Source organism: Amaranthus tricolor, chromosome 7 (assembly GCF_026212465.1).
Source record: "Amaranthus tricolor cultivar Red isolate AtriRed21 chromosome 7, ASM2621246v1, whole genome shotgun sequence".
Classification (NCBI taxonomy): domain Eukaryota; kingdom Viridiplantae; phylum Streptophyta; class Magnoliopsida; order Caryophyllales; family Amaranthaceae; genus Amaranthus; species Amaranthus tricolor.
In genome coordinates this window covers 24,886,579-25,019,078 of record NC_080053.1, presented here as the reverse complement: position 1 = coordinate 25,019,078, position 132,500 = coordinate 24,886,579, and the positions used below count along the sequence as shown (strand labels likewise).

Sequence of the window (132,500 nt, the reverse complement as noted above, 5' to 3'; positions counted from 1 at the left end):
AGAAAGTTGTTATTTGGAGAATACTTGGCATTGTGATTTATGAGAAAAGGGACAATTTTTTATGTGGGGTTTTGATTTTTAGTCTATTGGATTTTTGTTTGCATTGGACTTGGGTATGAATCATCACATGTATTTATAGTGGAATTAGGAAGGCCATGTGATATAAAAGTATAATAAAGTATGATTATGTAGTTATGTTTGACCGTGTCAATAAAATTGATACTCCCACCACCCCATTTAATTTACATCACTTTTTATATTTACTAATTCTTTATTGAGGCTATTTTAGTATAAGACGACTTCAATTGAGTCAGCTCAAATAATCTTTAAAAAATAACTGCTTTCTATACAAGTGGCAATTCAGTTTTCATTGTTTTTTTTGGTTTTTTTTACTAATGAACCTTTTGTATGCATCTCTCTCACGGTAAAATAGTCTTATACAAGACGTGTTGTTTTATACTTCATTAGTTTGTCTCATTTATTTTGAACTCTTACCTTATTTGGTAATTGACTCACTTTTTTTCTTTCAATCTCATTTACAAATTTATTATCTCTATTCATCTTAACCACTCATTTTTATCACCCACTTTTTTTTTGTCTTATTCTCCAACTCAATTTCCCTTTCCTCTAAATTTCATCCAAAAAACTTTTGAGTGCATTATCATAGGGACCCAGAGAGTATCATGTTGCTTTGTTTATTTTCTTTGTCAATGAATTTTTTTGGTCAAAGTAAGAATAAAAAACAGATAGAGTAGTATGCATTATCGTTATTGTCAAATTAAAAGGTTTTATTTGTATTAAATGATGCTAATGAAAATGGTTTGTAGCATAAATTTTCATGAAATCTACCATGTCATCTTCATGACAATTTTCTTTTATCATAAAAACGAATTGAAATTTTATCTTCCACTTATTAACATCTCTCCAAATGACAGACAAATAATTTTTACGCAAAAAATAAATGGATTAAAATAAAACAAGCATGTAAATTATTGAATTAGTTTTCCAAGGTTTTATTTCTTATTTTTATTTCTAAAAAGGTCAATAAATAATTAAATATCTTTCTCCAAACCAAAAAGTCTCCCATATTTTAATGCCCTACAAGTTTTGTCCATTGCTTGGAATTTAATATACTTCCTCCATCCTTCTCTTAATCTACTTTACTTTTTCACAATTTTCAAAAGAATTTAATTTTCTAAATATATTTCATAAAAAAAACTATAAAAGTATAACAATAAACTATTTATCTAATAAGATTAAATATATTCTATTGTAGAAGTATATATATCCTTTATTTCACGAAATTTACTTTACTTTTCTTTTTAGTCAACCATATTAAATTTATCTTATTTTTATTGTTGACCATGACTCATAGTTTTTATAATTCTCATCCACACAATTGATTTAAATTTCTCTAACAATTATCATTAGGGAAAAATTGATAGAGAGATATCTCACCGACATATTTCATCTCATCCACACATTCCGTCTCTTTAAAATGAAACATGTTAAATGAAAATAATAGGAAAAATAATCCAAATTAATCCAAATTTTTACTGGTTTTCCTATAATAATCATAACTTCTGATTAAACATAAATAATTCCAACTATAAGGGATGCTTACTAAGAATGCACGCAAGTAACCTCTTATCTATACAAGTCATTTTGCTTAAGAAATAAAAAATAAATACAAAATTGAATTTTAAAAAATTGAAAAAAAAAATAAAAAACAAAAATTGAATAAGTTTATTTTATATTTTAAGTTTTAATTTTTAATATTTTTGATTTTTGATTTGATTTTATTTTTTTGTTGTAATTAACCTGTAAAAATCGATCATTATTTGTGCAATAATGTTCTTGGGTATATGACCCTGAAATCATGATTATTTATGGTTAATTAAAATTGAGATTATTATAGAATAATCAATAAAAAATCAAATTACTCTGTGTATTTTTTAAAGAAAAAGTAATAGCCAACCAACTCACTAAGTAAAAGTAGGAATATGTACAAATACGCGATCCTACCCAACTTAACCATAGCTCCTTGCTAACATTTTTTTACAAGGAAGATTCTGATAATGTTCAATATATTTGACTATATAGGGCCTTCAAAAAATTAAAAGCCTTAATATTAAATTACACAATGTGTATTAAATGTTTTAAGATACAAAATTATTAGAAAAATATCATAATTTTTACCCGCCCTATTTTGTGATTCCCCCACCCACCCACCCAAAAATCCATGACTCCACCCACCCAATACTTGGCTATATTGTCAACACATATAATACTAATTTCTCTTCTTCTGACTAATTTAACATTCTCCATAAAAATGTTCGAGTTACCACTTTATCAATTTTATATTTATAAGTATTCTTCACTTCTCATGGGGCAACTTAATGGAAATGAATTGAATCATCATACATTTTATGTTACTATATAATAGCAAAAAAAAATTTGATTGTAAGTATGGTATTTGTCTTTTTTTTATTATTTAGTATTAATGGAATTTGTCTAATTTGCATTTTTTTACACATATCATATTTACATATTTATATTTTCGAAAAAACTCATACATTAATGGATGCAATAAATCACAATTATTCCAATCGCACAGTTGTATATAAACGCACTGTTTAAAAAATTATAATGGGAAATATATAATGTACCGTGTAGAACATTATATATTGTCTGATAAAATTTTGGAATTACACCGCGTAGAAAATTATAATACGGAATAAATTATATTTATTCCAGTGCAATTGGAATTACACAATTTAGAAAATTATACTATAAAATTGCAGTATGTATAAAATTATACAGCATTTAGGAAATTACTTGAAGTACAAATAATAGCCCATTTTTCAATCAATTGTTATTTAAAACTAAAATGACACAAAATTCAATTAATTGATCATTAAAATCAATAATTTATAATGCTAGAATACCATAATTACAATTTTGAATTTTAGCAAAAATGTGAAATGTGGTTTAAAATTTAAATTTTTATTAAAATATTAACGTATTTAAAAATCCGTGCATTGTATGAGTTTCTAAACCAGTTACCTATAAAGATGGAGTCAAGTAAAGGCACCTGAAATTAATATACTAATGTATCTAATATAAAATGTTAAAGATAAAGCCAAATGAAAATATCAATGACATGTTTACACATTTCAACACAAAGCCAAAATAAAAGCCGTAAACACTAATTTTTTATTGAGATCGTGACAATGAAATGACTTCAACCCAAATTCTGTAAAAAATAATTCACATATCATTGTTTTTTTAAATTTTTTTTTGTTAGTGAGCTGTTTGTATGGGTTCGTCTCACAGTGAGACGGTCTCATACAAGACTTGCTGGTTAGTAAAAGATTAAAAGCTACACCAACACCATGATTGTACCCTTATTTTTGGTGCTTTATATGCTTCATTCTAAAGATTCAACTCGTGCACTGGTTATATGGACCCTAATTAGTAGTAGTAATTATGAATATTGGAGTATTTTTTAAGGGTACCGATAAAAGTTTGAGTTAGGATCCTTTTTATTACTTAAAATATAATGGAGGGTCAATAATTCAAATCTAATAGTTAGAATTGCTTAATACGGAAAAATAGAAGAATTTTGAGATTTTATTTTTTATTTTAAAATAAGTGTTAAAATCTTAAAATGGATAATTGAGAAAAGTAAAAGAGAGAATCCTAATACATAAAGTTTTGCTTCTCCTCTTTTGTCTACTTTACCTACCCCAGTACAGCCTTGCAAGAGTAAATTTTTTTCTTGATCAAATTCATTAAAAAAAAAAAGGTGTTTTAATCAAAGAAGAATAGAACAAGAACACACAAATTTAATGTTAAAATATATAACATATCTTGATACATTAACAATCAGCTTAAGTTTTTTGTTGAATTGATTATTTGACATTGTATTAGAAACCAACGTGACAAAAGGTCACAAGTTCGAACTTCAACCACTCCTCATTTAAATATTTAGCGCCAGGTATGAGAAGGGTCTGTGCCACATCCACACTTTTAATCTAAAGGGCTCTTGTGTGAAGGAGCGTGTTAGAGTATATTAACATATTCTAAAGCCTTTATCATAAGTTTACATTTTTGATTGATTTGATTCCTTTACATTTAATATGGATCAATAACAATATGTTAACTACATGCACAAACAAAAATACAATAAATTATATATATATATATATATATATATATATATATATATATATATATATATATATATATATATATATATATATATATATATATATATATATATATATATATATATATATATATATATATACACGTATATATATATATACATATATATATATATATATATATATATATATATATATATATATATATATATATATATATATATATATATATATATATATATATATATATATATATATATATATATATATATATATATAACCTTAAAACGCTAATCAGAATAAGATTCTAAAAACCTTATTAGAAAAATGACTGAAGTTAATGCATAAAAATATAACTCATAATAACACAAATACTAATATTAAAAAAACTCTATTGCCTTTAATTTTACTATATGTTGGTAAAAGAGTTCTCATTTTAATAAATGAAGATCTTAACAAAATAGTAGAACAATGATGAGTTGCTAATAACTCTCAATATTTATAATCTAAGAAAAATATAAATGTAATATTCAGAAGATCAAGTGATCAAATCATACTCTTTATTTTCTAATATTCTTATCTAGAATATTTTATTTTAAATAAAGAGAATTTTAATTAACATTTTTGAGATATATTTATATAGAAAATAAAATATATACAAATATGTGATCGAGATCTTGGTAGAATTGTCTTATTTAGAGATGTTATTGCTTAAAAATTGCTTTAAAAATAAACGAAAAAAGCAAAAAACAACAACAAAATAATAATTTGTAATAATAATATTATAAAAGTATAGGCAATCGAATGATCTTCGACTACAATTCTTGACACAAATTAAGGTAATAATAAGTGTACTAAAGACATAATAGGCTGAAGAAAAAGAATAACTAGAAAAGGAAAATCAAAATTCAACTCACGACCTTTTTAAAAAAAGGAAAAATAGTACGTGTTTCAACTGTGATAAAATTCGATCTGGCTGTTAGTCATATTAATAATGCATGACATAACAATGATATTGAATAATAGCATCCCCATTCTTATGATTCCAAGTATGAGTTCTAGCTTGAACATAACCTCTAGCAAACCTAAACAAACCACTTCCTCCAATAATAGGCATTTCTCTTACCTTACTTGACACAATATTCCTTCCTAAAATAGTAATAGAACTACCATTGTATTTCCCTTCCATAAAAGCAAAATTCATAGCCATAAGAAGCCCTACTTGGTCTTGACTAGCAAAAGCATAAAAACCTTGGGCCTTACCCACAAGCTTAGAGCTCAATTTAGGCGCTAGGGTTAGTGGGTTATCAATCATGTTCATGTTCCCAAACCCATTAGGAGACTTATTGGGCGGGTTCACCACCGTGATAGACGTTGGGCTTGGCCCACCGACGACGTCGTGCCAATATACCATAAAATGACTAAGCTTCTCTTTAAGGAAAGTGAGCCCGAGTTCTTTGGCTTCTTCATGTTCTATGGTTTTATCAAAGGTAGCTTGAGTTTGGAATGGGAGGTAAAGGGAGTTGATAAGCAAAAGAAAAAAAGTTGTATTTTGGAGAAAACTTGACATAGTGAAAGTGACTTTGTGTGGATTTTTATTTATTGTGTCTATTGGATTATGGATATTTAACATAACATTTTACATGTATATAGTGGAGTAAAGGATGGCAATGTACATGTGTATCCCTTTGATTTTGCATTAAAGAAAAGCAAAGGGTTATTTAACAAAAATAGATATTTATAATAAATAAAGAGAGAGAATAGATTGAATTGATGAATTTGAAAACGAGTTAAATGAATGGATGTGATTAAATAAAAGTGGTGAACCATATCCAAAAATAGAAATAATGTAAAATGAGTGAGACCGACTAAAATGACATGAATGCAAAATAAGTGGGATGAAGGCAGAAGTATGATGTTATGTATAGTGACAAAGCTATTAATCGATGGTTGGCCACGACCCACTACGTCGTCAAAATATTCGTCGGTCTTCAGCCAATTATTAGCAAAAGAATTAGTGATGACAAAGAGTTTGTTTACTCATTATGTTTATACTGTTACATGCATAGTTTCTATTTACACAGGATTTTAAATGTTGGATGTACGTAATGTTACTCACATTAGTGATTATTTATTGCATACATCATCTGGAACTAAAGAAATTATAAGTCTTTGTTCCCATAAAGAATTTTATTTTGTACATAGAAGTACTAATTATAATTTAAACTAATCTTTTCTTAATGTAATTATTAACTATGATAAATTAAGATATGCATAGTGACTTATACTCTATTCTTAGAGTTATTTAAAAAAAAACTAGTAATTAAAACTAGAGATGACAAAATATATTAATGATAGAGGGTGGGGGAAAGTGTGACAATTGACAACCCACATATGTCTTATTTAGAAGATATAATAATAACACCTTTCATCCCTATTATTCTCTTTTCCAACACAATTATTATTTACCCTTATTCACCATAATCACTAATCATTTTTCATCCTAATCATTATCCACCATGACAAAAAATATATATTTTAATCCCAAAAATGAAGAAAATTAAAATTAATATATCAATACAATTATCATTTTTCATCATGTATTACAAAATTTAATATTTACCAAAATTATTTAAATCAAAATCAAAATTTTCAATCTCTCGGCTAAACTTGAACACCGCTCCCCATTTCATTAATGGAGGAGCGGGTCCCAACAACCAGTCACGACAATCACCACAATCATCAAACCTCAATGCATGAGGCGGGTCAAGAAGACGAAATTGATGATTATTATGTTATTGACAATGTTAATGGTACCAAAAACAATATTGATGACCAAATGCCGATCATTGTTCCACCCCATGATACGTATGTTATATTAGTTCCTAAAGATCAAATATATCGGGTCCCACCTCCGGAAAATGCCGAGATCGTAGAAAAATATCGGAATCCGGTGCAAATTAGCCGAAGTGGCCGTCCGCGGTGTGCATATTGGTCGTTGTCAATTGTTTTGGTGGTGGCGTTCATTATTAGTGTGTTTATTTGCATTCATCATTTTACGTTGAAACCTAAGAATCCTACCTTCTATATCAAGCATTTTGCTATCAAGACTCAAGTTCATAATAAGAAAAACCATTCTCTTGGATTTCAGGTGAATAGATTGTTTTTTTAAATTATTTTTTATGTCAAAAATAATTTTTTTTGTTATCATTTTAATTTATTTGTGGGCGGTTTGTACGATGTTTATGAGTGTTGGAAAAATATCAACCCAAAAGTACACGTATAGCAATAATTACGATTAAATAGGATTTTTACTTATTAGTTTTTGTTTCTGTTATTATTAGTTTTTATTTTTTTAGTTGGTTCTATTTATTTATCTATTATTTAAGTTATCTATTCCGTGTAGTTCAGTCACTTTATCGTCTCGAGCCGGGGGAATCCTTTGGTCGCGCTCTCCTTTATGGGTATTAGTTGCCGTCGTTTGTCCCTCTCCAGACCCTATCCATAATTTTTCTATAAGCGGGATACACTGAGTATGATGATGATGAAATAGGATTTTTACGTTAAATTTCAATTTCAGGTCACTTTAAAATGCAGTAAATTATTGACTATAACTTACATTTACGGTTAGACCGGTCTTCATGTGTTTCAATGCATACATGCATGTATGCCTTCACACACCTTTGTGTCTAACTCTTACACTCTTTAATTATGTGTTACTTAACAATTAAACCACTAAAATAAACCCTATTTATACTAATGTTAAATCATAAATACTAAGCCACACTCTAGTTAAGGGTAGGGCTGAATAAAATTTGGTCAAAACCACAAACTAAACTGTAATTTAAGTATTTGGTCTGGTCTACGGTCTAAATGGTCTGGTCCAATTTTTTTCTTCTAAAATTACGGTTTTTGGTCCGATCCTAGTTTAAAAATTTTTAGACCAAACCAGACCGGAAACCTGTAAGATGAAACATGTAAGGTTTGTGAATTTTTTTTTTTTTCGAATTTCAATAGAATTTTCAGATTATTAAGTTGGTGTTGATTTTTGGAATTTCAATTAGAACTTAAGTTTATGACTGTGGTGTTGTAGTGTTTATGTATTAGCATTAGAAAATGATATGTTCCTTAAGAGAATTTGTGTTGATTTGTTCCTTAACATTCTCAAATTTGTATTGATAATCTGATTTTGTTATGTGCATTGTGGTAACACTTAAAAGCAAAAAAACCATAGACCAAACCAGATCGGACCATTGTAGAACGGTCTGGTTCGGTCCGGTCTGGAGTTATAATTGGTCTGATTTGGTCTAAAAAATTTTCAGACTGGAATTTTTTGTCTGTTTTGATTTTAGTGTCAAATCAAATCAAATCGGACCGTGTGCACCCCAAGTTAAGGGGAGAGGAAAGATTGTAAAATGAACGCGTTAAGGATCGAACCTAAGACATTCGAGTGGCATTGTGGTGTAACTTAGAATCTTTATTTATGGAATTTTTGGATTGAATAATGTACGTAACTGCATGAGCTAATATTAATTATAAAAGAATACTCACAAAGAAGGATATCATCTAAGTTGGGTGAAACTTATTATATCGTTGTGATTTTTTATCGCTTTCATATTATTACTTGATCAAAGTTTCCGATTCCATGTCATAAGACAAGAAAAGTTAATTTTAAAGTATCGTATTGAATTTTACTCATTGTTTCATTGTGTTTTGAGGGGTTCGATTTTCACTTTTTTTAACGTGCACATAAAAAACTTTGTTCATCTTCAAGAAAATACTCTATAACCTTTTATTTTTAGACCGTTAATAAATCAATTCAACCAGAAACTTAAACTAATAATATAAGAGGGGATTGGTGAATAAGATTTAGACTTATGACTACTTAATTACGTCGGCTTTTTTTTCATGTCAAGAAACCAACTCAACAAAAAACTCAAACTAATAATTAAAGCCTCGTAATATGTTATATAATTCATTAAAGCCGTCTTGAAAAATTTGGGGTCCTGTGCATAACTTTTATTTTGTTTCTTATTTATAGAAAATGTATTTATTTTATAATTAAACTTAACAAATTTCATTTTTTGATTAACTGGGGCATGTGCGGCCGATCACCTCGCATACCCTTAAAGATCCTCTAATTCAATCATAGAAAACAATTCTTATTATTTTTACTCTTCTCATCTAATTATTGTTTCAATTGATAATTATATTAGGTTTCCATGGAAACAAGCAACCCAAATAATGTGAATGATATTGGTTATGTAGAAGGCATAGCCATACTTATGTACAAAGGGAAGAAGATAGGGCATGGCTCATTTCCTAGGTTGGAAAATCAAGGATCACGCAAAACTAATACAATGGAAGTGAAAATTGCTACATTATCCTCTAAAGGAGGTTTGCCTAAAGAGTTACAACCTCAATCTTCTAACAACAAAAAAAGTAAACCATTAAATTTCAACTTGTTATTGAACATTCCTCTTAAGATGAAGACATGGTTGTATACCAAGAAAGTTGATGTTAAGGTTAATTGTGACTTTGAACTCAATTCCATTGGAGATAATATTAAAGTTTTATCCCGAAAATGTGACGTTCAAAGAAAATTATGACTGCTGGAAAATAATCTATATGTGATTTCACATCGAAGAATTAGAAAGAGGTTGACCAATTATATATAAGCTTGATACTCAAAGACATGTGTATGCAGTCAACTCTCATGTTATGTGGATCTGATTTAAAGCCCAGTAAATTTATCATGATAACTAATAGTCATGAGAAGATGATTGTATATATAGACTTTTTATATCAAGTTGTTGATTTAGTGTTTCAATTTTCAAATATTTCTCTCAAAAAAAGAATGTTGGTTAAACACAGGTTAGTGTGGATGTCAATATAGAGTATATATTTTTAGTATTTTGGTATAATTTTTTATTTCCTAAGTTGATTAGTTGCTTAAAATGGAAAAGAAAATTGTAAAGATTTTACTAAATAGGGGACTTGAGTTTGTTTCAATTTTTTGCTTGGTTAGTTTCTTTTTCAATAACATTTCATGTAAAATGAGAAGCTCACGTATGATAGCATACCAGGACATGTTATCTGGAATAGCCTCAAAGCTAGATGTATTTCTCTAGTGTATATTGAGGTCATACGGGATATGTATGACAACGTTTCGACTACCATTCAAACACCTGTGGGGCCGTTTTCGGTTAAAGTGGGACTACATCAGGGATCGACTCTAAGCCCTTTCATCTTTACTGTCATAATGGAAGAGATTTCTAAATCTATTTGGGAGACGGTGCCGTGGTGCATGATATTCGCGGACGACATAATGCTGGTCGCAGAAACTAGAGAGGAGGTTAGTAACAAATTGGATGAGTGGAGAGAAGCTTTAAAAGGTAAAGGTTTTGCGCATCAGCCGTACGAAGACCGAGTATTTGCGATGTGACTTTAGTGGGACATCACCGGTAGGTGAAACAGAGGCGTCCATTGATGATACAGTAGTTAAGAGCACAACCAGGTACAAATATTTGGGATCAATCATTCAAAGGGATGGGGAGATTAACAGGGATATAAAGCATCGTATACAGGAAAATTCCCAAGCAAGTTAAAAGGAAATTTCCAGGTACAAATAGTTGGCTTAAGTGGCGAGCACCCACCGCAGTGTTATGTGATAGGAAATTCTCAAGCAAGTTAAAAGGAAAATTCTACCGGGCGGCAATCAGACCTGCTTTGCTATATGGGACTGAATGTTGGCATGTAAAGAAGATTTTCGAACATAAAATGGAAGTTACAGAAATGCGTATGCTGAGGTGGATGTGTGGGCACACTTTGATGGATAGAATTAGGAACCAAGAGTTTAGGGACAAACTAGGGGTAGCCCCTATATCTGGAAAAATGCGAGAGAATAGATTGAGGTGGTTTGGTCATGTGCAGAGGAAGACTTTCGACACCCCTGTGAGGAGGGTAGAAAGCATTATAGTAGATGGTAAGAGTAGTCGAGGTAGCCCAAAGAGAACATGGGATGAGCAAATAAGAGTAGACTTGCAGGAGTTAAACCTCTCTGAGGACCTGACCAGGGATAGGAGCAGTTGGAGACGTCATATCCACGTCTTATATTACTGATGTTCGTCCTTTGACCTCTTAGTGCCCTCAACCCCTTGCCCTTACCGTTTCCTTTCTATTTAGTTCTTTGTTTTCTTTTGTCGTGGTCCTTCTGTCTATAGGCCTTTAAGTTGTGCTGCTTGTGTTATTCGCGTCTCTTTATCTTTCTCGAGTCGGGGGACTCCTTTATGGGTATGAGTTGCCGCTGTCCTTTCCTCCCCAGACCCTGGCCTTAGCTTTCTAAGAGCGGGATATACTGGGTAGGATGATGATGATGTAAAATGAGAAGCTCAAAAAAAAAAAAAACTTATGAAAGGAATTTAAAATTATACTTCTAAATAGAGGTATTCAAAAAAGATTTGATGACTCAACACTTATTTGACCTTAAAACCAAATTCGACTATGACATGAATTAAAATAAATTTAAAATTATATAAAGAAATCAATGTCAACACAAGATTTTGAACCAACTCAAAACGACTGATGATACAATTTTATTTTAAAAACTACTTACCACATAATTTATTCCGCATGGAGATATAGTATAACACCCCAGAATTTCCGACCCCTTAATGAAACCAAAACCGTAAAGGACGGGAGGAAATTTGGGTGTTACATAAAAGAAAAGGAAAAGAATTTGGATAAACGTTAAATATTAACTTTAAAAAAGGTGCGTGGAAATTTCGGCAGCATCTCTTCTAAAAATCGAACATGTGGTAGAGCATTTAGCAATATAAAAACATTAAAAATCTAAGGCATCATTGCCTTTAACATCTCACACCACGACGGAATGATTTGTCGCCGGCTTCTCAAATCAACATGCCAAGCATGGATCGTGGTTCCAGTGTCGACATTTGCATTTTAAAAAGACTTAACTCCTTAAAACCATACAGAGTTATAAACTACGCAGCAGAAATATAAATATACATGGGAGGACACCAGGGCTCATAACAAAACACATACAACCAAAGTTTGCAAAAGATAGCAAGAGCTACAAAATCGAAAGATAGCGGTATGACACAGGTTATGCTTCGCCCTCATCACTCTCACCCAATGCAATGCAAAAAAAGTTCCAATACCTACTACACTTGTCTATGATCCTCCTGCTGCTCGACAATAGACCAAAGGCCAATGTGTCATAGCAGAACAATCATAGAAAGTCATCAACAATCAAACATAAACACAAACACGTACACGTCAGTAACTAACATCAAATATAATACATCAAATATAATAAGGCAACTACTAGATAGCATTATATAATAAAACAACATAAGATAGCATTATCAGCCACTTATACTTCTTAATTTCATTACGTGCTTTCCAACCCGAACCATGTGTTCTTGGGTAGAATGCAGGTCTTCACGCTCCTCTTTTCAAACATAAACTCTTGCAAAACACGTATAGTATCAACTCGACCAAGGCATTAACAGAATACCTAACACATGACCTTGTAGAGCTTGTCTATCTTAAGCTAAGTGTGATCATAATCTGTAATACCCTTGAGGTAACTTAACTTAGACACACTTCTCACTAGCATAAACTATTCTATCAATAAGTAGATATTCTATCAAAAAGTAAACGTTCTATCATTGTGTAAGCTTTCTATCAAAGAATGAACCTTCTATCATTAAACAACTTTCGATCAATGAATAAATTTTTTATCACTGAATAACTTTCTATCAGTAGATCTTTCTCTACTTCCTGGCATAGTGACACGGCCAAGGGCGTTATCGGCCATCCGGTGCCCATGGCAAAGTATGAGCTCATACCCCCTCCAGCTGACCCTCTCGGCTCCTACCTTCGGGAAAAACTAACACACTGTGGTTCTAAACCAGTGAAGACGCCACTATATTGAGGTTTGCAAGGCCCGCATGGTAACACCTTGGTCAAGGGGCGGTATCGGCCATCCGGCGCCCAGTGACCCAAGCATGCTCATACCCCCCCCCCCCACCCCCCCCCCCCCCCCCCCTTTACGGTTGTCCTGTCGAACCTCACCTAGAGGACTACTAAATCAACCGGACATAATCCAATTGAGTCACGCCAGCTAATCATAATCTAATACTTTATCAGATGGAAATAACTTCCACTTTCGACTAATAATGAGCGCCTTGGGATAACAGCACGCCAAAACCCACTGAGCCACTCATCAAAATATGAAATTCACCTCTAAAGGAGTCATTCTAACTCCAAGTAAGGCATAATCCAATTCTTAGATAAATAAGGGAGTGGTCCCCACCTCCTACTAACACTCTCATTCTCTATAGCTATTCTAAGCGTAAAGATTTCATAATCGATAGCTCTTCATATAAAGTGTACTCACTAGTATCTCATAGTTTCAATGTAATGTATATTATCACAATAAACAATAATGTCTTAAGGAAAATTGCATATAAGGGTTAGTTACTGTGTATACATACCTGTAAGCGTCACTGCACGATCAAAAGTTACAAAATCACCCGACTAATGCTCTACTTTCCTCTTACAAAATGGGCACCTATATAAGTTATGAGCAGAACTAATAAGTTCCCTTAACTACTTTGCCATACCAAACTAAATGCCTATGTAACCACTATCAACCATTCAACATGAGTTTTTCGATTACTCTAGCACGTACACAACTCATTCAATATAAGTCAAAATCATTAACTCAACATAATATAAGTCTTTCCATCAATTTAAAGTAGAATTATGTGTGAATCGTTTCTTCACATTAACTAATTTTGAGCATATCGGCTCACGTTACCCAAAAATAACTAATCACAACTAAATCTTACAATTTTAATATAACATTAATATAACGATAAGGCAAATCTTAGAGTTATCGTATCGGGATATCATTTGTTACATTCTCCAAAGCTATTAAGAAATATAGTCAAAACAACACGACAAATTACTTTAGCAACCATCAACGATAAGTTGAAATTATGCTCTTGGCTTACTAATATCATGTATCTATAACTTCAATAATAGCTTAATAAGGGTATTTGTAATTCACAACGATTAGTAACTATTATTCCCAATTTAATCAATCAAAATCATTTTCATAGTCAACTAGCATCATCACCGTTACTAATTATTCACAACAATAACCAGTCGACCAAATCTTAAAACAACTTTTAAAGTTATTTAATCAATCATCACCAAAATATAGTATAAAACACACATCATTAGTAATTTCATCTCTAAATCCAAGCCCTAATCGTTTCGTGTTCAAGGATAACATATTTAATTACTACCCATACTAATATTCAAAGAAACTAATACAAAATCAACACACAACCCATAATTTCAAATCACACTTCAAACCCTAAGTCATAAACATGTTTAATTCATCAATCAAATTCTTACCCACAAAAAGATTCAATGAAATTAACACAACCAACATCAAACTCAATAAAACTCCAATTAAAAGCTAGAAAATAAATTAGAGAAAAGAGGAGATGCTCACAAAGGAGAACTAGTAAAAATGGTGAAGAGGTGAGTGAAGGTTGTGGTGGTGGTGAACCGAGGCTGTCGTGGTGGATGAAGGGCCCAACGCAACAGCTTGCTGCTGCCTACTGATTGCACAACGCAGCCTGGCTGTTGGGGTTCAAGTGCACCAGACGGCTGTTTGTAGGCAGGGAAGGAACGCAACTGGTTGCTGTTGCTAGGCCGCCTGCTGCGGGTGATTCTCGTGGTTGCAGATGGACCGTGAGGAAGAAGGGAGTGAGTGAAAGAGAGAAGAGAAGAGAGGGGAAGTGACGGCGTGTGAATTGAGTGAGGGAGGGAGTAATACCCACTTAAAACCCTAACTCATCCTATTTATTTAATTTATACACTTATTTATTTATTTGTTTACCTAGGTTCATTTTCTTGAAAGGCCTAACTAGGAAAACTCACCTTCGAGTGCTCACACATTTTAATAAAATAATTATTTTGATTCGAACGTCTTTATTAAGAAATCGTAATTGTATTTTTAATATAAATATATGTTAATATTTAAATTCGTATATGAAAGGAGTTTATTAAAACTACTTCTAAATTAATTTAACATAATTATAAAATCTTCAAAAGTTATTAAAATATTAATTAATGACATCAGAAAATTTCGGGGTGTTACATATAGCTAGCTTTTTATATTAGTTTTGTAGAGTAATTAGATAAAAAGGATATCACATCTAAATATAATTTTCATTCGAGAATCATATTATCATACATCATACAATTTAATAATTTAATAAAAGTATTGTAGAAATGATAAATGTCAATTACTCCACATTAAACCAAAATTAGACAAGATATATATGCATATATGCACTCTCAATTAAGATAAGAAATATTGAGTTATCTATGGGTTGGGTAGTATATAAGTGAATATAACAATTTTTATATTTTAAAGTGAGAAACATTAATACTTTATGAACCATCTCTTAAAAAAAAAAAAGCGAACACATGTGTATTTTTTAAGGGCCTACAAATTAATTTCGCTCAGGGCCATTAAAATATCTAAAACGGCCCTAAACTTAGGGGGTATTTGGTAAGTATGAATGGAAATTTAAGGATAAAAAATGTGAGATTGAGATTGAAAATGATTATTGGGAATTGTTAAAATATAACCCGATTAATGGGAATAATTTAAAAATTGTAATACTTTTTGTTTGGTGGATTGGAGTGAGATTGAAAATAAAATTAAAATTTACCAATTTATCCTTTAAAAAAATAATTTTAGAAGTATAATATCATTTGTTTAGATTGTAGTTTTACTAATTTATAACTTATAAGGGCATAAAAGTCTTTTAACATCTTTCTCCATTTTTCACCCATTTATTACCAACTTCCAATTTAATGGGAATTGACCCAATTTTATTCCCATTTTCAAACTTAACTTTTAATCCCATTTCACTAACCAAACATGGAATATTCACATTTTGGGATTTTTAATCTCATTTCCATCTTCAATTCCCTTCTACCAAACACATTCTTACTTTTTTTTTCTTCTTCTTTTTTGGTTTTTAGGGTTAGTGGGAATTGGAACAACAGATGAAGGAGGGAATTGGGCACGATTTTATTTTAGGTTTTAGGTTTTTGAGAGGGGATGAAAATTTAGTTTTGAAATTAAGATTTTGAGAAACACTTTTACTCATACATAGCCCATAGTATCATATTTGGGCGACACATTTTATATTTGTCGCATAAATGCACCTTTGTGCTTCATTTACTGAGGGTGGCACCCTAAATAATCCTTGTGCCACGCACTGTTATATGACGCCCAAAGGTTTATAAAGTTGACGTCTAAGACTGTTTTTCTTGTAGTTGATACTTCGTAGAGATTCGATAGAAAGCTTTAGACAATATTTTGAAATATAGATATACTATTATTTATTTGATGATGTAAATATTTTTTTTATGACATAATTGGATAAATTATTGAATAAATACAAATTAGATATGAATAGTAAAACTTTATCATACACATAAGCTATTTATTACACGGGTATCTATCTAGTCCAGGATAACATTACAATTCAATATATATAATGCAAGTGAGAATCGGGTCTTGTTTCAGTAGGAGAGTAAATACCATTTTTCCAAATCAGGTCATTTGCTTGATTATCTCCTTCCTTCAACCTATCCAATCCAAAAAATAGATTTAATAAAACTTAATTAAAAAAACATTCAAAGAAAAGTTAGTTATTAAATTCATACCCAAATTTTTTATTGTTTAATATCATGTGTATAATTCTACTTAGTACATTTGCAAACAAAAATGTAATTGTAATAATTTATATTTTGGTTGAAAAAAAATTCCTTCAAAAGTGACATTTGCACCAAGATAATAACCTTACATTTGGAATTTTCATTAATGGTTGAGGCTAAACTTTAGGCATTTTAAATGCCTCAATTTTAGATTCAAGATCAAGTCTTATCACACATTATTTTTTTAATAATTTATCACACATTATTATTAGGTAATTACCATATACATCTTCTCAAATTGAGAACTAATAAAAATTGTTTCAATAATTACCCTTTTTCTTAATTCCTCACTTTTCTAAGATAAATTTTGTAACAAGGCAATATCAATTTACATTTCAAATTGAATATATTTTATTCCCTTGAATATATTTTTGAAGAGTTGGAAATAATTTTTAGCACAATAAAATACAATTAATTATGACAAATATGGGTAATGAAAAGTTTACAAAGGAAGGGGAAGCAAAACGGACGTTAGAGAAACAAGTATTACACCAAAGAAAGAATATGCCAATGTGTCCGATTAGATTGGGCATTGGTGGTGCCGCCGTTGCGGCTGCCATCGGCTACCTTGTCTTGTACTCCAAGAAAAAGCCTGAGGCCTCCGCTATGGATGTTGCTAAAGTCACCACTGGTGTTGCTACTCCTGATAACACCCAGCCTCGCAATTAGCATGAGATCTTAGCGATAAATAATATATTATTACAACTTTTTGTGTGACACGTTCTTACCGTGAAATCTTATTTGTACATGAGCTGAATAGACCAACAAATACAATTATTAGTATATAAGTTTATTGTTTTAAAGTCTGTCTTAATGAAAGATGGTCTTTCAGAAAAGTAGTTCTTTATCATTAGGCCAAATATTTTACTTTTAAATAATAATTATTATTTTAAATAATATTTTATTTTATAAATTATAATTATTTTTGATTGAGTATAATTATTTTTTTAATTTCTACCTTTTATATTTGTTTAAACTTAATTGATAGTTTAGGATTTACATTGAGTGGTGCACATAGACACATGGTCAGTTTAATTTTAGTCTTGATTTCCTGTAGACATAATGTGAAAGTTTAACGTATTTTTACTTGATAGCACGATGCTACCAGTCACCAGAAGCACTATGTTGGATCCATTCATGGGTAGTTTATTCATAAATTTTATATTTTTATTATTGAAAGATTAAGTGTTTAAACTTTTTCCCCTTTATTTTCTAACCCAAATTTACGTCTAAATCTTTGTTCCTGTAATTTTTCATCCATATTTTGTTATTGTTGTCTATCAAAGATAGATTTTATCTTTTCAACTCAACTCTTTTTGTATAAGACCATTAATGTAAGACGGGTTTATATAAAAGGTTCATTATTAAAAAAAAAAAAACATTAAGAAACAATGAAAATTAAACTTTCACTTTTACAGAAAGCATTTTTTCTAATAGTTCTGGCTAACCTAAATAACCTCGTCTCACAGTAAGACACGATCTCAATAGAAAATTATTGTTTCAACATATACTAGTATACTACATTGTGAATTAGAAGAAATAATCTAAAATAACTAGCAAAAATTTAGAATATTATTTAGAGTAATAAGAACACTTAGACTTTAAATGTGTGCTAAGCCAATAGTTACACATACACAATCGAGAATAATAAATTTGAAATATAAATTTTCAAATAAAACAGTTTAATAGTGAGACAATTTATTAGATTAGCCCAATTTTCACTACATAAAGATTTAAAATGTTCACTTATAATCTTAAATTCTAAAATGATTAATTTTTATAATTTTAAAATAATTACCTATAAACTTATAGTACTTATAACTTTAATATGAAAAATTATAAGTGACGAATTATAAATACGTCTCATACAATAATTGTTGAAATGAAAAACATGTGTTTGACGTGGAAAAACATGTGTGGGCCGATCAAAGTTTCAAACCAACTACCCCCAACTGACCTTTTAATTCTTCCTCCTCCACACAATTCCAATCTAAATACTTTGCTTTTGTAATAGAAATACTCTATTTAATTTCAACAAAGTAAACCCAAATTTTGACTATTTCCATTTTGAAATAACTTATTTATTTTGTTATATTTCTCTAATCGATAAAAACTATAACACTAATATCAAAGTATTAATTTCAAAAAATTGAAATTGGTTCATTGGTTAATAAATTCACAAATCATCTCTTTCACGTTAAAAAAGTTTTTAATCAATTTCATTTCATCCAAATACTATTTTATATATATATATATATACATATATATATATATATATATATATATATATATATATAAATTTCATACAGTAGCGTAAAATTTTTGGCTTTTTCACATGTTGGATAATAATTTTTTTAACCTTATTGTAACTCGAAACTTTTACCTTTTTTACTTGGTTGACAAAAAGGTTAAGTTTTTGTTATATTTACGTTATTTTTTCAACAAATAAGATTTTTTTATTCATATGAATAAACGTCTTTACAACCAAAATATAGAGACCTTTTCAACTTAATTGCATCAGTATGAAAAATGAGGCCCACCTTCTATGAATGGTGTCCTCGCCCTACTCTTCATGTGCATTGTAGGAGCTAGAGAGTTAAATTTACGTTATTATTACCCATTATAACAACTACTTATAAAAACAAATATAGCAATCACTCTTACGGGGCATGTTTTTCAAAAATTTATTCAAAATGAGTACTTAATTGAACAAAAAAGTTAACATTTTGTCTACCACACAGGCACACACACAAAAAAGTTGAAGCTGAAAATCACCATAAAAATTTTAAAAAAAAATTATCTACCACATAAAACAATCAAAAACGCAAAATTACCAAATAAAAACCCAATTTTTATCTATTTTTCTGAAGTGATACCAACCAAATCTTATCTTAATAAAGCAAAGAAACTAATAGAAGTATGTAGCAACAAGTCTACAAAAATGAATCCATGTACCATAATTTCTCATATCTCCATCATCCTCCTCATCTTCCATGGCATCGTCCAAGCATCCATTACAACCTATACATCCATCTATGAGCTTCTTCCAATCTTCGGTCTCCCATGTGGCCTCTTTCCCGACTCAGTCGAAAACTACAGTTTTGATTTCGAAGACGGGTACCTTGAATTAGAGCTAAAAGATCAACCTTGCTACGTGCAATTAGATGAATACTTGATCTCTTATGATAGAATTATAAAAGGAACCCTTAAAATAGGATCAATTACTAATATTGAGGGGATTAGAATTAAATCACATTGGATTTGGATTGATGTTAAAGGGATTATGGTTGATTTGCCTCCTAATGACAATATTTACTTGCAATTTGGTCTTTTTAATCATAAACTTGATGCTCAACAGTTTCAGACCCTTCATTCTTGTGCGTCTTCTAACAAGTGGATAAATTCTCGGGTAATTCTTTTCTTTTCTTCTTTTTATTTTCACAAATTTTTAAATGAGACGGTCTCTGTCGTAGTGATAACATCTTTATTAGATTGGACAATATTTGTTTAGTGTATTAGAATTGATCAGTTGTTATTATAAAACGATTAATTATAGAAATGAGTTAATTATATATTGTCTCATAGTGAGAGTGTGAGACCATCTCTATTGGGCTAGACCATGTACATTTAGTGTATAAGAGTAATTAATTACTATTTTAATAGGCTTAATTATAGAAATGAACTAATTATATGAGCTTATCTCATGATGAAACGGTCTCATACAAGAAAAGTACTTGGTTTATGTTTTCCCATCTTTATACTCTAGAGGCCCGTTTAGTTATCGATATTAATTGGTGGTAATAAAAGTGATTTGTGTTTAAATTTACATAATATGTATCTATCATTCTTACGGTAATGAAAGTTTTATTATATAAAAGCTTTTTTGCTCATAATTTTTTATTACCATTTGATACTACATTTTCAAATGGTAATGTATTTAAATGAATTTTGTGAAGAATATGAAATTGTTAAAGGAGAATAAGCACGAGTATTTAACTTGTCAAGAGATATTCATACCAAAATTACACTAATTTTTCATTATACTATTCCCACTATTTAATACTGATTATAAAACAGGTCGCAGTTTTCCGTTTGATTATCGATATTAAATAGTGAAAATGATTATGAAAAATCTCTTCACAAATTTAACAAATATTATATTATTTACTTTAATTATCTCATTTATTTCATAATATTTCATTTCAACGCATTATAATTTTAGGAGATGATAGTGAAAATTGAAAGTAACAAAACATTTTATCATTAAAATTTCATTACCATTAAAATGAAATATTACATTTTATTAAATTTTACACTATAAATTATATCTAATATCACCATTTAATATCAATAATAAAAATAATTATTTGAATATTTTATATAATGGGAGTTAACATCACCACTCTTGGTGTGAAACTAGACTCTAGAGTGAGAATTTTAAATTGAAACCTAGATAAATTTTATAGCTATGTCTATGTCCTTATTTAGTAAGTTTACACTTTTTTTTTTGAAATGAGTAATAAAATACAAATCACATCTTCCTTTACTTATATTAGTGGCAAAATAATTTGTTTGGCTTTACATGGTGAGCACAAGTCTCACTTAAGTACTCACATTTTTTTTTCTCTATGTAGTAAGCATGTATTCGTTCCCTTTAAATTTGTTCATTTTAAATTTGTCTATTTTTAGTAGAGAGAAATTTAAATTAGATTTTTGAAGTATATATTGAAGATAAACTATATTCATGTGAGATCTTGTTAGATTTGTGTTGATGTAAAGTTTTTAATATATAATTTTCATAATTTTTTATGATACGTATTTAGAGATATTAAGACTTAAACTTTACTAAAAAAAATACGTGTAAAAAATAAAGTGAAATAAACAAAAAGTAACAGAGGAAGTGATAAAAATATGATAAAATTGTTTTTTTTTTACATGTAATGTACTATAAAATTTTAAGTCTCACCAAATATATTCTCTTTCAAGATATGTTTTAGTTGGACTCCTTCATCTCAAGTCTCATTCTCCCTCCTTTGATCATTCCCAAATTTTCAACCACAAAAAAAAAAAGTCTATTTCTCAATCCTTGTCTAAGAATTCCATTTTCAATCGAAGTTTCCTCCAAACAAACACTTAGTGTTTTATAGAGGGAGTTTGAGATAATGTTGGAGTAAAATTTTAAAAACTTCCTTATTTGATTGAGACAAGTGAAAATTGTAACTTCAAAAAAATAGGGAAGAAAATTGAAAAGAGAAAATCTTATTAAAATTGAGATCTATGGTAATTAAGGTTGAGACTCATGAAATTAAAGTATTAAAAAGATATATTTGTCGTTAATAAAAGAAAAGAATAAAACTCTATTAGATTTGTCTTAGACCCGAACTTAATTTTTAAGGTCTAGTTATAATTTTTTTGAGACGCAATAACTTGGTTTGGGTCTAAAAAAAATGGGTCTGATTTTGTTTCCAGATTCCAGACTGAAGTCTAGACCCGTTTAAGACCTAGACCCACCAGACTCATTTTAGTCTCGGGCTCTCGGCCTATTCTGCAATCCAAATTCATTTTTAAACCCATTCTAAACTAATATACATTTATTTTGATTTTAGACTTATATATATGCTTCATATACATCCATTTTAGACATAATAAAACTTTTTAAATTTTTGAAAAAATTAAGCATGAACAATTAAATTAAGACTCATTATGAACTCATTTAATACCCTAGAGACATTAGATTCGGCTGATCTTGAGTTAAAAGATATTCCGATCCTAAAGATTTGAGACCGAGTCTGAGTCCATAAAAAAATAATGAATTTTGACTTTTGGGATTGTTAGTTGGAAAAAAATGTCTTTGTAAATGGCTTTAGTGCCAAATCAAAGGGTAATTTTAAAACGCTTTTTTATTGGATTTTAACTTTTTTATCCGTTTATTCTCCTTTAAACAACCATCATTCAAGAAATTATTTTTACCAAAAAAATTCATTATTAGTTGTTTTCAAAAACAATATGTTTGGCACTTTGGCTTGACTACCTTTCTTGTTCTGATAATGCAGCTTCAACCTCGTCTTAACGAGATGCCAATTGCTCCCGAGTGAACACAAAATGTCGCCATGAGGATGAGTAATAAATGCGAAAGCTTCACAATAAAATTAATCAAATAAAATAATATTACAATATTATAATTATGTTATTTTCTAGACTTAGTATTGTACTCTCTTTATATTTAATGAAAATAATGAAAATAGCAAAGTAAATAATTTCATTGGTATCAAGTGTCTAAGTTACCAATCCTAACTCTAAACTCGATCAAATGGAAGCACAATGTATTCACTAATTTTTTATTGAGGCCGTCTTATCATAAGACGGCTTTAATTGGGTTAGTCCAAAGTCTTTTAAAAAAATTGCTCTCTGTACAATTTAAATTTCATTATTTTTGATTTTTTTTTTGCTAATGGGCTACATGTAGGGCTCATCTCACGATGAGACGGTTTCATACAAGACTTGCTGCAATGTATTAGACCGTGACAATTCATCACATAATCTCACCGTGGCCTGCTCGTGTGGACATGGGATATCCGTGGGGTTGGGCCGAGAAACCCACGGGTCAAGAGTGTTGACTTGCACATACACTTAGTGAGGTTCATTGTTTCCCAAAAACATATGGTAGTAGGAGGATTAGCCCACCCAATATATATACAAGTATCCAATCTACTATTTTATCGATATGAGATCTTATCTCATATGTGAAGTATTTCCAATACAATACAATAACTATCGTGTCTAAGTAATTAATTTCATTGGTATCAAGTGTAATTATTTGCTAAATATTAGGATTAGTTTTTGTAGGTTTGATAGAAAAAAACTACGTACTTTTATGTTTTGTCAGTTATTAGTTTCTCCAAGTAGTCAGTTATTAGTATCTCCAAGTAGCATTTACAAGGCCGGCCCTAATATTTTAGGAACTCGGGATGAAAAAAATATAATGGACCCAAACTATATAAAAATATTGATTAATAAAAATATTTAATCTCGAATAATTTTTTACACATCAATAAAAAATACAAAATTCAAATAAGATTTTTTTATATAAAATCACTAATAGTAGTGTTTGAATTAATAAATATTCCAACACTAATTATTGAAAAGTAAAAGTTAACTTAATAAAAAATATACATTATATTAACTAGGACAAGACAATTATCCTAAAACTCCTCTAATACTTGCAACAGCAAAAGTTGATCTAGGATTTAAAAAATGTGGTTGCACGAACCCTACGTGGAGGTAAATTATACATTTTATAAACTCCTATAAACTCCTTTCTTTCATTTTTTATTGTCCAATTTTGACAAAAAAATCTCTAACAAAAAGATCAAACGTAGACAATCAATCTAAAAGAATCACATAAAAATCCATAAAAAGAACTCTATTTATCACTAAAAATGAAATAAAATATTTAACACCTACAAATTTGATTTGTTCCAAACCAACAAACATAAAACCAATCAAATAAAAACAAAAGTACTACATTACAAAAAAAAGATAACATATTAAAAAATAAAAATAAATACTTTAAATGAATAAAGGATTAATCATAGAAAAAGTAAATGCCAAAAAAGAGAAGTATTAATTACTAATTTAATTTTAATAATTGGGCTTAATCCCACTTTTTGATTGATAAACATACATTTATAATTCTATAATTGCTAAACAAGGTAATTTTTATCATTAAAAGCACTTTGGTTTAGTGGTTAAGTGCTCAACTTAGATACATGATGTCTCAAGTTTAAACCCTCTAAAGGTAATTTTTATATTATTTTTTCATGGGATTGGGCGCAGGCCCACCTTGCCCTTGTCCGAGGCCAATCTTAAGCACTTGTATTTAGCTTTATCACGATAAGGAAAATAATATTGAGTTTATATTTTGTCCATTACTCTTAACATGGTATCAGAGCATCGTATTTTTTATTGTACTAATTTTTTTATTGGTGATAAGTAGAACGAAAGTACCAAAGTGTTATTGGTGAAGTATACGACATTTAGTATGAGTGTTAATCGTAGGAGTGGGAAGGAAAGAGGGAAATAAGTGGAATATAGTCTCATTATTTCCCCGTAAAAGGACATTAATTTTATTTCTTTTATAAAATTTTTACTTTTCCAAATATTAAAATCCAAAACGATAGTATCAAAAAGAAACTAAAAGCCCACGCAAAATAAGGTAGAGAGCAAAGATCAAACTATATATAAAGAGCTGTTCGACTGTTAGAATCTATGAGTTTTATTGATGGTGTTTTGGGTCCTTATGTTAATTGAGTGTAGCTTATTTTGTGAGAAAAACACATAATGTGAGTATTCAAAAAGTGTAAGTTTTATGGGTTGTTGATTTTATTATTGCGATATTTTACATATAGGTCAATATGATGTTATGAAAAAATTTTAGGTCTTTCATTTTACAAACAAAATTCTATCGAATTTTTTATTAATTTACTTCAATACGTTAGTGCTACCCATGGATTTGAGCAGAGCCGTCTTGAAAAATTTAGAGGCAATGCAAAACTTTTATTTTGCGCCTTACTTATAGTAAATATATTTATTTTATTAATAAACTCAACATATTTCTTTTTTATTAACTTTTTCATATACGGCAGAAAGAGAGCCTTGTGCGGTCGATCACCTCGCACACCTTCAAAGACCCCTCTGGATTTGAGTTCAGAATCCGCCACTGATTGTAGACATGTATATTGAATGATTTGATCTCAACTCTCAATTGATTATCTTTAATGTACTATATATAATAGTAAAAATTTTAAAAAACAATCTTAATTATGACTTAATCGCACAAAATAATTCCTAATATTAATTAATTCAAAATAATTTAAATTATCGAAGTAAAAGTAACCTTCTCAAAATAATTCAGCGTATGTTATTTTACTAAAACTCAAGACTATATTTTAAAAAGATGAACAAAACTTTAAATTATTAGGAGAGGATTAATTATTCTAATAGTATGAAATATTTTAAGTTAATTAATTGTTTTAAGTGAATGGGTCATATTTAAAATAATTTTTAACAAAATTTCCTATTAAAAGAAATAGTATATACATATAGCTACAAGGATAACGTTCTTGATAAAATGGATTCCCAAGCCTAAATGCCTAATCACCCACTAAATTAGGCAACAACGCGAAAATTAGTTTATTTATTTACGATAAATGAAAAAATACGGCCAAAATAGTTGGCAAGTGTCCGGTAGAGACATGAATATTGAAGACTCCATGTGCTTTTCATAGTTTGTTACAATTTTTCTTTTATAATTTGCTCATATTTATGTAAGTAATTGTTTTTTATGTTAATTATGATTTAAAATTATCTCTTTATTTCATTTACACATTTTATTTATTTGCGAATAAACTCAAATTCAAAAAAATTATAATTCTAGCAAAACGTAAATAATATAAAATTATTATTTTAGAATAACAATTAAACGTATCAAACTAATGTTAACAAAAGAGTAGTTACAATTAACTTATTAATTCTTTCTCGACTAGTCATTATCGTATAAGATAAAATATTTATAGTTACACTGAATTTCCTTAAAAGAGGAAAAATTATCGAGAATAATCTAAATTTTTCATAATTTCTCTACAATAATCCCACCTATTGATTTATCATGAATAATTCGAACTTTATGGGGTTTTTGCCTAGAGTATACTTGGGTAATTCGATGACCTGCTATAGTAGGTAATTTACCAAAATAGTAAACTGAAAATTAATTTAAAATTACAGAAAAATTTTGCAAACTTACATAAAAATTATGAATGATAAAAAAAATAATAATTTTTTTTTGAATATTTTTTTAACATTTTTTTCGATATTTTATTTTTAATTTATCTTTTTTTTAAAACATAAAACTTGCTATTGCAAGTCATCCGATTACCGAGTTTACTCTATGAAAATACTCCTCAAAGTTGGAATTATTCATAGTTAATCAATAAATGGGATTATTATAGAAAACTCATGAATAAGTTAGATTATTCTAGATAATTTTTCCAAAAAATATAAAGTTAGAAATAATCAATCTTTTCAAAAGGATTATACCTATATAATATTAACAATATTCTATGCTATGATAATATTTTTTTTTAATTGAAACATTATCTTAAAATAATATTCATTAGAGATTTGAGTTTTATCTCAAATGGAGCGATGGAATTCCTTTTCAGTTTTCAAGAAATGTAGTGAATTCGATTCTCACCTAGTCTCTTTCTCTCATCATTGAAAAAATAGAATGGTTGCCATTCTCATTAGATGGAATAATATTATATACAAGAATACAATCTATAATTTAGGAAACTAAATATTTGCACAATATTCTACACAATAATATTGATTATATAAAATATCCTATCATTCAAAAGGTATTATTCTCCAACACACCCCCGCAGTCGAATCGGGAGGTTGGCAAACGCAGAGACTGGATCGAAAATCATCAAATAGGACCTGAGGAAGTCCTTTAGTGAAAATGTCAGCAATCCAATATCGAGAAGGAACATGAAGTACCCAAACATCACCACGTTTCACCTGTTCACGAACAAAGTGAATGCCGATCTCAATATGCATATATAGACAAACTTGCTGAACGGCATAGGAAATGTTTGGTCGAGTAAAAGTAAGATACTGTAAAGCACCAGCCAGACTACGATACAACGTAGGATCATCACAAGGAGAACCCGCATTAGCACAAAGTTTCCTAGACGTAGCAACAGGAGTAGAAACAGACTTGCAGTGAGACAAACCTGCTTTTTCAAGAATCTCAGATGCATACCTCAGTTGAGAGAGAAAGAGACCCGCATAAGTACCACTAGTGGAAAAAAACCTTATTTGCTGAGGTTTTTTGGCCATAATATGCTACGGTTTTGGCCCGCAACAATAGTGATAGCAGCAAATGGCCTATTTTAAATGCTGCGGTTTGAAACCGTAGCAAAAAAAAGGCTATTTGCTGCGGTCTTCTTAAAAACTGCAGCACATAGAGTATGACTATTTGCTGCGGTTTTTAAGAAGCCCGTAGCAAATTTTTTTTTTTTTTTTTTGCTGGGTCAGGAGGCTCTCCGTGTGCCGCGAAGATTTGGGCGAGGCGCGGAGTTGGGTCTGTCTGCCTTCAAATTTATTCTTCACTTTTTTTTTTTTGCTTTTTTCGTTTAATAGTATTAAATAATCCAATTATGTACAATGTAATAAACAATGATTAATCCAATGATAATCACCAATTAACTCCAATAATCACCAATAATCTCTTTGTAAACTCTCGATCGTATATAAAATATAATAATATGTACATATACAAATTAAAGTCCTTATAAATCAAAATGTGCTTTTAAACTTGACACAATTACTTTTAAAGTTACTCTAGTCATAAAAATAATGAATACTTGACTCCAAAAAGAGTGTCGCACATCAAAAGCTCTCGGTTTTTGAGATTCAATCCTACATGTTTCATATAGAAAGCAGCTTGCGAAAGTGAATAGTGGATTCGAGTTGAGAATTTTTGTCCTTCGAATAAACATCGACATGGCAAACTATCAATCTGCAAATCCAACAAAACACAAATAAGCATTAAACTCATCCAAAAACATAATTAATTAACATCCTAGAAGTACATTAGAATATCAACTTAATCCTAAAAATAGAAAATGAATAATACATTATCAACAATCAATCACCAAGGAACTTGATCATTCACAAACATTGCGTTCAATCTTAAATTTTTATAAACATAAAAATAATGACACAAAAGCAACAAACCTTTTGAACCTGATTGAAGCTAAAAGAATTGTTCATTAGCTAAAAGATATCTTCTTGTATTTTATAAGTAATGTATATAAATCTCATTTCATTCTGAGGTTCTTTAAATCTCTTCAATTTCTTAGCCGATTTTCGATAAGGAAAAGCCACTATCCTACTTCCAAATTTCTACTTCACACAGATAATAAAGCAAAGCAGGTTTAATACCAGCAAAAATTATCATCACCAAATAAAAATTGATAATTAAATTACATGATTATAATCTTACATGATGTCGTTTATAAGAACAACTACCCATTGAACCATTGATACCACATACATAAGTAATTATTCACATTCAATCTACCCTAAAAATCCTAATTAATTAAAATTATTCACATTCAAATAATCAAGTACATACATAAGTAAATTATTCACATTCAAATATAAAATACATACCTTGGTAATGAGATATGATAATTTTGTTTCTACAATAAGATTATGTAACCTACAATGAAAAACAATATCAAAATTAGTATAAAAAAAGACTAAATCCTTATTAAAACACAATGACTTGAAAAAGAACAAGACTAGCCCTAATTTCGTGGCTTTTAAAGGAAAAGTAACAATGGTGGGTTGAAGAACTTAAACAAAGATGGAGAAGGAAATTCGTGCAATGTGTGGTTATTGAAGCAACAAATTTCAACAACACAGGAACTTGAAGAACTTAAACAAAGTCGTGGAATTTGGAAGATGATGAACGAAATGAAGAGAAAACACAATAGAGTCGTATGATTTGAAAAACTTGAAGAACTTGAAGAGATTTTTCGTGGGTTTTTGAAGAAATTTTCTGAAATAGAAGAGCTTGAAGAAGAAGACAGTTGTCGTCGTGGGTTTTTGAAGAAAGTTATTTTAGGGTTTTAAGCAATTGAACGTCAAAACGCGTTTTTTATATTTTTTGAACTAACTATTTGCTGCGGGCTTCTTAAAATACCGCAGCAAATAAGCATTATTTGCTACGGATTTGAGAAACCCGCAGCAAATAACTGCTTATTAAACAAAATTTTTTTTTTAATACTTATTTGCTGCGGGTTTAATAAATTCGCAGCAAATAATGCTTATTTTTTATTTTTTATTTTTTTTCGTTTAATAAGCACTTATTTGCTGCGGGCTTTATAAAACTGCAGCAAATAATGCTTATTTGCTGCGGGCGTCAGGAAAACCGCAGCATTTTGTACTATATATTTTTTTTCTTTTTTCTTTTTTTGCTATTTAATGCTGTGTCTAAGGAAAACCGCAGCAAATGATACGCAACAAATGAGGTTTTTTCCACTAGTGAAGAGGACGCAAAAAATAATGGAAAGGACCCAAGTCCTTCATAGCAAACTCAGAGCTAAGTTTAGACATAATAGATTGACGAAGCGTATCAGAAGAAGCCGTAAGAATAATGTCGTCCACATACAACAAGAGATAAGCAATATGAGAACCATAACGGTAAACAAAAAGAGAATTATCAGAGACACTGTTAGAAAAACTAATAGTGGTCATAAAATTGGCAAACCGCTGGTACCAAGCTCGGGGGGCTTGTTTGAGACCATACAAAGATTTGCGAAGATGACAAACATGATCGGGACAAGCAGGATCTTGAAAACCCAGGGGTTGATGCATGTAGACGGTTTCAGACAAGTAACCATGAAGAAAGGCATTCTTAACATCCAGCTGACGAATTGACCAAGACTTGGAAAGAGCAATGCTTAAAACAATGCGAATAGAAGCAGGTTTCACAACCGGACTAATAGTTTCATCACAGTCTGTGCCTTCCCATTAAGATTTACCATCACCGATAAAACGCACTTTATAGCACTCAAAAGAACCATCGGACTTTGTCTTTAGACGAAAAATCCACAAGGACCAGATGAGATTAGCATTAGGAGGACGAGGCACAAGATCCCAAGTATGATTCTCCATTAAAGCATCAAATTCCTCTTTCATAGCTAACTTTCGGTTCGGGTCACGAAGGGCATGGAGGGGACTTTTGGGTAAAGGTGAAAAGGAAACGAATAAGACTTGGGAGTAGTATTTGGGGTTAGGTTTGAAAATACCAAGCTTACGGCGCGTGACCATGCTGGGTGGTGAGGATAGAGGATCGTTATGGGAAGAGGGGGAGGAAGAAGTGGGCTGGCAGGTTACTGGGCTGCGTAAGGCAGGCCTAGTAAGGCTGGTGGGAGGTGGATTGGGGGGAGAAAGGAGCAGGCCCATTAGAAAGGAGAGGGTAGGTTGGGGATGTGTTTGGATCGAAAACAGGAGCACGCCTAGCAGAGGGTGTAAGGGGCAGAGAGAGGTAGGCTGGGTGAGGTTAGGCGTGAGGAGGAGCAGGCCCAGCGGGGGTCAGATTTGGGTAGGGGGAAGGGGTGTGGGTTGTTTTGAGTAAAAGGAGAGGAAGAGAATCATCTAAGAAGTGGTATGCTTGAGGGGAGGGCGTATAGGAGCGGAAAAGGGGAAAGGTGGCCTCATAAAAAAGAACATGTCAAGATGTAAGAAATTTACAGGATGAGAGATCATAGCACTTGTAACCCCTATGAGAAGAAGGGTAACCCAAAAAGACACACGGAGCGGAACGAGGTTGGAGTTTATGGATAGTAGTAGAGGGAAAGAGAGGGAAACATAAACACCCAAAAACCCATAGATGAGTATAGGAAGGAGACTTACGATAAAGTAAGTGAGTGGGAGTGAGATTGCCAAGGATTTTAGAAGGGAGAATATTAAGGAGATAAGTGGTCGTGGTTAAGGCGTGAGGCCAAAACAACGGAGGAAGAGAAGCATGACACAAAAGAGTACGAACGATATTATTAATGGAGCGGATTTTTCGTTCGGATTTGCCATTTTGAGAGGAGGTGTAAGGACAAGAGAATCGAAGAGTAAGACCTTGATGAGCACAAAATTGATGAAACATTTTATTATCAAATTCACCCCCGTTATCACATTGAAAAGATTTGATTTTGAGTTCAAACTAGGTAAGAACAAAGGTATTGAAATTCACAAACACATCATATACTTGGGATTTGCAAATTAAGGGAAAAGTCCACAAAAAATTAGTATAATTTTCAAGAAAAAGTACATAGTATTTGTATTCCGATGGACTAGAAATAGGAGATGTCCATAAATCACTATGAATAATATCAAAAGGCTTAGTACTCATAGACATTGAATTAGAAAATTGAATATGTTTTCCCAAAGAACATGAATGAAAAACAAAAGTAGGATCTTTATTGCATTGAATTAAACGAGAAGAATACAAGGAATTTAAAATCACATTTCCCGGATGGCCTAAACAGGAATGCCAAACACTAGTAGACAAAACGGAAAAAGCCGATGGTGTGGATGAAGTAGAAGAAGCTCCATGTGTTGACTGGAAAGGATAAAGATTACCCGTGCTATTAGATCTCAAAACGAAGTTCCCCGTGGCCAAGTCCTTCACAAAAAATCCAAAAAGATCATATTCAGCGGAAACCATATTGTCATGAGTAAATTTACGGACATAAATTAAGTTTTTAATAAGTTTGAGTGCATGTAACACATTTTCGAGGGTAAGGGGTTTTTGCGAGGAAGGAAAAGAAAGTTGCCCATGACCATGTACTGGAATCATATTACCATTACCAACAACAATAGCATTATTTAATTGATGCTTTAAAGGAAAATATGGCATTAAATTACCTAGAGATCGAGTCATGTGAGGTGTGGCACCGGTATCTATGTAAAATTGCTCATCCGGAGTAGACAAAGAAAAAGTATTCATGGCGTGATCAATATCCGTAGGAACATAACCATAGAAGCACTAGTCCCGGTGTGATAACTTTGAGCCCATAGAGTAGTAGGAAAAGGGGCAGGAGGTTGGGCCTAAGGCTGACCAGCCCAGTATGGCCATGGAGGGGAAGTCCAAGGAAAAGAAGATGGGTCAGGATGTTGAGAAGTGTTGCTGGGTCGATAACCAAAAGAAGAACTGGGCCTGGGATTGTGGCGCTGCAAAGACTTGCCAAAACCGCTGGTGAAGCCATGGTGGCAGCTTTGGCTGTTCGTACCACCACGTCGAGGCTGACGGTGGCCACCACGGTGGTGGGAGGCACCATGAGACGCAAAATGGTCGGAATTATCCTTAGTTGTAGTAACAAGAGCTCAATCGGGACGAACAATTGATTAGAGAAGGGATGGACTAATACAACCATAAATCCATGTGCGAACGATGTCATCAAGTCGTTGCCATTCGGAATCTTTAGAAGCCGGTGCTTTAGAGGAGTCATGGGGAAGAATGTGACCATCCACAAGATGAGCTCGACAATGAAGTTTGAATAAAGTGACCCAAGTATGAAAGTTGGTGCCTTCTTCATCAAGTTGGATTGGCACACTAGTTTTAATATTAGTAACTAAAGTTGTGGGATGAATTTTGTTGGAGCAGCCATAGAAGGAACAAGAAAAGACAAGAGAAAGAGAGAAGAAGAGGGTGGCTGTAACACCCCGGCCTCGGACCGCTGGTGACTACTCTTGGAGACTGTAGACTAGCCCCACAAACCAACACAAGTCTTTCCAGCGCACTTTGGCCTCACTCGTGCGCACCCGGGAAAACTTCCCAGGAGGTCACCCATTCTAAGATTGCTCTCCACCAAGCACGCTTAACTGTGGAGTTCTTAGCAAATGGGCTCTCTAGAAAAGAAGATGCACCTTGTTGATATGAGTAGTCTATCAATCCTTTTTCAAGCTAAATCTGGGGTATTACACTCAACCCCACTTAAGAATACAACGTCCTCGTTGGACCGTAACTTCAGGATCTTTTCTCCCGCTAGGTGCATTAAACACTATCAGCCATGGTCGCAGGGTTGCTCTGATACCATTGGTAACACCCCGGCCCCTCGGACCGCTGGTGACTACTCTTGGAGACTGTAGACTAGCCCCATAAACCAACACAAGTCTTTCCAGCGCACTTTGGCCTCACTCGTGCGCACCCGGGAAAACTTCCCAGGAGGTCACCCATCCTAAGATTGCTCTCCACCAAGCACGCTTAACTGTGGAGTTCTTAGCAAATGGGATCTCTAGAAAAGAAGATGCACCTTATTGATATGAGTAGTCTATCAATCCTTTTTCAAGCTAAATCTGGGGTATTACAGCGGCAGCCGTGGATGGTGGCTGGCCGGCAGGGCAGTGGAGGTGGAGGGAGTAGGATGCAAGAAACCTAAGCAAATGATACCATAAAAGAATAGATTGGTTGTCATTCTCATTATATGGAATAATATTATATACAAGAATACAATCTATAATTTAGGAAACTAAATATTTGCACAATATTCTACACAATCATATTGATTATACAAAATATCCTATCAATCAAACGATATTATTCTAACAATCATATCCAATAATCCAAAAATAAATAATTAAATAATTAAATGATTTCAAATGCTTCTACAATTTAACACCAAACCTTGATCTACCTCAACAAAGCATAGAAAAATTACTATTTCTTTATTAAAGACTATCTCATGATTAGAGTTGTTTATGGGTGGGTTTGGCCGGGTAGCGGACCAGGTGATACCTTAAAAATCTACCTGCAGGCTCAAATATTCAAAAGTTCGCCCGCATTTGTGCGGGTTAATTTTCTTTTCACTACCCGCCCATTTTTTTAGCGGGCGGGACCCGCGGATAAGCAGGTATTTCTTATATAAAAATCAAAATACAATACCAATTATAAAGTTAAGTCTTAATAACAATTCTGATAATACAATACATTGTCCAAAATACTCTAAATACATAAAAATCTCAAAATACTCAAATTACATAAATATAAAAGTAGGGGATTGAAAAGTGGGAATTAGGTGGCGGGAGTTCTAGAGAGTATATGAGAATTGAAAAATAGGAATTAATGGAGTATTAAGTAAGTTGGGTAATGTAGAGCTAACATAAAACATAATATAATTTTTATTTAATATTGGAATATTATCAATGGTACCCCTATGTTATTGCACTTTATCTTTGTACCCCTGTGTTTTTCGTAATTCCAATGGTACCCCCAACATATCTTGCTAATTACAAACGTGACACTTTTTAAATTTTTTTCGTTAAGTGGCCGTTAATTTTTTGATTTGACCTAACCATGGTTAATTTCTTATTGTGTTCTTCTTCTTCCCTTTTCCCTCTCCTCTTCCTTCTCTCCTTCCATGGCTGCTTCTTCAAGGCACTCATCATTTTGCGTTAAGGTGTATTCCGGTACAGCTAAAAGACCACACGGAACATGGGTTTTTCCGGAGAGCCCAGTTGGAGATTACCTGGCGGTAATTTTCTCACTAGCAATTCGGTTTGCAAGAGCGATGAAGTAGGAGGAGCAGCTATCAATTTCATCATCTTCTGGGTTCCTAGTTTATCAAATTAAACTCCAACGCAACAGATTTTTCGCAATTTCATTGTCATCATCCTCACTTACTTTCCCCAAATATCCATCATTATCATTTTCCAGAATTCATTGTTTCACAGGTTTCAGGATGTTGTCTACACGGAATGAGTCGAATTCAAGTGTTTCTTCTTCTTCTTATTCTTCGATTTCTTCGGTAAAAATTTCAATTTTTTTGATTTGAATGTTTTGGAGGAATGTTTGGGATTTGGGAACTGGATTTGTTTTAATTGTCGGAAATACGATGTTTGTGTAATTGATGTGAGCTTGTTAGTTATTTTGATGTTAATTTTGTGCCATTGGTTTAAGTTTACTGGATTGTTAGATATTAATTTAGCATTAATTCAAAAACCAAATTGCGAGTGAGAAAATTACCGCCAAGTAATCTCCAACTGGGCTCTCCGGAAAAACCCATGTTCTAAGTGGTCTTTTGGTAGTATCGGAATACACCTTATCACAAAATAATGAGTACCTTGAAGAAGCAGCCATGGAAGAAAAGAAGGAAGAGGAGAGGGAAAAGGAAAGAAGAAGAAGAAGAAGAAAAAGAAGAAGAAAGCAATAAAAATCTACCCATAGTTAGGTCAAATTCAAAAACTAACGACCACTTAACAGAAAAAACTTAAAAAGTGTCACGTTGGTAATTAGCAAGATATGTTGGAGGTACCATTGGAATTACGAAAAACACAGGGGTACCAAAGTTAAAGTGCAATAACGCAAGGGTACCAGTGATAATATCCCTTTAAGATTTAATATAATAAACTAAGCAGGCGGACGGGTATACCAGCGGGTATTTTTTTTGTGTCATTACCCGCCCATTTATCTCGGCGGGCGGGCATTATCCGTCCAAATTTTAATTTTTTTTCAAATACGTTGTCCATACCCGCCCATTTTTCAAGCCGAGTGGGTTGAGTCTGACGAGTAGCCCGCCCATAAACAACTCTACTCATCATTGAGACAACCTATATTGAAGTGGCCTAAATTATAAGTACTTTAAAAAATAAAAACAATCTTTCAAAAAAAAAAGTTTTTTTAATAGTTTTAGAAAATTAATATAAACTAGTTAACAAATTACTTTTTATGTTAATGGTCATTTTCTTAACTCATCTCATGATAAGACGGTCAAATTAGGAAAAAAATATCACAAAAAGTAGTATGCAACAGTAGTATGAGTGCAACCACCTATAAATAGGCCAAATAATACACGACCTAATTTTTTTAATACTTTTATATCAAATTTAAAACTCAAAAGATCAAATTCAAGACCTAAAAGGCCAAATCTATGACTTAAAAAAAACAATTTTAAGACTTAAGTCGATTTGGTTTTAATTCTTAAATTATGTATTATAATTTTATTTAAAAGTTTTTTATTTTGGGACTTAAAAGACCAAATCAAAGGGCTTAAAAGACAAATTCCAACATACCAAAATACGTAGTCCTCGAAAACAAGCATAAATAGACTAAATCAAAAGAATAAGGCATAAGAATGGCATCAATATAATTCAAAATTAGGGGATAAAATATACATAAAGCATGCGTATCACCCGTTTTTCTTGAGAAGATCTTAGTAAATAACGGTTATTTTTAAGATTCGCAAATCACCTTTATATGATAGGATTTGATAAGGTGGGAGTTTTATTATTTTAATTTATTTTTTTAATTTTATTTATTTTTTTATTTTTTTTTTCTATAGTAATTCATTAGAAATTTTAGCTTTTCTTAAATTCGTCTCAGAAACAGTCAAACGATCAAAAAAATATATATCAAAACACTTGCACAACTTAAATCTTTGACACACAACCTCCAAAAACACAAACTCATCATTCATCAATGGCTGCTCTTTCAAGGAACTTTCCATCCCCCACCTCTCTCATCACCATCATCATCATATCTTCTCTCATCTCCCTCATCAACTCCAATCCCAACCCTCCATCAAATCCCATCAACAGCTCTTCTTCTCCAGACATCCATGACATCCTCCCATATTACAATCTTCCAAAAGGAGTAATCCCAAATGGAGTAAAATGTTATACTCTGTCCTCCATTAATGGAAGCTTCACTCTTGAAATGGAACATCCATGTTATGTCAAATTTCCTGATAATCAGATCGTGTATTATGATAAGATAATTAAAGGGAAGTTAAGTTATGGGAAAGTGTCTGATGTTAAAGGAATTCAAGCTAAGAAGTTTTTTGTATGGGTCTCGGTTACGGGTATGGAAATGGATCCGGATTCGGGTATGGTGGAATTCTTTGTTGGAGCTTTGAGTCAGAAATTGCCTGCTAAGATGTTTGAAGTTATTCCTACTTGTATGAATAAGGCTTACTCTGTTTTAATTGGGTATGTTCTTAATTTAATTTAATTTAAGACTAAAATATAATCCTATCCTGTTTTGGGTTAATTTTTTGTTTTAGATCAACAATAATTATGTTGGTTAATTAGCTTGTCAATTGTAATGTAAGTCTTGTTATTGTATTATATACACTAATTTCTTTCTGAAATACTTAGTTTTATTACTTATTATTTCATCTATTTTACTACTATATTTCGGCTTAATAATTACTCATTAGTAATTGTGATTTGTAAATTAAAATCACAAAATTCTCTATCAAATTCTATCAAATCTTATCACATAACGGTGATTTGTTAACTTTACAAATTACCATTATTTACGAAGACCTCCTCTATAATGTGCAGATTTCATTCTGAAATACTTGTTTCATTATGGTTATTGGCATTTTTTATTATTTAATATATTTTATATTTGACGGCTAATATACAAGAATAACTATAGTTAAGTTGGATGTTATTTGAATTGACTAATTATATTTTTTATAGTATATAATTTTTTAATAATTTTTTGTTATGTATAATTTAATATTTAATATGTAAATGATCAAATTGATAAATTGTATTGTATAAAAAGTCACACCAAATATAATTAAACTGAGAAAATATAAAAGAAATTCTGCAAGGGCAAACCAAATAAATAAGCCGTAAGAAATAAGGAGTAGACCGCGAGAGTGAGGACTCCCATGTGGCTTCGCCAACGAAAGTTACGGAATGTTGAAATCAAATATGAAAATTAAAAAAAGTGCTCCTTATGTTCTTCCCTAACTCAATCTCAACCACTATCATTAATCCGGTATAGTTACGTATATTGGTCTATTTTCTCTTATTCCCTTTATGTCTTTATACAATTGTAATTCTTTATAAATTTAATTTATAATTTTATCTAAACTACACAATAAAAAATGATAAAATTAATATCCTTAGTTTGTTATTAATAGTTTTTAATAAAAATAACAACATTAATATAATTATATAAAATAGTTCATTGTAAATGTGAGGCCAATCACATATGAGACAAACGGGTATATACGGGGTAGGTAAAAGTTTTTGCCCACCGGCTACCACATAACCATTACCCATGGTGAGTAAGACTATTTATACTTATATTCATAAATTAACCACAAAATTTATACTCATATCTGCCTAACTGAGGTAAAAACGTTGTAAAATCATATATTATTATATTTTATTTTTGATGTATAAGTTTAAATTTATCAAATCTTATTTAATATATCTTAATGTAAATTTTATTAGTTTTAATTTTTCATAATTTTTAATTAATATGTTTAATAAGATATATTCAAGGTATTTGCATTTAGTGCTAAAAAAGAGAGTATAATCTATTAAGAAATAAATTCAGTATAAATATTTGGAAAAATTGTCTAAAATAATTCAACTTTTTTTATTTCTTATAATAATCCGAACTTTTAATTAATTATGAATAATACAAACTAAGAAGAGTATTTTCCTCTAACATCCCACCAAGTAAATTAACCCACTATTATAGGTAATTTAAGAAAAAATATTTAAAAAAAAAAAAACAAAAATTAAACAAAACCAACCCCTTCCCTACTTTCACCGACCCACCACCACCATCCCTCCTCAACCTTAATAGCCAGTTAATGGTTTCAAATCACCCTCAGTTTTCAAATCACCTAACATTATTTAATTCCTAGATTATCAATTATAAACCGTAAATGTCCCAAAAGATTCAAAATTTTCCCACTTTAACAACGTTGAACAACTAGGAGAGGGTGGCTGATGGTGGGGTGGTGGAGGCCATAGGGATTTTGAATTTTTCTTTTTTTTTATTTTTATTTTTTTTTATTTTTTCCTAAATGAACTGGTTAAACAAGTTTTAGGTAATTTTGAATGTTAGTGGAAAATATCCTACTTAATTGATATTATTCATGATTAATCAAAAGTTAGGATTATTATGGAGAAATTAAAAATAAGTTGAACTATTATAGACAATTTTTCCTAAATATTTTTGTTGAGCTTACATATAAGTCCATTGAAAAAGTCTAGTAATATGTATAAATTCAATAATTTTTTGTTTTAAAACTAATAGATGCAATTAATTCAATAGATTATATATTATATTATATTCTCTCTTCTTAATTCTTTGACATAAAAATTAAATCTTATATTAGTTAGAGCAAGTGCTGTATTTTCCAAATAAGATTCTAATATCGAATCTCAACTAGTCATTTCCATCCACAAATCTACCCTACAATCCAAATGAAAAAATTCTTTAATGTGAGTTTATAAATGGATAATTCTCAAATTAAATGATGTCACTTATTAGCAGTTTTGGTTAAATCATTAATATTGTTATTATGTTCAGAATTTAATAAAAATATAATATAAATTATTAACAATTATAACAAATTTAATAAGACATGAGCGATTGTCAACAAGTAAACACTAATAAAGTAAAATTGCTAAGGTAATTAGAATTTCTATATGTGGAAGTGGAAGCACCAATGACATTAGCGATTAAACCCTTCCTAGTTCATGTAGAGTGGACATGGGATTCTAATGATAAACAAGCTAGTGAGAGCAAAGAGTGAGCCTAATTTTATTGCAAGTATTCTATGATTCAATTGCAGATTCATTAAAGAAAAACTATTATGGTTGAGAAAGAGTTTACCATTGATTTTTGGTGTTGTTTTTGTAAACATTTTACTACTCTTGTGGTTGTATGTGTATTATTTCAATACATATATCCTCCATAATTTCATATTCCTTTTATCACATCAAATTTACCCCATATGTATTTAGTGAAAAATTCAAGAAAAAAAGAAACAAAAGTAAACATTTTGAAATAGTAGAAGAAATGTGTAAATGAAAAAAAATAAGTTAAATATGTAAATAAAAATTAGAAACAGAATATGGGTCATCGCCAGAATAAAAATAAGACAAAGTTAATGGAACGTACTAAACGGTAACACATTATTATGTCTTCCAACGCATAAAAGTGGATTTCAAGAAAATATGGTATGTACTCTCATAGTCCTTAATAAATTGCATTAATGAAATTTTAGATTAAGAAATAGTGAGATCATTTGAAGTACGTGGATATACATAGAGTTGAAATGTGTCTATGAAAATAAATAGTAGAAATTTTTCCATAAAAAGAATTGTAGCAAAGTAAAAATGACGAACTAAGCTAGTTTGCTTTCATGTTTGTTTTGGTCGTGTGGGTAATATTTCCATCACTTTACTTTGATACAAGACATCGAGGTAAGGTAGACGACGATATTGCTGTATCTTCATACCAGTACTTACGCCGAACTAAGACAGCAGTCGGCAATCATAACAAGACCCTAGCACAAGGTTTCATAACTGCAGATGTCGTCGTAATTGCAGTAACAGATGCAGCACCTCACGGTAACTTCACCATAGTTTTTCGTTTTTCTAGAACAACCTAATACACTTTACAAAGATAATCACGGGTTACATAATGAAGTTTTGTGGTTCAGTATGCTAAAAGTTCGTTATAAAGAGCCATTGTTAATCCATAGTCTAAGCCCCAACATAGTATTCCAACATTTCATGCATGATGATCAGTCCTAAACAAAGTTTCAATAGCAAAATCAAAGACACTGAATCTTCCTAAATTTTTATGATACAAACAAGGTTTAAAACGAACAAACTCAAGACCATATAATTTTTATTTATCGCGACAAAAATCCAAAAGGCGAGTCTAATTTTCAGGAATTCGACATGATATTCACATAAGCATCCACAGAATTACTGTACGTCATTTTCGTGTCTTTCAAAAACCGAGTCTCAGAATTCTGCAAATCACAGCGGATTTCAGCCTACCTAAACGAATCAACTCTACACAAACGACCACATGAAACACTAACTGACGGAACAAACAAATCAACTTTCACTTACTTTCGGGGCGCTTCTCCTCTCTTCGATGTTGAATGGATGCAAAATTCTCTTCACGAATCGGTGAAATATACATTGTGAAGGTAAAAGAATTTGGGTTCTGCGTCTGAGCATATATGGACTTGCACTCAACGGATCCTACCCATTTTTGGACATAAAACGAATGAATTCTAATACCCAAAAGCACGTTATATATGTCGTCCGTTGAATCTCATGCTTGAAGCACTTGACAGTGCAAAATATGGCTTTTTATACCACTTCGGCCGGCTATGCTTGATAATAGATTAGTGAACATAGTCCTCAAATGACCCCTTCCACCGACATTCTCCCATAGGTGCGGGTTACTCTCGACGTGCTTATCATGGCTTGAGACGTCAACTAGACTGATGCTCATGTTGTTACGAATAATACAAAGCTTACCGTTAAGGGGAACAAGTGCCGCAGCCTCCAAAGCTCGGGAACTTCCAAGGTGGAGTTTACTGTCGATAAATTTTATCCATGAATCCGTTGCGTCATCGTATACTCTAAGCTTGCACCCGTCCCTGCAATCGATAGAATATAGCTGACCGTTCATGGTGGTGCTTGGATTTCGCCAACTTGCGACCATTCCGTCATTCACAGGGTTCCAGGTGTTGGTCTCGGGATCATATACTTCACTCATTACTTGGCGATGAGTACGTAATCCTTTTAAATACCATTTTCCGTTGTACACAACTCCGATGAAAGGGACCATCCCTGTGCTCATCTCGGCAATGGGACTCCATCGGTTCTTGTTCGGGTCATACATCTCGGCTGAACGGAGAGCCCGTTGGATCCCTTCACATTCACCACCAGCCACATAAAGGCAGTTATCTATGACACAAGAACCGAAACAATGGCGCCTCCGATACATGCTTGGCGCTGCGTGCCATTTGTTTGTCCTTGCACTATAGAATACGACACGTCTCATAGAACCCTTCAGCGGATCTTCACCTCCGAACAAGTACAGATGACACCCGCTTAGAACAGCACACCCGAATCCTCTGGCTTCGGAATACTCTCCAGGAACAGGAGGAAGTGGTTGCCAAACCTGATAAGTAGGATCAAAAGCATGCCATGAGATCTTTCCATCTCGGTCCCTTTTCATCACATATACCCATTCTTCTGCCATTCCGAGATTTTTCCTCTGAGAATAGTAGAAGTTTCCAGACACGAGTCGCTGCCATCTTTTGCAAACTAGGCGAAGTTTTCGGTGTTCCACTCGAGGGACTCGAATAAGACAAGCAACGGCAAGATCATCGGGGAGGCCAGGCAAGAGAGGTGATTGGACACGGTTCCTCTCTCTGCGAGAGTTTTTTGTTCGGTGTGCACGGGGATTTATATCGGGTTGTATGCAGATTTTTGATCCTGAAACAAATTTTCTTGCACCAACGACTGTTTTTAAACTAGCATCAACCTTGCAGTAGCACGACACGGAGTCAACCTGAAATATTTTTTATAAATCAGACAACAAATTCGGCATAGTAGCATCGACACCCTGATAAAAGGGCTATGAAGATCAAAAGTTTCACAATTAAATCCGATGTCAAACAAAATGAGAAAATTTGTGGGTTTTTTTCCAATAATTTATAGTTAAATTGTAATAGAGTTTGACTTGCTTCTGATTGGTAACACACTCGCACACAAAAAAGGCTTGACAGCAAGTAGAGGTGTTTTACGGGGCGGGTCGACACAATGGGTCAAGGGTCGGGTCACATTTTTACGGGTCATTAGCGGTTGAGTCCATAGCACCGAGAACGATAAAACCAGATCGACTGTCAAAAATCTAGAGAAGTATTCACAAAACCCCATTTCATAAGAAAATTTAGAGAACTCGGTAGAAAGTGGATGTATGCTATAGTACAAAGTTTTAATACAGACTCTTCCACATATTCCAATCAATAAGCAGCGACCTTTAGGGAGTCATTCGGGAAAAAGTAAATCTCGGTAACTTTTTGAAACGAAAGAAAGTGGTTACCACATGAGTCATATACGTCTAAGGCTCTAAGCTCTAGTCAGAGAAAGCTCAATAAAATCGGAGTAAACTTAGAAAACGTCATGTCTTAATGCGGTTGGATGGTGTATTCACTTCAAGAAGCCTAAACAGATCTTGGATAGGCCAACATAATGAAGGCAAGTGAACCTTCAACTTTCAGACATGAAAAAAGATATTGTTAGAGTATATAACATGATACTACAAGCCAGCATGATAAAAGGTCACGGGTTCAAATCTCAACCACCTCTCATCAAAGTGGAATATTTAGCGCCGGGTATAAGGGCGTGTTAGAGTATATAACATATCTTAGGGCCTCAACTATCAGCTTAACCTTTTGGTTGAGTTGGTTGCTTGACAGATACCGCAGCCATATGTCTGATAATGACACGTGAAGTCCATGTACCATATAATCATATACTAGAGAAAGTTTAAAAGATAATCACATTATAGCAATGCAAAGCCTACAAAATTAATCTAACCTTCCTACAATGTTAATGAGGGAGCTGAATAACAAAGTTTTCCTACAGAGTTGGCCTTCATATTCTTTCTATTTTTGGCTTCAAATTTCTCACTCGTGTTCACTTCTCTTCTTCCTCAAGTGTAAGTACCAAGGAAACTTTTTATCATTTTTGAAAAACTGTACCTTTTTTGACAGGTCAACGTAAACCTCGAGCGTCACGTTTTGCAATCACTAACCATGATGAATCATGTTTTTGTTAACATTGACAGGTTGAAAGAAGTAACATTTTGTGAAGGATGTTTAGTCATAGTTACATGGAATGTTCATCCCCAATCACCACGAAACAATACCCAGATCGTAGTAGACCATTTAAAGGGTATTTTCGCCTTCATTAACAAATTAAAGAAAAAACAAGTGAGGAAAAACAAGATGAAACCTAGAAAACTAAAAAAATTCAACTTAAAAACAATTTCTTAAATCAAAAAAAATCATTTTAATTTAATCTTGTACTCAAATATACTTTTTATAAATAATGTATCCTGTACCCAATCGCTCCCGAGTCAATCTAGGTTGCGTTCCTTGTTTTTGTTCCCGTTCCCCGTTCCAAAGCAAATGTCGTTCCAGGCATTGTTACCTAGAACAACATTTGGTTTGGAACGGGGAACGGGAATGGGAACACGGAAAGCAACCTAAATTGACTCGGGAACGACTGGGTAAAAGATACATTATGTATAAAATATATATTTGGAAACAAAATTAAACTAAAACAATTAATTTTCTTTAAGAAATTATTTTCAAATGGAATTTTTTTAGAGTTCTAGGTTTTATCTCGTTTTTTTCTCCCTCCTTTTTCTTTAATTTATTTGTAAATGAAGGCCAAAATACCTTTTTTAAAGGTCTTCTATACCGGGACGTCACCATGAGCGATTTGGATCGCGTTTCGTGGTGATTGGGGACAAACATCCTCAGATCGCGGAACTTGGCTACGTTCCACGTCACATGCAACTATGATTCTAGGTAACGATGTGTTTAGTAAACTAAGATATATACAACTACCTAACATCTCAAATAGTAGCTCAGTAGGATCGCAGTGTCGACTTCATTGTGTAAATTACGTTGTTGTATTGGGTCCAAAATGAACCTATTCACCAAGCAGGAGTCTTAAACTAGTCAAAATGCTTAATGCTAAAACAAGAAAGCATTCAACATGCTTAGTTAATCTATGTTGTATGCTTCTAATTCCACTCTTTTAAGAGTATGAGTTACAAAGGATGTATGTTGCTCCGTATTAGATATCTCATGTGTGATGCTGTGGATTTTTGAAAAAAAGAAGCTATTATCAGTGAGTGTAACGGCGAGTGTTGTTAGCAACTCCTTTCGCGAGTGTTTTAGCACCTCATTTTGCTGAGCTTTGTCATTTCTGCTCTTTTTTATGCATGTTAGAGGATGATAATTTAGGGATGATAGTATGGAAAATGAGCACCTTTCCTCTAATGTGATTACTTGTTTTCTCTTTTGGTCCTTCCTGTTGGTGTAAATTCCTCTGCTTTAACACATAAAAAAGGGAGTATTTAATACACCAACTTGGGTTTTTAACATAATTGATTTGAGCACAACAAGAGGACATCTCATTTCATGAAATTTGGTCATGTTTGGAAAATATTTAATCAAATAGAGGATTAAGCATTTTGACTAGTTTAAGACTCATGCTTGGTGCATAGGTTCATTTTGGACCCAAGACAACAATGTAATTTACACAATGAAGTCGACACTGCGATCCTGCTGAGCTACTGTTTGAGATGTTAGGTAGTTGGATATATCTTAGTTTACTAAACACATTGTTACCTAGAACCATAGTTACATGTGATGTGGAACGTAGCCACGTTCCGCGATCCGAGAATGTTTATCCCCAATCACCACGAAACGCGATGGTGACGTCCCGGTGTAGAAGACCTTTTTAAAAGGTATTTTGGCCTTCATTTACAAATTAAAGAAAAAAGGAGGGAGAAAAAAACGAGATAAAACCTAGAACTCTAAAAAAATTCCATTTGAAAATAATTTCTTACAGCAAATTAAATGTTTTAGTTTATTTTGTTTCCAAATATATATTTTATACATAATGTATTATCTTTTACCCAGTCGTTCCCGAGTCAATTTGGGTTGCGTTCCGTATTCCCATTCCTGTTCCCGTTCCCCATTCCAAACCAAATATCGTTCTAGGTAACAATGCCTGGAACGACATTTGCTTTGGAACGGGGAGCGGGAACAAAAACAAGGAACGCAACTTAGATTGACTCGGGAGCGATTGGGTGCACGATACATTATTTATAAAAAGTATATTTGAGTACAAGAATAAATTCACCTCAAATTGCCTTCCATACTACAACAAATCCTTCAAAAACCAGGTTAATACGCTGTATCAATAAAAGCAGCCAGATACCTCAACATACTATCAAGTTCCAAATCCCTAACTCTCACTACATCAAGCGTAAAGAAAGAAATCATCAAAAACAACAAAACAAAACCCTTACTTGAAGGTCATTTCATGTAATTAACAGATCTGATTTAACCAAAAACAACGAAAACGGATTAAATCTAACAACTTCAACAATTTCCATCCGAATACAAGCATTCCGCAAAACCAAAAAAGCAAAATTAACAGATCAAAACACTTTCAGAAAATATCAAAACAAATTCATCAACATTCTTGAAAAGCACAGAACAAAATAAAATAGATCCAAAACAATTCAGAATCAAAAAAGTGAGATTTCAAGAAAAGAAACCTCTTGTTCGGAAAGAGGTTTGCACTGCATAAGCTGAGCGATCTGTGCATCAAGATTGTGATGAGAGTTAGAAGGAACTGGATCGAAGCTCATCTTGGGAATCCCTACCAGATCTCTACCAACCCCTACCGATATCCCTACACCTTGACGTCACCGTAGATTTTTCTCCGTGAAGAGAGAGAAAATGTTAGAGAGAGAAAGGGATAAAGAATGGAGGGGAGAGAAAGTAAGGTAAGGGAAAGAGAGAGAAAATGAAGGAGAGAGAAAGAGAGATGGGTGGTGGAGGGAGAATGGAAAATAGGAAACCCTCGGTTTTGATCAATCAATTCTCCATTTCTATTTTTCTTTTTTTCTATTAAAAATAGTAATTTGTTTTTTTAAAAAAGGTTTATTTTTGCGCCTGTGATTTTTCAAAATAAAAACGGGTTTACTCGAAACTTGAATTCGTCATTTCGAGATCTATCTGCCTTTATGTGCTACTCGCCTTTAAGCGCGTATTGTCAAAATACTTTTTTTTATTACGAAATTTGTAAATTATAATCAGCTCGTCTTGTATGAGACTGTCTCACCATAAGACGAGTCCATATAATTAGTCAATCTTTTGAGGGAAATTTCACATGATAGCATCGAACTTTCATGAAATGTCAGTGGTAGCATTTTTGTAAGATTTTTTTACATGGTAACATCTATTTTATGTTTTATCTAACTGCCGTAGCATTTTTCACTAAATTCTAGTCGATTTCCGTTTAATTCACCATTTTGACGTTTTTACTCTTATTAAGTATTGGTTGTTGTCTTTATAATTTTCCTTAAACATTTGAGAGCGTTGATGAATTAAACGTCAAAATGGTGAACTAAACATTTGAGGTGGGTGATCACGTGTTGTTAAGAGTGTCTCCTATGCGTGGTGTAGTCCGCTTTGGTGCCAAAGGAAAGTTGAGCCCAAGGTTTATTGGTCTATATGAAGTTAAGGAACGCATTAGGAAGATGGCATATCGCTTAGCTCTTCCTAATTCGTTGGATAAAGTCCACGTTCATGTCTCACAACTTAAACGGTATTTTGCTGCGTCATCTCATGTGTTGGACCCTGAACCTTTCGAACTAGAAACCAACCTGTCTTATGAGGAACAACCTATTCGTATTTTGGATACAAAAGTTCGTAGTACCAGACGGAAGGATGTTACCATGGTTAAGGTCTTGTGGGCGAATCACGAAAGGGAGGTAGCCACATGGGAAACCGAGTCTGCTATGCGAGAAAAGTATAAAGACAACAACCAATACTTAATAAGAGTAAAAACGTCAAAATGGTGAATTAAACGGAAATCGACTAGAATTTAGCAGAAAATGCTACGGCAGTTAGATAAAACATAAATTAGATGTTACCATGTAAAAAAATCTTACAAAAATGCTACCACTGACATTTCATGAAAGTTCGATGCTATCATGTGAAATTTCCCTCAAAAGATTGACTAATTATATGGACTCGTCTTATGGTGAGACAGTCTCATACAAGACGAGCTGATTATAATTTACAAATTTCGTAATAAAAAAAAGTATTTTGACAATACGCGCTTAAAGGCGAGTAGCACATAAAGGCAGATAGATCTCGAAATGACGAATTCAAGTTTCGAGTAAACCCGTTTTTATTTTGAAAAATCACAGGCGCAAAAATAAACCTTTTTTAAAAAAACAAATTACTATTTTTAATAGAAAAAAAGAAAAATAGAAATGGAGAATTGATTGATCAAAACCGAGGGTTTCCTATTTTCCATTCTCCCTCCACCACCCACATCTCTTTCTCTCTCCTTCATTTTCTCTCTCTTTCCCTTACCTTACTTTCTCTCCCCTCCATTCTTTATCCCTTTCTCTCTCTAACATTTTCTCTCTCTTCACGGAGAAAAATCTACGGTGACGTCAAGGTGTAGGGATATCGGTAGGGGTTGGTAGAGATCTGGTAGGGATTCCCAAGATGAGCTTCGATCCAGTTTCTTCTAACTCTCATCACAATCTTGATGAGCAGATCGCTCAGCTTATGCAGTGCAAACCTCTTTCCGAACAAGAGGTTTCTTTTCTTGAAATCTCACTTTTTTGATTCTGAATTGTTTTGGATCTATTTTATTTTGTTCTGTGCTTTTCATGAATGTTGATGAATTTGTTTTGATATTTTCTGAAAGTGTTTTGATCTGTTAATTTTTGCTTTTTTGGTTGTGCGGAATGCTTGCATTTGGATGGAAATTGTTGAAGTTGTTAGATTTAATCTGTTTTCGTTGTTTTTGGTTAAATCAGATCTGTTAATTACATGAAATGACCTTCAAGTAAGGGTTTTGTTTTGTTGTTTTTGATGATTTCTTTCTTTACGCTTGATGTAGTGAGAGTTAGGGATTTGGTACTTGATAGTATGTTGAGGTATCTGGCTGCTTTTATTGATACAGCGTATTAACCTGGTTTTTGAAGGATTTGTTGTAGTATGGAAGGCAATTTGAAGTGAAGAGGTAAAACGCTATATTAGAATGAATATCTGAGTTTATGCCTCCTTTTTACTTTAGTACATCCTACGGTTTGTGGTGGAATAATGTGTTCTTAAACGAGAACGAAAGTAGTCAATTATAGAGTTTTGGAGATGGTTGTGTGATGTGGTCGATGTATTGTGAAAGATTTCTATGAAAATAGAGGGGTGTATGAGCTGGGGCTTGCATGTTTTGATTCACTTCGTGAGAAGAGGCTTATTAAGCTAGGTATGAAAAGCTTCTGAAATGAATTTTTTTTTTCGTTGAGTTGTACTTTTCTATAGATGTTTGCTAATTATTTGAGCAAGGGACTGATTAGATGCTATCATTGGGAATCATCTTGATGTGGAAATGAAAGGAAAAGTTAGACTAATGGAATTGAAAGAAAATTAGAAACCGTGTTAGATTGAGACTAAATCAAAGTTTTAATTGTGTGGTATATTAAGGAAATGTAAGGGAATTAGAGGAGTGTTAATTTTATTTTTGATTCCACAATTTTTCAGAGGGTTTCTTTTTTCTCTAGGAAAAACTAGTGGGAACAAATCAACCCGAGTACCCGACTCTAAGTCAATGATTTCTTTAGTTTTATGCACATTTACTTTTCCCCACTTTTACTCTTTGATTTGATAGTCCGACCAAGTAATACAATGTTCTCACCATTCCATCTTTTTGCTTAGATTTTGTCATTGAACTTAAGTTACCAAACTAGTGAAAGTTCTACATTTTTCTTCAAGTACTCTTGTTGTAAGCCATATTGGTTTGGTGTGGTGTTGGCATAATGTGTGTATTTTGTCCCTTTTCTGTGAAATTTGCGCCTAGAGATCCCATTTCTAACATGTCGTAGCTTGGTTCTTTGAGTTCATGAATGTCATTGTGAAGTGCAATCTTTCTTTGATCAGGTTAGGGGATTATGCGATAAGGCCAAGGAAGTATTGATGGATGAAAGCAATGTTCAGGTTTGCAGCCTTCCTGCTTCTGTGCTTGTTATCTACTTTGCATTGCATTATTTGGTTGATGCCTATATAGGGTAGCATTACAATTCATGTTAGTGGCTGTTGGGGGTTAATGTTGTGGCAACATTTTTCATTGAGATGTGATTCAAGGATGGAAATGTTGCTATTCTGTTTGGTCTTTAATTTGTCCAATGGTTTTCCTATTTAATTACCTTTGTCAAAACAAGCTTCAAGTCAATTTGAGTTTTATGATTGGTGTTGTTTAGAATATGTGGAAAGGTGATTTTAGCATCCTTCTATATTGAACTTTATATTAAACTTCTAAAACACTTTTATTTGACTAAATAAACAAAACTGGAAGGTGATGCCGGCGGCCTGCTACTTTAAACTTCCGAGAGACACCTACATTACTATGGGAACTTTATTGCAAAATTTCTATGAGTTTATACCTGATACTTGAGTTGATACTTAATTGTATGAATGAGAACAAATCAACTAACTATTTGCTGTGCTATCTTGGATTTTAATAGCGTAAACTTCACTCTGCCTTCCCATTCACATTATCATGCATTTGTTCCTGAGTTGCTTCTTATAATTGACCCTAGTCTTTATGTACGGTTCAATTTTCAACTCCCTTCTCTCTTCTTTTCATGCCTTGCGTCATGGCCTGTAATAGTTTCATCCTCTTTGTTTCTTGATTGTATTGCTTATCATCATGTCGTAGATTTTGCTTTTCTTCATCATCGTTTGTTTGAACTATCATTTTCTTATTATAGTTTTACAGCTGAATTCAGATGGTAATTTCAGTGCTTTGAAATGATCCACATTTTATATAATTGCAGCCAGTGAAAAGTCCTGTGACAATTTGTGGTGACATCCACGGGCAGTTTCACGACCTTGCAGAGCTTTTTCGCATTGGAGGGAAGGTATGTATCCTGTTTGTGACCCTATTTCAGTGGACGTTGGGTGTTGGCTATGAATGTCTATCCATGTGTGTGTTGTAAATGCAAGGGCCTATTCTGGGTTGTAGATCTTGTAATGCTTAAACTAAGACGGAACTATTGGGATTTTTTATTAGTGCATTTATAGTTATTTGGTTTCGGATTATAATAGACTGTAGTAAAATGACTCATTGAACAATGTGCACTTCATATTTATGTTGAGTTGCACATGATGTTATTTACCAAAGGTTTATTCTAATGTTGTGGTAATGAAATGTTGTTGTACTAACAACTTCATTAATGCGTTTGCAAACCAAACTTTGTCAAGGATCATTTTTCATTTGTTATGGGGATATTTATAATATATATTGCATTATTGACTTTGTCATTGATAGGTGTCTGCATTTTTGATTGTAGTGTCCAGATACAAATTACTTGTTCATGGGTGATTATGTTGACAGAGGATATTACTCGGTGGAAACGGTAACGGTGAGTATTCTTTTCCTTATTGTCTAAATGAATCGGTAAGTAGTTATGAGTCAAAAAAATATTTTTGTTTTACATCATTTGTAGGATAGCAAAGATAACAATTTTCAGCTTTATTTGCATGCCGGAAATAATGATGTGGTGGAACTCATATCATTGCATTTATTGGGGCGTATAATTTCATGATTAGTTGTGACTGCCATCTCAGCCAATAAAAACTGCGTGAGTTCTAGTATAGCAATTAACCATATACTTTTAGGTTGTAAGATTTTTTTATTTTTTTATTTTCTTTTTCAAATTTAGCGAATTATTTTGGAGATCCTTATCGTTTAGTTGGGCTCTTACTATAAATTACCAGCTTTTCTTGGAAGAACTCATTGCAAATTAGAAGACTTACAATACAACAGTTCTAAATCTTCCAACCTACCTGCTTACAGCCTTCCCTATTGAGCTTTTTAGCTAGTGGATATGTTCCATATTGGTAACGCGGAATTGATTATTCACATTTCATAATAGGTCTGTTGCTGATATTGTTGTGAGTTGGACATAACTTTGCTTCCATTCCAATTGACAAGTTGTAATTTAACATGATGTATGATGATTTTTTGAATAGCAGTGGAAATTGATTGTGCTTTTTTCTCCCTCATTCAGCTCCTAGTTGCGCTTAAAGTTCGCTATCCGCAAAGGATAACAATCCTTAGAGGGAATCACGAAAGTCGTCAGGTATTGTTCTTAGTCTTATGGAGTTTTAGTTTGTGGGTTTTCTTTGCTTTGTGCTTGGGCTTCCCTCTTTTTTTATCAAGTATTATTTCAACATTTTTAATTTCATTCCTGAAGACCCTCTTGTTATGATCTTTATATATATTATTATTAGTGCGATGGATCCTTTGTTCTGAGTTTTCTCTCCTTGGTACAGATTACTCAAGTGTATGGGTTCTATGATGAATGCCTACGGAAGTGAGTATCTCACATCTAAATTCTATTCAGTGTATTCAGCTGACTGTGGCATCTGTTGTTGAATGAGAAACTCTACTTGCAGTGTGATACATTCGGTTAGATGATTTTTTATGTGATGGTGGTATTGTAAGACCTATAGAACATTGTTTGTGTTGGAAGTATCGAGGTTATGTCCACAATTTATTGATGTGACTTACCATAGGTTCAGTACACTGCCTTTTGTAGAATTAACTTGAATGGCTTCTTTTGTCAGATCAACTTTTGTTCTTGTCTGAATGTATTCTTGCTATATGAAACTCTAGCATAAAAGTCACACACCATTTTTCTTATAATGCTGGGCGTATTGAGATTATGTGTAGTCTTGTAGCGGACCAAGTGGGTAATGGTTTTGGTGGGGCTTGTGCTTTGGCATCTAACTTGTGTCTTGTTGGCTTGTTGTCAAGTTGGAGCTGGTCCATGTGGCTCAAATGAAAGACTCGTATTCAAGGGCGCCTGCGCCCTCTCATGGTGGCCATTGTGTGAGGCAGAGGCGGAGCAAAAAATTGACAAATTTTTTGAAGGCCCTGTGCAATTTTAAAAATTATGATATGATTCTAACAACTTTGTATCTTATACATTTACGTATACTACGTAATTTAATATTGAGGACTCTAATTTATTGGGGTCCTATGCGGTCAAAAATGTTGAACATACTTAGGATCTCCCCTGATGTGAGGGTGGGTAGGGCTTTCATATGTTGCTACTACCTTTCACTTTCCATGAAATCACTGGTTTACTTGTTAATTTTGTTCTATTTATTGGTTGTGCTATGCTACTTTATTTTCATTTGCCGTTCTATGGTGTTATGTGACTAGCCTTTGAGATGTATACTCTTATTTGTATGGGAAAAATTGTAGAAATTGCAAATGATATTCTGTAGCTGGTGTTCTTAAACTACTTTTATTTATGTTTCTTCCTTTTCTACAGGTATGGAAATGCCAATGTCTGGAAGACCTTCACAGATTTGTTTGATTATTTTCCGTTGACTGCCTTGGTTAGTACATGTATTTTGTGTTATGTTTGTCTTTATGTTTTGGTGTGAAGTTGTGGTTTTCTGCTGTTTTTGTTTTTGGCTTAGCTTTGTATGTCTCATTCTAGTTTTTGCCTTTTGTCTTGTATTGTAGGTTGAATCCGAAATATTTTGCTTGCATGGTGGACTGTCACCTTCCATTGAAACACTTGATAATATACGAAATTTCGACCGTGTCCAAGAAGTGCCTCATGAGGGACCTATGTGTGATCTCTTGTGGTCCGACCCTGATGACCGTTGTGGTTGGGGTATATCACCCAGGGGAGCTGGATACACTTTTGGCCAAGTATATTTTCTGTTCTCTCTGCTCATTAATCTTTGTTCCCCACAGAAGTGTGATTGGCTCATCTTTGACTTGTTTTTTTGCACTTCTCCCTCCAGGACATTTCTGACCAATTTAACCATACCAATAACCTAAAGCTGATTGCCAGAGCTCATCAACTGGTGATGGAGGGATTCAACTGGGCTCATGTGAGTCGCAAAATCTTCATTTCGAGCTCACTATATTACCTTAAATCTTCAATGCGAGTAATTTAAATCTTAAGAGGATTGATTTGATCTTTCTGCAGGACCAAAAAGTGGTAACCATTTTTAGTGCACCTAACTACTGTTATCGGTGTGGAAATATGGCATCCATCCTGGAAGTTGATGACTGCAAAGGTCACACATTTATTCAGGTATGCAACACTTTGAGATGTGTTTGTAATATTTGCTAACATAAGTCGTGTAATTGACGCTTTATGTTTGTATAATATCTGAATATACAGTTTGAACCGGCTCCAAGAAGAGGAGAACCTGACGTCACCCGGAGGACACCTGATTATTTCCTGTGAGTTGAAGTTGCCAATGACGAGATGGTTTCTGGTGGTGAAAAGCCTCCTACCTGATCCTATGTTATTGAGCAATATTTCACGGATTAGGTTGGTTAATTCTCCTGTGGCGATGAATGGATTGTTTTGTCACATTTGATACAGCAGATAGTCTTCTTTTCAGTTGATGCTTCTTGATTACGGTAAATTTCGCGAATGAAGAAGCTTATGGAGCTTGTAGGAGGATATGTACCGATTTCCAGCAAAACTTTGTGGTATCTTTTACGCCAAATTTTCTTTGCTTTTTCGGTCCTTTTTGGCCTTTTTAAAAAAGTTATGTTAATTTTTTTGTTTATTCAATGTAGAAGAATGGTTGTTTGTGGGGAGGGTTATGTAGAGAAACAAATAGTTGATTTCCTATTTCGATGGGTGCTTTATATTATTATATTCCCTCGATAATCTTACGAATACTGTATTTTGTGGCTCATTCTTTTCATCTGTGGTCTAATTTAGAGCTGGACATTTTTCTCTAATCACTTAGGGCAAATATTCCACATCCCAATTCCAACATAGGGATACTGAGTTGGATGTGTACTTCTGTAATCCTATGTCTCATGATACATTGTTATTCCTTTTTGAGCTATTTGGGAGGTGGGAAAAATGTTAGATGTGTACTTCTGTAAGTTTTTTCCCTTAGCCTCGTAAAGGAAAATGTTATTTACGGCTTATAGTGCTAAAGATATGCGGGTTTGGGCAGGTAGTGAACCTTGCCAATAAAAAACAATCTATGAGCTTAAAATTGTAAACACCCATTGTAATAACCTGACTTATCATTGACTGAGTAAATAGGGTTATCACAGGGTTTATTTTCCAAGAAATTTTAAATCAAACTTTCAAAACTTGAGCAAAGGGGTCACCAACTCTTTAACTCAACTAATTTCAAATCAAACATCTACCTAAAACACAAGGTAATCATACAATTCATTTAAGTCCAATATAACCAACACAATCAAAATCTAATATACATTTATCCAAAAACCTAATACAAAACTACAAATTCCCATGTGCTCAGCTCAATATACATCCTTGGAACTCGATCAACACCGCTAACCCATCGTTTTCAACCGGTTTTGACCTGTAATCAAACTAAAAGTTGAAAACAATAGAGGGTCAGATTAAACTGAATGAGAAGTAACAATCCAAAACAACAAAACACAGTAATTTCCAAACAAAGGTTTAAAAACAACATTAGTTTCCTAAATCTATGTGCGCACGGGGAGTCTAGTTGAGAGGAACATCCACAGCTCTAAGGCAATGTCACTCTCGGGTGAGGCTAGTCAAAATTTAAATGACAATTCACCTCAAAACAAGGGAGTAAAGAGACAATGCTCCTCTACTCCGTCAATGACCAGCTCGTGAGCCCGATCCATTGACCATATAATAATATCAATATAATCAATCAATCACGAATTAGTTCCAATAATTATACTTTCCAAAACAGCTTGATAAAACCATTTCAAACAATAGTCTGGCCAGACCCTTTAAAGGGACTGCCACTACTCACTGCAAACGATGCTTCAAGGAGTCGAAACCAGATCGCAGCTATCAACTAGAAGGGTTCTTCGATAATGTTGTCTCCTAAAGCATAACAAACACAACATCACGAAAGAGCGTTCGATACTACAATCTAGGTCTATATAACTTATTGCACCTCCTCCTAAGACTATGACTTAATCAAGGATTATATTCTAACATTTCTAAGCATTAAAGGACTGTGCACTTCTAATTCAAACACTCCTTATCATCAAAATATTTTAATCGCAATCTAGACTTGTTTAACTCCTTGTAAAGATTACCCGCTTCTCTAACTCTTTATATTTTCCAAATAACACTATATGTACTTCCATACCAAAATCAAGATTACTCCTAATTCATATCAAAGATTGCAATTATTCACTACTTTCTCTAATATTAACCCTTTTCCAATACAATTCATACTCTCAGTAGTTTTCATCATTTTCTACTAATGATCAACATCAAACAATTTTAACCCAACATGAAATCTTCACAATAATATAACAAAATCTATAATCTCAACATTTCTTTAAATCAATGCAAACACTCTAAAATTCACTTCATTAACATCAATCAACATTAAAGTTCTCTTATTCCCTTATTTTAAAATGATTCTTTATAATGTATCTTGAAATCACTAATCTCATAATATACTAGTAACACTCATTTCCATAAATTTCTCAATTAAGAACTCATATAATTTACTGATACAATTTTCAAGATTCATCAAAAATTAGGGTTTACAACATGGTAAAAGAATACGCAAGTGAAAATATGCCAATGAAACTAACCTCATATGAATGAGAACATAATTATTAAGGAAAAGAGAAAAAAAAAAAAAAATCAAAGATGGTTTACCTCTGTTTGGCGGCAACAAGAACACAAAAAATAGATTTTGCAAATTGATGTTTGACTTGGATTTCGATGCCTAATTAAACAGGACCAAACTTCATTTATTTTTTTCTCATTTATGCAGAATTCAAGGGTTTGGAAAAGGAATTTTGGTTGCTGCTATGTTGACTACTTCTTCAACGGAAGAGAAGGCTCACAATTACAGATGTTGCTCGAATATGGTTTGATTCTTGAGAGAAAAAAAAAACAAAAGAATAAGGGAAGGAAGGAATCAAACAATAACACATAGTGATTAAGAAGATTCGAACGTTAATCTTTACACCATCAAACGACAAGAAGAACAATGCCTCCATAAATTGCTTCGATTCATCCGAAAATGGCGGCAAGAGATGAAGACTTGCTATGTATCTTGTGAAAACCCAAAGTAGAAGATGATTAGAGTTTGGTTTGTCCTAATTTTCGAATATCAGGAGAAGGAGAAGTTTAATCTGCTTTCCTTTTGGGTTTATGGTTTGAAGGTGAAGAAGAAGTTTGGTTTGCCTTGATTCTTTGAAAATAATGGTGAAGGAGGAGATTGCATTTGTTTGTTGAAATAATCGTGAATGGAAGGGGTTTGTTTTAATTTTAATTACATTTTTTTATACATATATATTTATTAATTTTTTTTTTATATTTACTTAAAATTCTCTCGATTTAAATTATTAATATCTCAAATGTTACACCCATCCGTCTTTGCAGTTTTTTTTCCTAGTAAATGAGCTTCTTTTATAATTAAGTGTAGTAATATTTTAGGTTCTTATTTTTTTTTGTACAACTTATAATGAACATATTAACATTGTCGATTTAGGATGTGATTTGCCCATATATTTTCAATATTATAAGGATAACGATACAAATTTTTATGACAAAATTATATTGATACAACGAATAAGTTTGAGAGTGATGCAAGTTGTATGCCTTTTTTATTTCTTATGTCTAATTGTAATACATGAAACTAAAAATTTAAGTTTAGAAGTTTTGTTCTTCTAATTACGTGTAATATATAACAATTAAACTTTAATAATATATTTAAAAAAATATTTTTAAGAGTCCATTCATTTGTTCCCGGATGAGGTGAACAGGTGGGTAGGGTTGGGCAACTCGAGTAGGAAACACAAATAATTGATCTGAAATTCTAAAACATGTAACAATTTGTAGGGATCTCAATTTAGGGGAAAGAGAATGGAAGGGAGAAAAAGAAGTAGCATTTGGTTCCAAATCTTTTCGTATTTGAAGAAATTAGGGATTTAATGTCTTTAGATTTCTTATTTGCAATTCCCTTCTGTTTAAAATTAGGGTTTTGAGAATGCTCTATAAATACAGCATATGCAATTTTCCCCAAGATGTTTCTCTCTAAAACTTCTCATTTTTCCATTAAAACCTGGTAAATTTTCTCTGAGAAAATTGTCTTCTCTTCTTCCATTCAAAAAATGATCATCCAGTGTTGGAATTGTGTTAAATCCGTCACTAACATTCATTCATTGTATCTCGGAGCAAACTTCAAATTTTATTTTCAATACACGAAAGTAGAATAAATATTGATTTAGAAAAGCCACTGAAATTGCAAAATAGTATTTATTTTCTTTATTTCACTTTTAAAAACACATTGAAGTTAGTGCAACATCATTTTACAGCATAGCATTGGATTTTGATACCTCAAAATTTTTAATCCAACGAAAATTTGACATACGAAGTATATATGGAGAGAAATACACCATAAACAGTCCTTAAAAAGCCAAACTCATTAACAATCTTTAAGAAGGATTCCCTTTTGTTTTGGTTAATTATTGAACATTTTCACTCAAAATATACTACGATGAGTAGCAATTTTAAAGAAAATCATAGAAACAACGAAGGAAATGGTATAAATAACCTAAGATTAGCTCTTTGCTTGCTGCTAGTCCATAACTGACCCAATATCAATTTAATTATGGGATCTTTGAAATTGAGTATTATAGGAGTAATTAGACAAAAACAAAAAAAGCTCATGACTTACTTAAAATATTCATCATTTTATTTTTATAAATTTTCATAGAAAATCAGTATATATAATTTATAATTGAAAAATTTGCAAAGAAACACCTTATAAAACCAGTTTTTTGTAAAAAAACACCTTTTAAAATTTTTTTTGTAAAAAAAACACCTTCTAAGAGACCTTTTATTAAAAAAAACACCTTAAATCAGTTTCCGGTGACTTTTGTCAACTTTCTGGCGTTGACTATGCCATTTGTCAACTTTCAGGCGTTGACTTTTGAGCTCAAATGGCATAATTAACACCGGAAAGTTGACAAAAGTCACCGGAAACTGATTTAAGATGTTTTTTTTAATAAAAAGTCTCTTAAAAGGTGTTTTTTTACAAAAAAAAATTTTAAATGTATTTTTTTATAAAAAAGTGGTTTTATAAGGTGTTTCTTTGCAAATTTTCTTTTATAATTTATAATAGAATCCTGAGTAGCACAAGAGTACAAAACCCCTTACTCAGTCTACCAAGCTAGTGTTTTTCTAGGTAAACTATATTTTCATAATTTATTCTTATGATCTTCTATTAGATAGCAACATTTATTATTGATTTTAATTTGTGTTTTGTGAACCAGAGACTGATGCCGTACACAAATGGAAGAGGCAAAAAAAGGATATTTATTTATGGTTTGCGTGGTACAGGACCAAGTAGCTAGTAGAATTAATAAATTGACTAACGTACATAATGATTATTGACTTTTCATTTAATTTTTTTTTATTATTGGGTAGGCTCAGCTGATAGAAAAAGACTGAAAATCAAACCTATACTCTTGCCTGAAAGGGTGATACAATATTCTTTAGTTAAGACAAGCCCCAATTCTCGAGGTTCTATTCACTTACTCTCAATGTTATTAATGTATTGAATTCCTTCTCAATGAGGTGTTCAAAACAAACTCAATGACCTGATATTCACCCGATCATATAAACGAATTCGATTTAATCCGACTTAAAAATGGATTTACAATTATGCAAAAACTAATGTGGACACAAAACCCGATTCTAAACCGACCCGAAACACTTAACCCGACATTGACCCGATGAATCAAATGAACACCTCTGAATTTCTCATTATTTATATATATATATATATATATATATATATATATATATATATATATATATATATATATATATATATATATATATATATATAAGCATATGATATTGGTTTTAGAAAAGTGGTCTAACTATGTTATAGCCAAATATATCTAAATGACTAAATCTAATACAATTATATAAATTCTAACACCCCTCAAAATGGAAATCGAATATCACAAATGCCCAGTTTGCATAGATTAAAAACAAAACGATCTATATGGCCTATGGTCTTAGTAAAAATGTCCGACTGTTGTCTATTATTTTCAAAGAACAAAGTGGCAATCAACTATAACTTGTGCGCTCATAAAATAGTGACCTGACGAGTTTGAGCAATATGGAGGGCATATTGACGAGAAAGGATCAAATTAGGACAGCAAATGAAAGGATAGATCAAGATAAAGAATTTCAAGAGAATGGAGAGGAGGCATACCGTAAAGAGCCCATATTGCCTTCTTTCCCTCTTATTCCATCAGTAAGGTTCCAATAACATCAAAACGGGCACAAAGAATGTCCCGAACCATCCCTAACCTTCCTCCATGGCAAGACGACACGATTTACTTTCGAATGACAGAAACCTGAAAGGTGTTATAAGTGGTAATGAAAACTTACAGAGAAAAATACATATTTTAAACAAAGAGGTAACAAGAAAAGATTACTGTATTGTTTTTAACAGGAATACTTACAATGGTATGTGCTATTCTATTCTTTAAAAGGGTATATACAGATTATAATAAACCGAGAATACTGACAGTTCTATACATAACAGTGTCGGCCTTTCGATGCATCAATTTCTATCTTCCATGTTGATTGACACTGGTCTGAAAGCCGACAATAGTACAGAAGCTTTGCAAGCGAGAAAACCGACCATTCCGGCCAAAAGTTCTTTCGGTGCCAACGCTGCTGCGACTTCTGGTTTATCGTACTTTGTAGCTACAACGGCAATAGAGAAAGCAACTAGGAATACTGCTATCGGACCTTTAACTATCCGGAACAATCTATTCAAGTTATTTTCTTCGTTTGCGACACTTGATTCAGGAGCTGGCAACGTATCCACGGATCTCTGCAAGAACAGCAAGTATAGGAAGCCAATGATGCCCCCGGTTAAAAAAGCTAAGGCGGTATTTTTACCTCCGGTTATGGATGTCATGGATGTGCCCGCTAAAATGAGCATAGAATCATATAGTAATAACGAGAATTTTAGGTCAGCATATTCTTTCATGCTGTTTTCATTTGTTATTTCCTTTTCTGCGCGTAAAACAGTTTCGGCAGAACTTCGGTCAATAACAGAGACGGAATCAGCCCCAAATTGCTCAGTGACCAAGCAAGGGCGAAGTTCAGCCATTGTCAAGTCACTCCCTTCCCCGAGCAACATATCTTCAACTTCAAAATTGTAGGTGACACTGTTATACATGCTCCCATTTGCACTAGTTTCTTCCTTGTGTTGGTCATAGGTACTGATTACCGTCACTCTTGCGCCATTTAATCTCCAACTGCCTGACATTAAAACAGGAAAACAAGAAGTTACAAGTCACCTGATTGTGAAAGACGAAGTGAATGCAACAAAGCACAAAGGAATACCTTAATAGATTTAATTTAAAGTTGCATTTCACATTAACCTATAAACTATGTTTTCGATAATTCTTGAATGTGGCGGCTGTTTGTATGCGACCTACATGCCCAATTGGCTTAGTAGCTCATTTAATTCAAAACAAAAGAAAAAAAGCAGCTTCCTTTGTTTACGTCTTTTCTCACACCAATTTCGTTCTCTTTTCTCCGCTCTCAACATTTTCAAATTGTCTCCTCTCTAAATGATAAATTTCACTTCTCTTTCTTCAATCTCAACAGTATTTTCAAAGTGCCATTAATGGTGGAGGACAAGCTTTGTCAATGGCGACATCTTTTAATAAACATTTTCAAGTTTTAACCCTTTAACTAAAAATGGATGTTGAGCTTTGTCAATGGCAATGGTGAAGAATAATGGTAAAATCCTTTAATTCTTCCTATACAAATTGGAATAGTACCTAAATGTTTGATTTTGACAAACAAAATCAACGAGAGGGCGATAAATGGGGATTGACTAATTTAGTGTCCTTAACAAACTTGTATGTTTAAAGGTTATAGTGGTTATAGGAAGTAGCACGGGTTTTCACAAAAATTGGTGGTACTTTGCATTTCTGTATTTTAGTGTACTTAACAAACTTGTATGTTTAAAGGTTGTAGATTTCAAATTTGTGTTTGTTTTACAACTTTTTTGCTACTGTAGCGACTTATCACTTACATATACATACAAGATTCCATAATTTTTGGAATTGGCATTTTAATCTTTGGAATAGATATTTTGATACTTGGAATGAGAGTTTTAATCCTTGAAATTTATATTTTAAGCCTTGGAATAGGCATTATAAGCTTTGAAATAGGATATTAAACTCAAATCTTTTGGAAAGGTGGAATTGGTATTTTAATGTTTAGAATTGTTGAATCTTCTTTTATACTCTAAATTATCCAACAAGAATGAGCATTTTAACCCTTGGAATAGACAATTTATAGCTTGGAATAGGCATTTAAACTTTGTAGTAGGACGTTAAACTTAAGTCGTTTGGAAAAGGAAGGTTAATGCTTGGAATTAACATTTTAAGTCTTGGAATGAGCATTTTAAGGTTTGGAGTTGGTTGATTAAAAAATATTGGGTTGGGCTGGGGGAGGTTGCACAAGTGCAGCCGTCGCACAGGAGATTCACTCTAAATTTTTTTGGAAGGAACGAAAGGGAAGGGGAGGAAAAATGGGTGTGTTTTCCTTCCAAATCTTTCCAATGTTGAAAGCCCCTTCCAATTCCATTCCTTTCATTTCCCTGCGTTGTCCAAGTATCCAAACGAGGAAAATGCAATCTCTTCTTTTCCTTGCCTTCCTTTCCCTTCATTTTCTCCTATCTAAACATGTGTAACTTTCTTTTCTCCTCTTTTACTCTTTTTGATTCAACAAACTCTTCAATACAAGTATTATATTTTGTGGGGACAAATAAAAATCTTTTGATTATGGGATTTAAAGGCTATAATACTAGTTCATAAAATAAGTTTGCTATGGACTGAAGCTGTATAGTTCTTTCATTCCAGATGATAATAAACCATATTAAAATAACTCATTAGATCATGTGCACTTCTTTATGTGAAGTTGCAAATGATGATTGCAACCAAGTTCAATAAGAAACAACCTCTTTATCATTACAAACAAGAGTAAGGTTGTATACATCTGATCCCTAAAGGTCTAAATCTTGTCTAGAAAAGAGTCACTTTATGACATTCGGGTATTAGAATGTTATTGTATCCACACCAACAGATAACAAAGATTATTAACGTCATCAAGCTACTGAAAAATTGCATTATTAGAAAAGGCTAACCTGAATCAGGACTTATCCACATAGCCTGAATTCTTCCTAGTTTTGGTCCCCAGAACATAAATTCATCCGTTGAACCTCTTTGAAAGAGCCTAACATTCGGGGTCACATAATCGCCCACCTGCTGAATACGATCTTCACATAGAATAGCAGGTATCCTCTCCAATATTGAATCCCCAAGCTCGTCAATTATACATAGAAGAATTCCAGCATTCTGGTCACTAAGGTCTGATCCGTAGATAGAACTTGTACAGAGCATGACCTTGTATAAAGACTTAGAACCATCAGATCTAAGAGCTGAAATGATGCGATCTGGTGGTTCTTCAATGATAATTTTCAGCTTTTCAGTGGGCAAAAGTCGGCTAGGCTTTGCATATTCCTGAAAGTCTACGGAAAAACTTAATTTGAATTTTACCACCTTCAAAAACTAAGCTAGAACTATGACATGAAGATGTTAAAATAATATAAATCAAATCATAGTACAATAGTGGACGTAGTCGTGATAGTAGTAATAGTCACGATGTTGCCGGCACCTAGCAGTGTCACGACTCGTTTCGCAGAAATTGCAATATGAATTGTAAACTTGGAAAATATTCATTTTATCACAGCAATAGCAGTCATAACAAAGCATATAAATCAAAGCTTATAATAGACCTTAGAGCCTAATACATATTTTAAAAGATGGCTAACATATTTGAATAGTAGCTTATAAAGGTCATTACTCCATGATTTTAAATCATGGGTTACATAAAGAGGATTTTGTGAAACAATACACTCAAAGCTTAGTTCTAAAAAGCGCAAGGAGCTAGCCGCAAAGGTTCTTAGAGCCAAGGCGAAAAGCGCATGATGCATACTTTTAGAAGGTGAGGCTCATGTTTTCCCTAAAAATCTTTAAAATCAATTTTAAAACATATATATTACTTAAAACAACATGACATTCATATTATAGTAACAACATGCTTGAAAAGTGAAAACATTCATTGTCATTGCAATAAACACTACTTTAACACATAAGTATTATAATGAGTTATGAAGAGCACCCAAAGTTATTTTCTTCTTCACAGTTTTTCCAACCTAGCTTTTCATGGAGGCAATGGTTTCTCGAACTTCATATTCAAATGAATTTGAATATTGAGCTTTATTTTTTTTTTCAAACAAACAAGCTTAAGTTAGAAAGCCAACTCAACGAGGAGGTGCACAAGGCACGAAATGCATCGAGCCGCACCAAGGTGCACGCCTCTTATAGTGGTCTTTGCCTCACCTAGCCGAGGCGTTTTCAGCTGAGCCTAAGTTTGAGATGCACAAGATACAAAGTAGCTTTGTAAAACTAAGGCTTAAAATTCGTTATTAACCGGCCATTACTAAACGAAACGACCACATTTTTATTCCATGCTTCAAAAAGGTGGTCAGGAAGTAGGAGAGTACTCTCATCAATTTTTACCAAGTGAAGCAAAAAGCTCTCACGTATAACAACCACTTGAAGAAAATTGATTGGAAGAGGGACTAGATCACTAGCCCATTGTTTTGGGCGTTATCTAAACACTTCAATATAACCCAACCTTTGACCTTAACAACTCATGGGAACACCGTGTTTAAAGAGGGTAATACTTTTGAAATTTAGTGTAATTTTGCTAAGGAAATCACATGTAAAGTTTTATGTTTATACTTGTCAAACTCCAAAGATCTTTTTGTTCACAAAATTCATCATCATTCATCGCTAACTAAAGGATAAATTTAGGTGCAAATGAATATTTCTGAATAAAAACACATGTTTCACGATAAAGTTTCATTCCCATAAGAGTTTTTATCAAGACCACCATTTTTTATGATTTAAGTCTTATTATGAGATGGGTCGTACGTTCAAGACTACACTCTCTTAATCACTCCTGTACCCTCTTCATCACCAAGACACAACAAGATACAATTGCAGAACTAACAAACCGTATAACATAACAAAAGAGGCAATTTTTCAGTAAATCCTTGATAGTTATGAGCTGTGACAAATACTTCAGGACAAGAAAAATGCATTGGAATGGTGTTGTTTATTCCTGGGCAGTGTTTAAACCCTCAAATAGAGCTCTAGAAGATATTTTTTCTAAAAAATTCTAACATCAACTGTCCGTTGGTTGTTGATACTAAAGAGTGATAATAAGAATGACTTATAGTGTAACTTTTTATGAAATGTACCATGTCATTCACACAGTAATATGACATGGTAATGGAACTTTGATCATAAAATTTTTTAGCACTTTTCCATTACCACTCAAATAACACTGTTTAAATAGTAATGCCTTGTAATGAATTTTATAAAAAAAATGAGATAATTGAAGGATACAAGAATAACCATTAAGTTATCAAGATATTTTCATACCAAAATTACACTATTTATTACCATTCCCACCATTTACCGATCACCACCTATTACCAATTAGCAAAGGGCCGTAAAGGGCATAGGAGGTACTGATAAATGGATGACATTATTTATCTACTATTAATTGATAACCTAATGTTTTATCCAAACCATTTCTGTACAACTAAATGATCATCATCAAATCATACCCAAGTATATCCAATCCAACTCATAAAGGGACGTTATGATCAAGGTCTCATAGGAACACGGCAAACCATACCCTAGTCGTGGCCAGTGAGACACTCAGCACTGTATACTAAAAGATATTGAATATTTAGGAAAATTCCATATGATGACCAAGAGTTTTGGTGCCTTGAACTTTCAACTTTTACATAGTGGTAGATAAAATATTAAGTTTTTGGTAAAATTAAGTATTTATTTCGACTGAATTTCAAAATACATGGTCAATTAGGGTGATCGCAACGTTTGTTTTTTAAAAATTATCACTATATCGGGTAAAAATAACTTAAAATTAAAAAAAGAACTTCCTATGAAAAATTGGGAGGTCAAGGCATGTGGAGTAAAAAAAATTTGTCTCCTGTTATCATGTGGATTGGAAAAGCCGAAACCACATGGAATTTCCCATATTTTTTTTAACATTCTAACACCAACAAAACTAAACTATTTCAACTTATCAAACAATTGATAAAATAAATTCCTACTAATAATCAAATTATAATAGAAATTGAAGTTTACCTTGATAATATGACTTCTTTGAAGATGCAAGAAATCGACAAATACGAAATCGAACATGAAATCTTCTTAAGTGAAAAGGATTTACTGGGAATTTATTATTGATTACATCAGAGTATTTGACTGTGGATGATATCACATGCCTTGAAGATAAAAGCAAATCCATGACCATGATTCTTTCCCTGATTTCAAACAAACAAACAAAAATATGATCGAATTACATAAATTTAACAGTGCGAAAACCCAGAATCAATACAAAATTTCAAAGATGGAGACAATTACCTGAATAAGAGCTGAGCAGAGCAGAAATGGCGAGGAATATTGTGAAGTTTCTGTATATCTGGGTTTGGAGATTTTTCTTTTTGTTCCTTGCAATAAAAATGAACAAATGGCAAAATCAAATACACCGATTTAATTAACGTGTGAGACTGTGAGTCTTACTAATACGAACTCGGTTCTGAAATATTTATTAGCACTATTCATTACTTAAACATATTTTGGATAATTATAGATAATATATTTTGGATAATTATAGATAATATGTAAGAAAAAAATATAGTCGAAGAAATTTCATTTAAATTGTCTAATTGCATATACTTATATTATTAATTTTTATAATTTTTATACGTGTATATTTCAATATATAAATGATTAAAATAATATATTAAATTGCATTAAATTTCAAATACAGTAAGTATAATGGAACAGAAATAATATAAAATTTTCAGTTTATTGAATTTTTATAATAAGACAAACAAAAATTCAAATCCAGTAAATATAATGAAACAAAAATAATATAAAATTTATTTTTAAAAATTTTCAGTTTACTACTGTTTTTATAAAGTATTGGTTTTTAAATAATTTCTATGACGTTGAGAATAAGGATTTTATTTTCAAAATATAAAATTTACTCAAATTTAGTGGTTTATTTAGTTTTGAACCAATTTAACTATTATTTTAAAAGTGGTTAAAGTAGAAAATTTTGTCATTTTCAAATGCTTTATTAATAATTTTATAATTAAAATTTACAATTTGAAATAAAATGATTACTCGCAAACAAAACCTTAAAGTTATTTTTGTTAATCCAAAATGCTAAGGAATATGTTAATGATAAACTTTTTAAAAAGTTTATTTGATACATTAATGTGATAGAATTAATTTCTTAAATGTATAATTTCCTAAATCAATTTTGAAGGAAAAAAGTTAACGTAATTATGACACACATAACTGAAATTAACATTTTTAGTATATGCTCCCTCTATTCTCTAATGTTCTTTCCATTTGGAATATTCGATCTTAAGGTGAGAAAAATTTGATTAATGTTGTTGATATATATTTAAAAGATAAAATATACCATGTGAGATTTCGTTAGGTTTGTCTTAACGTATATTTTTTTATTATTTATTTTTTATATGTTTTTATTATGTGTATTTATAGATATTGAGGTTTTAAATTTGCTTGAAAACTGTACAAAAAGTAAATAGGAAGAAAAAAACAAAGGGAGTATTATACATGTAAATAGGCTAGTGCTTTGATTTTTGAGTTGCTTATTTCTAAATTTGATGCATATATATATATGGCGTTTATGTTAAATTATATATTACTTTTTTTTTTGGAGGGAAATTGATATTAATTTTGTCATCGGGTTAGTTTAGGTTGCACACTTGTTAACCTCTCCTCTATTTGACCCTATTTAATTGATTAAAAAAAAAACACTTTATTAATAACTATGTTGGATAAATTTGACATTTTCACAATTTATAGTATATTTCGATTGTTAATAACTATAAATATCGAATATACACTTTATAAAAGCTTATAAAAATATATATTAAAAATCTGTATAACTAGATAAATCCAATAAGATTAAAAATAAATATATTTGATCTTCTTTATATTTATAAAAAATAATATTTAAAGTTCTCTCACCATACATGAAATATTTCAAACTTAACTAACAAAAATAAACGAGTGTAATACACTACATAGCACAATTAGAATTATACTCTATACTAATGTGCTTTATTAAACAATTAGTGTTCTTTTTATAAACTCGAGTGTATTTTTTCTAGTTTACATCGTAGGATGAAAGAAGGAGGTAGAAAGTGTAACACCTTCAGAACAGGTCGAACTTTTGAAAACACTTTTAATGAAAACACGAACCAAAACCTACTCATGGGAGTGTTACCGCCACCTCTATTTCTAATAAAATAGATGTAAGACTTAACGACTAAGAAATAACTTAATAACTTTAAATCCAAAAGAGGGTTTACAACATAAGAGAAGACTGAAACGCAATCTATGTCCATATAAAATTTAAACAACTTAAGGTAAAATTTAAACTGAAATACGACTCTAACAAAAGCTATGTTTCTAGGTGATCCTCACTCCACGATTCCCACGCAATTAATAACCTGCAACATAAGAATGCAAGAAAAATAAGGGAAAAACTCCCAAAATCAGGAAATTGAGTAATTCCAACTCCATCCCGTAAAACGATTAAGTTTGAAAATGATTTAAGAAAATAAAATATAATCAAATTGAAAACAATTTTAGAAAATAACATATAGCTGAGTTTAATAGAAAACAATTTGAGAAAACAATATATATAATATCACATAAACCAATTTATTAATTTGATATTTAATAATGACAAACACATAATTAATTTTTAATTTGAGGGAACGAGAACGCCAGTAGGCCGAGGCTTTACCCCTATACCTACTTCATCAAGAGGTCGTCACCCCAAATAATTCAAGGCCAGCAGAGTAGTCTCAGAGAACCCTAGTGTGCACACCCCTTCTACTTGGATCACAACAAATAGAAGGAAGACCAAACATCGTATTAAGTATCAGAAATAATAATAATAATAATACCTGTCGGCAGCTATACTAACCAAACAGGGCAACCTGTTCATCACCCTTATACTTGGATCACAACAAATATAAGAGCTTCATTTCCCTCGAGTTACACTTTACGTGATTTAATAGATTTTTATAATTAGTCGCAATCACGCAAACATATAATCAAACATACATTATTTATTTTATTTTATGATCATAGGTTTTCCCAAGAAAAATATATCTCAAGAATATTCAATTGCAATATTAAATATCATAATATTTTTCTCCAAAATTCAATCGCATTTAAAAAAACATCATTAAAATAATAATATAACTTTCATCAAAATAATAATATAAATATTTCTCTTTCAACTAAATCATATCAAATTTCGTTATCAAAATAATAATATAAATTTCATCAAAATAGTAATTATAAATTCAACTTTGATAAAAAAAATAATAGTAACTATAATTTGAGAATATATAAAACATAACATCATATAAAATAATGTCATATAAAATCATGCATCCTATTAAACACATTAATTATCACTTAGCACATAATACTAACGGGATAGTCCTAATTAGATGGACATTGAGAATTACCTTGTCACGCGATCCTAGACAACGTACGCTCCTAATAATCTCTGTCTACGAATTCGCTGTCTTTAATATCGAAATCTTGCGTTTTCTTGACTTGAATTTTTAAGCAAATGGGAGATGAAGGAAGAGTTTGTAGGAGAAAAAGAAAGTGTGAATAATAATGTGAATGAAATTAAGGGTAATTGATTTAATTTATAATAGATAAGTGAGGTTAGTTATAAGGTTTAGAGGGAGAAGTGGGAAGTTATTGTTAATGGAGAGTTATGTTTTCTTTTTTTTTTTTCTGAAATTTATTTTTTATTATTATTATTATTATTATTATTATTATTATTTAAAAAAAAACGGTTGTTACAGAAAGACAAGGTGAAAATCGAAAAAACATTTTTCCTGAATTTTCCAAGCGTATTTTACAATACTCTTGTTTTGCAATACCAATGTTGATTGGGTCGTATACTAGGATAATTTGATTTTTTTGTCTCCCAAATACAACTTTGATGACACCTAAAATTTGATTTTTTTGTCTCCCAAAGACAACTTTGATGACACCTAACGACATTGAGGCATTGCAAATGTTGTTTTTGAATCATGTTGACTCCTCAATCTGTTAAGTATCAGAACAATCAAGAGGCCATACCGAGTTCCAATGGACATGCTGGGCTTGGCATGTGCTTGAAACCAAATGACTCATAAATTTAGTAGTAATAGGTCGAGTTTAGAAATGTGTTGGGTTAATTTCTTTGGTCTGGCATCAAGGCGAACATATGTTTTTTATCAAACCAAATAACAAAATATCGATAAGTCAAATAATAAAATCATTTGACATAGCTAAAAGCCTAAAATATCGAATAGGCTGATACGGACTTCATAGATATCCATCACATTCTGAACATTGCTATAAAGCAGATAACAGTGTTTTACAAGTAGACTAGTAGTATCCCCTTTGCCTACTCGGTTCTCTTCATTAAGAGGAACAATCTCTGGTCCAGTTCAAAATGTTTGCTCACACTCTTGTCGACTTTCAGCATCATCAACAGACCGCCAAATGAAACATAAATCTCCCTGGAAAGACGATCCACAATGTTAATCTACACTCGATAACTGGTTATATGACTTTACATGAGCACAACCTGCAAAGTGAAATGAAGCGGACAGCAAAGAAAAGAAGATAAATAAAAGGCACAAAGAAACAAACCCCTTCTCTTGTCCATCAGAATCAACATCAGCTACACGATAAGTTCTTCCATGCATGACATACTCGTATCTGTCTGCCAATGTCTCCCGTGAGGTCTACAATCAAGAATCAAGCTGTTAATGGATCTTCAATAAAACCAATGTAAGAATAATGAACAAATCAAAATTTGAAATCATGAAAACACAACTACACAAGCATAATTTCTAAAGAAAAAGGAAATTACAAAGCCAAAAGGGATAGTAAACACTAAACAGTGACAGAACAATAACATAGTTGGTAAGAGTTAACAACAGCAAGCAGGAGTGTATCCTTTGCATCTGGTCATTCCTACTTTTTCACTCTTTTTGCTACCTCGGAGTATACCTTATAGTTAAGGCTTTATGGTTACAAGTCAAAAAATCTTAGATCTTTTCTAGTCCAATTTTTTACTGGCAGTACAATAATGGAGTAGCAAAATTAACAAAAATGGGATTCATACCTGCAGGAATCCCATCTCCATAAGAACCTTTCTATACCCATGCTACCCATCAAAATTTTTGCTAACATGATGACTAGTAATAGTTCAATAATGATTTTAAGTGGTTTTGCAAAGAAAAAAGCTGCATATGAATGAACTTTGGTACTATACAATAGCAAATCTTGGGCCTTCATCCTATGGCCAAAAAGTGACTAATCGACAACATAAAAAAAGGGTTACTTCAAGCATTTTCATTAGTCGTGAACAATGAACGCATAAAGGCAAATCGAACACCTATCACAAGGGTGAAAGGGAAAACCCTAAACCACTAAGCTAATCCACGATTCTCAACCAAACCCTAACACCTTTACTTTTCAGCCAAAAATCAAAAATCACTGCATGTTTCTGCTTTGTATTAACCAAAAACCTCTACTTTGCAGCCTAAATCAAAATCTATAATCATATCCAAGAGAGCAAGGACTGATAATATCTACAAAACCACATCAACCTCATAATGGACCCATAATAATTAAAAAAATACACATGTAAGCATACATTTCACTTCCCATAGGATATGAGCCAATGTTACCAGAAATGAACTTCGATCCATAAGAGAACCGTAAACAGAACTGAAAAAAGGTAATTTAGAGATTCCAAAATGTTAGGAAACGTAGGTACAATTTTACTCTATATTCTTTTCTTACAACTTAAAATAAAAAGATTAAAAAATATATAAAAAGAAATGATAAAAAAAAGAGAAAAGAAAGGCTTTGCTAGTAGAAATGAAAATAAGCTATAAATAATTTGGCCCATTTAAAGTTTACCTACTATTAGTGATACACAAATTCTCAAATAAGACGGTCTCACGGTGAAACTATTTCTATTGGACTGACCCTAATATACTTATTGTATTAAAGTAATCACTTATAACCTTAAAGTGATCACTTATAGTTTTTAAAGTGCTCACTTTTTATAGTCTTAAAGTGATCACTTACAACCTTAAAGTGATTACTTACAATATTAAAGTGGTCAATTAGAGAAATGGATTAATTATATGAGTTTGTCTCGCGATAAAACATTCTCATACATAGAGTAAAAACAAGGCCGCATTGCATCGCATTGACCACGTTGTAAAGGTTTTCAAAATAAACGGACCAATGTTTCCCGCGTTGTAAAGGTGTAAAAAGACGCGTTTTGTGCCGTACCAAGGGATATTTTATGATTTCAACCGATATTTAGGCGCTATGATAACCGCATTACTCTTGTTACCACATCAGTATTACGTTACTACGATTGCGACCGTTACTGCATTTTTACACTATGGTCTCATATAAGACTTAAAATATCAGATGAAGGAAGAGAAAAGGAGCGGTAGCCATAAAAAAATCAAAAGGAACAAGGAGAAAAGGAGCGACAACCCTACAAAAATCGAATATTCAGCATTAATGCTAACTTCTAGATGGTTGCCAAAAACTCCGAGAATCTCTCAAAGCGACAACAGAAAAAGTAGCATGAAAATTAACACACTAGTATCACAAAATCAAATGAAAGCTTCATGTAACATTGGTAATCTTGATGTAAAAACTCACGCACCTAAAAGTTGGATCAAAATAAAATAGTATCACAAAATCAAGAAATGAAGTTTTGCTTGGATTATTATTGGTTCAATGTCATAGAGACATTTGATGCAAGGAAAAAAAAATGAGGAAACGAGTAAACACATGGTCAGCATTGATAACTTGATGACAAACACTAAAAATTGCAACAATTTTCTCAGTTCTGGAAAAAAACATGACAAACCATTTATATAACTTTCACACGAGACAGCTTTACAAAAGCATTCAAGCCACAATATTCTAGACTAGTTGTGAACGCATGTTCCCACATTTCAAATCAACAATACTGATAATTCTTGGCTACGTCAAACGTCACAAAATAAAACTTCTTTCTTACTAACTCTAATAAAAAAAAGTTTTCAGTGATTCAACAATAATTAAATTATTTTACATGGATTACCCGCCAATCCAAATGATCTATATTAGAAAATTGTTAAACCAGGTAGATGGGAGTAGCGAAAATGCGAATGGTACAATAGACGAGTGGGCATACCTTGAGCGATAGCATTAGAAACGAGGACATAGGAAAGGATGTGAGAGTTGCAAATATTGATGAAAAGATAAAAGATAATCGTTTAAAATCGTTTGAGTATGCGCAAAACGAGTATATATAAAATGATAAGGAAGATAAAAAGTTGTAACTCGAAAGACTTAAGCAGGAGAGAAAGTCGAAGATGACTTGGAGAACAAAAAAGACGTGAAGAATCTAGACTTACAAATTAAGATGGTAGAAAAACAAAATGAGTGGAGAAGAATAATCCATGTAAATGACTATTGGAATTGATATATTGATTCAATTCAATTAGATGACACCAATCTTTTGGAATTAAGACTCCGACATTGTTATTGTTGTTGTATTAAGTCTGAGATGAGTTCCTCTAGATGCCCATAACATGTTTACCATCCACTGCATTTTTAGTTCTTTTTCTAACCATAATATCTTATTAGTGGAAAATGAAGAGCATACAAGGAGCAGAAACTAAAACAAAGAAGAAAAACAGTATCTTCAGATTTCTTTGTAGGATGAAACAATAAAATATGATTTACCTGGTTATAGTACCCAGTGTCAGGAGTTCCATCCAAATCAAGGGTGGTTGCAAGTCCAATTGTGTAACGCTTATCTTTGTTAATACGGTACACATCGATGTTCACATCAAGCAGTATGTATGCATCAAATTTGTCACTTTGTGCTTCAATCCGAGAAACTTCACTAACCAACAATGAGCAATTAGAAGAATAAAATTTTAAAAATTATGAAGATCTAATACCACTTCAACAGAGATATTTTTTGTTTATTAGAATTAACACACTACATTAGTACAGTAAGATTTCTATGGTAACAAATAATAGACTAAATTTCACAACCCTAATTGAATTCGACATGGAAACATTTCATTTTCTTCTCAATACAAGAATGCAAAAAAAGACAACAAGAACAATTCCAAAGCCTTCATCCAAAAGATTAGGGTCTACTAAAACCATAAATCAGTCTAAATGGTCATCCACGTAAATTATCCTCCTCCATTCCTTCCAAGTCCCAATTATCTACCATAACGACTCCTAAATTCAGGGTATTTATATCTTTAGTCTTCCCCTCCAACTTATTAATATCCCTAAAATTCCAACTAGCGCAGAAGACAAAAAGGAATCAACTTGCTACTAGTATAAAAAGAATTATATACTCAAAAAATGAGCATTACAATGGACCAAATCCCCAACTCTAATCGAATTCGAGATGAAAACGCAGACGCTCCGCTCCATCTTTTCTCATCAGAAAAATGCAGAAAATCAATGGAATTTAAGTTTTTTAATTTCAGATTCAGAGAAAGGAAGTACCTTTGTCGAACTTCTTGCCATCAGGATCAATATTAATAATATTGAAGATATCTTCAAAGAGGAGTGGTGGAGACATTGCAGTTACTCCTTCGTCGCGGGTTAGGGTTTTACAGGGTTTTTCTAGAACAAGCTTCTATTCAGGAGTGAATAAAAAAAACACTAATTAAGGCAGAAGTTATCGGCTTATGGCTTAATCCGTAGAGCAGTAAGAATTAGGTGTTTTTTTTATTAATAAAGCTGTCCAAAAGGTTTATAAATTGTGAATCACCTAGTCTTTTGATGGATTTTACTTCCTCAGTTTCATACTAGTTGCAACATTAAAATGTATAACACTATTTATTTATCATTTTTAATTTGTGATTAGTTTTTAATTTATAAATTAAAATATAGTTAAGTGAAATCTTGTTTGATTTGTCTTATTGAAAAGATTATAAATATCAAATTTTTATAATTTTTTATTATTCGTAATTAAAGATATTATGAATTGAATTAATGTATTGGACTACGTAATAAAGCATATGTTGCAAGTATTTTGGAACGAGAAAGTATACGTTTTCAAAATAAGGAATATATATATATATATATATATATATATATATATATATATATATATATATATATATATATATATATATATATATATATATATATATATATATATATATATATATATATATATATATATATATATATATATATATATATATATATATATATATATATATATATATATATATATATATATATATATATATATCCTCCGTTCTTAAATACTTGCTACGTAATGGTTTTTGACAAATTCATCATTCAAACTTTTTTATATATTACGACTAATATGTAAGAAAAAATATAGTCAAGTGGGATCTTGTTTAAATCGTCTAATCACATAGCTTCTTAAAATTAACTTTTTTAATTTTTAGATGTGTATAGTTCAATATATAAATGATCTAAATAGCACATTGGATTGCGCAAAAAGTCACATGTAGTAAGCATAGTGGACAGAGGAAATATATATGAAGTATATGTATATTTTGTACAATCGTCCTGTATGAGACCGTCTAACAGTGAGACGATATCAAAACAAGAAGCCATAAACTAAAATTTCCATTATTGAACTATTTAACTCAAGTATGAGGAATGTCTTACGATGAGACCGTCTCAAACAAAAATTTGTGTATTTTATATTAGTTGGACTATTTAATTTATGTATCATACGCGTTTAATAAAAAGATTGTCTCATAATAATTTGTAATTGCAAATTAAATTATTGATTTTAGAGAATCATTATATGTAAGGAAGCAAATTAATCTTACATAAGGTGGATAATCAAGTTTTGTATTTGTTGGAGTAAGAATTACTCTTTCAGGTAAGATTTTTAATTTCATTATGGTTAAGTATGTTGTTGGATAATTTCTTTGTGATTTTATCTATTTTATTTCTTTTTGTGTTATTAGGTAGTTATGATTCCTTATAATATATATAGAGTGCTTTTTTATTTTATCTTTTACTCAAAATAATTACGTAAATGTCTATTTTTCTCTTACTATTTTCTACTCCATTTCATTTGCTTTTTTTTCTTTTCTTCAGACACATCTCTTTAGAGGTTACTTATAATAGTTTTTTTTTACACAGAGACATCATTTCTTAATTCTTTTGCAAAATCATCGTGTATCAACAAAACAAAACAAATGATGTATACTCTAACATGGTTGGACATACAAACTTTGGATCTAATTACCTTCAATCGAATTATTTCAAGTTAGATTAGCTTTTAATCAAAACGATTTTGTTTCTGTCAATTTGAATGAACCTGCATTTTGTATGAATTTTCAACTCTAGCCATTTTCGAGTTATGGGCCAAATTTTGGAATACAACCTACCACTTTACAATCGAATTTCAAATCTGATTAAAATTGGACAGGTTTAATCATACAAAAGTCATATTATGAAATATTTGATATTCATTGTTGCTTTTGTTGGAACTTTCCTTTTAACACTTTAACTTTTTATTATTTGAGACATTTTCTAATAAATTATATTCAACAAAAATTAATCATATTAAAACTTATTAGAGAATTTGATGTCAATATAAATTAATTACAAGTTTTTATAGTTTTACTATAACTAAAGATATTAAAAATCAAAATATACATCAACAATTCAAGATGCATGTTTTTAAGAGTGTATCTATAAAACAAGTACAACAAGAAACACATAATAGGAGTATGTAATTACTCAATTCTTAGAATTGTACAACCTTTTTTGGATGAGTTCCAAAAAAACACAAAGATTAATTTGATAAAGTAGACTAAAGGTTAAAATATGGCTTATAAATTATCAATCATGAATGAAATTAATGTATTCTTCTTTTCAACTTTCCCAAATGTACATGAATAAAACGTGATACTCCCTATATCTCTTTGAATTTACACCATATAACTCAAATATGGGAGAGCTTTTTTAGTCATGTAATGCATACTCAAAGGGAGAGTAGGGATACAAAAGTATAATCCATCATTAGAGAAACATAGGGGAGACAACAAGAGTATAATTTAGCTTTGCTACAATTAGGTAATTTGCAACCAAAAGCTGACAGATCCAGTGACCCTATTTTAACATGCAGTACTCCCAATGTACAAGGAGCAACTCAAAACCATGCACACCCATGCACAAGATTTCAATATCCCAAGTCTTCACCATAGCCTGTTCGTTTTATTTTGCAAAACGGTGTGTCCACTTAGCGGCTAGCTCATCGTGGCTTTTCCTATCAACCTGGTACAGGTGCACAATGGAAGACACAAGAGCATTGTCTGCAATAAACCTCGAGTCAATAACATCTCAAGTCAATACACATAGATCATCAAGTGTCAAACATAATGACTTATTAACCAAGTCAGAGTCAACAAACCCAGTATGGGGGCGGAGGGTAGCGGATAGATCATACTTAGAGGATCCACAATTCCACATGCATGTTTTGAAAGTTTTTTAAAATTTTGCTTGTTCCTTGATTATACTCTCTCTAGTTACTTGCATCTCATTGGTTCAGATGTATGGATTGCAGGAAAGAAAGTCTGTTTATATCTCATTGGTCTCGATGGATGGATTGCAGGCAAAACGATTGAGGTACGTTGTTCGTCAAAGAAATCATTGGGTAAGCTAAGCAAGAGTGACTTCAGTCTAGTCTTCAGCCTTCCTTAGGTTCAGACACTCAAAGGATATCGTTGCTGAAGTCAACATATGAGCATCATAATTAAGTTGATAGTAATTTTACTTCTAGTCTTCAGCCTTCCTAGGGTTATTGTTGGATGTCACTGTGAATGTGATTTTGTGTTGTCAATAGAAATTCCTAAACTTGAAGGGTATTCTTTCACTTGAGACAGTTTACCATTTTCCAAACACAACAAACATTCAAATCTCCAGAATAAAATATAGGGAAAAGGTTTGGCTGTAGGAGTTAAAACGCAATTGAAAATTGAGCACTAAAACGCAACAATTTTCATGAACTAACTACATGTCCTTCGATATAAAGCACCGAGTGCAAAATTATATTGGTCAGAGTCAAGACCCACCCATCAACCGCAATGTTTTGTAGAATAATTAACCCAAATGATATACAAATCATGTCTTATTTATTTTAAAAAACCAAAGGAATGAAATCCTACTATGCTTAAGCTTGACGAGACTTAAATCCTGCAAGCATCAATACCAATCATCCATTGCGCTCTTCATCTATTAGGGTGCACAACAACTTGAATTGCAAAACAACAACAAAGCCAAAATCTCAATCCTAAAAAATTGGGGTGGCAAAAATTATATTGTTAATTGAATGCCTTATCCAACAACTTGAATTGAAACTTGAAAGTATGATTAAAATACAAAAATAATGTGCATGAGCCATGTTCAACAAAAACATGTCACAATGAAACCAATGCAACATCCTCCCTAACTTCACTAGGGGAAAAAGTAAGTAGAATACGAGTAAAACAAATAATTCTAATTTAAGAGTGTATCATTTCCGAACATTAGAAAGCATTCAGTTATCTATAACCTGAATTATAGGCGGCTTGATAATGAGAGGATTAAAGCAACAACAATGATACCAAAGCCTTAATCCCAACACCATAGGGCTACATGTCCTAAAGATCATACTAACCTACATGTGATGTGTCCTTCAACGAAAATTGATCAGTGAATCAGCAAGTCACCCAAACCCATACAACTGCCCGTGAGTGTGGACAAGTGAGCCAAGTGATATACAAGCCAATGAACCATGACTTATAGTTTTAACAACCAAACCATGTGATGGTAGTATGATTTGAAACCTGCCAACAATACTTAGCTATCCAGAATACATTTTCATACAATGGACTACAAAACTAACCTGAAGTTGAAGTAATAATCAAATTAGAACAAAATTGCCATGACTCATTTAATAAGGGCATTTCACATGAAAGCAATTGTCAAGCCAACACAATAATCCTAAATCCTATCCACCTACAACCCAAAGACCACAACATTTCATTACCCCAGCATAATTAAGTCACTCCCATCTCGGCCAGGTTTGGGGGTTTGGGGTCAGATGTATGGAACATTACCATTTGTAAATGACAAAGAGATTGTTTTTAGTTGACTTTATCCATCATTATAAGAGAATTTAAAAAAAAAATAAAAAATAAGGCAAACTGTGCGAGACAACACAAAAACTTACGAGGGTCAGGATTGAGAAAGATAGATCTGATAGAATGTAGGAGATCTGAGATAGTAAGGGCAGGACTCCAAGCATCTTTCAAAATCTCCAAATACAAATTCCCACAAAAATCAACATTGCAATGATAAATTCTTGTCTTAAACACCACCTACATCACCTGAAACTTACAATTAAAACCCTCCTAGCCATCAAACACACTTTAAATTCAACTCATTAGATTGAATCAAGCTCATACCTTAGGAGGCTTAAATGGGTAGTCATTAGGAAACAAAATGTCGAGAAAAAAGATACCACCTTCATATGGAGTCCCTAAACAAGAATAATTAATTAAAACCCTAAAAATTAATTAAAACCCTAAAAATTAAAATTAGTGAAAAATCGGAAAGGGGAAAAAGGGGGAGAAATAGAATTACCAGGAGGGCCAAGGAAGGTGGCAAGCCAGTGATAAAGACTATCGGCAATAGGACCAGCTGAACAGAGAGTAAGAGGGTGAGAATCCAAATCCTTCAATTCTTTAAGAATTCTCTTGCCTGAAGACGATAATGAGGTAGATGATGGCCATGAAGTTCTTCCTCCGACACTGCTGCTTCCACTGTTCATCATCATCGTAGTTTCTCGATCTTTCTCTACTCAATTTGTCAATTTTCGTCCGCCATTGTTTTATAAGCTCGGAGTATTGTACTGCAGAGATTATTAGAGATACTTCATTATCCTAATTGTGTTCCCAATTCGCACTTAAGTGCGCAACTGTACTTAAGGATAGATGAAATCATCTTATAAAGTCGGCATTATATAAGCAAATTCCGTTAAAGCGATCGTTAGAATTGTTCAACGCGCCGCTCGACCCAGAGGGTCAAGGTCGGATCACATTTTAGCAGGTGATTAGCTGGTTGGGTTAATAACAAGACAGGTTATTTGACGGGCTTGGTGTAAATGGTAGGGTCAAGCTAGATTAGATAATTATAAAAATTAATTGCGAAAAAAAGATTACCACTTTTTTTAATATTTAAAAATGATATTTATTATTATATACATAAGTGGGTCGATCCAATTGACCATAAAGTACAATAAAAAAACTATTTTATGAACTTTTATAAAAGAGTTAAAGTGCGTCGAATTAAACGGGCTATGACCCGCCCAGGCCCGTTTAACATTTGACATGACCCGCACCAACCTGACCCATTAAAATTTTGATCCAACCCACCCTGCACCAGCCCGTTGAACACCTCTAGTGGTCGTCATTATCACCATTGTTCTGATGTATTTTGCTCGTATAAATTATATTCTCTCTGATCCTTAAAAGTTTTGATTTCTCATTTTTGGTATTCCTTTTCTTTTATTGCTCTCATAAAGAATATTTTTATTAATATCACAAAAGTCGGACAAAAAATAACCTTGTTCGCCTTATTTTAATATTTTAATTATGCTTATAGTCTCCATATATCTTCCATTAACTTCATTTTAACATTTTTATATTTCTTATGGTCCCCACGTATATCCCACTAATTTTATAAAAATATTTTTTATTAGTCGTGGACCTGATATTTTTTCAACTAACTTTCTTTTAATTTTTTTAATGCTTATAATTCTCACTTTTCCTCCGCTAAATTTATTATTCAATTAAATAATAAATTTACTATATAAAAGATTCTATTTTTCTTAATTTTCATAAATATTTCTTGTGGGAATTTCATTAAAGAACAGAGAAAGTAATAAGTTGGGGGGAGAATGAGAGACAATAAAAGTATGCAGCCAACGAATAAAAATGCAAAAAAAGAAAGAAATTCAACATGACAAAGATAAAAATGAAGCATAATCACATAAAAAATATATATATAAAAACAATCATAAATGTCCGTAGAGTTAACAAATCATAGGTGATATAGGTGACTTAAGTGTAGACTGTAGACTGTTGCTTATCTTCAGGGGCGGATCTAGAAAGAAAACAAGTGATGTCAATAATCACTAGTGGAAAAAAATGTATCTGCTGCTAATCATTTGTTGCGGTTTTTTTTTATACGCAGTAATAAATAGGAAAAAGAATTAGGAAAAAAAAAAAGAAAATCAAATGTTATGGTTTTAGGCTTGCCCGCAACATATAATCACTTGGACAAATCAAATGTTGCGGTTTTTTTTATACGCAGTAATGAATAGGAAAAAGAATTAGGAAAAAAAAAAAGAAAATCAAATGTCATGGTTTTAGGCTTGCCCGCAACATATAATCACTTGGACAAATCAAATGTTGCGGTTTTAGGCATGCCCACAGCATTTAACCCTTTCAAAAACGCGCCTTTTAACGTTAAAATGCTATACCTTTCTTCTGTTTCATTAAACATACGTATTGCTTCATCTTCTTCAAAAACCCTCTTCAAAAACCCACGACTGTTTCTTGTTCTTCAAAGCCTCTTCTTCATCATCTTAGTTCTTACTCTTTTTCATCATTCTTCATCATCTGCTGCTTCAAACGCACGACTGTACATTATTGTTGCTCTTCTTAAACCCACGAAAAACCCACGAAATTTGGGCTTAGTTCTTGCTCTTCTTCAAGGTATAATTTGATAAAGCTTAGTTCTCAAACCCGTTGTTGTTCAAGCTTCATTAATTGGGTTTTAGGGTTTAGTTTTTTTTATACTATTTCTTTTTCATTGTATAGGTTATACACAACCCAAAACCCACAAAAATTTAAGGTATATTTTTCATTTTGATTTTGTAAATTAGGTTTAAATTTATCATAATTTACGAATGTGTATATAGTTGTTGTTTTTAAGTTTCAAATTTATCATACATTTCATGTTTTGTTATATTTTTAAGTAATTTGTTCATTTTATTTATAAATGTATATGTAGTTGTGGTTTTTAAGTTTTAAATTTATCATAATTTTTTTATAGTTTGTAAATTAGGTTTAATTAGGGTTGTTTATGGTTAAATTTATTATTATTAGGGTTAAAACAATCTTCTTATTAGAATATACATATTTTTTGAACAATTTATAGATTATGTGGTTTATTATTAATATTGTAAATTAGGTTAAATGAATGATTATTACTTAATTTTGTGGTTAATTAGAGTTTGTTAAGTATATATGTTAAAAGTTGTTATTAATTTTGTTTTGAATTAATTAATCACACTAATTAGGATGACAAAAGATCGTTTTTAGATGTATGGAAGCATTGAATCGTTAGAATTTATAGATGGCGTATTAGAATTTTGTAGTATTGCGGTTGAACATATATTATTGTGTTGAAGTGGTTAGAATTGAAAATCATAGTCGTATTCTTGAAATTACGTGCTAAGTTGTGATTTTAAAAGTTTTTTAAGCTTTTTTGGCACTAACATCTATTTTCTCTTAGTGCTTTTGACAAGATTATAATACTGTTGATTGCGGCTACTACAGTCTCAAATACATGGACGATATCTTACAATCCATGAAGGAGGTTGGAGTCGAAAACATTGATGCCGCGTATATATCTTGCTAATTTTTGTTCTTGGTAAATAATGTAATTAGTTTAGATTTATGACTTTAATTTATATATGTACATATTATTATATATACAATCGAGAGTTTACAAAAAGATTATTAGTGATACTTGGTGATTATCATTGGATTATTACATTGTACATTAATCATTGGATTATTTATTAATATTAAACGAAAAAAGCAAAAAAATAAAATAAAATATATGCTATATGTTGCGGGCCTCACAAAACCGCAGCATATAGTGTAAGACTATATGCTGCGGTTTTGTGAGGCCCGCAGCATATAGTCTTACACTATATGCTGCGGTTTTAGTAGGCCCGCAGCATAAAGTCTTTTTTTGTGCTGCGGTTAAACCGCAGCATATCAAATAGGCCATATGCCGCTATCACTAATGCTTAGGGCCTAAACCGCAACATATTATGACCAAAAAACCGCAGCAAATGAACTTTTTTCCACTAGTGAATATTAAAAAAAGATTATGCTCAACAAATTTTTGATCAAGCCTATTGTTCATGTTCAATTTTCATTTTTTTTCTTTCATTAATTGATAAATTTTAAAACAATTCACATGCAAAAGAAATTACAACCGTATTATTTAAAACTAGATAGTGCCTGTGCGATGCACGGTTTTATTAAATTTTTCGTCATAAATTACATTATTTTATATAAAGTATTACAACTATTAATAACACATTTCAATCAAATTTAACACAAAAACATGTAAAATTATTTTATAAAAGTTTAAACGAAAAAAATAGTTTTTGTCATGAAAAATATGATTGACTTACATTAAAATAGTCACAACGTGAATCATATTAGAATTAAACATTGCATTTAAGTAACCAATTGTATAAATAAAATTTTTTTTAATAAAAGTGTATTATATTTTAACCATCTCAAAATATCCAATACACTAAATAATACTTATTTAATAAATAAAATAAAAAAAGATTTTATACATAATTGATAAAATAATAATATAATATATGATTTTCTAATACATTAAATGATGTGAGTAATAAAGTCAAAGATAAAAAAAAGTCATAAAAATAATGACATCATCATTGAGTGTTGGAAGGAAAATTTTTATTGAGGTTGCGACACATAAGTAATTTTAAATAGTGATGATGTCAGCAGTGTTTTATTTTAGTGATAATTATAGATAAAATACAAGTTTGAAAATCACCCATCAATAAAGAAAAATTAACAACAAAAGCATTCAAATCTACACTTTCTTTCATCCAAACATAATATAAGCAATGGTGTAAACCAAAGATACCGCAACTAATTTTTTGAATTCAAAAACAGCATACAATTGCCAAACTCTTGAGAAAACAAAACCGAAACTCTACAAACAATGCACTTTGAAACTAAATTTTGAAACAGCATGCAATTGCCAAACTAAATTTATTTTGGATTTAAAAACATCAAACAACTTTTTTGGATGCTGCAGCTAAATAACATATGATTAAACATCTTTTCGCAAAACAAAAATTCAATAATTCACAAAAATAATACTCCCTCCGAACCAATTTAGATGTCTCATTTGCTTGGGCACGGTTATTAAGGATGGTGTGGGGTCCATTAAAAAGGGTAAGTAGTGAAGGGTAAGTAGTGAAGGGTAGTTGGGTAAGTAAGGTATATGGGGGTATGTTCGTAATTACTTGTGTGAACTAAGGATATTTAGGTAAAAAAAGATTGACAAAAATAAAAATGAGACAACTAAAAAGACTTTGCTAAATAAGGAAATAAGACAACTAAATTGATTCGAAGGGAGTATAAAGTTTGATTATGACTCACATTTTCTTAGCATTAGGACCATTTAGCAAAAAAACCATAATCTCTCTTCCTTAGGGATTACAATATTACCCTCTTTGTAATCAAAATTACCCAATTCAAAATTTGAATAAAAAATGATACAAATCATCAAGCTCTCGGTGAACCACCTGATCCACGACCTGTGCGGTTGAACATGCACAAGTCAGAAATATTGTTGTTAAAATTGCGATTCTAATTTATGATTCTACGATTTTACGATCCAAAAACAAGTGAGCGATTTGAATCTTAGGTAGAATCTTACGATTCTAGTTGGAATAAAACTTTTAGATGTAGAATCATAACACAATTCTATGATCCTACGATTTAATGATCCGATTTTACTTATTTTGTATCAATTATTATTAATTTTTCTTATATACCATCTTTCACTAATCTCTTTCACTTATATAAATGATTCTACGATTCTACAATTCAATTCTACCGTTTCGATTCTACCTCTGTAAATGATTCTAAATAGAATCCCGATTTTAACAACTTTGCACAGAAAGGCGTAAAAAATGAATGTATATGCTGATATGCATTATGCATAGTGATTATTGATGCTCTGGGAGTAAAATTAATCAAATATAATTTATTTTAATATTTTTAGAAAGTTTAAATTCATATGTTAATTAGTGTCAATCAAATAAGCTGTAAGATCAAGATGGGATAAAATGTCTCTGAGATCATTTAATCGTGAGACGAATCCATATAAAAGGCCTAATCTGGTTACACAAAAACTTGGACGAGTCGGTCTCATTATGAGACCGTCATTTAGGGATGGCCCAATTCGCACGTGTAACAGCATCACATGCTTTTTCTCGTTTTTTTTTCATTTTCTGGACATTTATCAATTTTGACCTTAAAGGTATCAATTCTAAGTAAAGTAAAACTTAAACAGATAAATTAAAATAAATTTTTTCAATTTGGAGCACATTTCTATAATTAGGCTATTTAACCCAAGTATGGAGCACGTTTCACGCTCATATAGAATTTGTGCTCTTTATTTAACAAAAAATGAAAATTTGAAATAAATGAGATTATTTATCTACTTAATTCTAAATATAAGATTCGTGAAAACTTATGTCCCAAAATAAGCTTCCGTACGTCCAAACCTAGCCTCGGGTAAGTCGCTGTTACTAACAGCGAATTAGGAAAAAAAAAATTAAAAAGTTGAAAGTCGCTGTTAGTAACAGCGATTATCAGGTTTTTATTTTTCCAGAGACCTTCTTCTTCCTCAGTTCATTTCGCGATTTTGTTTTTCAGCCGCAATCTCCCTAATTTCTCCTTCTTCATTCCAACCTTGTAAGGATCTTCATTCCTTCAACTAAAGTCATCAAGTTTCAAGTTTGTACCAGTAATTAGTGTTGTAGTCTTCCTAGATTGACCTAAGGTAATTTTTTTTGTTTTTTTTTTCAATATTCGAAAAATTAGGGTTTGTTGTGTTTTAATCAATTTTCACATTAATGTAGGTTGACAAGCTTGCAATTACGTAATTCTTCTTGATCTACAGCTAATTGAGGTTCGTTTTTATTATAAATTTTTTCATTTGGTGGTGATTTTAAACTGTATGTCATGTGTAGTGGGCATTTACACTTGAGCTCTACGATTATGTCAAATGTAGTTGTTATTTACATTGATCCTTACTTTTAAAAGTTTGTTCCAGAATTATTTGTTGAATGTAAAATGTATAGTGGTCATATATTTATGAACTTGATGGTGATGTTGATTTTTTATGTGTTGTTGTAGAAATGGCTTCATTTCGTGTGACTGTTGTATGCTTTTGGAATGGTACAATTCGATCAACTAGTAATAATGTTAAGTATGTTGGGGGAAAACGTAAACTGTTTGCATGCAACTCATACATGGATTTGAATGAATTTAAACATTTTATATGCTCTAGGATTGGCATTGACACTACAAGAAGTACTGTTAATTTAAGTTTTAAATTCAATCTGAGTGGAGATTTGTTAGCTTTTCCGGTTGAGGATGAGGAGGCTATAGATGCAATGTGGGAGTATTCAAGGTCTACCCCTAGTCCTTCTTTAGAGTTATATGTAGAAGAGGTACCCCTAGGGAACGAAGATGTGAACGTTGTGGAAACAAATGCATTTATGAATATAACTTCTTCTGCCCCTTCTCATACGCCCTTCCCTACCCAAGAAATCGAAAATCCCTTTATTCCATCTTCCTCTTATCCTTGTAATGAACCCAATCAAGTTCAAGTTCAAGTCTCAAATGATGTTACTTTTAACTTACAAGATACAAATGAGCCTTGGGATGATGTTAATAGTGAGAGTAATGAATTCGTTGAAACTCCTTCTGAGGACGATGTGGGTGTTGACGAGGAGGCTCTAGCTAATGACATGACCTTAGGAAACATTCCAACAATCGTTGCTCCTACACCCTATGCACTGGTTCCCCCTCTAGATGAACACTTTGAGGACAACTCTTGGAGGTCTTGGGATTGTGATACAACCTACACCGACGAAGGAGAGTTTCAAAAGGGTATGATGTTTGACAACAAGGATGCCTTGTTGGACGCTGTTAGATTGTATCATATTCGTAGGAACGTTGAGTACCGAACTGAGACTTCAAATCAAACCGTGCTCACGTTGAAGTGTAAGAGAGGGTGTGGTTGGAGGCTTAGGGCTAGGAAGAGCTCCTATTCACCGTCATGGGAGATTATTACTTATAAAGGGAAGCATGGGGGTTGTGTTTTAAGTACTGAAAACGTATCAACTGGGCACATTCATTTGATATCTTCCGGGATTAGCAATCGTATTAGAAATTGTGTTGCTCAAGACCCATCAATTAAGGTTTCTGTTGTCCGTCAAATGGTGAAAGACCAATTCGGTGTCGAAGTGACCTATAAGCGGGCATGGTGTGCTAAACAGCAAGCCCTTCTCTCCATCTATGGTACGTGGGAAGATTCTTATCCTCTTCTTCCACGCTTCCTGAAGGCACTGCAAATTTCAAACCCCGGCACCGTAGTTGAGTGGTTCTTTAAGGAAGATAATGATGTCGGTGTGTATGTCCGTCCTAGTATTAGAACTTTCCAACGCGTGTTTTGGGCTTTCCAACCTAGTATTGAGGGATTCAAGTATTGCAAACCCGTTATTGCCATTGACGGAACACATTTGTATGGTAAGTATCGCTATACGTTGTTGACTGCGATTGCCCAAGATGGGAACGAGGGAATATTCACGCTTGCCTTTGCTTTGGTCGAAAAAGAATGCATAGCCGCGTGGTCTTGGTTTATGGGCTGTGTTCGTAAGCATGTGATGCATAGTCCAGGGTTATGCGTTATTTCCGATAGGCATGCGGGCATTCTAGCAACCATGGAGGAGCCGGAATGGCAACCTCCAAACGCCCATCATAGGTTTTGCTTGCGGCATTTGTTAAGCAACTTCAATCGTCAAATGGGTAATATTTTGATTTAGGTGTCCGATACGGAAACCATATACACCAGGCATCCCGATTCAGCTCCGTGGGCGATTGACGCACGGATCGTCCCGTACCTTCAGCTTGCGAGGTTGCATGACTTCCACCTGATCGCGTACGGGAGAGTCGATCGGGTGCTACTCACGGCTTTAGTCGAGCGGTGGCGCCAGGAGACTCATACCTTCCACCTACCTATAGGTGAGGCTACCGTCACGTTACTTGACGTAGCTGTGCTTACACGGCTTCCCATCGAGGGACATGCCATGTGCATCGATGCACGCCAATTCGAAAGCTGGCAAGACAAAGTCTAAAGACTATTAGGAGTCCGACCTTCGGCTGAGGTAACCAAAGGGAGTAGCCTGCGCGTAACATGGCTTGCACAAAACTTCTCGCAACTCCCTGAAGGTGCTGATGACTCCACCGTTGAGAGATACGCTAGGGCGTATCTCTTTTATCTGATTGGTGCTGTCTTATTCTCCGACAAGACTGGCAACCGAGTACAACTATTGTACTTGACGTTGCTTGATGCGCCATGGGAGGTCATCTCCGGGTACAGCTGGGGTTCGGCAGCCCTAGCGTATCTGTACAGGAGACTTTGTGAAGCTTCACGGAAGAACGTGAAGGAGATCGCTGGGCCCCTGATTATTCTTCAGGTAATAATAAGTTTACATGTTGTCATTTTGTTTCATTTATTACATATTGTTATACCTCTTTTACTTACGTATAATGGTAATTCTTAGCTTTGGGCATGGGAGCATGTTCTCATTGGTCAACCGATGAGGAGTGTGGGTCGTGGTGCATTTGCGCCACCACTGCTTCCTCCCCCGCATGTGCCATATGGATCGCGGTGGTCCTTTGAAAGACGAACAAGGACCCACACTGGATCGGGCATGGGGTTCTACCGCGATCAACTCGATCTATTACGTGCTGACCAGGTAACAACTTCACCACAACTTGTTTTATAAGTATCAAATTGAGTAATTTATTAATCGAACTTTCACGTTTAGTTTCTATGGGACCCTTACCCCGCTGAGGCATACGCTGCATTGCCTCAGCACTCGGGCATATTGTCAGGGGCGTGGAGAGCATCTGTACCTCTGATCTGCTTCGACATAGTCGAAGTGCATCTCCCTGAGCGCGTACTGCGCCAATTTGGGATGGTACAGGGCATCCCGCCTCCATGTGACACAGAAGCGGAGCTCCACCACTCTCGCAAGGGTCGGGAACCCAAGAACTGGCTAGAGGTCAACTGGCGCCATGTCGCTCGTTGGGAGCACAGGCTAGATCTTCTTGCCCAAGGTGCGCCGATCGACGCTGCAGGCGCACCTACTACGGCGGATTACATGCCGTGGTTCCTCTCCATTACTCGCCGATGGATGACACCACGAGGTATCTTGGCGGCATCCCAGTACAATCCCGCAGCACCGACGATGACACACTTTGTAAGTATTCTTCAACATTGATTATTATCCATACAACTTACACTTTAAACATTTCATTAATAATTAAGTCTTACTGCAGGCACAGGGCATTGCATCAGTCATCGGCTCCTCCCAAGAGGAGCCCGTACGGGAGATTGCCCAAGGCATACTCCTAGGCACGCAGTTTCAACACTTCATTCCGGAAGTAACTGCGCCCCACACCACTACGTACGAGTACGAGTCATCTCCTCATTACCCCGACTTTCATCTTGAAGAGGTTGACTTAACGTGCCCGGACTACAGTGTCGGGTCCTCACAGGGTGCCACATCATCACACTATCAATCCCCTCCCCTACCCGAGCGTCATGCGACTGCATCTTACTATCGTAGGAGGCGTCATAAACCGTCACAATTAGACAGGGTACAGGAGGAGGATTAGCATTACAATAGTTTTGTAATTATTGAACATTTGTACATACTCATTTGTAACTGTTGGTCTTTTGTGTGTAAATTGTAACATATATGTAGATGTATATATTTTTACCGTAGTATCACACGTTTATTATGAGTGAATTGATGTTAACTACTCAGACTTTTGGGCGATGAATCATTCCGCGAACAATGCAGCATGAATTTAATCAAAAACAAACATACAATCATATTCAAATAAGGATGTTGCTATCCAACATTCAACACAATTTCAAGCAAGTTCAACAAATCCAAATCCAATTACATACTTCATGCATTAAGTTAAACTAGCGTCCGTAACTAAGAAGGCTTATTTAACTTTTTCATAATTCTTTCAGTCTCTTCTTTCCTATGTGCCATATCATCCATTTGTCTCTTTAGATTAAATACCTCATCTTTAAGCTCTTGTTTTTCCTTCTCAAGCCGTATTATTAAGTCTCTCTGCCATTTTGTACCCTCCGGAGCAATCCAGCGAAAGTATGTGCATCCTAATCCGTCAGCCAAGTAGAAAGGACAAGCAACAAATTCACGCCCTGAATCGAAGTCGCTCCAATCAGTATTAATCTCAACTTCATAACCACAATCACAAAGCTCTTTAATACAATGCGCCTTTGACATCTACATAATACATATAATATAGTAACGTTAGTGAACTTTCAAAAATAATATATACATTTACAATAATAAAACTAACAAAATACCTTATGTTAACTTTAACAATTGATTGAAAAGAAGAAGAATGATGTAGAATGGATAAAATGAAGTATGAGAAATGATGGACCTATTTATACAACATTACAACGGCTATTTTCACATTCCTAACGGCTATTTTTCTAATTTACAACGGCTAGTTTAGTTTTTAAATTAAAAAAAAAAATAAAAACCTGATAGTCGTTGTTAGTAACAGCGACTTTCAGCTTTTTAATTTTTTTTTTCCTAATTCGCTGTTAGTAACAGCGACTTACCCGAGGCTAGGCTTGAACGTACGAAAGCTTATTTTGGGACATAAGTTTTTCCGAATCTTATATTTGGAATTAAGTAGATAAATAATCTCAATTATTTCACTCTTTCACAAAAAATGGCTTCATAGACCAGTTGGATAAGATTGGGGCCACTAATAAAGTTTAGCCCAAAAAAAAAGTATCTGACCCAAATATGCATTTGATCATATCATTATTATTCTTTACAAAATTTATTTGTATTCCTAATTTTCTCTGAACGTTGAAATTTAATAATATAAAATAAAAAATTTATGTCTAATAATTAATATTTAAATCGTGAATATTAACATTATTTATCGTTTAAGCTTATTTTATTTATTGTGGATATAATGGTTAATAAAACATATAGTCATGTGAGATTTTATTTGAATTGTCTTATCTTATACTTTTTAATATTAATTTTTTATAGTTTTTAAATATACATAATTCAATATATAAACAATTAAAATAAATATTAAATTATATAAAAACTTAAATGTAGCAAGTATAATAAAACGGTGGAAGTATATCATCTATTGTCGACTAAACCATTCATATTTTAGAATTTTTCAATCTTCAAGCTATAACTCAATTAACGTAAAGTATTTCTATCTGTGCCATTTCTAAAAAATTCGTATTTTATAATATATATAAATAATCACTAGCTAAAAATATACAAAAGTATATTAAACTATCATATTGTGAATATGAGGTAGGTGTGCAGGTATGAGGTGAGTATATATGAGTCGGATACTAGTGGTGGATTTAAAATTTGAAATATGGGGTTAAGAGTTTAATAAAAGCGTCTTGATTTTTATTAACAAGTAAAGTATAACTTGAAAGACAACAACATAAGTAATGTAAAACGTGTACAAAACTCAATTGATCCGTTACAAGAACTAACATTTTTTGATTATTTTTAATTTCATTCATGAATAACAATCAATGAAATCATACACAAATACAAATACAAATTCTAATTCTAAATTGAAATTATCATAATTTAAAGCAAATAAAATTAAAATTATCATAATTTAAAGCAAATATAAAATTGAAATTATCACAATTTGAAGTAAATTAAAATTCTAATTCGTGAACAAATAATACCGAAATTATACACAAATAAAGTTGAAATTATCATAATTTAAATCGTATTAAAATTATACCCAAATCAAATAATACTCAAATTAAAAATACAAATACTTATTCAAAAAAAAAACTTAATTAATGACTAAATTCTAATTCAATTTTAATAATATTTCATAATTTAATTATGTAAAGATTAGAGTGTGTAGAAAAGAGCAAGAGGCCAAGACCAAGTCGTCCGGCGGCAATGGTACAACAGGCAGGCGACAACAATGATTTGGTTAGGGTCGGCAAAAGTTGACCCAACTTGAACCTAACCCGAAATAAGTGGGTTTGGGTTGAGACTTTAACTTAATTAATTAAATGGGTCGATCCAACTCGATCTGTTTATTAAATAGGTTAGGTTCAGGTCAAAATTTTAAACCTGAAAAAAACCTATATAATCTATTTAATTAAATGTGTTAATTTCAAGTTAAATCAATAACTATAAGCTAAACTTAGTTCATTTAATATTTTCTTATTTTTCATAGTAAATACAAAATAAACAACAAAAAAATATAAAGTTAAAATTAATGCCTAAAAAGTTAGATTTAATCAACGTTAAAAATCTTAAAACGAAAACAAAAAAATTATAAACGGGTTAAGTGGGTCGAAATCAAGGCAACCTGATTTGTTGTAGGTCGGTCAAGATTGTGATTTTTAACCCAATTAACTAAATGGGTTGGGTTTGGGTCAAAGGTTTTCTAACCTGTTTATATATGACCCGAACCTGACTCAACCTAATCTGTTTGACATACCTATATTTGGTGCTATGGTGCAGGCTTCCTAATTCCAAAACAGAGAATGGGGAGGAAGACATAGTCGAAAAATGAGAGAATTAAGATAATTGAATACTCATTAATTTTCTTTCTTCAACAGTCATTATTTGTAGTTGCTCTAACAAAATATTATGTTAAAGGTTTACACTATTACATATGAATAATGTAGCTTACTGGTATTGAAGTGGGATGAACTATTCATATTTGGCAATAGGTCATGAGTTCAAACCCTAAGTACAACTTTTTTGAAATTTTTTAATGGGGTGCAACCCAATCACCTTAACTATGTTCGCCTATGGCGAGTATGAATCAATGTACACCATATGCCTATTACACATGGCAGTTAAAACTTATCATATTCCAGTTAAAACTTATCGCATTCATAATCCATATACTACTTACTAAATTTATACCTATACCTAGTCCAACTAACCAGGATACAATGACAATAAAAAAAACTTAATAGTCATATAGATATAAATTATTATATGAGACAATCTCACCAAATACACATTTTATACATAAATTACATAGCCCACTTAATAAATATTACGAAAATATAAGCTTTTTATTTGAGGTTATGTGACGAAAAGTTCTTCACAATATTAGCTCATATATATCAAAATGTTTTATGGAGTAGTAAATTTCTTATTAAAAAGTAAAGAGAGTCAAAGATGGAATTGGCGGAGCGGTCACATTTTTTGGAGACAGGAGGTGGAAGTTAACTAGTAAAGTAAGGGGTTGGTGAATTGGGAGATGTTGATATGATATTGTTGAATTCAAGGATTATGCATTGACTACATTAGCATGTACTATTTATTCTCTTTGAATTGCATTATAGATAAAATGGGTAAGTTTTAAGAAAATGGTACTTCTAATAAATAAAAAAAAATAATAAATTATGTTGATGAAATTAAAAGAAAATTATAATGTATGGATGAGATTAAAAGAAAGTGATTAGATATTATCCAAAAATACAAATAATGCAAATTAAGTGGGACGGAAAAAAAATAATGCGAATTCAATGAGATCGAAAATTGAAATTTATATTTTTTTTATCATTTAAATTACCACAGATACAGGTATATTTTTTTTAACTATTAGTAAACATGTAATAAAGAGTAAACTATTACTTTTTGATTTAAAATTTGTGAACTAATAGAAAATAAGCTAATGACTTATTTGATCTTATTTTTTTTCAAAAATCTTATTTTCGTTTTAGAATTTATATTGACTAGTTGGATAGTAAATTTAATTAATGTAGATATTTTTTTTAATATATAATCATATTTTGAAAAAATTTCGCCTTAAATTCCAAGAATTTGTAACATAAGATTGGCATAGATACTCCAACTTAAAAGAGAACCTTGGGGTTATGTAAGTTTGAATGCATCATTTTCCACATACGAATTGTTCAAACATAGAGTATAACAAATAAGATACTCCATATGGAATTTTGAACTTTTGAGCTGGAAGTCACAATTAAATTTTGGGAAAATTTAATTTATATTTTTGTCATCAAAATAAGAAGTTAAATATAGTGGATTAAAATAGTGAGATATTTAAAAATAAAAAAATATAAATAGTAAAAGTAATAAGATTACACTTAAAAATAAAAATAAGTTAAATTTATTAAGACGAAATTAATGAAAAATAAGGCAAACTCATACTCCGAAAGTCCGAATGATAGGTACACCCATTTTGAATAAAACACTTTCCTTGATATTATGTTGCACTTTCTTATTTAATTAAGTTATTTCTTGTTCAACATTTCTTTTATCGAAAAGAAATTTGTTCTTTTATCAAAATAAGGATTTCTGATTACTTTGAACTTTTATTATTATTATTATTATTTTTTTATTATTATTTTGAACTTTTATTAATATTTTATAAATATAAAGACCCCATATGAATCTACTTAATTTCTGTATTATTTTGTATATTTATCAATATCTTATCTTTAATATAACAACTTAAAGAAGAATTCAGATTTGAGTTATTTGATTAAATATTTCTTTATATTGAATTGTACTCTTATAACATAATACTTTATAAAAAAAAAGACAATTAAATTTATTGTACATTAACAGAGATAAGTGTTCGATCTATCTTACACTAGTGTTATAAATTTGTCTATATAAAAATTCTACCTACAAGAAAAAAACGGTGCAAAATAATGGTGAAATATAATATTGAAACAAATTTGTCTAGTTTCGTCGTCTAGTAACAAATAACAACCATCTCCACTCAAATGCAAATCATGTACTTATGTGGCGTTTCACAATTAGCTTTTTTTATTAGTTTTTTATTTTTAATTTTTTATCGATCGAATAATTAAAAAAATGTTTGATAAATAAATATTATATTAGCTGAAACGCTAGCTAGCTTTTAAGCTAAAATTAAAAAACTTCTCATAAAATCTTTTTTATTGATTTTTGACTTTAGAAATGTTTTTTTCACAAACAACAAATAACAAATAAATATTTTTTACGAAACATTTTTTTAATATATGTTTTAAACAACTAATTTAACTAGATGGCTGATATCAGCCAACATCATAAGCTGGTCAAACTAATTAACTATTTTCTATCAATAATTTTAACTATTAATCATTTTTCAAATAAATCCGATATTTCACGTACGTTGAATTTAAATCCATTTAACAATTATTTTGTGCCGACTTGTTTGTTTCTATATTTTCTTTATTCTACTTGATTGTGTTCATTCAAAACAAATCACTCTTTTTTGTTTGAACATAACTTCTAGCGGTGTTTCCACGTACAAATTCAATTAAGCATTTTATGTTCATTTATCATGCGTTCAATCACGCGTTGTGTTAGGGATGATTATGAGTCTGGTTTATGTCGGATTCAATTACATTCGAACTCATATTTATTTACGTTTTATATTTAGACTAGAATTTTTTGATTTCGAAAATTTTTGACTTAGAACCTGACTCAAACTGATCTCATGAAACTAAGGTTCTAAATGAATCTTTAGTGGATTTAAAATTGGTCTTAAATTTAATTTTCGTAATTTACTTTTTTTTTACATTTTAAAGATTTAATTAGATATAAAATGAATCTATATGTTGCATGAAGTCTGATATGACGCCAAATAAATGTAAAATAGTTTTGAAATAAGTCTAAAATTAATTATTGGTTGTGTCATGGGCGTGTCTAGGTTGGCAATGTTAGATATAGGATATGTCTAGCTCTTGTGGTCTAATTAGATTTGAATATTTGGACCCAAATACAAACCTATTTTATATTTTTTAACACGAACCTATAGACCTAGCTCCATTAAGTATTAGAAATTTAAACTAGACTCTTAAATTAGGGACGAATCTAAACGGGTTCGATGGAGTCTTGACTATCCCTAGTTCATCCATATCGTCAAACTAGCATCACTATAAGGATATTTTATATAAGGAGCCAACTCAATCAAAAGCCTAAACTGATGTTTGAGGTTCTGAGATATGTTATATAATCTGACACGCCCCCTCTCACGATAGCCTATTGGGCTAGAAGTGTGAATGCGCTTAGGCGCTGAATATTTCACTTTAAATGAGGGGCTGTTAAGATTCGAACCCGTGATATCTTGTCACGCAGACTTCTAATACCATGTCAAGAAACCAACTCAACCAAAAATTTAAACTGATGGTTGAGGCTCCAAAATATGTTATATACTTTAACATTATATACTTAATGCATTTAAATGCGACGTACTTAAAGAAATTTGAAAAGATTTCACTGGTCTAATACAGGGATCAAGACGTAGATTAAGAGATCGGAGTCTAAACGTATACCTTAACCAACTTCTGAACATTGGCTAATATCATCAACGAAGACGGCAGGACCATCCATCCGACACACATGCAAATTTTTACGGACGGTGTTGCTGTTAAGAGATATGGCTAGCAAGCAAATTGTCCTACTAAAGTACCAATATACTTCTTTTGTTCCATATTACTTATATCAAATTAATTTTTACACTATTCATCATTTTATGGTAATTTATATATTTTGGCTATCATACGAGAAAAAAGCATTATTATGTGAAATTTTGGTTGTATATTTTCATAATATCAAATTTTTATAATTTTTAGTTATATATAACTTTAGATAAAAACGATTCGACAAACGCATTGGATTGCATAAAAGTTTGTTTGGTGCAAGTAATATGAAACGGAAGAAGTAATAATTAACAAATTTTGTATGAGACTGTCTTACTATGAGACGCATATAATCAACTCAATTATTTTATTGATTATTTTAATATTATAAGTGGTCGTTTTAGGTTATGAGTGATTACTGACTATAAAACGTGATCACTTTAAAACTATAAGTGATAAGTGATCAATTTACGATTGTAAGCGATCAATTAAGACCATCAAAAGCGATCATTTTAAAAACTGTGAAAAATCATTTAAGATTATGGTTACTTTGAAATTTTAATTGAATGGCTTTAAAATTGTAAATGATAATTTTAAAATAATAAATATATATTGGACCAACCAAATAAAAATAATTTTCCATTAAGTATCTCATTTAATAATTTGAATATAATTAATAACGTCCATTCTACATCAGTCAAGCATCATTATGGAGTAATTTCGTAAGTAGTGTTAGGAGGATATTTTGGTTGATTTCATGAACATACAAAGTCCAAATCGTGTATTCCAAATAATAAAAGTACATTTAGAATACTCTATTCAAAATAATAATCCATAAATTATATTTAAAATTAAATTTTATCTCAATTGAAGAGTAAGTAGTACTCCCTCTGTTCCTATTTGTTCTTCCTATTTGGGTATTTCACAAAGATTAAGAAAAAGAGAATCTTTAGTGGTAGTGGGTATTATTTTAATTATATAATAGTGGGAAGTAATGATTGTATTAGAAGTATTAGGTTGTAGTGGGTATTATTTTAATTAAATAGTAGTGTGAAGTAATGATTGTATTGGAGGTATGAGAGAGAAAATAATTATAAATAAAAGAAAATGGGTACATTAAAAGAAAAGGGGGATTTTAAGGGGTAAAAGTGAGATAAAAACTTTCTAAAAATAGAAAGTATTCTAAAGTGGAAGAACTTTTGAAACTACCCGTTATAGTAATGTGGAAAATCAAAAAGGAACGGAGGGAGTACTTATTAAAAAAAGTTTTAGATTCTATCTCCACCCAACCTTCTACATATTCTTAGTTTACCTTATAATTCAAAAAAAAAAAAAAAAACTACTCCGCATGCCACTTTTACGTTTAACTAGTTGTGGGGCCGTGTGCTACGCATAGGGTCCCTCAAGTTATACTATCGAATATCATGATGCTATTTTATACCATTCTATTAACAAAATATGAATTTAAATATTAGAATGTTTATGTGTTGTAAAGTTGTGAATGTACTAAGGGCTAAAAATATATGCGCTTATCTTTTTATTAAAAGTCATGTATAATGTTTAAAAAAAAAATAACATCTACTATTAATCATGTTGTCTCCATCAATTGGATTTTTCCCAATATATAAGAAGAATGATTCCCAATGAATAAACTTTTATAATTAGTATCATTTAAAATCTCGAGAATAATTATAACAACACATATCAATCAAACAACAAACCTAACTGTACAATCACAATTCCATCGTATTTCAAAGAACAAATATTTACAAATCTCATGCAAATAAAAAAAGTAAACAAAAAAAAAATAAATCAAAAAAACTCATATCATACCATCATTATATTCAATTTTTTCTTGATTTGCAGTTAAAAATATTTCATATAATTCATATTTTACTTATTTATAAATATATATATTCAAAATAATTATATCATACCATTATAATATTCAATTTTTTCTTGATTTGCAGTTAAAAATAATTATTAAAAGTATTATTTTCAAAACTTAAAATTTTTAAGTCAAACAAATTTTTATTTACATCTTAAAACTTAAAAAAAACAAATATAATAGATAATCAGTAACCAAAACATATTAATATATATTTGTAAAATCACACGATATTACAATTCGATTCTACAAATTTTAATCTTATTTTTTTAACGATCCTTAGTAGAATCTCGATTTAAATAATCTTGACTTAATGGTCAATATACATAAAATTTATTACATTTATCTTTACTTTTAAGTCGAATTTATTCTTAAAGTCCATGAATATAAGTGAGTCTATGAAGATTATTTCAAAATGGAATACTTGGTCTAACTTACTTGAAATGAGTCCGTGAGACGCAAGTAATGTTGAGACAGTGAAATTCAAATCAAATTTCCAAGAAATTCAACATTGACTAGCTACCACTCATTTAACTCCCTTCCTAACCAAGATATATCTGAATTCTTTCATTTTAATCTCTTTGACTTGTGTATTTCTAGAGCGGTTCAAAACAAATCCGACCCGGAATCGAAAATTATCTGACCCGAAAAAATGTAAGTTTTTTAGGTTTACCGAACCGCAATTACCCGAACCGATACTTCACTCAAACCGTTTGATAACCGAAAAGGGCAAAATCGAACTCGAACTGCAACCGAATTTTATAACCGACATATAAACCTTAACCGATGTTACCCGAACTGAACAGTGATCGACCCGAGTCAAATCCGACCCGAATTATGCACGTACCGAATGTAACCTGACTAAAACCGATTAAGATCGAACTGTTTTTAACCCGAACTGATACAAACCCGATCGATTATTAATCGAACTGTTTTTAACCCGAACTGATACAAACCCGAACCGATTGTAAATCGAACTGTTATAAATCCGAATCAAATTTTCACCTAATTTTAGCAAATTAAGTCCAATTTCAGTTTTCTAATAATACGGAAAAAGGAAGAACACAAGTTCTATACAGAAGAGATTGCATACAGAATATATATATATATATATATATATATATATATATATATATATATATATATATATATATATATATATATATATATATATATATATATATATATATATATATATATATATATATATATGTATATATATATGTATATAAACTAATTGAAATAAATTGATCTGCCTATTAAGGTTGGCAAAAGCTGACCCGACCTGCTAACCTGATCTGAAACCGACTCGAAATTAGCGGGTTTGAGTTTAGATTTTTGACCCAATTAAATAAATGGGTCAACCCGACCTGATCTTTTTATTAAATGGGTTAGGTTCAGGTTGAATATTTAAACCCGAAAAAAACCTGTTTAACCTATTTATTAAATTTAAGACGGATCAACATTTGCCAAATACTTCATAAAACTAAGATAATACCAATTACCATGTATTGAGGGATTTGTCAGCTGAAGATGACTTTCAATAAGAAAGGAAGTTGTCCCACATCGCCTAAGGGATTTGTCAGCTGAAGATGACTAATAATAATAAAGGAAGTTGTCCCACATCGGCTATGAACGATACTAATAAAAGAAAAATCCTTTAAATCACTTCCACAGATGTCATACCAACTTACGCAGCCACGCCGTGAGCACAAAGCGAACTATTCTTTCGCCTTTTACTAAAGAATACCGTGTGCTCGCTGCATTAAGTGGCATACGTTTATTTTTGGAGGAAGCCTTTAATTAAGGTTAAATGGGTCAAATGACCTGAAATATATGAATTTAATGACCTAAAAAAAAAGTAGGTTAAATGGGTCATTAGCAGGTTGATCTGATCTGCTATAGATCAGGTCGGGGTTTCAATTTTTGACCCATTAATTAAATGGGTCAGGTTCAGAGTAAGGGTTTATTGACCCATTTATATATGATTCAAACCTAAAAATGACCCAACCCGACCTGTTTGACACCCCTATCTGCTATATCTGATAAAACAATCGGTAATTATTTTTTGTAAGTAAATGAGCATACATCAATTAAAAACCTGACTATTAACTTATTTCGATATTGACCCGATCAATAGTTATCTATAACCGATAACTACTCGAAAAATAAAGCTCGAATCCGATCTTTACCCGAAAAAACCAAACCAATTAGTAATCGATGACAACCCGAGACCGATTGACACTTGACACGAACTTCAACCGACACCGAACTGATGCTAACCCGATTGCTTGAATAACTAATCTCTAACCGAACCGTGACTAACCGACTCGACCCGAGTGTGACCCGTTGTAACACACAGCTGAAAAATAACCGATCCGAAATGCAACCGAACCGAATAACACCCGTCCGAACCGACCAGATCAACCGAATGAACACCTCTATGTATTTCTATTTTATGCTTTGTTACTTTCTTTCTATATATCTTTTTTTTTTTTTTTTTTTTTCCTTCTAATATCATGTTGTTGTAGGACGCATGGGGTAGACATGCGTTCATTCAAATAAATGGGTCAATTTCGAGTTAACTGTTTTGAGTGATTCGAATTGAATTTTAAATCCACATTAATCTTTATATAATTTTAATTTAACTCAATCCTTAAACTTCGCCACCTTTTTCATTTTATCGCCACCCTTATGGTAATGAATTTACGATAATGCCCCTGGACTTAAAACTTCTATAAAACACTCCAATCACATTTATTAACACTTTTATCACTCTAAAAACACAAAATCAATACTTAAAATTTGTAGAGCTAAAATTAAGGAAAACAAAACGTGAACAACAAAACGAGGTAATTTTTAATCGAATTTATTTCGTAAATTAAAAAAAAAAAAATATACAAAGAACCAGTTCAATCGCATGTTTTGTGCAGGGTATTCCTCCTCCTCCTTTGAGGCCTACCCAAGCTGTGCGACCGATACAGGGTACCTATTCCGTCACCTTTGCTTGTATGTCTATTTACACGGAGGCGTGGAGTAGGTTCCCCTATTGTTCCCGCGTTGGTGACCAAGCACTTTCTTGTGCATCTGTTCCATCGGAGGCTGTTCGTGAATACGTTGACTGGTTTAGAGTGTGCTCCCACTCATTCCTCCTCCCCGGCTGTAACACCCTCAGAATAGGTCGAACTTTTGAAAACACCTATAACGAAAAACATGAGCCAAAACCTACTCATGGGAGTGTTACCGCCACATCTATTTCTAATAAAATAAATGTAAGGCTTTGCGACTAAAAAATAACTTAATAACTTTAAATCCAACAAAGGGTCTTACAACATAAGAAAAGACTGAAACGCAATCTGTGTCCATATAAAATTTAAACAACTTAAGGTAAAATTTAAACTGAAATACGACTCTAATAAAAGCTATGATTCTAGGTGATCCTCACTCCACGATTCCCACGCAATCAATAACCTGCAACATAAGAATGCAAAAAAAACAAGGGAAAAACTCCCAAAATCAGGAAATTGAGTAATTCCAACTCCATCCCATAAAACGATTAAGTTTGAAAATGATTTAAGAAAATAAAATATAATCAAATTGAAATAATTTTAGAAAATAAAATATTAAAAAAAAAACAATTTGTGAAAACAATATATATAATATCACATAAACCAATTTATTAATTTGATATTTAATAATGACAAACACATAATCAAATTTTTAATTTGAGGGAACGAGAACGGCAGTAGGCCGAGGCTTTACCCTTATACCTACTTCATCAAGAGGTCGTCACCCCAAATAATTCAAGGCCAGCAGAGTAGTATCAGAGAACCCTAGTGTGCACACCCCTTCTACTTGGATCACAACAAATAGAAGGAAGACCAGATATCGTATCAAGTATCAGAAATAATAATACCTGTCGGCATCTATACTAACCAAACAGGACAACCTGTTCATCACCCTTATACTTGGATCACAACAAATATAAGAGCTTTATTTCCCTCGTGTTACACTTTACGTGATTTAATATATTTTAATAACTAGTCGCGTGCACACAAACATATAATCAGACATACATTATACATTTTATTTTATTATCATAGGTTTTCCCAAGAAAATATATCTCAAGAATATTCAATTGCAATATTAATATAATAATATATTTCTCCCAAATTCAATCGCATTTAAAATCATTATTAAAATAATAATACAACTCTCATCAAAATAATATTATAAATATTTCTCTTTCAAACTAAATCGTATCAAATTTCGTTATCAAAATAATAATATAAATTTTATCAAAATAGTAATTATAAATTCAAGTTTGACAAAAATAATAGTAAATATAATTTGAGAATATATAAAATATAAAATCATGCATCCTATTTAAACACATTAATTATCACGTAGCACATAATACTAACAGGATAGTCCTAATTAGATGGACATTGAGAATTACCTTGTCACGCGCTCCTAGACAACGTACGCTCCTAATAATCTCTGTCTATGAATCCGCTGTCTACACGATAAAATAATATATCTCAAATTAATACCCCGATCAACCCATTCAAAATAAATTAAAAGACTCCTTTTTATTTTATATACTTTATTTAAAAAGAACAATTTTAAACATGTAATTTAAAATTGTAAGAGTTAAAATGAAAGAGAAAAAAAAAAGAAATCATAACTATTATATAAGAAAAAGAAAAAAAAAAGAAATGTGGGTTGAGTCCCAGGATGCCCACGAAAAAAAGAAGAAAGGGAAGGAAGAGAGAGAAGGAGAAGGGAGAAGGAAGAAGATGCCGGCCGTCGCATGCCGGTGGTATTTCAGTGACCGCCGTATCGTCGGAAAACTATTCAGAAATATTGTTTTTTTTTCCGTTTTTCAAATAGAAGATGGGTGTTTTTCAATTAATAGCATAAATTTTTATTTTTTTTTGGGTTTTGAGTAAAAAAAATTTTCTAACAAATAAATGAAGTTCATACCTTTAATATCAAAATCTCGTCTTTTTTTGATTAAATTTTAAGCAAGTGGAAGATGGAGGAAGTAGTTTGTAGAAGAAAAAGTAAGTGTGAGTGATAATGTGAATGAATTAAGGGTAATTGGTTTAATTTATGGTAGGTAAATAAGATTAGTTATAAGATTTAGAGGGAGAAGTGGGAAGTTATTTGTTAATGGGGAGTCATTTTTTTTAAAAATTTCTGAATTTTTTTTGTATAGATTTATTATTACTATATTATAAAAAAAAACTGATGTTACATACACTCCCCTTAAAACAAAAGTTCGTCCTCAAACTTGAAGTTAACTACTGAAGTATTAAAAGAAATTGGACGGTTTGATAGACTTGCATCACCCCCTATTTTAAAAAGTTCCGTCCTCGAAACTCAACGTACCTGTTTGAAAAGTTCGAGGCATCGCTTTCTCATGTCAACTTCGGTTTTCCATGTGGCTTCTTCGGTTTGTTGGTTCGTCCATAATATCTTGACCAACTTAATTTCCTTGTTCCAGGTACATCTTGTTTTGGTATCAAGGATTTTTATTAGTTTTTCTTCAAAGGTAAGGGTTTCATCAAGTTCAATGGTTTCAGGTTATATGATATGGGAATGGTCATGGACATATTTTCGGAGTTGGGATACATGGAAGACATTGTGGACTTTGGCTAGGTTCATAGGTAAGCTAATTTATAGGCTACTTCCCCAATTCATTCCAATACTTCATAAGGACCTATAAAACGAGGACTCAATTTACCCTTCCTACCAAATCTCATGAAACCCTTGATTGGTGACACTTTGAGCAAAACTTTTTCACCTAATTCAAACTCTAATGCTCTCCTCCTTTTGTCTGCATACGACTTCTGACGATCTTGCACGCCCCTCATACGTTCTTGGATCATCCTTACCTTCTTTGTTGTCTCCTCAATCATGTCTGGTCCTAATCCCATCGACTCATTAACATCATTCCAACATATAGGACTCCTACACTTTCTCCCATATAGGGCTTTGTAAGGTGCCATTCCTATGCTAGAATGAAAACTATTATTGTAAGAAAACTCTACATACGTCAAATTATCCTCCCAAGATCCACCAAAATCCATAAAACATGCTCTTAACAAATCCTCAAGAGTCTGAATCGTTCTCTCTGTTTGACCATCTGTTGCTGGATGGAATGCAGTACTGAACTTTAGCATCGTGCCCATTGCTTCTTGTAACATCCTCCAAAATTTGGACAGAAACCTCGAATCTCTATCTGATACAATGTCCTTAGGCACACCATACAATCTCACTACCTCTTGAAAATACGCGTCTGCCATCTGTTGCATTGTCCATGTATTCTTCATCGCTATAAACCTTGCTGTTTTTGTTAATCGATCCACTATCACCCATATGGCATTCTTCCCTATTTTTGACTTTGGCAATCCTACTACAAAGTCCATTGAAATCGACTCCCATTTCCATCCAGGTACTTCTAATGGTTGCAATTTTTCCCCCGGCTTCATATGTTGAATTTTCACCTTCTGACACGTTAGACACTTCGCCACAATGCCTGCAACTTCACGCTTCATGTTGGGCCACCAAAAGTTCTTCTTAAGATCCTTGTACATCTTATCACCACCAGGATGTATTGAGTATGGGGAATTATGAGCTTCAGTCATAATCTTAGTCTTAAGCTCCTCGCCATGCGGTATGCACCATCTTCCTTTATACTTCATTACGCCATTTTCATCACTTTCGAACTCAGATGCTTGACCATCCTCCTTCAACTTCTTCAATTTAGCTAACCAGTTATCCGTAACTTGCTTCACTCTAATTTCCTCAAAAATATCGGATTCAATCGAAATTCCATTTAATTGAGTACCCACATATCCATACTCTACCACCATTTAAGTTCATCCTACGAATCTCTTCACACAACTCATCTGCTAAAATTAATGCGTTCATTGTATGACTTGACTTCCTACTCAGAGCATCAACTACTTTGTTTGTCTTTCGTTCACAATACTTCAAATCCAGATCATAATCCTTAATGAGTTCTAACCATCGTCTTTGTCTCATATTCAACTCCTTTTGAGTGTACAAGAACCTCAAACTCTTGTGATCAGTACAAATCTTGCACTTTACTCCAAATAAATAATTTCTCCAAATTTTCAATGCAAAGACTACAACTCCCAATTCTAAGTCATGTGTGGGGTAATTCTTCTCATGCGACTTAAGTTGTCGTGAAGCATATGCTACTACTTTCCCATCTTGCATCAAACAAAACGCAACCAAGAAGTTGTGATTGGTTGGGGTCATTCCGATTATTTCACAAAGCGGCCACTTTTGTTTGTTTGTTTGCTTTGTACGTCGTATCTTTTAACACAACATAGGGCCACGTACGTACCATCTGTATGGATGTGGGATTTACAATTAACAATCTACTTAATTGCCTTTCAATGCCCAAGTCTGTCCAAACCACGTAGTTATGCTCTGTGCCATATAAAGACAGTGTTGAAGCGGAGTCCTACCCTCCATCTCTTCTCTCCTTATTGATTGTCTAATATTATATATCTGATTCATACTAGAATAAATACCAGAAAAATTTTGTCTAATTGAGGTCATGATAAAGGCAGGTTGCATGTCGGTTGCACTAAGGTCTCGTATGTGCTGCTGATTATCTACATTCAACCTATTTGCCCTTACATGACCATCTCTGTACACTAAGAACGGGTGGTTATGTGTTCCTTTTTCACCAAGACACACTCTCACCGTCCAAGGTTTTTCCCCTGGTTTACGACTACTACATACAATCATAAATTTACACCTACATGTTCTACTTTTAGAACCTGGTCGGGTAGCGTTATTAAAGTTATGCAAATCACCCCTAATATTACCATAGCGGTGACATCTTAAATACAAACTAACTCTAGAACGTCCTTCTTTTTGTTTATATGAAGCACGTGTAAATTGAAAGCCAATTCCTATTGGAATCTCATCGACTCAAGCATGTAATTCATCTACAGAATCAAATTCCCTATCTGTAACAAATCTACCAGAGTAATTTACATTGTCCCCTAAATTTTCATAGTCTTGCAACTGTAACATAGATTTACAATCAATAATTAAATAGTATTTAAATTATAAAATAAATATTTAGGTAAACAATTAGGTAAATAAAATACATATAAAATAAAATAATTAAAATAATACTAAAATATAAAATAATTAAAATAAATTATTACAACATAAATTATAAATTAAATAAATTACTACAACATAAATTGTAAGTTACTACAATAATTTAAATAAAAAATTAAAAATAATTTAAATAGTATAATTAACAATAATATAAATTATCAAATAAAATAATATACTACAACATATACAAAATATAAATAAAATATAAATTAATTAAAATAAATAAGTGGGAAGAAAAATAAAGAAAAAAATGTGACTGAGCCACAATTGGGTCGCACGAAACATGCGACTGGGCCGCGGTTCAGTCGCACGTTTTGTGCAACTCAACCGCGGTCTAGCCGCACGTTTTGTGCAACTCAACCGCGGTCCAGTCGCACGTTTTGTGCGATTCAATCGCTCAGTCCCACGTTTTTTTGCAACTCTATTTTTTTTAAAAAAAGAACCATTCGAATCGATTACACTACGTATCGAATCGGATTCATAGTCGCTTTGGTTAGCAATTGTAAATCGATCCAACTTTTAGCTTGTTTTAACTCAGAGAGCGTTTTTAGAAAGATTTTAGAGAGATGTTACCGTGTTTGACTTCGTATATTATGCAGGGGCGATACTGGAAATTCAATATATATATGGTGGCGATAAAAGTGTTCGGGATTTCATTTACTACGCTTTAGCTCCACAAATTTTACCTTTTGATTTAGTGCTTTTAGAGTGATAAAAATATTATTAAGTGATATTAAAGTGTGTTAAACGAATTTTAAATTCAGGAACATTTTCATCATTTCATTAAAATAAAAGTGGCAATAAAATAAAAAAAATTGCAATGTTTAAGTCAGATCAAATTAAATTTTATTATAATATTGATAAATCAGCAAATCTCTTTTATGTTCATCAATACCGTTAAAAATAACAGAAGGGTAAGGGTGGGTCCCACATTGTACTGCAAAAGTACACTTTACCCCTAGAAGGGTTCATTAAAGCATGTAACTCTGACACGTACGAAATCTTATTAGCCCGTCGTCGTCCGTGTTTTTCTAATGCGCGTTTTTGCGTCACATTTTCATGTGTACGACTATATTTTTATGTTTTCAATTGTTAAAGGATTACTCTTTTTCTTTTGGATGTTCTACAATATAATTTGTTTTGCTAATTTTAGCTTATTTTGATATAAATAAAAGATTAAATGGTTATATTAATAAATACTAGTATTTGATAAATTAGCTGATTGAAACGACTTATTCTCATAAATAAGCTATTTTTAAACAAACAACACATAACAGCGGGTTCAAACTCGGCTGGTCAAACCAACTCCTTGTCAAATTCCTTTTTATTTTTTATTGAGATTGTAATATTATGGAATTTTGTATGAAAATTCAATAAAAAAATATTGTAATTTTAATGTGATGGATGGAAGGATTATTGATTTGTGACTTCGATTTTAAAAGAAACAAGTTCGTCATCATAACATTATTACAGTTATGTAATGCACAAAGATTAAAAAATAGAAGAATCATTTAAATGGTGAAGATAAATTGACAGCGATATTATGATTGAGAATTTAAATGTGGATAAAACAAATAAATTATAACAAATAATAAAGACATACTAAAGAAGCATATATTTCTTTAAGAAAGTGAATATGACTCAAAAATTAAGAATTAATATAATGGTTGAAAATAATACTCTATATAAAAACTCCTCTTTTACTTTTAGCGACTCTGCATACCTAAGAGTCGGCCCATTTTGGTAGAATCAATCAAATTGAAATATTTTATTTTTGTTAAAACAATGAAAATCCTACAATATGAAGTAAATGTAGTCAAATTATCATATTTAAATAATTTTAGAATGTTTTGATGAAATTAATTATTTTGAAATTGGTATAATGCATTTATATCCCTTTAATATGCTCTTCGTCTCAACCATTCACCTCATTTGCATTTTACATAAAACTAAGAAATTAGATATTGTGAGTTAAAATAGGTTGTATCTAAAAATAAGAGAGATATTATAGAAATAAATATTAATGGAGTCATATTCGTAAATTAAAATGAAATAAATTTATAAGAATGAAACTAAAATGAAAAATATGACAGATTAAGTAACACATATCAGTATATTTAGTATTAAACAAATCATTTCTCCAATGCATATGCTCGAATTAAAGATCATATGCACAAGCAGGGATAAAACCAAGATTTTAAACTAAGAGAGCCAAATAAACAATATAATAGCAAATTATTTAATATAAAAACTAGTTAAACTATATTGAAAATATTAAAATCAAGTGGAGCGAAATAAACTTATTAAATGATAGGAATAAAAAAATTCATGTTTGACACATGGAATCAACGTTTCACTGCTATTATCCCTTTTTAAAAATCAAGTGTTTCTTACTTTGTATATTCGCCTGTTTCATTTCAAAATTAAACATACTAGGATTAAAATTAAGATAACAAAAATATAGAGATACACAATATAAAAAGATGAATATAAAATCATAAAAGAGCAAGAATAATGACATTATATTATAAACTTGCTACATTACAGTTATTGACATTATTTTTCATTTGAACTTAAATTATATTGCCGACAATGTGCAAAAAATATAGTTAAGTGAGATCATATTTAAATCGTCTAATCGCATACTTTGATAACACTAACGTTTTAGAATTTTTAGTTATACATAATTTAATATGTAATGAGTATAATGATACAGAAAAAGTGTGATCAGTAATATAGGGGTGAGTTCAATTGGTAAAAGTCTTGTATAGACTTGGTTTACATCTTTTAGTGTGCACCAACCTAATAATAGTAAGTGTATTCTGATCATTGCATTTAATTTTGCTTCTATAAAATACTTATTATTTTTAAACCTTTTAAAATTGATAAACTCTGAAAAAATATGAAAAAATCCATATGAAACTTTCTCGTACAAGTGGTGCAAGGGCTCGGCCACAGAGCATGCTAAAAAATTTAGAGGTCCTGTGCAACACTTTTATTTTGCGCGTTATGCGTAATAAATATATTTTTGTTTTTAGTAAAATCAATATTTTTTTATTAACTTTTTCATATACGAGAGAAAGTAAAGACCCTGTGTGGTCAATCACTTCGTACACCCTCAAAACCCTGATTGGCCACCAAACACGTAACCGGCAGTTTTGATGTGTAAACTATGCTGATATACAACGCGAGTGGGAGTTGACAATATGAGTAGATTAAGTATTAATTAGTCATTAATCTCGTGCTACTTGTTAGTGAACCCCAGCTAAGCTCTTGTGTGTTTTTCCAAAAGTTTGGTCAAAACTACACTACTTGTCATATCTTTTGGACTAAGTTTTTAATTATTCTCTTTGAAAATTGCCATCAACTAAAACCCTTGATTTAATGTTCAAGCTTTTCCTACAATTATGTTATTTTACAAGAAGATTAGTATAGACATGTGTAATGTACGAAATAATTATTGGTATGAAACATACATATAATGCATATTATAAAATTCTACTTAATATATCTTAAACCCTTACTTGACATATCATAGAATTCTACTTGACATACCTTAAATCTGTTATAAATTATGTGACTTAAGTGCATTCATGTATGACTCTTGGGTTTGGAATCTAATGGGTGTGATAATGTGGGAGATTAAGTTGTTAACTTAATGATTGTAGTGTTTAAGTGTGATTTATTGTGGAAGAGTATTCATGAGAATTATTGGTGTTAATGATGATTAATGGAGAAGTGCAAAGGGCTTTGATAGATGCTTGCTCGAACAGAATTCTGACAGAGAAAGCCTGATGATCGCTCAACCGACCCGCTCGACCGAGCGAGCTTTCTTGGTTGGTCGAGCGGTCAGACAGAATGCATCTAGAAGGTGTCTATAGCTCGCTCGACCGAGTGAGCTCTCTGTTCCGGTCGAGTGGATCTTCTGATGTGCCTAGGATGCTGTTTTTCGACCTTTCAAGTTCTTGGAGCTGTTTCATATCATTCATTATTCGATATTAATCCTGTATTCAGTGAGCAATTGACATTAATGTACCTAGTACTATGTATAGAGCTCTCATACTCACTCAATAAACACATAAAACACAACCCCTAAGCCAAACACATAGCCTTTTGTTTTTATCTCTTACACAATTGTAATACTTCATTTGTAAGAGTATTTTTTATACTTCATTGATATAATATAAACAGAAACTACACACGACGGAGGACGTAGCCATCACTGGGTGAACCTCCTTAAATTTTTGTGTCTTTTTGCTTAGTTTACCTTATCAAACATTGTTTTGTTCATTGTTGTTTGTGTCGTTCATCTAAGTTCTTAGCGTCGTAACGATTTTGGAAAATATTTCAAAATTTTTAGTCTCTTACTTGACATACTATAAATTCTTACTGGACATAATATTCTATACGCGTACTTGTTATACCATAAACACCTACTTGACATACCATAATAATTTAAGAGAAATTTTAAAAATATATCATTTGTATTGTTTTTGGATTTGATTTTGAGATGCGAAATTATCAAATTCAAGCATCAAACCTTCAATTTTTCATATTGATGATTTGATTAGATATGAATTCACTATAACATAATTGGTGTGTTTGGTTCATGGCTTTTGGCTTAGCTTTTTGGTTAGCTTTTGGCGTTTGTCTTTTTGGTTGGTCAAACAGTCAAACAAAGTGTTTGGTAAATGACTTTTAAAGTAACTAAAAAGCTGGCTTTAAAGCCAAAATGAAAAAGCTGCTCCAGCTAGCTTTACTGGTCAGCTTTTGGCTTGTTGGCCAACTTTTTCACTAATAAACAGCTAACAGACAATACTCAAATTTACCAAACATCTCCACAAACAGCTGGCTTTTTCAGCTAACTTAAAAGCTTAAAAGCCAACACAAACAACCAACATTTTCAGCTAGTCAAACTTGCCAACTAAAAAATCAACCGCCAACAACCAACAACCAACAACCAACAACCAACAACCAACAACCGATTGCTAAACACTCCCAATATATACTTTTAGTGGGATATATGTAGTGATAATTAACTTAAATATTACTACTTTAATTTATAATGGTATATATAGTGGATTTAGTGAAATTTATTAGCATAATAAAAAATCATACTAAAGCTTTTCGGAACATAGGATCTAGTAACATTTTTCATAAATGTCACTATAGACTATAGACTATAGACTATAGTAATAATCACATATGTTACTAAAGGCTAAATAAAATGTCACTAAATTATTTTATAAATGAATTTAAAATAAAAACCAATAATAATTAGACTAAAAATATAAATCAGCGACATCTATTTTAATATCACTAAATTTTATGTCGCGAAAAGTTAATTTTGTTATATTTAGTTAAAAAACATGATTTGAGATTAGTTTTAGGGAGCAGCTTGCGTGAGGAGGGAAGAAAGTTATTCAAAAAATTGTGCCCACGAAAGGAAATTTGTTTATAGAAATTTTCTTTTTATTTTAAAAAATAGAAAATAGACTAAATATTTATGAAAGTTGTTTCTCAAAGAGACCCTATATTATAAGAGTTACTGAAATTTTCGAATATAAGTACTTTTTATGTTTTTGTATAAAATATTTTTAAAATATTATACATTTTAAAACGGCTCGAGTATAAAATTAACAAATTTTGAACAATAGAGGAAGTACTAACTTTCTTATTTTAACTAATAATTGGCATATTAGAGGTAATTAACTTTAGGATCTTGAGATTGGTGTCCACCAAATAAAATTTGGTTAGAATTATAATAGTCCCTCCTATTCACCTTAGGAGTCTCATTTGACTTTTTACGGATTTTAAGGAGAGTTAAAAGTGGGACCCTAAGGTAGAAAAGAGATTGGTATTATGGGTTTTTAATGTAAGGGAGGAATATTAGTATGGGTAATGGAGAGTATAATTGAAAATAGGATAAAGCTACTAAGGACATAAAAGTCAAAAACTCATACCAAAAATAGAAATGAGACACATAAGCTGAATATGAGAAACTATAAAAAACAATTTCAATAATCATAACTCATTAAGATACTAATGTTATGGCTAACTAGGTTTGAAATTTGAATCATACCTATAATCTAAGTACTGCCTTGTGATTTAGTTGTTCGCCCCAATAAGTCTTAACGGATTAATAAAATAGACCTAGTAAATGGGAAAATTAATAAAAATTAAATTTATAATTCTCCAAGAACAAGTATTCATGCTTCAACTGAATTAATACTCGATTAAATCTTTGACAATTTTTAAATAAATACTTGTATAATTTTTGAGACCAATTACAGTGTAAATCCAAATATTGGTCATACTATTTATTATGGTATATTGAAGGAAAAATTAATTTTAAAATTCTCAACTTTATATGTTTCAATTATAAAATTTGCTGTTTATATCTAAAAATTCCTACTTTAGGGATATCTTCTTTTAAAACATCTAATTTATTGATGACAATTATAAGAGGTAAAAACAAATAATATCTTCTTTTAAAACATTTAACCTATTGATGACAATCAAGAGGTAAAAACAAATACGTAACATTATTTTATCGATATACGTAACATTATTTTATCAATCGATGTGTATTTTAATTTTAAATTTTTAAAAACTTTAGAATTATCTAATAATATTTTAAAGTTGAAATTTCTAGAATCATCATAATCATCATCCTACCCGGTGTATCCTGCGTATAGAAAAAGTATGAAATTTCTAGAATTATATACCTTCAAAACTAAGAATTTTTTAATAATATCTCAAAATTAAAATTTTGAAATTAAAACACCCAAATTTGAAATTTAATAGTAAAATCAATTTTTCTTATATTCAAAACACAACTCATTTAATTAAAAAAGTAATTGCATTAATTTGAATGTTTGACTTTTTATTACATAATACTTAATGGGAATGTTTTTGAGTGTTTTTCAAGGGTTCGTTGAGGGTACTTAATTGGAGTGGGGGGTTGTTTTTCGGCCAAGGGTGACATGCTGGGCGAAGGAGGTATGGTGCATGGGTCAGGAAAGGATTTAGGTTTTCATATTTTTAAATTTACTTCTATTAATTATTTAATCAAGATATTTTTTTTTATTTTTTTTCAATTAATGATATATCTCTCAAAAAATGTGATTTTAGTTTGTAGAAATAATAAATACATATAATTTAAATGAGTAACACATATACTATTCCTATTATATTCTTCAAATTTTATTTTTAGGCCGATAGATAAATAAGTAAGAATAAATTCAATTTGACATAAACTCTTCTTACTCCATCGCTTAAAAGGATACATTATTCATCATAAAACATCTTAAAAAGACGTATTAGCTCTATTCTACCTCGTTAAATTTTTAATGATTTCATTGCTCTATTATTGATTGATTAAAAACGCTTTACCACCGTTCTTAAAGTTAACAAATCACTTCCACAAAAACTGTTCAAAAATTAATAAAGTGTAGACGTGATTAAGGCAAAGCTAATACTCCCTCCGCCCTTTCAAATTTGCACCAAAACACTTAAATATGTGAAAATTTTTTAAATCTTACAACAAACTCAAAGCAACCGAGGTAGTAAGTAATAAGGCATGAGTATATAACGTACATATCCTAAAGCCTTAACAATTAGTTTAAACTTTTGCTTGAGCTTTTTTCTTGACATGGTATCAAAAGTCAACACGACAAGAGGTCACGAATTTAAATCACATCCACCCCTCATTAAACATGGAATATTCAGTTATTAGTTTCAGGTTTGAAAAGGATATGTGCTGCATCCGCACATTTTAGTCCAAAGGCCTCTCATGTGAGAGGGCCTGTTAGTATATATAATATATCTTCTAAAATCAACCATCAGCTTAAGCTTTTGGTTGAGTAGGTTCTTTGACATGATATCAAAAGTCAGCGTAACCAGAGATCACGAGTTTGAATCTCAACCATCTCTTATATTTAAAATGAAATATTAATTCAGTATCAGGTATGAGAAATGTCTTTGCTGTATGATATATCATATATAATAGAGTATATAACATATCATGAGACTTCGATTATTAATAAGAGTATAATTTGTAGGCATATAGGAAGGAAGAATATGAAAGAAGAAGAACATGGATGAATTGTCCCAAGAAACGTGGCCAACATCGAACCAAATATTGCAGCTGTACGGTAAGTATGTTATATGTACTTACTCCCCCACAATCCATGCTCTTCCTATTCCTACTATTACTTATATAATTGGAGTATCATTCATCTCACATTATGATTATTATTATCATCCTTATTTATTTAAAGCCTAATGCTTAGACTAATTTTTTTATCTTTTGTGCATGGAGATCTGAGAGATGACAGTTGTTCTTGACAGTGTTTTGTCTCATTTCTTTTCAATTTTTCTTCAATAATAATAATAATAATAATAATAATTATTATTATTATTCTTTCTTTATTACTCCTACTTGACTAATAATTATTTGTACAACTTATCGAAATTTATCCGATTGATCGAAAACGAGTATGATTTTGATAATAAAATTTGTCATTTGGATTGTATAAAATAAGATCCGCACAAGAGGATACTTGACTGTATACATATTGTATTCGATGAAATTTCATCCTAAAATCAATTGGTATAATAGGAGGAATTGTCCATCAAACTTGTATGTTCTTTGATGCGGAATCCTATAAGGGTTATTTTCCAATAAATCTAACTCAACTACTTTCTTCATGTAAAAACTAAATTAAATTGTCAAAAAATTTACATATACTCAAAAATTAAATTAAATTAAATTAATTTCACTTGAAATATCATATTTGAAATTCACCCTAAAAGAGTCGGTATATATCTCTAAGCTCCAATTATTTGTAGTTAGTCTAAAATAAATGCAAAATGACATTGACAGCTCGGATGAGACAATCAATAAATTCTTAGCCATTTGATTTGATTTGATTGTTTTAAGTCCTCATGAGTCATGAGGTAGGGACGATTTACGTACTCTACGGTTTGACTTTCTTAATTTTTTTAAATTTGGAAAATAATTTAAATTTTCAATTATTCACTACGAATAGTTTTAGGTATGGATTATTATCTACCAATTTAACATTTGCTATTTATTTGCTCCTAGCAAATTTTGTGATCAGAACAACTACTACAGCCTCACTCCTTTCCTTTCACGTTGGATATGCTAGAAGTAAATACATATTAAAGATGTATTATTATAAAATACTTTTTTTTTATTCACCCTAAATATCTCATTTTCTTATTTAGTCAAGTCACTCTAAATGTTTCATTTCTATTTTTGGTATGTTAATTTTACTAATTTATCCTTATTAAACTTAACTTTTTCACTCTTTTACACTTATTAACCCACTTTATCCCTATTAAAATTTAAAATCCTACATTTTTTTCTGTCACAAGTGGTTACATTTAAGCATCTAAAAAATGACCAAAAATCAAATAAAACACATAGGATAAATAGGAAATAGGAAGGAGTAATAAATAGGTGAGATTATTAGTAGCACATAAAAAAAGTGTTAGATTATTTTCAAAAATTTTATTTTGGACAATTAACATGAGCTGGTTTTCAACATCCTAGCTTATATAATGTGCACGTGCCAAATGCATGCATCTTACTGGTTCATCATCCGATCCATTACTTGTACTAACTAATTAGGTTTACATATCACCATATAATGGTTTGTCTAGGTATTGTATATACTACTATATAAGCTAGTGGTTATCAGAATAATCCTCATTATCCATCATAAATGATTAATTCACTCCTAATCTAACAATTATTACTATGATCATGTCTATGAGCGGGACATACATGTCCTCATGATGTTAATGGGATATACGTACTGGATATGATGATAATGATTGTCTCTTGACATGTTTATATTAAGTAATGCTCAGTTTAATACTTTCTCTGGATTTTATTAGTTCTTACAGTTCTTCTAGCAACTGTTATTCATCATCAACTGATCTTATTTAGTATATATTTCTCTATATATAATGTAAAATATTGTCAAATGGAATCTTGTTTGATTCATCTTAATGCGTATTTTCATAATATTAATTTTTTAAAATTTTTTATCATATGAAATTAAAGATATTAAAGATTAACATCGTGTATAGAATAACGTGAATAACAGAAGCATAGCAACTATTAAAAACCAGATCAAGTATATGTTTATCTTTGGGCAAGACAATTGTAATATTAATGCAAGGACATTATCTTATCATCTCGTCTAATGTATACGGTCTCACGATCTTATATAGTTAGTCTATTTCTCTATATAATCACTTTAAAATTATAAGTGATCACTTTAATATATGTGTCAGCCAATTAAAATAATCTCACATCAAAATTATCTCATTTAAGAATTTGTGTTATCTCATTTGCAAAGATCTATTATTAATGCAAGAATTATTTATTTACTACAAGTGTTTTCATTCACTTACATATTGGTGTATATGACCTATATATAATATATGATGTATGTGAAGGTGAGCAATGAGTCAAAATAGATTCAAATCTAATTGTAACAGTATTCGACTATACACTTAAGTAAGTTCAAATTGATATTTTGAGATTGTTTGGCAAATAACTGTTAGTTATCGATTGTTAGTTGTTGACTATTTTAGTTAGTGTGCTTGACCAATTATAAATATTGGATGTTTTTGTTAGCTTTTATGCTAGCTGAATAAGTGAACTCTTTAAGATGGGAGTATTCGGTAAAATTAGGTATTTGTTGTTTTCTATTTATTAGAGAAAAACTAGACTAATAAATTAAATGTCAAAAGTTAAAAACCAATAAAAAAGTGTAATTAAAAGTAATAATTATGTTTTTTTAATTTTTTTTCCTGTTGAGTCTACTATATAACTTTATTTAGTCATAATCGTCCCAAATGCTAGTTTCCTAATTAATCTTCTCCACAATTTTTTTTCACCTAACACATTATTTATTTACATAATTATTCTATCCTTTTATATTCTATATTATTTTACCACTAACAAGCCACATCACCTTTAAAAACTACTATATATTATATTAATTTATATTACAAACCCATTGGAGTGACAATTAGTTTAACAATAATCAAAATTTGGAATGTTCGCAACTCTTATTTTAAGAACCATAAAAAGTTTCCAATCAGTAGCTGCCACATATATTCATAGTTGGCACTCATATTAATTAAAAAATTAATATGTGGCCATCTTATAATCCTAGACATATATTTACTATGTCTCTTCAAATTACTATTAATAATGACATATTAAAAAAATCATTACTACAACAGCAATGAAATTACTATATATAAAGACATCTTATAAAAAAATTGTCGCTGTCAATAGCAATAAAATTAATAATAATAATAATAATAATAATAACATATTATTATAAAAATAATATCGCTATCAGCAATAATCTCAAAGACTTATATTAATGTTTAACAAGATATTAATGGAGGTACATTCACTAGTTTTGCAAGCAATAAAAACTTATATAAATAGTTTATTCTAAATAGATCAACATCATATGATTAGATGGATCTAAGATATCTAAGAGGATCTTAAGAAGTGAATTATATATTTGATATTGTTCTTGGTTTATGCTGTTATATTTTATGGGAACCAAAATCTTAAGTACAAGTGTCAAGTTCTACAACTATACACATAATTTGTATTATACAATGTACTTAGAGTTTAATTTTATGCATTAATTAAACACTTGTTTAAAGGATTTATTACATGTTTTGCTTTGTCATATCTTTTATCTATATTTTCTTCTGCTAGTCTTTCTCGGGTTAAGAAGCTCTCTAACTGCAATGTTCTTTGATAATGGATACGATTAGTGACAAATCTAGTGACTTATTGATGTCAGATTAGGGATTAAAACCCAATACTAAGGGTTTGCTGAAATTGACATTATTCGTTTTTTTGGATCCGCCACTGGATGATCTATCAACTTTCATCTGTTTTCTAATTTTCATAATAATTTTTATAATCGGAATATATTAGATATGAACGTACGATGATGTAATGATGATGAGAATGAAAGAAAATATTATGTGTGAGTTTGGTGATCCATTAATTTTGTCCAATTTTAGTTCATCTCCTAAGGGCTATTAAACCTACTTACAGTGGTACAAGTGGAATACTGACATCAAATAATGTAGCAGATCTTATTCTTTTTTGGTGGAATATAACAGCTTAGTATAGACTTATATCATGCTATGTTTAATGAACTTGCCTAACCTTGATCCACTTGTAATTTGTACGTTAATTAGGAATTAGAAATAAGAATTAAGGATAATCTATCAAATGATATATAGAAATTACTAGTAAGTCTAGCAACCACATAAAATAACTATTATATTGGAAGAACTAGCTAGTTGTTGTGTTTATTAATCATTGAAACTAGTTGAATTGAACTTTGTAAATTATTAAATGATATGTAAATTTACTATTAATGATGGGTATGGGTCCAGACAGTTGTGAGTCTGTGACGGATCCAGAACCCTTCATAAGTGGATGGATAAAAAATAGTTCACAAATTATTACGAGAGACGGTCTTTTCAAAATACACATTAAATATATGAATTAAATAACCCAATTAATATAAATTAAAGAGAAAAAAATATGAACTTTTTATTTTAAGGTCGCAGTCTCTCACAAGAGTATCTGAAAATAGTTTAATTAAAAAATAGATAAAAATTATCATAAATAATTTTTTACCCACCAACTCCAGTCTTAAAATACTCATTTTGTGACTTAAAATGTCAATTTCAACACTTAAAACTCTATTATAAGTCTAAATTTTCTTTCTCTAAAAGCTTAACTTTATTTTTAATTACCTATTATAACTCTGAAAACACTTATTTCAAAACATAAAATGTCAATTCGAACTTTAAATTTCTACTCCAATGCTTAATCTTCCTTCTAAATAGCCTTAAGTTTATTTTTTACATATTTATTGCAACCATTAAAATATTAGTTTTAAATAAGGTTTAAAATCTGTACTATAAGGTTTTTAGTCCCTATTCTAAGCCTTAATTTTCCTTTACCAATGATTATAATGACTAATTTAAGACTTAAAATGTATATTACAAAAGTGTAAAGTTTTTCATACAAGATTTTTATAAAATGTAAAAGATGGTATAATATAATCATTCTAAACTATAAATTGGCAAATCTAAATTTATTTTTAAAGAGTAATTAAAATAATTTTCAAATTTTGTATTAATGGTTGGATTTACAAAATGAGTTGGACTTGTAAGTAGTCGAGTAACTGTCTCGTGAAATAGAATTTTAAGGGTCTAAAGGCGTAAAGTCTTGTATGAGCTTAGGCACTTAGTCTTTTAAAGATTATCATTCAAGATGAAAATGAAACATTATTTAAATTTATGTATACTATTAATTAAATGTAGATCGACATACTCCGTATATACAATTTACTCATTTCTCCAAAGACTAAGATAAGTAAGAAAAAGAGTGCTTTTATTAAAAACGTTGCAAGAAATTAGGACAACTCAAAACATGAAATGCTGCAATAATTTTTATCTTTCTCCCGATTGTCGGGATTGTCTCGACATTACATAATAGTTGGGGGTACGTTGATCAGTACCTCGGACTTAGATGTTCTACTACGGTTTAGCCATTTGTGGGGTGTGCACACTAGAAATCTTTGTCTAATAGTTATCCAAAGGCCCAGGTAGCCCGATGGAAAAGAAAATTCGTTTCATTCCATAGATTAATGATTCAAAGACTTTGAAGGGAAAAATTTTAGTAAAGAAAATAAAAAAGAAAGATTTATCCATTCTATACATTGATGATTTCAAGATTTTGAAAGGAAATGTTTTAACAAAGAATATGAAAATGTATTTGATTTTTTTTAAAAACAGAGAAATAAGAAAACGATTTTATATGGTATTGATAAAGTAGCTTGTTTGTAAAAGAAAATGATTTATAGGATGTAATTAATGTGCCCTACCTGCATATGTATTTGGATTCATAGTATGACATCTGGTTCAACATATTTGTCAATACTACATGCTGATAAATGACCTATGTATTTGTCAATATTTGTGTAAATAGTTTAAGATTTCCTTTCCGTTATAGTTTTATGTATAATTAGTATTTTGGTCGGGTTGTGAGAGAAGTTACATTAAGCTACAACATAAGCTGACTATGTAGTTTTGTTCTTTGAACTTGTCCTGGTAGGGGATAGATATTTGAGAAGATTGATATTGGTGATGTCAACGACAACTGAAAGCATAAAGCTAAGATTAGTAAGCAACAAAGAAATTTCAACCAATCATATAAAAGAGTCTAAGTAAAGCAAATCTTTTATTTAAAATTATTTAGGATATTATCAATGGTACCCCTATGTTATTGCACTTTATCTTTGGTACCCCGTGTTTTTCGTAATTCCAATGGTATCCCCAAACTATCTTGCTAAGTACAAACGTGACACTTTTTAAGTTTTTTCCGTTAAGTGAACGTTAATTTTTATAAAAACCAATCATGGTTAGTTTCTTCTTCTCCCCTTTTCCCCCTCCTCTTCCTTCTCTCCTTTCATGGCTGCTTCTTCAAGGTTATTACTATTTCAAATGCCTTAGGTTTACTACTTCCACAACCCATGCTCAATTACCACTATTGAAATAATCCCTAATCTAAACTTCTATTGTAAATCATCATTCATCAATCAACACCAATAAAACCAACTATTTATTTTGGAGGTTCATTGTTTGGTGTTTGCCTGTTTATTTAGGAGGTTCATTGTCATGCTGTTGCTGTTTTCTGTTTTCCTTGGCCTCTTTCTTTTACTAGTGTTGTTCAACTGATAAGTAGGATTAACAAGAGGAAGAGTACAAAGGCCCGTATCACTGTGATGTTGTGGACTGAGATTCTATTCCAAATTTGGCTTCAAAGGAATGCACGCATTTTTCAGGGGGTATCTTACAACCTTGTCATGTAGCTAAGAACGTCCTTTTTTATGTTGCTTCTAGACTAGATGATGATAGGAAGGCTAGTTTTATTGTTTAGTTTGGTTATTGGCTTCTTGGTGTTTGTTTGGCCTACTTGTTTTAGCTTTTGGTGCTTCTTATTTCGTGTTTGGGAATTGTTTTTTTAGCTTTTATAGCTTAGGTTGAAAAAGGTTTTTTGGAGTTAATATATTCCTCTTAATTGCAAAAAAAAGAGTAGTCAATGTTATTGTTATTATGATCTGTCCTTAGACGACTTTAAGTATATCCCTCTCGTGTGTTTCGCGGTAATAACTACAGTATTTCTCGCTATACTGTCTTTCCCACTTGCCCTGCCTTAAGGTAAGGCTTTGTCCTTACCGTTTCGTACTTTGTACATACCCCACCTTTTTTATCTCTTATTTGAAGTATTTACTCAGAGAATCCGAGTCTTATACTTTTCTGTTCTATTATATTTGTTATATTTGATGTACACATTTAAAATTATAAAAAGTTAATACTATATAAGTGTGCAATCAGACGATTCAAACAAAATCTTATTTGACTATATTTTTGCTTACACATTAGCCACAATATATAAAATAAGCTTTAATGATGATAGTGTCTATAACTAAAATGTAGCAAGTATTTCAGAACAGAAGAAGTATTGGTTTTGAAAATACTTGCAATTGATTATACGAGAATTTGGCAAAATACCTTATTGGATAATTTTAGCTTATTTTGATACAAGTAGATGGTTGGGTGGTCAAACCATTCAATACTAATGTTTGGTAAATTAGTTGGTTGAAACAATTTATTGTTATGAATAAGCTGTTTTTGACCAATTGCTTATAGTAAGGGATTTAAAATCAGCTGGTCAAATAAGTTAATAAAGTTAATTTCTTAAATCAGCCACTGTAATTAGTTATCAACTATCAGTTATCAACCGTTTGTCAAACAACCATGTGACATGTTGCATGAAAAAGTATCAATGTTAGTTGCGAGTATAACTTTTTATATTCACTTTGAGTACTCATTTCAATTGTTTTACTCTTATAGTTAATTTGGTTGGTGGTACTAAATGAAGGTAATGAAAATAATTAGTAGTGTATATTTCAAAAAATGTACCATATCTGCATATCATTCACATCATGATGAAACTTTGATTATAAAAAAGTTGTATTGTTCACAATTTTTTATTATTACCTTTTGAAATAGTTATGCATTAAAAAAAATTGTGAATAAAACCAAATTGAATTAGTATGCTACTCATTAAACTTATAAAAATTACACTAAATTTTTATAACAATTTCTTCCATAAGCCCAAGGGCAAAATTTGTATTGCTCTAAAAATTTATTTTTATGTAAAATGTTGATTTTATCTAGAATTAAATTTAGATAGAATTTACATTTTTGCTAAGTAATGAGTTATTAAAGTTTTTTATAAGGTACTACCAAGTACCAATATAAACAATAAAAACAAAAAAAGTACTATTATATTATTTTTACACTTTTAAGTTTTTAGAAGTCTTTTTATATTTTGCATCGGAGCCTAAAAGTAAACGAGGTGATCATTTATCATTTAATACCAATAATCAAATGAGCAGCTAAGAGAATATCTGAGCATCAGGGATTTTACTAGTAGAAGATTTGGTGATATATTTATCATTTATCATTTATCATTTATCATGTAATACCAACAACCAAAAGCTATGCCTTGAGGACATTTGTTAATTGCTACCAAGAACAATAACATATTTTAAAGAGTTATTTGAAAATAAAATAAAATATAAAAATAATAAAATATATTTTGAAGTGTGATTTGGCGATACATTCTAAATTTATACTATATTTGGTAATATATCCTTATAAACAACCGCCCTGAAAATATTGGTTAGCGAATTATTATAAACATGAATATGAAGCTACCAAATAACTAATGGTTTCAAAATTACTCGAAACCAAATTAAAGAATTGAAATTACAAGGAAAATATAAAATATAAATGGTAATAATAACTTAATTATCATGTTAAAAGCTCTTGCTACTCTAGCTGACTTATTAATTATCAGTGCAATGTGCTTTTTCTGTTAAAAATTAATAATGTATAATTTTTTTAGATAGTTCTCAATGCGTAAATTATATGCTTTAATATCTTTAAAAATGTTTTACAAAAAATATATATTAAAAATTTTATGCATAATGACGAAGATTTTACATGATTATATTTTAACTCAAGTATTTCCTTGGTTCCGCAATACTCGCTACATTTCAATAGTAACATTATTATCTCTAATCTTATTTCGCTAATTTCGACTCAAAATAATATAACCATATGGGATCTTGTTTTATTTTTCTAAAAACCATGTTTTTTAATATGTAATTTTCATAATTTTTTATTTAGTCAAATAAAAATATTTAATATTAGAATATACATCAAATTACGTGTAAAAAAGAAATATAGTACACACTACACAGTGGATAACGGAGAAAGTATACCTTAAAAATCGTATTTTAGTTTATCTCATCTTAAAAAAAAAATTTAATATCAATAAAATTTCGAAGATAAATGAGTGAATATAAATTTGGTAATCTTACCAAGGAAGACAAACTTTTATACACCTATTTTTAGTTAAACACCTCTTTAGATAAATATCATTAATTTGATTAAAAGATGTATCAAAATGTCATACATGCTGAGATTAAGAAAATAAAAATTAAGAGTTTTAAATTTATATATTATTTTTCAATTAGAAAATACTACAAGACAGATAATCTAAGCATATGTTTTTTATTGGTCCAAAAACCAAAATTAAAAATGCTTAATTTGTTAATTAATTAAATTTGGTAAAAGTGGGCCATATTGCAAACCATTACATTTAAACTTTACACTGGTCTTTTTGTTTTCATTAGCGCATCACCTGCAACCTTTTTATTTATCATTTTAAGGTTATTCAAGTCAACCCATGGGTCACAGTAACACGGAATGTACCAGGAAGTTTCAACAAACCTTTTTTTTTCTTCCCCATTTTTAACTTATCTTATTCAACAATTAAAACGTAGTTGGTAAATTGCTGATAGTTAATATTTTAATTTTTTATTTTTGTTTTTTATAAAAATATTTATAGGAATAAGAAAATTAGAATCTGTTAGATATTAGATATATTATTTTGTTGTATAATAAATTAGATGGAGAAAAGTAAAATTCATAAACATTAAAAAATATTAAAATAAAATTTGTGGTAAAATTATACGAGAACTACAACTATTAAAAATATTTAAGTAAATTTGGAGGAAAACATATGTGAATCATAAACAATATAGAAATATTAAAATGAAGTTAGTGGAAAATATATGGAGACTATAAGCATAATAACATATTAAAATGAGGATAAATAAGGATATTATGTTCAAAATTTGTGATCAAAATAGAATTTAAGATTCTTTAGGGAACAATAAATGATCCACCCAAAATGACAAATTAGAATAACTTTAAAAAACATAGAGACTAGCTGATAGTTGATCAAAAAGACTGATTCGATTAGTTTATTTTATCAATTGGTTTAACCACTTATATAGAATACACTGCTAAGTCAATTTGTTCAAAAATTACTGATGTAGTACAACGGCTTGATTTAAAACTTACCAAACACTAAAAATAGATGATTTGATCGTTCAAGCGAAAACAAAATTAAAATTGCCTAATATATTATTTTACTAAATATCTTAGAGTTATGTTTATTTCAACCAACCATTAACCACTATATAATCAAAATTGACTATTGCTAATTAGCCTTTTTGTGTACGTGAGCTACTACCTCATGATCTAATCAATTTAGGATTAGTCATTTGTAATGGCCCCACCCACAAAAAGTTTTTATGATGACTTTGTTTTTGTTTTTGTTTATGAATTTAATGGTGATTTTTTATTTTTTTTTTTAAATCCAATCTAACCCCAAATATATTCATGAGATGTATTCTTACGTGTAGTAGCTTGCAAGTTAAGCTTAAAAAATCGTTTACTTGGCTAACCAAGGTGAAGTGTAGAATATTATATGACATAAGGGATTATGAAATGGTCAAAGACCTAATTCATATATTTTCTTATTTTGACAAGAAATCTTATTGTAAGTCAATTTTATTTACTTGACTTTGATGTTATACAAGGTCAATAGGAATTGGTGAATTCAAATATTTACTTTTTTCATAAATTTTTATCTTTTTTAATTAAAATAAGTCAAAATATCTAATGGATTCTTACTATATTTTAAGAGTTTGAATTACATTGTTTGAGACTTTGTAAATTTAGATAGAGTATAAGTTTAAAATATAGAAAAAAAACATAAAAGTTTGTGACTGATTTATTAAATCTTAGAATATTCTCCTTTCGTTTCTTAAAGTTGATTCTATTTATCATTTTGGGTTATTTCATTTGTTATTTTTATGAAGAATATTTCTATTTATATCACAAATTTTAGACAAAATTAACATGTTCATTCTTATTTTAATATTTTAATAATGCTTGTGATCTTACATATGCTCCACTAACTTTATTTTAACATTTTAATATTGCTTATGATCCCTACATGCTTTTCACTAACTTTATAAAAAAAAAAATTAATAGTTTTGATCCCCATATATGTTTTCACTAATTTTCTTTTAATATTTTTTCAATGTTTATGGTTATCACTTTTCCTCTATCAAATTTATTATTCAATAAAATAATATATTTATCATCTTAAAAATTCTATTTTTTATTCTCGTAACCTTTTGTTGTGGGAACCTCTTTAAGTAATGGAGGGATTACATTTTATTAGAATAAAAATGGGGAGGAATGCCCTTACCAAAAAAGAACTCCCATATTGTCAAATAATGCGTGTTATGTCCAACTCAATTTGGATCAAGTCTATTTTTAGACAATGATTCAAACTTTTTTTTAAATTTTTTTTTTTTAATCTCATACATAAATATTATCTCGTTTTTAAATTATCCACACAAATTCTTATTCTTCTTCATTTATTATTCAATACTCACTTTTTTTTAAAAAAACATCTCATTTATCTTTAATGTTAATTCAAAGATACAAAGTTATATATATATATATATATATATATATATATATATATATATATATATATATATATATATATATATATATATATATATATATATATATATATATATATATATATATATATATATATATATATATATATATATATATAACCACAATTATTAGGGAAAATAAAGGTGAAAAGCAAAATGACAAATACATCTGGTCATCTACTAGTATTAGTTAAAAAATTTAAAAGGCTCACGTACCAAAAATGATTTATTAATAACAATATTTCTCTTTTATCCTACAATATTTTTATTTTTAGTAAAGTAATATACTAATATTGCTACTCAATTGATAATTAAACAATATTATATGAGATCATATTAAATATATACTTATATTATTTTTAATATCTATTTATAATATTTTAAAAAAAATATAAAGATATCGTTTTTCATAAAAATTTGTGCAAATTTTTTTCTTTCTACATTTTGGGTCATTCTCCATGAATAAATCTCATCAAAACAAAGGGAGCAATAAATTTATTACACCGACAATTTAAGAAAAAAAAAAAAAATTTGTGAGTTCACCAAATGAGGAGTGAAGATGAAAATGGTGAAAAGGGCAGGTTAGAAAAGGGAAGGACAAATACGGGTTGACGGTACTTAAAGTCCCATCCACGTGGTTGCTGACTCTTTCTGGTACCCCCTTATATATACGCCCTACTCCTCATTTTTCTGCTACCCAATTCTTTGTATTCCTCCATTTTCATTTATTTAAGCAGCCTTTAAAAAAAAACTCTCACTATAATTTTATTTTTCAAATTCAATTCAAACTTAACTTTATTCAGTCAATATTATTATACCCATTATACTCCTTTTTCTTACTCCTAAAATCCTCCCATTTTTCCCATTTTTTTTACAGGTAAATCTTCAGTATTTGATTCTATGTTTTTCTTTATCTAAATCAATGGAGTATTACTGTATTAGTGCTCTGCATTTAGTTTTGATTTCAAAAAAGTGGGTTCTTAATCTCATCTTCAACTGTTCTATTACAGATTTTTGAATTTCTGGATCCATTTTTTAAAAAATTTTTTTAGGTTAAATGTTTGGTAAAATATATGTTTGTTTGGATTCTTGATGTTTTCTGATCGAAAGTAAATGAGATTTAAAACCCATGATTTTTTTTTTGTTGTTTTGGGGATGAAACTGATTGAATTCATTGAAATTTGGTGCAGGGGAGAAAGAAACATCAAAAGTTACTAAAATAAGTAAATAATTGTCGGATGGGCATATCATTTTCATGTCCGTTTGCTAATTATAGCGACATTGATAGTGGGTTACAATCCATTGTTGTAAAATCTGTTTGTTTGGGGGATGATGAAGTTAAAACCCCAGAAAGATCAATCAGTTTCAAGAAAGAAGATGATTCAGACCCCATGATTCTTAAGAAATCATTCAGTTATGGAAAAATGATAGTTGAAGGTTCTTTTAGTTTTAAACAAAGGGAATTTGATACATTGATCTGTGTTGTTCCTAACTCCATTGATAAGATTAAGGATTTGGGTATTAACCCATCTCCGAAATCGAATGTCTCCGTCTTTTCTCCTTCTCCGGGAGCTCATTTTGCTAGTCCTAAAGATGAGGCAGCTGTTAAGTTGCAGAAAGTTTATAAAAGCTTCCGTACTAGAAGGAAACTTGCTGATTGTGCTATTCTTGCTGAGCAAAGCTGGTGAGTTTAGTTACATTTTATGGTAATGTATGTACTTTTAGTGGGTTTCAACCATTAGCTTGTTGTTGCCGGTGATATGTTGTGCTCTGATACCATGTTAAAGAAATTAATCCAAATGGATTGTTGAAGTTCAAGATATGTGTGGCTCTAATGCCATTTTAGAAAATCAATTTAACTAAAAGATTAAGCTGATGGTTGAAAGTTCATGTTATGTTGGCCTTTAATACCATTTTGAGAAAGCTTATAATAGGTTGAACTCTGATATTATGGTTAAGCCTAGGATATGATTCTTAATGGGAACATTGGTTTGTGATAATAGGTGGAAGGTTATAGACTTTGCGGAGCTCAAGCATAGTTCAATATCGTTCTTCGACATTGAACAACACGAGACTGCAATCTCGCGGTGGTCTAGAGCGAAAGTTAGAGCTGCTAAGGTAACATTTGGAAACCATGAACATTTGGATCTTGATCATTTTTCACTACATATTGTAATCTAAGCATTATTTCATGATAGTTTGTCTTAAAGAGTTGCATTTGAATGTGTAGGTTGGTAAAGGTTTGTCTAAGAATAGCAAAGCTCAAAAACTTGCTTTACAACATTGGTTAGAGGCTGTAAGTATTGTGCATTCCTTATGATTTGTTCATTCTTTACTCTTTAGCATTGATTTGTTGTTGAGTTATCTAACTTGTGATCATGTTTGTGTGTTAATAGATTGACCCGCGACACCGGTATGGACACAATCTTCACTTCTACTATGCTAAATGGCTTGAGTCACAAAGTAGAGAACCCTTCTTTTATTGGTAAACAATTTATCTTACTACTAGTCTTTTTTTCTCGAGTCGAGGGACTCTTGGACTGCATACTCCTTCTTGGGTATGGATTTATCGCCTTCAATCTCTCTCCAGACCCTACTCATAGTTTCATGGGTGGGATATACTGGATGACATATTTCGAATTCATTTGAAGTAGTGCTATTCTTTGCCAATGTAAAGGGTATGATCCTTTTCTAATGTAGTTCATATCGATTTGTAACAGGCTTGATATCGGAGAAGGAAAAGAGTTTAACTCCGAGAAATGTCCAAGATGGAAACTTCAACAACAGTGCATCAAATACCTTGGACCGGTATGCAAAATCTGAACGATTTTTTGTTTACTTTGATCTATAATCATATCATCTTTTATGAGATGTATCCTTATTGAATTCATGTGATTTTGCAGATGGAAAGAAAATCGTACGAAGTTGTAATCGAGAATGGTGAATTTGTCCATAAAGATAGCGGGGAACTCTTGGATACCTCGTCTGAGCCCCACGCTAAATGGATATTTGTGCTAAGTACATCGAAGAATTTGTATGTCGGGAAGAAGAAGAAAGGAACATTTCAACACTCTAGCTTTCTTGCCGGAGGTGCCACATTAGCTGCCGGTAGATTAGTAGTTGAGAATGGTATTCTAAAGGTAACTATCACTCGAAATCTCGAACAAATTCGGTTTAATGCTGTTTTGATATATGAAGCAAGACGTTACTTGTGTCGTTTTAAACACGTTGGTTTCTGATGAATTTGTTCGCTTATCTTGAACAGGCAGTATGGCCTCACAGTGGGCACTACAAGCCGACACCAGAAAACTTTCAAGAATTCATTTCGTTCCTTAGAGAAAACGATGTGGATCTTACCGATGTTAAGGTAAGCTAAAGCGAAACTTTGAATGAAGTTCTGATGTGGGAAATCGGAAATGTATCTAATATGTTATCGATTTGTGTTGTTTATACAGTTAGATCCAGTGGATGAGGACGAGCAAGGACTACTGTCGCAAAGAAGCAGTCTCCACTCAAGAAACAACTCATCCGAAGAAGAACTCATCGAAGAAAATGCAGTCGAAAAAATCTGTGTCACTGTCGATGCTGCAGCACCGAAACCTGATGTATTAGACGAGACAACTGCATTCGCAGTTTGTCCCAATCATTCTGGCCGATTCAGTAGAAAACTAACCTATCTCGAAATACCCACGAGAGAGGACCTTCTGACGACAATGCAAACCGAAAATCTAGCCCAAAAATCCAGCCTAGACGATCTAATTGTAGACGGAGGATACGATTCAGCCTCTGATCAGGACGATGAACAAACCGATAGTCAAGACAATGAGGCGGAGGAAGAGATGGAGGTTATACCTGCAGAATCGATACTACAGAGGATAAATTCCCATAAAGACACGAAATCTTATCAGCTCGGAAAGCAATTGTCGTGTAAATGGACAACAGGCGCAGGGCCTCGAATTGGGTGTGTTCGGGACTACCCGTCAGAACTACAATTCCGGGCTTTAGAGCAAGTCAGTTTGTCTCCTAGGAGTGCATACGCTCTAAAGTCGTTGTTTTCTCCTGGCTCTCAGGCTGGATCGAGCCCACGAGCCTCAACACCAATACCAATTGCATCTAGAAGAAGTATCGGGCTCGGGCCGTATAGCAAGGTTGATCTGTCCCCCCTGTCCAAACCCAAAAAACCTACAGTATAACTGAAAGTAGTGAAATTTTATAGTAGTACTGACCAAATCAATATTCTTTGTTATTTAATTCTTTCTGTACCTTGTGTATAGAGAAAAGGATAGTAGATTGGTAACTATAGATTTAGGAATTCTTGTCATTTTTTATACCTTCAGTCTATACACATTATAGTTCATTTAAACCCTATGACAAGTTTTGTAGATTATACGGGTTTATACGAATACGATACGTATGCAGGAAGAACATAACAAATGAAAATGATATTAAAAAATGAATACAGAATTTTTTTCAGTTATTTTTATCTTCTTTTGTTACTTCCAACAAATTTGTCTTTAAATCTTCTTTTATGTTAGTAACGTATCGTTTGGTAATTGGTACTTAAAAAAATGATAATGATAATAAGTTGTATAGTAACTTTGATCATAAAAATGTTTTTGTTCTTAATTTTCCATTAGGACCTAATATCACCTTTTAAAATGATAATGTGTTGGAATGAATTTTGTAAAGAAAATGAGATGGTTGTAGATGAGCTAGCATAACCACTAAAATTGTTAAGATATTTTTCTACTAAAATAATATTAGCTTTTAATTCCTATTAACACATTTGATACCGACTACCAAACAGGCTGTTAGTTCACTAGTATTTACAATAGTATTTTTTCTTTGTTATATATTTATAATATATTTGATGGTAGTGTAAGTATATAGTTGCCAAAATCAATCTGATCAACTGAAACCGAACATTACTTGACTCGATTCTAATCCACATAAAAATCAAAACATAGATTTACGCAAGAATCAAAATTAACCACTCTCCAGATATGATATATGAAACCCAATCCACCCGAACATCCAAAGGCATTACTCAAGGTGTGAAAACAAGGTGGACACACTAATGATGAATTAAAAGGTAGAAAGCAGTAATTATTGGTTACATATTTTAGAGTCCCATGTTAGATACGCGGATAGACAAGACCAAGTCTCTTTTTCATCATTCCTAAT

The 132,500-nt window shown here is 31.5% G+C and overlaps 13 protein-coding genes, 1 non-coding gene and 1 pseudogene across 22 annotated transcripts in view; 8 read left to right on the top strand and 7 right to left on the bottom strand.

Moving 5' to 3' along the window:
- The window catches only part of LOC130817389 (dirigent protein 22-like), a 715-nt gene extending 599 nt beyond the window's left edge, over positions 1 to 116 (bottom strand). Inside the window, exon 1 of the mRNA XM_057683063.1 lies at positions 1 to 116. This exon is cut by the window's left edge and continues 599 nt beyond it. Within this exon, the coding sequence (XP_057539046.1) occupies positions 1 to 31 (31 nt within the window). The 5' untranslated portion in view covers positions 32 to 116.
- Positions 117 to 4,939: 4,823 nt separating this feature from the next.
- LOC130817388 (dirigent protein 19-like) lies at positions 4,940 to 5,783 on the bottom strand. Its single transcript, XM_057683062.1, has one exon. It carries the CDS (start codon positions 5,737 to 5,739, stop codon positions 5,158 to 5,160), a length of 582 nt encoding a protein of 193 aa, XP_057539045.1. The 5' UTR covers positions 5,740 to 5,783; the 3' UTR covers positions 4,940 to 5,157.
- Positions 5,784 to 6,779: 996 nt separating this feature from the next.
- On the top strand, positions 6,780 to 9,911 carry LOC130817387 (NDR1/HIN1-like protein 13). The gene is made up of 2 exons (XM_057683061.1): positions 6,780 to 7,320; positions 9,386 to 9,911. Exons 1-2 carry the CDS (start codon positions 6,865 to 6,867, stop codon positions 9,776 to 9,778), a joined length of 849 nt encoding a protein of 282 aa, XP_057539044.1. The 5' UTR covers positions 6,780 to 6,864; the 3' UTR covers positions 9,779 to 9,911.
- A 565-nt stretch (positions 9,912 to 10,476) lies between these two features.
- Positions 10,477 to 15,014, top strand: LOC130818639 (uncharacterized; annotated as a pseudogene).
- A 4,654-nt stretch (positions 15,015 to 19,668) lies between these two features.
- On the top strand, positions 19,669 to 23,970 carry LOC130817386 (uncharacterized). Its single transcript, XM_057683060.1, has 2 exons — positions 19,669 to 20,418; positions 23,063 to 23,970. The coding sequence occupies exons 1-2, from the start codon at positions 19,951 to 19,953 to the stop codon at positions 23,102 to 23,104; spliced, it is 510 nt and encodes a 169-aa protein (XP_057539043.1). The 5' UTR covers positions 19,669 to 19,950; the 3' UTR covers positions 23,105 to 23,970.
- Positions 23,971 to 36,960: 12,990 nt separating this feature from the next.
- Positions 36,961 to 37,763, top strand: LOC130817385 (uncharacterized). The gene has a single exon (XM_057683059.1). It carries the CDS (start codon positions 37,051 to 37,053, stop codon positions 37,579 to 37,581), a length of 531 nt encoding a protein of 176 aa, XP_057539042.1. The 5' UTR covers positions 36,961 to 37,050; the 3' UTR covers positions 37,582 to 37,763.
- Positions 37,764 to 40,532: 2,769 nt separating this feature from the next.
- On the bottom strand, positions 40,533 to 47,059 carry LOC130817382 (F-box/kelch-repeat protein At1g55270-like). Of its 6 annotated transcripts, none has more exons than XR_009043772.1 (4): positions 46,732 to 47,059; positions 45,432 to 45,494; positions 41,478 to 42,936; positions 40,533 to 41,009 (listed from the first exon to the last, which is right to left on the bottom strand). XR_009043772.1 is itself a non-coding variant. In XM_057683050.1 (3 exons), the coding sequence occupies exons 1-3, from the start codon at positions 46,822 to 46,824 to the stop codon at positions 41,686 to 41,688; spliced, it is 1,407 nt and encodes a 468-aa protein (XP_057539033.1). In that variant the 5' UTR covers positions 46,825 to 47,059; the 3' UTR covers positions 41,092 to 41,685. The 6 variants fall into 6 exon arrangements, 3 of the variants coding, with proteins under 3 accessions (XP_057539033.1, XP_057539034.1, XP_057539035.1); XR_009043773.1 differs by having other exon boundaries at positions 45,432 to 45,491; XR_009043774.1 differs by lacking the exon at positions 45,432 to 45,494 and having other exon boundaries at positions 46,732 to 47,058.
- A 572-nt stretch (positions 47,060 to 47,631) lies between these two features.
- LOC130818638 (uncharacterized) lies at positions 47,632 to 48,042 on the top strand. The gene has a single exon (XM_057684800.1). The coding sequence runs from the start codon at positions 47,632 to 47,634 to the stop codon at positions 48,040 to 48,042; it is 411 nt and encodes a 136-aa protein (XP_057540783.1).
- A 426-nt stretch (positions 48,043 to 48,468) lies between these two features.
- LOC130817384 (serine/threonine-protein phosphatase PP2A catalytic subunit) lies at positions 48,469 to 54,900 on the top strand. Its single transcript, XM_057683058.1, has 11 exons — positions 48,469 to 48,793; positions 50,138 to 50,194; positions 51,034 to 51,117; positions 51,550 to 51,621; positions 52,270 to 52,341; positions 52,535 to 52,575; positions 53,542 to 53,608; positions 53,739 to 53,930; positions 54,026 to 54,115; positions 54,214 to 54,321; positions 54,412 to 54,900. Exons 1-11 carry the CDS (start codon positions 48,701 to 48,703, stop codon positions 54,475 to 54,477), a joined length of 942 nt encoding a protein of 313 aa, XP_057539041.1. The 5' UTR covers positions 48,469 to 48,700; the 3' UTR covers positions 54,478 to 54,900.
- Positions 54,901 to 55,353: 453 nt separating this feature from the next.
- On the bottom strand, positions 55,354 to 66,970 carry LOC130817383 (uncharacterized). 4 transcript variants are annotated; one of them, XM_057683054.1, is made up of 6 exons: positions 66,813 to 66,970; positions 66,534 to 66,712; positions 63,431 to 63,814; positions 60,720 to 61,530; positions 60,467 to 60,611; positions 55,354 to 55,599 (listed from the first exon to the last, which is right to left on the bottom strand). In XM_057683054.1, the coding sequence occupies exons 2-4, from the start codon at positions 66,700 to 66,702 to the stop codon at positions 60,821 to 60,823; spliced, it is 1,263 nt and encodes a 420-aa protein (XP_057539037.1). In that variant the 5' UTR covers positions 66,703 to 66,712; positions 66,813 to 66,970; the 3' UTR covers positions 55,354 to 55,599; positions 60,467 to 60,611; positions 60,720 to 60,820. The 4 variants fall into 4 exon arrangements, with proteins under 4 accessions (XP_057539037.1, XP_057539038.1, XP_057539036.1 ...); XM_057683055.1 differs by having other exon boundaries at positions 60,786 to 61,530; XM_057683053.1 differs by having other exon boundaries at positions 60,467 to 61,530.
- A 3,750-nt stretch (positions 66,971 to 70,720) lies between these two features.
- Positions 70,721 to 75,290, bottom strand: LOC130817381 (DNA-directed RNA polymerases II and V subunit 8A-like). The gene is made up of 4 exons (XM_057683049.1): positions 75,078 to 75,290; positions 74,289 to 74,446; positions 71,169 to 71,263; positions 70,721 to 71,035 (listed from the first exon to the last, which is right to left on the bottom strand). The coding sequence occupies exons 1-4, from the start codon at positions 75,151 to 75,153 to the stop codon at positions 70,921 to 70,923; spliced, it is 444 nt and encodes a 147-aa protein (XP_057539032.1). The 5' UTR covers positions 75,154 to 75,290; the 3' UTR covers positions 70,721 to 70,920.
- Positions 75,291 to 77,398: 2,108 nt separating this feature from the next.
- On the bottom strand, positions 77,399 to 80,609 carry LOC130817380 (constitutive photomorphogenesis protein 10). Its single transcript, XM_057683047.1, has 4 exons — positions 80,199 to 80,609; positions 80,021 to 80,094; positions 79,786 to 79,933; positions 77,399 to 77,887 (listed from the first exon to the last, which is right to left on the bottom strand). The coding sequence occupies exons 1-4, from the start codon at positions 80,389 to 80,391 to the stop codon at positions 77,790 to 77,792; spliced, it is 513 nt and encodes a 170-aa protein (XP_057539030.1). The 5' UTR covers positions 80,392 to 80,609; the 3' UTR covers positions 77,399 to 77,789.
- A 20,168-nt stretch (positions 80,610 to 100,777) lies between these two features.
- LOC130819589 (U5 spliceosomal RNA) lies at positions 100,778 to 100,893 on the top strand. Its single transcript, XR_009044629.1, has one exon. It is a non-coding gene; the product is annotated as a U5 spliceosomal RNA (small nuclear RNA).
- A 3,890-nt stretch (positions 100,894 to 104,783) lies between these two features.
- On the bottom strand, positions 104,784 to 105,791 carry LOC130818637 (uncharacterized). The gene is made up of 3 exons (XM_057684799.1): positions 105,594 to 105,791; positions 105,230 to 105,392; positions 104,784 to 105,013 (listed from the first exon to the last, which is right to left on the bottom strand). Exons 1-3 carry the CDS (start codon positions 105,789 to 105,791, stop codon positions 104,784 to 104,786), a joined length of 591 nt encoding a protein of 196 aa, XP_057540782.1.
- Positions 105,792 to 128,011: 22,220 nt separating this feature from the next.
- On the top strand, positions 128,012 to 131,801 carry LOC130817379 (IQ domain-containing protein IQM2-like). The gene is made up of 9 exons (XM_057683046.1): positions 128,012 to 128,193; positions 128,507 to 129,000; positions 129,320 to 129,434; positions 129,547 to 129,612; positions 129,713 to 129,801; positions 130,037 to 130,124; positions 130,220 to 130,456; positions 130,582 to 130,683; positions 130,772 to 131,801. Exons 2-9 carry the CDS (start codon positions 128,555 to 128,557, stop codon positions 131,507 to 131,509), a joined length of 1,881 nt encoding a protein of 626 aa, XP_057539029.1. The 5' UTR covers positions 128,012 to 128,193; positions 128,507 to 128,554; the 3' UTR covers positions 131,510 to 131,801.
- Positions 131,802 to 132,500: the final 699 nt, after the last annotated feature.

Excerpts from the sequence above, each read along its gene's own strand:
- LOC130818638 (XM_057684800.1), top strand. The coding sequence starts at position 47,632 with ATGCGTGGTGTAGTCCGCTTTGGTGCCAAAGGAAAGTTGAGCCCAAGG.
- LOC130817380 (XM_057683047.1), bottom strand. The coding sequence starts at position 80,391 with ATGATGATGAACAGTGGAAGCAGCAGTGTCGGAGGAAGAACTTCATGG. Across the intron at positions 80,095-80,198 it reads CACCTTCCTTGGCCCTCCTG|GGACTCCATATGAAGGTGGT; the intron begins GTAATTCTATTT and ends ATTCTTGTTTAG. Across the intron at positions 77,888-79,785 it reads CTTTCTCAATCCTGACCCTC|ACAATGCTCTTGTGTCTTCC; the intron begins GTAAGTTTTTGT and ends GGTTTATTGCAG.
- LOC130817383 (XM_057683053.1), bottom strand. The coding sequence starts at position 66,702 with ATGGTCATGGATTTGCTTTTATCTTCAAGGCATGTGATATCATCCACA. Across the intron at positions 63,815-66,533 it reads AAAGAAGTCATATTATCAAG|ACTTTCAGGAATATGCAAAG; the intron begins GTAAACTTCAAT and ends GTTTTTCCGTAG. Across the intron at positions 61,531-63,430 it reads GTGGATAAGTCCTGATTCAG|GCAGTTGGAGATTAAATGGC; the intron begins GTTAGCCTTTTC and ends TTTTAATGTCAG.
- LOC130817384 (XM_057683058.1), top strand. The coding sequence starts at position 48,701 with ATGAGCTTCGATCCAGTTTCTTCTAACTCTCATCACAATCTTGATGAG. Across the intron at positions 52,342-52,534 it reads GGAATCACGAAAGTCGTCAG|ATTACTCAAGTGTATGGGTT; the intron begins GTATTGTTCTTA and ends TCCTTGGTACAG. Across the intron at positions 53,609-53,738 it reads ATTTTCCGTTGACTGCCTTG|GTTGAATCCGAAATATTTTG; the intron begins GTTAGTACATGT and ends CTTGTATTGTAG.
- LOC130817379 (XM_057683046.1), top strand. The coding sequence starts at position 128,555 with ATGGGCATATCATTTTCATGTCCGTTTGCTAATTATAGCGACATTGAT. Across the intron at positions 129,802-130,036 it reads AGAGAACCCTTCTTTTATTG|GCTTGATATCGGAGAAGGAA; the intron begins GTAAACAATTTA and ends GATTTGTAACAG. Across the intron at positions 130,684-130,771 it reads TGGATCTTACCGATGTTAAG|TTAGATCCAGTGGATGAGGA; the intron begins GTAAGCTAAAGC and ends TTGTTTATACAG.
- LOC130818637 (XM_057684799.1), bottom strand. The coding sequence starts at position 105,791 with ATGAAGTATAAAGGAAGATGGTGCATACCGCATGGCGAGGAGCTTAAG. Across the intron at positions 105,393-105,593 it reads AGTGTCTAACGTGTCAGAAG|ATGGCAGACGCGTATTTTCA; the intron begins GTGAAAATTCAA and ends ACAATGCAACAG. Across the intron at positions 105,014-105,229 it reads ATTCCATCCAGCAACAGATG|GACCAGACATGATTGAGGAG; the intron begins GTCAAACAGAGA and ends CGATGGGATTAG.
- LOC130817382 (XM_057683050.1), bottom strand. The coding sequence starts at position 46,824 with ATGAGCTTCGATCCAGTTCCTTCTAACTCTCATCACAATCTTGATGCA. Across the intron at positions 45,495-46,731 it reads AACCTCTTTCCGAACAAGAG|CAGAGGAATTTACACCAACA; the intron begins GTTTCTTTTCTT and ends TATGTGTTAAAG. Across the intron at positions 42,937-45,431 it reads GTAATCACATTAGAGGAAAG|GTTGACTCCGTGTCGTGCTA; the intron begins GTGCTCATTTTC and ends AAAATATTTCAG.
- LOC130817387 (XM_057683061.1), top strand. The coding sequence starts at position 6,865 with ATGGAGGAGCGGGTCCCAACAACCAGTCACGACAATCACCACAATCAT. Across the intron at positions 7,321-9,385 it reads ACCATTCTCTTGGATTTCAG|GTTTCCATGGAAACAAGCAA; the intron begins GTGAATAGATTG and ends TAATTATATTAG.
- LOC130817388 (XM_057683062.1), bottom strand. The coding sequence starts at position 5,739 with ATGTCAAGTTTTCTCCAAAATACAACTTTTTTTCTTTTGCTTATCAAC.
- LOC130817381 (XM_057683049.1), bottom strand. The coding sequence starts at position 75,153 with ATGTCTCCACCACTCCTCTTTGAAGATATCTTCAATATTATTAATATT. Across the intron at positions 74,447-75,077 it reads TGGCAAGAAGTTCGACAAAG|TTTCTCGGATTGAAGCACAA; the intron begins GTACTTCCTTTC and ends TGGTTAGTGAAG. Across the intron at positions 71,264-74,288 it reads ACACTGGGTACTATAACCAG|ACCTCACGGGAGACATTGGC; the intron begins GTAAATCATATT and ends TCTTGATTGTAG.
- LOC130817386 (XM_057683060.1), top strand. The coding sequence starts at position 19,951 with ATGAATCCATGTACCATAATTTCTCATATCTCCATCATCCTCCTCATC. Across the intron at positions 20,419-23,062 it reads ACAAGTGGATAAATTCTCGG|CTTCAACCTCGTCTTAACGA; the intron begins GTAATTCTTTTC and ends CTGATAATGCAG.
- LOC130817385 (XM_057683059.1), top strand. The coding sequence starts at position 37,051 with ATGGCTGCTCTTTCAAGGAACTTTCCATCCCCCACCTCTCTCATCACC.